This window comes from Oryctolagus cuniculus, chromosome 14 (genome assembly GCF_964237555.1).
Source record: "Oryctolagus cuniculus chromosome 14, mOryCun1.1, whole genome shotgun sequence".
Lineage (NCBI taxonomy): Eukaryota > Metazoa > Chordata > Mammalia > Lagomorpha > Leporidae > Oryctolagus > Oryctolagus cuniculus.
In genome coordinates this window covers 22,154,873-22,299,051 of record NC_091445.1, presented here as the reverse complement: position 1 = coordinate 22,299,051, position 144,179 = coordinate 22,154,873, and the positions used below count along the sequence as shown (strand labels likewise).

Genomic DNA, 144,179 nt, shown 5'->3' with positions numbered 1-144,179 from the left:
GGTGTGGCGTAGTGAGTATTGCCTCCACCTGAGGCACTGACATCCTATATGGGGGCCAGTTCATGTCCTGGCTGCTCCACTTCCAATCCAGCTCCCTGTTAATGCACCTGGGAAAGCAGCAAAAGATGGCTCAAGTACTTGGGGAGTGTACTAGCAGATGGAAGTCTATCTCTCCCTCTCTCTTTCTCACTCTCTGTAAATCTTTCAAATAAATAATTAAATAAATACTAAAAAATTAAACATACAAATAAACAAAAGATGCCCCCAACTTATCTGAATACAAAATAAAAAAAAAATAATGATTCTGGTATGTGTTCCCAAAGATTGCAAAGTCAGCATAGCCTTATTTATATGACTTAATATGCAAGAACTATATTGAAAGCAAAAGGAGACATGTAATTGCAAGTAATGAAGCAGGCAAATGATAGAGCCAAACCTGCACACTTCCTAGTCAGTTTTGGTTGGTTTTGTTTTTCCTTAATGTTGGATGAATGTCCAATGATACAAATACACATGTGAGGAGTGTTTACATACTTTACCAGAAGCAGCAGGTTCTACTGATACTCATGAAACTGGATAAATGATGAGTGTTTGTTGTAGGAATTACCTCTAAAGAAAAAAAAAAAAAACTGGAGTCAGACTCACTAGAAACTCATACACTGAAAATGGTGGATATTTCAGACTTAGGAAAACTTTTACATTGGGAAGTTGTAATGGACTGCGCAGAGCCAACATTTTGACGCAATGGGTTAAGCCAACTCTTGCGACACCACATCCTATATCAGAGTGCCCGTCTGAGGCCTGGCACTTCAACTTCTAATTCAGCTCCCTGCTAATGCACCTGGAAGAGCAGCAGAAAATGACTCAAATACCTGGGTACCTGCGACCCACATGAGAGATGCAGATGGGAGTTCCTAGCTCTAGGTTTCAGATTTGCAAAACTTCACTGCTGTGTCCAACTGAGGAATGAACCAGAAGACAGAAGAGTCAGAAAAACTTTTGAATCACTAAAAACAATTCTGAGTCTCTTTAAAATGTATTATTTTTTGACAGAACATTGGTCAAGGTCAACTTGTATAAGAATCTCTTATTCAATCACACCACGTTCCTCTACTGGTCCATTATGGAGATTTTTAATTGCTTACATTGGAAAAATATAGAAGCATGAAAAATATAGAAATGTGAACCCTCAACTTGAGGGAAAAAATAAATTTCCATTTTTAGTAATAATGAATTTCAGAGAAAAATTTTCATTTACTAGCATTCATTTTATAATACAAAGTTTTTCAAAAATCAAACCAGCAGTATAGAAACTTTATAACCAAGATAATATTATTGCCATTATATTGTAGTTTATAAGTACTATTGTTATTACTATTTCCATGTTAGATCATGCATATTATAAGATTTCTGTGTAGTAATTAATATTCATTATAAAATTAAAACAATGCATAATTAATATTTAAAGTATAATCGCATAACTTAGAGGTGGCATACTTCATCATATATGTATAAATAGATGTTTGCTAAACAAATGAGTTAATTTATCATTTCATTTATAATTAACCATATATTTTAAAATGTATTACTCAATTTCAATAGCCTCCACCAGATTAGGCATCTATTTCAGAAGTGTATATATTTATTAAAGTTCCTTGCATCTTTCAAATAAAGACAGATAATTATTTGGGGAAAAATGGAGTAGAGCTCATAATAAGTCTTTTTATAATACAATCAATGCGGTTTGAAAAGTGGATACAGTTAGCCTACTTATTTGTGATAGATTTTGGAAAACTGAGAACAATACTTAGTTACACAAGAGAATAGTTAATTTAGAACAAAAGGTATTAATAACATAAAGTGTTCTGAAGATAGTTGCAATGGAAATGAGTAGGGTATTTTATCCCAAACAGGCAAATGTTTATCAAGCAAAATGACAGACTGTTTCATAAATCAATCATGGTCGTGTCCCCAGAACCTGTAAGAGTACCCGGTATATGGCAGGCACTTAGTAGATAGTTGTTAAATTAATAAATTGATTAATATACGCCTTTTATTCCTTTTCTGAGTTACAAGATCAAATATCTTTATTTGTTGCAGCTTAGTCCTGCAAAGCCACACTGTCCAGGAATAGCAGGGTGGCAATGCCCTATCCTACAAAAAGACACCTGGGACAGACTTCTATGTAAAAGTCCGTTTAATAACAGCCATGTACGCTTTTTAAAGAGCAGGGAGAAGGGGCGTAACTAACTCTGAGGAACGCTAACTGATAGGACAGAACCGACACAGGCGCCAATATGCCTCTCCAATCAGCTTGAAAGTCACCTAGCTCTCCAGATGGGCCTAATGGACCTGGGCCACATCCCTGGAGCAGTTTACCTGATTGGCAGAAGGTGGGGGTGGGGAGAAATGTACCTGGGGCTCTGCCACCTGCCAGCAGTCCCACTGAGTGCATGGGCTAGAGAGGCAGCCTCACAGAATCGCCCTCAACTTGTGCCCAGTTTTCACTTAACAGAGTGTTAATGTTTTTTTTTTGCCCATTGAAATGGTAAAAATGAAGAGAAAGAAAAAAAAGTGAGGTCACACTTCTAGTATGGATTACTGAGGAGGAAAAAAAAAGGAAAATCACCATACAAATGTAAATACTTTACATGACAATTTATTTTAGAAATATCCATTAAAATGTTTGGATAAAAATTCTGTATATATTTATAAAAAAGGATTTTACACACTTTCTAACCAGGTCTTTAATAGTCAACATTTTTACTCCTTATAGTCTCTTATGAAATTGATGCAAATCATGCTAAAATGTTTATCCTCATGTGAACAAACAGCATCTTTCTAGTGTGTGTTTGTCGCTACTACCAGTTATGCTATAGTTCGTGAAGATTAAAATAATCCAAAGGAGCCGGCGCCGTGGCTCACTAGGTTAATCCTCCTGCAGCGTCGGCATCCCATAGGGGGCGCCATTTCTAGTCCTGGTTGCTCCTCTTCCAGTCCAGCTCTCTGCTGTGGTCTGGGAAGGCAGTGGAGGATGGCCCAAGTGCGTGGGCCCCTGCACCTGCATGGGAGACCAGGAAGAAGCACCTGGCTCCTGGCTTTGGATCGGCGCAGCAGCGGAGTGAACCAGTGGAAGGAAGATCTTTCCCTCTGTCTCTCTCTCTCACTGTAACTCTACCTGTCAAATAAATAAATAAAATCTTAAAACAAACAAACAAACAAACAAACAAACAAAAAACACCAAGGAACCAATCAGGATTGGAATGTGGAAAAAGTATTAGGACTGGGATTTTTCTGAGGGGTACCTTGGATACAGAGAAGTAATTTTGACTGCATAGAATGCAGCAAATAGAAAGTCTGCCACCAGGGATGGATCTTGTGGTGCAGCAGGTTAAGCTGCTACTTCAGCAATGCCTGCATCCCTTATCAGATTGAGGGTTCACATTCTGACTACACTACTTGCCATCCAGCTCTCTGTTAATGTGCCTTGGAGGCAAACTAATGGTGGTGCAAGTACTTGGTTTGCTGTCATCCACATGGATTGCTAGAGAGAGTTCCTGGCTCTTGGCTTCAGACCGTCCTGGCCCAGTTCTGGATTTTGTGGCTATTTGAGAATGAACCAGTAGATGGGAGATTAATCTTTCTTCCCCCCACTCTCTGTGTCACTCTGTCTTTTAAATAAATAAATCTATTAAAAAACAAAATCAGCCACCATCATGGAAGGGTGGAGGCTCATGTTCAGGACTTCAATGCTCAAGTGAGATACAAGAATCTATGTTAGCTACTTTTAAACTTATTTACTATACTGTATAAATAATTTCCTTTACAAAGAAAGAGATAAGATGAATTAATAAATATATAATTAGGCTATGTGATTACTTTTTTTTTTTTTTTTTGGTCTCATGGGAAAGTACAAAGTTTGAGAATCCTGTAGACACTCAACAACTATGTAACAATTTACCAGCTATGTGGAGTACTGTTGAAATGGTTGAATGAAAGCTTTTAGAAAGTAAAGGAATATTTCATGGAAATATCTGGGTGATGAAGAGTTTTCAGGCAGAAAGAATAGAAATTAGAAGCTCCCAGTGTGACTGAAGTGCAATGAGAGAAAGGGAATCTTGTGGCAGAGGATAAGGGGGCCTGGACATATCCCAGCAGGGACTTTGGCTTTCATTGTAACATGGGTAGAGAATTGAGAATGTTAAAGCAGAGTGAAGCAGTTTATTTTATTCTTTAATAAACACATGCTGATTATTATTTTGAGAACATAAGAGTTAAGCTTGGGTAATAGAGAGACAAATAATGAGGCTCTTGGAATAATTTAAATGGAGACAATGATGGCTGTGAAGATAGTAAGAAGACCTCAATTTTGGTTAATACTTCAAAGGTAGGCTAGAAAGATTTGTTAAAGAGTTGTATAAGAGGAACCTGTTTAATAGACCAAGACAGAATGCAACAGAGATGGGTTTTTCCTCAAAGGTAAACAGGCATGTTCATTCCAGATCAAGGAAAAACTATGCTTACTGGGCAGTCACAACAAATGTCCACAACAGTCACCAAGAATGTGGTCCAGACATAATAGAAGAGTATGCCCGCGTGGCACAAGCCTGGGGACAGATCCTTAGTGCAAACCATTCGATAATGATGCCAGAATTTTACACACTTTCCTAAATTTCTCTTGCAATTATTTGTGTTGTTTCTACTATATGTTACAGGGCTAAGTCGATAAATTTTGGCCAATTTGTCCTTTTTGTTGGTTAAAGATTTAAGAGTCTAGGAAACACTGGTGAAATGTATGGATTGTATATCATATGTCATTTGCCATTTTAAAAAAACAAGGAATATTAATGAATAGATCACTGTTTTATCTTACCATCTATGTAATTGATGCTAGAAATTGATCCCTATGCAACAAAAATTGAAAATATGTTTTTATCCGTGAGTACAGAAATCCATAACATTTTTCTCATTATACAAAAGAAAAATAAATAACAGAGTATTTTTTCCTTTTTAAGTGTTCTAGCCCAGGCAGCTCAGTGTTTCAATTAATATCTAATCTGAGAGATTAAAATGAATGTAATAAATAGGAACTGACTTTTCCAAACAATGAACATTAATGTATAAACAGAAATAATAATGCTTTCCAACACACATACATGTGGCTTTTTAGAATACTTTATTAACTAGAATGAACAAAAAGTTATTTTCTAACTATGTAGAGCCAAAGAATTTTAAATGAAATATAGTTGAAAAATATTTTATTTCTGTCAATTGGGAATATTAGTGAATTAAGTTGTCAAAGCAATTATTAAGATTGTTATACTATGGTAGTTTTAATGACCTCTAATCACATTAACATTTACTGTATACGGGTGAAATGGTCATTTCTCCATTTAAATATTGTTTATAGTCATTGTCTTTATTTCCACTAATCTAGGCTCTTTTTGCTTTTACTTGTTAAGCTTCTTATTTGGTGAAGTATTAAGCCTTTAAACTGCAGTATAATTTTAAAATATGCCGGCTCAAAAACAAAAAAGAAAAAGGAAAGTAAGTGGGTAGAAAGGAGAGAGAGAGGGAGGGAGGAAAAGGGAGGATATATGTTCTTAGAATTGTATCTACAAATCCCATTGAATCTTTTAAAAATTCATTCTAATAAAAAATAATTATTCATCTACGTTTAGTGCTTCAAATGTTATTTCAGAATTTGACTACTACCAATAATTTTGCTTCTAAAACTCAGTAATAAGTGAAAGCAACACTGGGAGTAAAATGTATTTGTAACACGAATCTTGGCAATGAAAACATTGCTGCAGTCTCAGTGCATGGCAAGTATTTGCTGAGTAATTGGTCCTAAGCATAATTTTATTCTGCTCATTTTTTCTTAAATAATTATCTATTTTGATTATTTGTATGTAACTACACAATTGTAAAAGTATACATAATAGTCTTTCCTTATTATATTAATGGTTCATTAAAATCTGTTCCACTACCCTCTTACCCATTCCTGCATTCTATGAAGGTATCTAAAGTCACTAAACATAACAGAAGATAATGTGTGATATAGTAAATAGGAAACAAATATTAACATAGTAGAGCAACAACCTTTAGGAAAAAATGCAGTTTTTCAGAAAAAAGTCTTTAAATATAAAAATTTACTGCTGATTTTTAATATATGGCAATTTTAATATGAGATAACTTATTAAAAATTCCATACTCAAGTGCTTCAGATGGCTTCTAAAATAAAATATTCATGGTATTATTCATAATATTCATAGAACAGAAAGTAAGATGTAAACAAATATATCTAGGCTCTTGATACCAAACTAATGAAATTCTAAATGGACTGCATGTTTAAAATGACTAACATTCCTCCAACAAAAATAATGTGGAATCAATTGACTTAATATTAATATGCTCCAAAAGCAAAAGGTAAAAGATAGGGTATATAAAATAGTGGATGTAGGTAACAATCAAATAATGCAGAGGAATATGGGGAAGAATGAGCAAAGAAAAGTCTTTGTATTTAGGATCTGCAGATTGTGGACATACACATTTAATCTTGTGTGTACCTCAGGATACACTTCTGGTTTTTTGTTGTTGTTGTTGTTGTTGTTGATTTTTTTTAAGATTTATTTCATTTATTTGAAAGAGCTACAGAGAGAGGTAGAGACAGAGAGAGAGGTCTTCCATCCGCTGGTTCACTCCCCAATTGGTCGAAAGGCCAGAGCTGCGCTGATCTGAAGCCAGGAGCCAGGAGCCTCCTCTGGGTTTCCCACATGGGTGCAGGAGCCCAAGGACCTGGGTCATCTTCTACTGCTATCCCTGGGCATAGCAGAGAGCTGAATTGGAAGTGGAGCAGCCAGGACCAAAATCGGCGCCCATATGAGATGCCCGCACTTCGGGCCAGGGCTTTAACCCGCTGCGCCACAGCTTCGGCCCCCAGGATACCCTTTTGTTTTACTCCTCAGGTGTATTGCCAGCTTCTGGGTTGACAAGACTATCAAATTCCAACTGCCAAGGGCCCAACAGGATAAAGCCCAGGCCCGAAGAGCCAGCATCCCATATGGGCACTGGTTCCTATCCCAGCTGTTCCACTTCCAATCTAGTTCTCTGCTAATGGCCTGGGAAGGCAGTAGACGATAACTCAAGTCCTTTGGCCCTGGCACCCACATGGAAGACCTGGAGGAACATTTTGGCTCCTCTCCTCAGACTGGTTCAGCTCTGACTGCTGCAGCCATTTGAGGAGTGAACCAGTGGATGGAAGACCTCTCTCTCTGTTTCTACTTCTCTTTCTAATTCTGCCTTTCAAATAAATAAAATAATACACCTTTATAATACATCTTTAAAAAAATCAGCTGTCAGCTAAGTTCCAAGCAGGAGCAAAGGAAAAGACAAAAGGGCTGTTGGAGGAATGAAAAGATTAAAAAAGATCTAAACGAATGACTATACCTAGCTAATAGGGACTTACATTTTTGGTATGCAAATGTAATACTTCAGGTTATACAAGGAGTTTTCTGCCCACTCTGACAGGGCATAGGGGACTAAAATCCTATCACGAAAATACTATACATGGTGACGTCGATCAACTATTTCATTTTAATAATTTATCTCCCTCTGGACTCACCTGCTTCTGCTTTCTTGGATTCTGTTTTCTCAACTTTCAGTAACATTTTACCCCTTCCCTTAACTTCTTTAGGAAGTCCCTCAAAATGAAATCTCATGTTATTTTTTTCTAGACATTAGTTTCTCACCTTTCTTCTCAGGCAGTTGCTAAATGCAAATTATTAGGTCTGCAAACACAAGCAGGACGTGTCTCGTATTTTGATCTCTTGTATGTCTATGCAACATTGAAATCTATCTGCCTAAGATCATATTTGATAACTTAATTATCAATTATCTAGTATTAATTAAATGCTTATAAAATTCAGATATACTTTTATAACCAAGCATGAATTGTTTAGACTTCTGATCGTGTGTATACGGGAGAGACAAAGAGAGAGGGAGAGAGAAACATTTTTGCTTCAATTTTCATTGATCTGAAAGTAGAAGAGTGTGAGATTTTTTTCCCTCATGTTTATCAGTCCTCAGATTTTTCTATTATAAATTATTTTCTCCTATTATAAATTTCTTCTATTATAAATTATTTCTTCTGTTATAAAGTATTCATATATCTTGCTAAATTATATTGGGTTATTTACATTTTCCATTTTAAATTACAGCAATTTTTCAGATAGTCTCTGTTTTATTCCATCATCAGTTTTAGACACTGCTGATATCTGTTCTCAATCTATTTTTACGTAACTTACTTGTACAACAAATGCCTTTTCTCAATAGGGAGAAAATAGAATATTATGTATTGGCTGCTGAATACTTAGGATATTATAAAGAGTCAGACACAGATGCTTAATTCATAATGAACATTTTAAACTTATTAATGAGAAGGAAAAACAGAATCACTGTTAGAGACAGACAAGAGGGCCCCTTTCCTGGGCTCCATGCTACAGGGACTATTTGTTTCCTCTTAGCTGAATCTTTCCCTTTGGAATGAAGAGTCCATGAGACCCAACTTACTGCTGGATCTGAGACTGAGGTCCCTTTCTATCCCACAGTCTAAGCATCTGTGGCCTTGGAATTCCCTGACCAAATTCCCCGTGCACTTACATAAGCAGACCTCTTCCCTGGTATTAGACTGAAGACAGGCTGCTGCTCAGTGAAGGGCACTTCTTGGTTTGAGCTTCTTGTTTTGAAGAGTGAACACAAAGCAAGATTGCCTAAAGCTGCAATTTGAGACCCTCACAGGAAAATGGATCTTGGAGTAGAAAGAAAAGAGTGTGGATCTGGGCTAAGGCAAGGTCTGTGTGAAAATTGGAGGAACCCAAGAAACCCATATTCTAAAGTTTATCTCCAGGTCATTAAGAATGCATCATTTTATGAGGATAACATATATGCTACTGTACCTTTTATTAGTTTAATTTTATCATTTAAATATTCAAAGACAGGCATGTGGTACACCAGTTAAGTTGCAGCTTGAAATGTCCACCTCCCATATAACAATGCTTGGTTTCTGTCAGGCTGCTCTGCTTCTGATCCAGCTTCCTGCTAATTAATGTACACCCTGGGAGCAGTAGCTGATGGCTCTCTGAGTGGATGCCACCCACGTGGGAGATATGGATTGAGTTCTGGCCTCCGGATTGTAACCTAGCTCAGCCTCAGCCGTTGTGGCGCGCGCTCTCTCTCTCTCTCTCTCTCCTTAAATTTAAAATTTTGAAAAAAGTTTTCCATTGCTATAGAATAAAATTTTAAAAATGAAATATATAAAATCATTTGGCTTGGCAACACAAATTTCTATCTACAATTCTATTGTATCTATATCCAGATACAGATTTACTACTAAAGATAAAGTATTTCAGTGTGTTAAAATTCTAAACAGTTTTTCAATTTTCTAAAACAGTTTTAGCAATTCTCTAAAACTTTTAAAGCAAAGGCAATCCTAATATTATACAAACATTTCCAGAAAATTAGAAGTCATTTCCAAATTCATTTTATATTATCAGTGAAGTTATGATATAAAGTATCACAAAAATATAATTTTTTTACATGTTGACCAGTATCTTTTCCTTAAGGAGGAAAACTTAGAAACTTGGAGAAAGACATGGTGGCACTGAGGCTCAGTTTTGTAGGGATGCTACACAGCTGGTGCTGGTGTCTCTAAGATATCAGGAGAGGGCAAGTAGCACTGGGACCCAGGGTTTGGAAGAAGGGGCACTGTTGCTGTGGAAACAAACACTACTGTGAATGGTGCCACATTAACCATGGCAATGCAGGTGTCTCTTTGACAGACTGAACTTGTTGTCCTATTTTACACACTTAGTAGTGGGATTCTGGGAAAATATGGTTTTGATTTGTTGAGGGACCTTCATCCTTTTTGTTCATAATGTCAGTACTAATTTGTATTATCACCAATGGCTTTATAAGGGTTCCTTTTTTTCCTCAGTCTTACAAGCAGCTATTTTTTGTCTTTTTTTTTTTTTTTTTTTTTTTGGTAATTGCTATTCCAGAGGGAAGTGATATCTCTTTGTGGTTTTGACTTGCATTTCCTCAATGTTTAGTGGTGCTGAGCATTTTTCACAAACCTGTAGGTCATTATATGTTCTCTTTTTCAAATTGTCTTTTCAGATATTTAGCCATTTATAAATCAGATTTCTTTTACTATTGAGTTGAGTTCCCTATATGCTCACAACCTTTAAATATTCTCACTTTGTTGATTGTTTCCTTTGCTGTGCCTAAGCTTTTTAGTTTTGTTGTGATCCTACTGTCTGTTTTTGCTTTTGCTGTTTGTGTTTTGAGGTCCTTTTTTTTAAAAAAAATGTATCCCAGATAAGTGTCGTTACATGTTTTCCTTATGTTTTCTTCTAGTAATTTCATAACTTGAGGTCATACATTTCAGTCGTTAGTCCATTTTGAGTTGATTTTTGTATATAATGAGAGGAAGGAGCAAGTTCTCTGTTGAGCAAATGAAAAGGCAAGTCGGTCTGGAAAACTGTGACATATTTGATGAAGAACTATTATTTAGACTATATAGTGAAATATTAAAACTAAACAAAGAGCTAAGAAGACAGTGTAATTCAATAATGGAAACAGATGGCAAGATAGAATTCATTAAAAAAATGGAAGAATGGCCAAAAAACATGAAAAAATACCTCAAGAATATATTCAAAGTAAAAATATTAATGAGAATCTCAGTGACAATATTTCATATTTATTTTATTAGCTGAAATTTTAAATACTGATTGAGTCAACCTAATGGATGAAATATTTCTCTCTCTCTGTGTCTCTCAAATAAAAATAAATAAATAAATCTTTAAATAAAGATCCAAAGAACAAAATAACACCTTACTAAGAAGAAATTCAGCTACTGGAGAGTCCACATGCGCACAGACTGTGAAGTGTTCTTGAGGGTTTTAATATGAATTCTACCAAAAACATTTACAGGGATATTTATTATTTATTTCTGCATTATTCCTAATAGCTGGAAGCATGCAACAATTCAAATGTCCATAAATATCTGATGGTTAAAAGTAATTGTGGTTGAGTTGCACAATGGAATTCTTTTCACCAATATAAAGAAACTAATTACTGATATTACAGCAGCATGGGTGATTCTCAAAGACATGTAGATTAAAAAATGCAGACACTATATAGAATAGAATATATCAAATCACATCATTTAGGTGAAGTTCATAAACAGGTAAACCTAATCTATGATGGTAGAAATTAGTCTCTGCCTCTCACAGAGCAGTGGGAGCTGAGAAGGGAATTAGGGAATGAGAAAACTTTAGGTTAAGGAAAATGTTTGGTATTTTAATGGAGTTTTATTTATATTGGCTTAAAAATAAGTTTATATTTAAGATCTGTACATTTCACTTTATATAAATTTTACTTTAATTTAAATAAACACAAACAGATTAGTTGTTTTTAGAAAAATTGGACTAGCTCTTCTTTTTCTTTATCCAACCTAGTAAGAATATTCCTGCTTCACAGAGGGAAAAAAAAGCCATTTTCTTACTATTGATAATCCCACATAAAAGCACCTGGATGCTATAAAAGGAAGCTGCAAATGAAAGTTTTAAAATCATATAAATGAAAGAGGAAACAAGGTAGAATAACGTATATCAACTGCATCTGTTTTGTTATAATTTTATCTTGTTCAATTATGAAATGAAGATCACAGATTGTGATCTACAAATCAAAATTTTGCAGATCCCTCTTAGCAAATTGAAAAGGGGCTTGGAGTCACAGAAGCAGCAGGTGATCACATTAGTGAGATGAGAAACATGCCAACAAACGATGGTTAAACAAGCCCTCACTTATTATTGCTTGGGATGTGTTTGTATCTGTGAAGATTCATTTCTCCTGTGGAAAGTCAAACACCACCCTTGCTCCCAAATAAAGATATGGAATAAAATCCATCAAATGTTCAGATTAAAGTGGACTCTCATGTCTCATTTCTGACTGGACCTACACTCTGGAAAGAAAGGGCAGAAACCATATTCTTTTGAATGATCCCATTCAAACTTGATAACTTAAATCATTCTTTCTCTGTTGTTTAGAAGCATCTAGAAATCCTTCTATTGAGTGTCCATGTGGAAAGAAAGCTAAAGCTAGCAGAAATTTTATTTATGATTAAAACAAATTATGGTATACCAGGACATATGGATATAAGCAATTTGTACTTTATTTAACTAAGGGTGTCCCTATTAATGGTTGGAGGTAAAATCCTAGTCTCTGGAAATTGCCTACAACTTAATCCGTAAGGACTTCAGTATTTCTGGAACTAACGCAAATATTTTTCAGGGATATATGATTTTTTATTATCTTAAAGCTGGAAAAACACAGAATCAAATAAATGTATATTCCTGTGTTCACAAATGGAAGCATCAAAAACAATAATTCACAGTTGAAAGGACATCATTCCCAATAAATTAGTCAAAATGTATTGCTTTTAAAAATTTTAAAAAGGCATGTGAATACATCTTTGAAGAATGCTATGTCTGTGAGGAATCTTCATGAAAATTTGTCATGATAAACCTTCTCTATGGATTACATTAACCTTTTCTGATTTCCTTCTGTTGAATACTTAATACCGTGTCACCTCTCACTTCATGAAAGAATAAACAAATTCTCTCTATATAGAGTTTAAAAAGAGCATGCACAAAGCCGGCGCTGCGGCTCACTAGGCTAATCCTCCGCCTTGCGGCGCCGGCACACCGGGTTCTAGTCCCGGTCGGGGCGCCGGATTCTGTCCCGGTTGCCCCTCTTCCAGGCCAGCCCTCTGCTGTGGCCAGGGAGTGCAGTGGAGGATGGCCCAGGTGCTTGGGCCCTGCACCCCATGGGAGACCAGGAAAAGCACCTGGTTCCTGGCTCCTGCCATCGGATCAGCGCGGTGCGCCGGCCGCAGCGCGCCGGCCGCGGCGGCCATTGGAGGGTGAACCAACGGCAAAGGAAGACCTTTCTCTCTGTCTCTCTCTCTCACTGTCCACTCTGCCTGTCAAAATAAAAAAAAAAAAAATAAAAAAAAAAAAAAAAAAAGAGCATGCACAAATATATGCCATATTAAGAGAGCAGGGAGGGGCCGGTGCTGAGGCATAGGGGTAAAGCTGCCACCTGCAGTGCCGGTATCCCATATGGGCACTGGTTTGAGTCCCAGCTGCTCCACTTCCCAACCAGCTCGCTGCTATGGCCTGGGAAAGCAGTAGAAGATGGCCCAAGTTCTTGGGCCCCTGCATCCACATGGGAGATCAGAACGAAGCTCCTGGTTCCTGACTTCGGATTGGCATAGCTCTGGCTGTTGAGGCCATCTGGGGAGTGAGCCAGCGTATGGAAGACCTCTCTGCCCCTGCCTATCTGTAACTCTGCCTTTCAGACAAATAAATAAATCTTAAAAAAAGATTGCAGGGAAATTTACTTAAACTTGTCAAAGCAATTAAGAGTTGTTTATATTGGGCCTTTATTTTCTCTGTGAATCAACTAAAACAACATATGTTTAATGATGACTAGACAGCAGATTGCATTACATTTCTCAAAGTATTTTCTTATGAAGAACTGAAACTTTGTGTCTCCTAATTGCCAGCAACAATTTGCTTTAGGTAAACCTCATACGATGTGATATCAATCAATAATGTACACAAATTTACATCTTATTCATTTATTGGAAATAATTGAGAAGAAACACTTATCCCTTTTAGAACCATGTGCATAATTATGGGTTATAAATATATATTTCCAAAATAAAGGTAGGTAAACACTCTCTATTTTGGTGACAATAATGCATATTTTAATTCCACTAACATACATTATACACTCATAGTGCTGTGAATAAAATAATTTTACATGCATTATTTGTATTTTGCAAGTCTGATATCTTGAGACTGTGACACAATAGGATGCTAACCAAACAACAATATATTAATTATCTTTTTGGATAATGAGAAAATTGTATTCGAGGCCCTTTGACCATAGTAAGGATGCAGAGCTGGTTTTTCTGCTCACCAGAGAGGAAGCTTCTTTTAACATTGTCCAGAATCTCTGGTGGATAGCAGTCACCATCTGGGAACCATGTTTTGTAGTCCCACTAGCATATCAATAAGGCTTTATAAAAAGTTCTCTAAAGAAAATGTGATCAAAACAACATATGTAACTTCTAGAGCAAAATAGATAAGAAGTGAGTATATATTTCGGCTCTCTCTCCAATTGAGTGCCCGGTGAATTCAGAGGAATTGGGTACCCAAGCTGAGATCCAAGGTTGATATTCTGTGTCCTTGTATCTTCAAGTGGAACAAAGTCATTAATGAAACACAAACATGTGCACAGGACCATTCCCTGAGAGACTATTTTTGCTTTGATTTTTTTTTTTTTTAGTTTTATCATAGAAAAGTGATTTTAAAAAAATTTCCGACAGCAGCTAGAATTACTAGAACTAAAATCAGATTTGTTAGCTGGAATAGATAAAATCGATTCTTCCCTCAGAGATATTAGACCTGAAAACAACTAATTTAATTGCATATGTTCATGATGAGCCATTCTCAGTAATCCACTTATACCACCATTTTGCAAAGAAGTTTATATTAATGAAAAACCTTTCTGCTGAGATTTTTTCAAGATTATTAAAGAGTTTTTTTTTCAAAATTTATTTGCTTTTTAATGACATAGCAAAGAAAATTCTGCTTTCAAACTCAATAGCTGATGTGCAAAACTGCCAGGGCCAATGACCATTTTATAAACATGTTCTTATTTAATTCCTGAAACAATGTTTCTAAGTGGATAGTTATTCTATACCTATTTTCAGTTTTATTGGATGAACTGAAATCAGCATTTCAGAAAGTTGTTCAAGGACAAAGGTAGTAAGAGATAAAATCAATATTCAAATCCAGATCTATACTACTCTTTGTATAGTCTTCTAATTGCTGCACAAATTGCCAAAATTTAGTGGCTCAAAAAATCACAAATTTAGAACAAGCATTTGATGCAACACCTAAGAAGCCTCTTAAGACACTCACATCCCATATCAGAATACCTCGTTCCTATTCTGGTTTCTACACCTTTTTATTTAGATTTATTGATTTATATGCAAGACAGAGTTACAGAGAGGCAGAAGCAGATAGAGAAAGAGAGTCTTTCCATTTGCTGGCTCATTCCACAAATGGCCGCAATAACTGGAGCTGGGCCCAACCAAAGCCAGAAGCCTGGAGCTTCTTTCTGGTTACTCATGTGGGTGCAGGGGCCCAAGGACTTGGGCCATCCCCAGTGCTTTCCCAGGGGCATTAGCAGGGAGCTGGATAGGAAATGGAGCAACCAGGACTCGAACCAGTGCACATATGGGATGCTGGCGGCACTGCAGGCTTTGGCTTTACCTACTATGCCATTATGCGGACCCCTCCTCCACTTGTTATCCAAGTTCCTGCTAATGCATACTCAATGAGGCAGCAATCATAGCTCAGGATTTGAATCGATGCGAACCTTGTGGGAATCCCAGATTGAGTTCCAGGTTCCTTGGTTCAGCCTGACTCAGTCTGGGTTATTGTGGATATTTGGAGAGTGAATTAGCAAATAGATGCTCTCTGTGTCGCTCTATTGCTCTGCCTTTCTAAATAAATGTATATTTTTAAAAGATTGATTTATGTAGTTGAAAGGCAGATTTATAGAGAGAGATGGAGTAAGAGGGAGAGATCTTCCATCCCCTGGTTCACTTCCCAGATGGCCACAGGGCCAGAACTACGACAGGCCAAAGCCAGGAGCCAGAAGGTTCTTCCAGGCCTCCAACATGGTTGACAGGGGCCCAAGTACTTGGGCTATCTTCCAGTTCTTTTTCCAGGCCATTAGCAGGAAACTGGGTGAGAAGGAAAAAGCAGTAGGGACACAAACCAGTCCCCATAAGGGATGCTGGCATCACAGGCAGCAGCTTTACTCATTACACCACAATTATTTTCTAAAGGAAACAAACACAAAAATTACAACCCATAATTCTGTAGGAATAAGTCTCCATGAGTCACACAGGGTGGAAATCAGTGCAGTGGTAGGAGTGTGTCAACTTTCTTGATGTTCTGAGGATTAATGTGTCTTCTTGTCTTTTTTAGCTTCCAGAAATTGCCTACATTCTTCTGTTCTTGACCCTCTTTCTCCACCTCCAAAACCAGCAACGTTGTGTTTCTCTGGCTTTTCCTCATAGCCCTACCTCCCCTAACTCTTCTATTCTGCTTTCCTCGTCTATTTGCAAAAATCTTTGTGATTACATTGGTCCAACCTGAATGATACAAGATAATCTCCCTGTTTTAAAAGTGGTTAATTAACAAACAGTTTGATTTGCCACCTTAATTCCTCTTGCTGTGTGATTTAACATATTCATAGATTTCAGGGATTAGGCTTGGGCATTTTTTAGGAAGTCATTGTTCTACCTGTCATTCTTCTCCAACTCTATTATTATAGTACATAATGCCCCTTTACCTAGAACATATGCGACATTTGCAATGTGAAGCCAAGAGATTTTCTTGCATACAGGTAAGATACAAGAAAATATAAAAGTCATTCCTTGATTGGAAGTTATCTTCAGATAGTTTTAAACATTGTCAGTATACTTCTCTGTTGGAAACCTTATTTCACAAACCAAGCAATTTTTTTTTTCTCCTGACAAGTATAAAAACAAGAAGAAAAAGATGCTCATATAACCATCCACAGCAGGTAGATTATAGCGCAATTTTCAGCATCAATAAAGTACTATTTCCAAAGAAAGAGTCTTTAGGGCTTCATTTTTCTCATGTTCCTTTCTAGAGTATTCACGATGTACTCTCCTACTAAGCAGTTCACATAAATGTAAACATAACCAGTAGGCAGACCTGCACCAATGACAACAAAAATTCTATAGCATAGAAAGATGTGCGCAAAAGGGGGTTTGGGTTTTTATGGTGTTTCTACTCTAGAGTGATGGAATAGGATTTTTGCAAATACAGATGGCATCAAACTGAATCAAAGTTTCTTAATAAAATAAATGTAGTGTGAGTAGCTTTGCCTTAAATTTACATTAACATAAATAATGTAAGATTTTTATACTTTAAAAATAAGTTGTCAAGTGAAGCATGATAAAAGATTGAGCATTGAGTATTCAGAAATCATTCAGATTCTTAAGGCATATATATATATAAAAATATATATATATAGAGAGAGAGAGTTATATATGCTCAATGATGTCTTTATGTAAAATTAAGTGTTATGAGAATATTTTGGGTTTAGGGACGCTGATAACTGCCAAACAGAACCACAAATGAGCCTGGAACTAGTTCTCTGGTTGGGTGGCAAAAGATGGCATGAGGATTAATCAGGTGTGCTCAGATTAGCTGAGTGTATGACCTTAAGCATCACAGATGCTCTCTGTACTTTTTCCTACCTGCAAATTGGTGGTAATGGTTCCAAATATTAGTCTGCCTCAAAATCACCAAGGAAGCTTGTTACATACCAGGTTGCTGCGGTCCTCCCTGGGATCTCCAGCACAGCCTAGGAGAAGGGCTTAGGACACTTCGATTTTAACATGGTCTCAGTTGATGGGGATGCTCCTAATCCAAGTCCACACTTCAAAAATCATGGGAATAAGGTAATATTGGTTCTTAGAGCAACTGAAGCAACTGATAAAGTGTATCAGAATCACTACTTAACCATTCTTCTCCTCCCTCTTAGTTTCCCTTCAACCTTGTCAAAAAATATATAATTAAAGTGATATTTGAAAACATAAAATGTTGTTGACTTGGTTCTTGTGGAAGTGGAAGCTTTGAAATATAAAGTATTATGAGCAAGCACTTAATTAGTAAGTTATTATACAGCATTTATTATTAGTCAAAATCCAAGCATGTTTCTAACTTTGAAGCCTGTCTATGCACTTCAATATTAATATTTACACCATGTTATTTGAAAAAATTAAATAATTTATAAAAGCTTCAGTAGTTCCCCAAGTTACACATAGAAAGAAACATAGTGACTTCTCAATTAGTAACTCAGAATATTTGAGATTTACTAAATTAACTTCACAAATGCATCTGCTGATGGACATTTATGCCATGGCTGGGTATATGGGTAGCTACGTTGGGAGAAAAATTGTATCCAAAGGAAAAGAAGTAATGAAAAGCCCTTTATATTTTTTGTTTTAAAATGTAATTGTAAAGGACCTTCAATATCTCCCAACCTCAGCATAAAATTGGATAGGAAGGTAGGTCATGCTATAATAACTCAAAATCAAAACCCAGTTAGATTGATAAATGAAAATGGAAATAAAAGATCATTCCATGGAAACTACTTTTTCAATTGAATTCAGAGTAGGCAGGCAAGCAAAATTACAGAGGATGTTTAAAACAAGAAGCTACGGATCAGGAAGATACTGAGACTGAAAATCAAGAAATCTAGATGAGGTTTCAAGCACAGAAAGGGTGCGCTGTCCCTCAGAAACTGCAACTGGGACCCACATGGCACCAAAATCCTTACAGCTATGCTTTTAGTGATGCAAAATATTAAGATATGTTACATTGCATTATTTTTCTCTATATTATAGCAGAAAAGTAAAATTTTGAGTGCTTGGTTAGGACTTTGTACAAAATTTCTAGTAATTTATCTGAGAGGCAGAAAGAGAGCTATAGAGAGCACTCCCATTTGCAAGTTCCCTCTCAGTGGCTGGGACTGGGCCAAGACAAAGCTGGGAATCCAGAATTCAATCCACACCTTCCAAGTTAGCAGCAGAAATGCAATTTCTGGAGTCACAACTGTTGACTCCCAGGGTGAACATTAGTAGGAAACTGGAATTAGGAGCTGGGGAAGGATGTTGAACCCAGGCAATCCAGTGTGGAATGGTGGCACCTTAGCTGTCATGTTAACCACTAGGTTGGTTTCAAGCATTTTTGCCAATATTTCATAGTTTATTTGCCACGTTCTCCACATGGAATAACATTTTCTTGCCATTCCAGTTAAAACTTGTAATAATCAATCCTATTGTGTTTTTGGGTTCAGAACTTACCTTACCTGTGGGAGTATCTATCTATGTGCACACTTCTCTTTCCAAATAATTCCCCATCGTTCCATTAAAATAGAGAGCTAAGATGGAGATTCATAAAATAATCTCTGATATGACTGATGATTGTCCATGAATTTTTTAAAATAGGCAAATGCCCTTAAATGCTGCTGTGGTAATATCAAATAAATAAATTTAGATTCTCTCTTCTATAATAACAGTAACTCCTTGATTCACACAAAAAGGAGAAAAAAAAAGAACATTAAGAAAAAAACCTGCTTGTGGATTTCAGGAAGTTATTTTACTTCCTCCCTCGATAAAATAAGATATCATGCTCCTAAGCTGAAAGATAACTGGGGATTTCTACATTAAGATTGCTATCACAAGCCAAGATCTTCTGAGGGCAGCATGTCTTACCGTGACCTGTGTTCGGTAAGATATGGTGGGCACCTGAGCTTTCATTTTAATATAGTTGTTGACAATATACACCAATCATAAGACAATCACTCCCTTGCCTGTCGTTTTTATTTGTTTAACTATTTTTGGTAACTTGAGAAAATGATTTAAAAAATACTCAAACATGCGCTAATTGCTATGTGTCTTTTATTATAGTCTTCAGAAGGCAACATTTTCAATGAGCTTTTCTCCCTAGAATATTAATGGGAATTTGGAAATCTCTGTTACATATAGTTAAATGATTTTATGAGTTAGGATAGAATGAAATACAGATGTTGTAAAGTCAGTAACAAAATATGAGTTGAAATATGAACACAATGGAGGCATGTGCTCAGCATGGCACAGACAGAGCTCTGTGAAAGTTCTTGTCTGGCAGACCCATCCCGGAAGATAAAAGAGCGACTGCAATTCTTCCTGCTACTCTTTTAAGGAACATATTAGAAGCTATCAGCACACAAGCTACATGCAGGCAACAGGCCAGAATTATTTCTCCCATCAAGATATCATGACAATTGTTGAATTACTAGTCTCTGGATCTCTAGCTTTTGTTTTGTTTTGTTTTGTCATTTTCCCCCAAGCAGAATGAGAAGTGGGAGAAGGAGCAAGAGAAGCATTCTGATATATTTGGAAAGCATTCCATCACTACAGGGTCATGGATACATGACAGCTGTTTATAGTTGCTGCTTTTGATGGTTTTGTTACTTTTATCTGTTGCAATCAGCATTGCTTACATATTTTCCTACCCTATTTGGCATTGGTGTCTATAATTCTGTATCAATATCATCCCATGGAGATTAGCAAAATCAAGCACATAATGACTTAATCTTAAATTATCTGTACTCAAACCTTCTAGACCTGATTTCTTATTTTAAATTAATGATAATATTAATCTCAAAGAGTATTGTGACTAATTATTGAAACTATTTTTCTAGATATGACACAAAAAGAAATTAAAGAAAGAGGGTGGATGTTTGGCACAACTGTTAAGACACTCTTGGCACACCTGCATGCCATATCAGAGTTCCTGGGTTTAAGTTCTCGTTTCACTGCTAATTATAGCTTCCTTCCAGTTCCAGCTTCCTGCCACCCTGGGTAGCAGCAGGTCATACATAGTTCAACTATCTGGGTCTCTGCCACCCACACTGGAGAACCAGACTGAGTTCCAGGCTCCTGGCTTTGCCTTCACTCAGCCCCATCTAGTGCAGCATTGGGAAGCAGAACAGTGGAGAGAAAACCTTTCTTTGTTTCTTTGTCTCTGCCTCTCAAATAAAAGAAGAAAACAAAGAAATAAACATGTTTAAAAACCTCAATAAATATTCACTATTGTATTTCTTACTAAGAAAGTAAAGCAGAGAAGTAGATGGCTTTATTGATATTAGCACTAAATGCTACTCCATAAGCCATGCAGACAAATCAAAGCATCTTCACACACATCATGAATGAGCAAGTTAAATAGGAATCCAAATCAATTGCATGAAATAGATATCTCTGAAATGTTTTCCTGTAATATCACAAATAAAATTAAATTACCTGAATTTATACCTATATTTCATTTTATCAAGTCAAATCAAGATACTCTTAGGGAAAAGGCCTGTAGTATTCAGTATTTTTAAGATCTCCAATAGCATCTTTCCAATTCTACCTCATCCGTTTCTTCTCTTTATACCAGCCTTTCATATTGGAAACATAGAAAACAGGACAGCAGAAACTGCAAAGGTAGTTTCTGGTAAAAGTATTTAGAGGGGTACCTTGGAATGGGGCAGTCATGGTGAGTTAATCAGTCAAATGGAATCTCTCAGATTCTAGAAAGTAAAATAAGTGGATCTGAGGTGACAGTATTTGTTAATAAAAGAACAGGAATTAAATTAAAATATCATTTAATTATAAATACATATACAATTCTTCTATTGATGATTTAATCATGCTTGTTACTGAATGCTATCCTCATCAATAATATTCAAATAAATATGAAGAATATAAAGATAAAAAGTTATTCCATGAATCATTACAGGACTTTCTCAATTTTTCATTTATATAAGGTGAACAAATTTCATGTATTTCATATACACAGCTTTAGGAGCATGGTGATACTTCCCACTCTACCCTCCCTAACTCCTACTCTCCTACCTTCCCTCCTCCTTCTATTCTTATTCTTTCTTTTTAATTTTTATGATGGCATGCTTACAGTTTACTTTATAGTCATAAGCTAAACTAAGCAAATAATTCAACAAATAGTAAGAAGAAGAAAGAGGAGGTAAAAGAGGAGGAGGAGGAGATGACTATTCCTGAACAGCAGAGACAAGGGCTGTAGACAATAATCAAATGTCAATTTTGCTCATATACATTACATTTTTGTACCCTATTTATTACCATGGAAAATGTATGATATTTGTTTTTTGGGGGACTGCCTTATTTCACTAAGTATAATGGTTTCCAGTTACATCCATTTTTATTGCAAAAGACAGAATTTCATTCTCTTTTACAATTGAGTAGTATTCCATGGTGTGTGTGTTGTGTGTGTGTGTGTGTATATATATATATATATATATATATAATTTTCTTTATACAGTAACTCTTTGATGGTCATTGGGATTGATTCCATATCTTACTTATTGTGAATTAAGCTGCATTAAACATGAGGATACGGATAATTCTTTCATATGCTAATTTCATTTGGGAAAACTCCCAGTAGTGGAATCACTGGGTCATATGGTAGATCTATTTCAGATTTCAGAGGTACTCCATACTGTCTTCCATAATGATTGTGAGTTTACATTTCCACATATAGTGAATTAGGTTATCTATTTCCCGACATCGTCACCAGCATTTATTGTTTGTTGATTTCTGTACAAAAGCTAATATAATAACTGGGATGAAGTGAAACCTTACTGTGATTTTGACTTGCATTTCCCTGATGGATAATGATGCTGAGAATTTTTTTTTTCATGTGTCTGTTAGCCATTTGAATTTACTCTTTTGAAAAAATGCCTTGGGACCGGTGCTGTGGTGCAGTGGGCTAATGCCCTGGCCTGAAGCACCAACATCCCATTTGGGCGCCGGTTCGAGATCTGGCTGCTCCACTTCTGATCCAGCTCTCTGCTATGGCCTGGGAAAGCAGTAGAAGATGGCCCAAGTGCTTGGGCCCCTGCACCCATGTGGGAGACCAGGAAGAAGCTCCTGGCTCCTGGCTTTGGATTGGCGCAGTTCCAACCATTGTGGCCAGTTGGGGAGCAAACTATCGATGGAAGACATCTCTCTCTCTCTCTCTCTCTCTCTCTCTCTCTCTCTCTGCCTCTCCTCTTTCTGTGTAACTCTGACTTTCAAATAAAATAAAATAAATCTTTAAAAAAAAGAGAAAAAACGCCTTTGCCCAATTCTTAACTGGATTGTTTGTTTTGTTGCTGTGGAGTTTCTTGAGCTCTTTATGGATTGTGGATATTAATCCTTTACCAGTTTCATAGCTTGCAAATGTTTTCTCCCATTCTGTCAGTTTCAATTTTATTGAGTATTTCTTTTGAAGTGCAGAAACTTCTCAGCTTGATGTAATTCCATTTCTCAATTTTGGCTTTGATTACCGTTGCTTCTAGGGTATTTTCTAAGAAGTTTTTGCCTATTCCAATGTATTGCAGTTTCCTCAATGTTCTGTAGTAATTTTATGGTATCAGGATGTGGATTTAGATCTTTGAACCATTTGAGTGGATTTTTGTATAAGGTGTAAGGGACAGGTCTTCATTCATACTTCTGCACATGCAGACCCATTTTATCAGCAGCATTTGTTTAAGAGACTGTCCTTTATCCAGGGATTGATATTAGATAGTTGTAGATGTATGGATAGAATTCCGGAGTCTTTATTCGGTTCTATTGGTCTACATGTCTATTTTTATGCCTGTGCTAGGATGTTTTAATTATAACTGTCCTATAATATATCTTGAAATCTGGTATTGTGATGCATCTGACTTTGTTTTTATTGTATATGATTGTTTTAGCTATTTGGGATCTTCTGTGTTTCCATATGAATTTTAGCATACTTTTTCTAGATCTGAGAAGAATGGCATTGGTATTTTGATTGGGATCCTGTTGAATCTTCACATTGTTTTTGGTAGTGAGGGCATAAAAGATATTTGAATTTTTGGGTCTTCTATTTCTTCCCTTAATGTTTTGTAAGTTTCATTGTAGAGATCTTTCACCTCCATGGTTAAATTTATTCCAAGGTGTTTAATTCTTTTTGTATCTATTATGAATGGAACTGATATTACAAGTTCTTTCTCAGCCATAATGTTGTTTGTGTATACAAAGACTTGATTTTTGTGTGTTGATTTCATATCCTGCAACTTTACTAAACTCTACTATGATTTCCAATAGTCTCTGAGTGCAGTTTTTTGGTTTCTCTATCTATATAATCATGCCATCTGCAAATAGGGATAGTTTGAATTCCTCCTTTATAATTTGTATCACTTTGATCTCATTTTCTTGCTTAATGGCCCTGGCTAAAACTTCCAGGGCAATAATAAATAGCAATGGTGAGAGTGGACATCCTTCTTTTGTTGCAGATTTCAGTAGAAATGTTGCCAAACTTTCCCCATTTAATAAGATTCTGGCAGTAGGTTTGCCATAAATTGCCTTGATAGTGTTGATGAATGGTCCTTCTATACACAGTTTGCTTAAGGTTTTTATCATGAAAGGATGTTGTATTTTATCAAACACTTTCTCTGCATCTATTGAGATAATCATACGGTTTGTATTCTTCAGTTTGTTAATGTGATGTATCACATCGATTTGCCTATGTTGAGCAATCCTTGCCTAAAAGGGATAAATTCAACTTGGTCCTTGTGAATGAACTTTCTTATGTGTTGTTGGATTTAATTAGCCAATATTTTGTTGAGTATTTTTCATCTATGCTTTCAGTGATATTGGTCTATAGTTTCTTTTCTTTGTTGTATCTTTTTTTCTGGTTTGGGAATTAATGCTATCATGACCTCATAGAAGGAGTTTGTGAGGATTCCCTCCCTTTCAATAGCTATGAACAGCGTGAGAAGAATTGGAATTAAAAATTATTATTATTTATTCTTTAAAAGTCTGGTAGAATTCAGCAGTGAAGCCATCCAGTCCTGGTCTTTGCTTTATTGGGAGGGTCTTTATTACTGATTCAATCTCCATCTTGGTTATTGATCAGTTTAGGTTTTCTACAACCTCATGACTCAATTTTGGTAGATTATAGTGGCCAGGCATCTACCCATTTCTTCTAGATATTCCAATTTATTGACATTTAGCTGATGATTCTTTTTATTTCTCTTGTTACATCTCCTTTTTCAACTCTGAGTTTTTTCTCTCTCTCCCTCTTTTATTTATTTATTTATTTATTTATTTATTTATTTATTTGGTTAGTTGGACCAATGGTGTATAAATTCTTTCTCTCTCTCTTTTTTTTTTTTAAGATTTATTTATTTGGTTGAAAGCCAGATACAGAGGCATAGAAAGAGAGAGAGAGAGAGAGAGAGAGAGAGATATCTTCCACCAACTGCTTAATTCTCCAAATGGCTTCAATGACCATAGCTGGGCTCCAAAGTCAGGAGCAAGGAGATTCTTCCAGGTCTCCCAACATGAGTGCAGGGGCCCAAGGACTTAGGCCATCTTTTATTGTTTTCTGAGGTCACTGTAGAGAGCTGGATTGGAAGTGGAACAGCCAATATTTGAATAGGTGCCCATATACCCAAGATGTAACAGTGCTGACCCATCACTTTTTTTTTAATAAATTAGTTCTATATTTCACCACTGTTTTGTATTGTCTTTTTGTTTCAATTTTATTTTTTTCTTCCCTGATTTTAATTATTGCTTTCGTCCTACTAATTTTGGGTTTGATTTGTTGTTTTTCTAGGTCCTTGAGATGTATTGATATTTTATTTATTTGATGCAGTACCAATTTTTGATGTAGGCACCAATTACCATAAATTTAAAAATATAAAATGCTGTTAACACATTTTATGTAGCACATACCTATTGATATGTTGTATTGTCATCTTTATTTGTTTACAGAATTTTTTTTTGTTTTTCCTTTTGATTTCTTATATTTCCCACTGGGTTGTTCAGTCTCCATGTGTTTGCATAATTTGAATGGCACCCAAATCACTGAGAGAAATTAAATTTAAAAAAAAAGAGGGGATTTCAAAATTCATGGGAAATGAATTAAAAATGATTTATTTTTTGTTATGGCAAATTTTCAAAGCTATGAAATTTTTACATACTGTCCATTTTTTGAAGGCTGCTTTGTTTACAACATCCTGAGCTCCAAAAACAGAAGCCCATATCTTACTACTCTTTGTCCTTCCATTTCCTAAAATTGAGTCTTACTTTACAAATTCATACATTTGAGAGGATTTGACAAAAATAAAATAAAAATATATGCTACATATTTGAAAATACATTTACAAAATACATAATAAATCTCTTATATCCAAAATATGAAAATTTTAAGACTCAACATAAAAATCAAATTATAAAATGGGCAAATATCTAAATAGACATTTCACCCAAAAGATATGCAAATGAGAAGCACATGACAACATGCTTAACATCATTTTCAATAAAGAAATTAAAACATTATTGGAATAGTTAAAAATGAATCTTTTTAAAAATCCTGGCAATATCATTATTGGAGAAGGTACAAAGCAGCTGGAACCCCAATTCAAAGCCTATTTCTCAGATTCTTCAAAGGCTAAACATAACACAGCTACCCGACTTCTAAGCATTTACCCAACTTATTTGGAAATTATGGTCACCCAGAAACCTGATGTGAATGTTTATTTAAATTTTGTCCAAATCTCCAAAACTTGGATGCGATCAAGATGTCTTCCAACAGGTGAGTTATGGGCACCCTATGGCTCTGCCATAAAGTGGAATGTGGTTCTGTTATAATATAGGAGCAGCTAGCAAGACGGGCAAAGGCAGTGATGAATCATCAATGCCCATTGTTACATGGAAGAAGACAGCCTGAAAAGACTATTGAGTGGTTTCATTTCACAATGCTTTCTGAACAAGGCAGAACTATAGACATAACAGATTCCATAGTGATTGTTGAGGGAAGTTGGTAGGAGGGTAATGAGAGGAGGGACCAACTGAAGACTAAGAGATATTTAATGTAATGAAGTTATACTCTGTGGTAATCTAATGGTGTATACATATTTCTATGCATTTGTCAAAAACTATATAACATCGCATGACAAAAAGTGAACCTGAATGTGTTAAGCCTCAGCATAGAATGAAAACTGTACCACAAAAATGTTAATTGCATTACAAATGTATGAAACAGGGCCGGCACTGCAGCTCACTAGGCTAATCCTCCACCTGCGGCGTCAGCACCCGGGGTTCTAGTCCTGGTTGGGGCACCAGATTCTGTCCCGGGTGCTCTTCTTCCAGTCCAGCTCTCTGCTGTGGCCCAGGAGGGCAGTGGATTATGGCCCAGGTCCTTGGATCCTGTACCTGCATGAGAGACTAGGAGGAAGCACCTGGATCCTGGCTTCGGATCAGCGCAATGCGCCGGCCATTGTGGGGGGAACCAACGGAAAAGGAAGTCCTTTCTCTCTGTCTCTCTCTCACTGTCTAACTCTGCCTGTCAAAAATAAAAATAAAAATAAAAAAATAAAAATAGCAAAAAAAAAAAAAACAAAACAAATGTATGAAACAGTCTCACCCAAGGGGAAGGGGTAAAGCTGGTTCTATAAGTCAGTTAGGAAATGAATGGAGAATATAGGAATATGGGGGGAAAAGAACTGCAAACAAACACTGTATTCTACTTGATAACATTGTTTTTCAAGGTAATAATGTATAACTTGTGGTGCATGGATACTATAGTTCAGAATTAAGCAAGAGCATTACAAATTACCAGATTGCTGTTGGAGTGAGAGGTTAAAGACAACCAAAAGAAAAGGCTGGACTGATACATGGTTAACAGATTGTGTATTAGTAAGAATATATGTTTAGATTAAGACAAGCATTGATGATTACACAAAGAGGGTAATATTTATAGATATATGTATAACACTGTGTTAACATAAACACATGTATTTCCCTGTTCTGTCATCTGAGAGAACTCAGAACTATGACAGCATCAGTCCCACAATCTTCTCCAATGAGAGGAGCTGAATCACCTTGTAAAAATGGCTTAATATAGGACTGCAGGCATGGAAAAAGGCAAAACGTTTCTTGAGATCTTCTAGTACCAGAATGTAGGGAGGTACACAATAAATTATAGAATATTTCATGGGGACACAGAAGCTATCTGTAAGAGCTCCCAATGGCCAAGGACAATAAAATGAAACAGAATTTGATTAGAATTCAAAGCCTAAAGTGGATCCTTAATGATATAAAAAAGTGATTAAGCACATTTTAAAATTTTATTTGTTATACAGGTTTCATATATTTCATATATACAGATTTAGAAGCATAATGTTACTTCCTTCTCTCCCATGCTCACTTCCAGTCCCTGAACTCAAGTTAGGCTCTGCATCCCAGATTCTAGATTCCTGATAATGCAGACTCTGTATGGAAACAAGTGGTGGCTCAAGTATTTGGGTCCCTGCCACTCATGAGAAGGATCTGGATCTAATTTCCAGTTCTCTGCTTCAACTTTGGAATAACCCACACCATTGCAGATGTTTGGGGAATTAATCAACTGATAGATGTGCTGTCTATCTCACTGTTTTTGTCATTTGCCTCTCAAATAAATTTTGAAAATTTATACAAACTTAAAGACAGTTGAGTAGAATAAAGCCCTTAAAATAAATATGCTGATATTCCTCTCTCAAGGAGGTTGAGTGTAAATTCCTAAACTACTTGTGGAATGCACATTGGGACCCCTCCCATAGAGTACAGCATGCTAAGGGAAAATTGAGTGTGTTTATAGTGGAGAAGCATGGCAACATTACCTTAAACTAATGATCATAGAAACATCATCCATAATGTCGTATAGATGTTATTTTCCCTAGATATAATTCAAGCAGTTCACTTTACTTCAATGGTATTCTAACCAAAAGCCCAATACCTAGTTGAATCTTGTTTAGCTATTTTTAAAAATTTGTTTATTTGATAGGCAGAAGGAGACAAGGAGAGACAGTTAGAGACAGACAGACAAGTAAACAGAGAACACTCTCATCCACTGGTCAGTCCTCAAAGCTGGGACCAAAGATGGGAGCTAGGAGCTGGAAACTCAATTCAGCTCTCCCATGTGGGTGGCAGGAACCCATGGCCTCCAGAGCTGCACATTAGCAAATACTAGAGTCAGGAGAAGAAAGCACATGTTGAAACCAAGCACTTTGATATAAGACACAGGTGTCTTAACCAATGCTTAAGCTTAACCTTAAATGCCAGCCCTCCCAGCTGTATCTTGAAAAATGTGTCTGACAAACTCCAACTTGAGGGGTTTCTACAAAACATCATTTCAGAAGTCTTCTTCAGTCAAAGTCAGCAAAAACAAGGAAAGTCTGAGAAACTGTCATAGCCAAAGAAACTTGATCTGATGTGACAACTAAATGCACAAATGAGATATATGGGCTAGGATACGGAAATTTTCAAAAAAAAAATGGTACTGAGCTAAAAAATCTAAGCTTATCTTAATAAAGCAATGGTTTAGTTAATAATGAATCAATATTAATTCATTAATTGTGACAAATATACCATACTAAACTAAGATGTTAATATTAACTGGGTATGGGGGAGGGAACCCTAATAATTTTGCAACTTTCATATAAATCTAAACCAACTCTAAAATGAATAGGTTATTTGAAAATCAAACAGTCACAGCTCTGACAACAAACAACGGAAATCACCAGGGATTCTGGGATTCAAAGCAGATCTCCTTTTTGCCGGAGGCATTTGTCCATTTATTATTGAATTAGCCTGGTGAAAACCTGGAAGGTATTGGTTCACATTGTGTGGAGATCCTATAAATGGAGAAGAAATAATGTAAAGTAGATTTGGGTAGCTTAAAAAACCTCTTCTCTACAAATTGGTCCAGAGTAAATCTGAGAAGAAAACAAAGCAAGAAGACAAAGGACTGAGGGGCAGAACTGGAATCATCTGAAATACTGAAGAACAAATAACAAGAGCCCCAGATAGAATATATAAATATCAATTTACGAAACCTGGAATCACTATACTGCATTATGTATATTGTGTTTCAGTACCATCTCTACTGCTTAATTGCTAACATGGCACTGAATGTTTCCAAATGTCAGATTATTTCTAAATTGAAATGATTATAGCAACTCTACATAAGAAAATTAAATACCATGTATAAGATACATTTTAAGTGGTAAAATATTAAATGTCTTTTTTTTCATTTAATATATAGACAGATCACTTTTGATCTTGCATTCACTGGCAAAAGATAGAAATGAAGGGACAGTTTGTGCATGAATTAGAGTATTTGAAATTTGATAGGGGCTAACATTGTGGTACAGCAGGTTAAGTGGGTGCCTGAAATGCTAAGACCCAACATGAGCATCAAGTCATGTTCTGGTAACTCTGCTTCTTATCTAACTCTTGCCAATGCACCTGAGAAAGTTGCAAAGGACAGCCAAGTGCTTGGACCCTTGACACCCATGTGTTAGGCTCAGATGGAGTTCCTGGCTCTTGCCTTCAGTCTGACCCAGATTCAGGCTATTGCACATTTTGGGGGAGTGAACTAACAGATCTGTCTGTGTGTGGTTGTGTGTGTGTGCAACTCTGCTTTTTAAATAAATAAATAAATCAAAAAAAATATTGGTTGACTTGGGATATTGAGAACTGGTTTAACGGCTCATAAATTAAGGCCTGTATTTTGACACAGCAGATAAAAAGGTTAAGAGGCCATGTGGGATGCCCTAATCTCATTTCTGAGTGCCTTATTTGAGTCCAAGCTCCCCCACTTCCTATACAGCTTCCTGTTAATGAACATCAACACCCTGGGAAGTAGCAGATGATGACATAAGTACTTGGATCCCTACCACCCATTTGGGAGACACAGATTAAGTGCCTAACTTCCCAAATCCTGGTTTCACTCTTACACAGCTCTAGCTGTTATGGGCACATGAGGAGTAAACCAGGGGATGGAGATTTCTCTCTCTCTCTCTCTCTCTCTCTCTCTCTCTCTCTCTCTCTCTTTCTCTCTCTCTCTCCTCCACTCTCATCTCTCTGCTTTACAACTAAAAATGAAAAATAATATCTTTTTTAAAACTTCTTGGGGACAGCACTGTGGCGCAGTGGGTTAAAGCCCTAACCTGAAGCTCCAGGATCCCATATGGGTGCTGACTGGAGTTCAGGCTGCTCCACTTCTGATACAGCTCCCTGCTGATGCACCTGAGAAAGCAGCAGAAGATGGACCAAGTCCTTGGGCTCCTACACCCATGTGGGAGACCCTGAAGAAGCTTCTGGCTCCTTATTTCAGATCAGCTCAGCTCTGGCAATTGTAGCCATCTGGGGAATGAACCAGCGGATGGAAGACCTCTCTCTCTGGCTCCACATCTCTCTGTAACTCTGTCTTTCAAATAAATAAAATAAATATTAAAAAAAACTCTTAAGGAAAAAGTTTCAGTGGTCTATTTTTAAAGCTCTTCAGAAAATAAAGCACACACTACAGAAAAAAAAAAAAACAATAAGACAGATGGCTGAAATATTTTATTTTAAGGTAAGTTTCTACCAGCATAAAACTGAGATCTATAGAAGCTATGTATTTCTACCTCTGTAACTATGTCCCTAACATTTCTCTAATAAAATGAGATTACGAAAATAACCAACACAAAGCAATGGCAACTGTTTGATGAGATGGACATTCCAATTATCTTGATCCAATCATATACATGTATTGGAATTTTACAGTGTACTCCATAAATATGCACAATTATGTTGTACTAATTAAAAATACAAAACCAGTCATTACAACTTCTTTCTACAAATTGTGCCCATTCTTATAATAAAGATTAAATCTCTTTGAAAATTCTGAAATAATTAAATGTAGGCAATTCATACTCTGTATAGTATCGTGGGGCCATAACTATTACTGAGCAATCTGAAACCATGCGATAAAATAGTAATAGTTCTGTAAGTTTTAAAACTTCCATAAAACATTAAATATTCTAATACTGTCAGTTGCAAATACATAAGAAGATGAAAAAAATTAATGCATCATATTTGAAAGCTTTAGAAACATCAAGAATTCAATGTTCGATTTCTTTGTGAATGACTCATCAAGAATAGCTTGGACAGAGCTTATCATCTTAGTACTTAAATGCAGAGAGAGGATCCTGTGACTTGGCACACTGTCATGGTCTTTTCTAAATGTAGATTAGTTCCAACATTTTATCCTTTGCCCTTTCAATTGCATGAAATGTTTCCAAGTGTCTCTGTGATATGAATGTTTTCCCAGTCCCACATCCTCTGGGAACTCTTCACAAGTGCTTTTGTTATAAGCACTCTCCTTTACATCTGTAAGTTTGCTTTCTCACAAGGTCCTCTTGGCAGTTTATATAGAAGCTCTCAAACAGAACCAATGTCAACATCTTCCTGATTAGCTATTTCTTCTGTAAATTAAAATTTCACTTTCAGTGTTATGAGTTTTCATTTCTTTGCAGAATTTTCATCTTTATTGACCATTTTATTTTCTTTTTGTAAAATGTCAAATAGGTTTATCACAAACTGAGCAGTATATGTGGAGAGACCAATTTCCAACCGGCTTTGCACAAAATGCTGTAATTGATCACTGATGATGATGATACAGATGTTATTTACAGCAAAGTTTGTACTTTATGTAATTGCTACCAGTTAATATACCATAGTACTGGAAATTCAGACCAGGTTGCCGGGTACTAGTGTTATTTACTTAATTTGTGATAGCTGAAGCCTGAGCATAACTATACAAAGTTATGATTATAAGCTGGTTCAAGCGTCAGCTACTCTACTTCTGATCCAGCTCTCTGCTAATGGTCTGGGAAAAGCAGTAGAGAATGGCACAATTGTTTGGGGTCCTGTAGCCATGTGAGAGACCCAGATGAAGCTCCTAGCATTGCAGTCATCTGGGGAGTGAATCAGCAGTTGGAAGATCTCTGTGTGTGAGTGTGTGACTGTGTCCTTCTCTTTCTGGAACTATGATTTTCAAATCAATGAATATTTTTAAAAAAAGAAATAATTATTCAATGATCATTATATAGCTTCCAGGAAGAGAATGGAAGGAAAACCATCCTTGTGCTCAGTACATTCATATTAGTGAAGGAAACAGGAACTAAATAAGTTATGAAAATGATAACGGCAAAGAAGAACATAAAGCAGGATTGTGTTAAGTAGCATGACCTGCAGATTTCACTGAGGGGAGATTCTGAGCTTTTGGTAAAGTCCTAAAGGAAATAAAAGAGTGAGGCTTCTGCAGATCTATGAAGAGCCTTCCTTGCCAAAGAAACAGCAGGTGAAGAGGTTCTGAGTTGCATGCAAACCTGAAATGGTTGAGGAATAGATAGAAAGCCAGCTAAGCCAGAGCAGAGCCATTGAGAGAAGTGACTGGAGATGAGAGAGGAGGGTCTGGGAGACCCAGGGCTATTCAAGAACTTCAGGAGTCAACTTTGGTCTAGTTTGATGTGACTGAGATTATAAATCTCCACAAGGCTTGAGCAGAAGTGTGGAGTGATCTAACTTACTTCTGATAGTCACTTTGGTTCCTTTCTGTAAAATACAGTGAGGGCTTCAAGGGAGAAGCAGAGTTAACTCAGATTCTGTTGGAATGAACTCAAGAAATGAATGACAGGGCTTGAGACTAGTATAATGGTCTTAATTAAGACTGGTTTCAATGTTGGTAAATAACTATCTCTATCTCTTTCCCTGTGCCTCTCTTTCTTCCTCCTTTCCTCTCTCCCTCCCTCCCCACTCTGTCTCCTCCCCTTAACTGCTAGGACAAATGCATATCCCTAGCTCAATTTTTATTTGGTAATCAGCACAATAAAGCTGGCAGGGACACAACAACTAATCTTTTGAGTAGATTATCAGCTAAAACAGAATCACACAACTCTGAAAGTCAAATGCAAATTCAGGTAAAGGATTCCATCTAAGGGCAGGTAAGAGGTGGCACAATGGCCTGCACAGAGAACTAATCTGCACTTTTAGAACCAGGGCAGCCATGAGGCTCTGAGGTTCTCTTTTGAAATAACTTGCTCAACAGCTTAAAGATTCAATGGCTTAATGAAAAAGTAGAATCTCTTGCCTTCAAAATGTCCTTTTAGGGCCGGTACTGTGGCACACTAGGTTAATCCTCCGCCTGCTGCACCGGCATCCCATATGGGTGCCGATTCTAGTCCCTGTTGCTCCTCTTTCAGTTCATCTCTCCTGTGGCCTGGGAAAGCAGTAGAAGATGGTCCAAGTCCTTGGGCCCTTGCACCCATGTGGGAGACCAGGAGGAAGCTCCTGGCTCCTGGCTTCAGATAGGTGAAACTTCGTCCGTTGCAGCCATTTGGGGAGTGAACCAGTGGAAGGGTGACCTTTCTCTCTGTCTCTCCCTCTCACTGCCTGTAACTCTACCTGTCAAATAAATAAATAAAATATTTTTAAAAATGTTCTTTTATAGGGGCACACTTGTGCATATGAATTTGTATGTCCATCTATCAAATAATTCCCACATCTGGAGGAAAACCATGGTTTTTGAGTAATTGCATTTTCAACATGGAGTAGAAATGCCACTGTTTCTCTTGAACATATGAGATGCTTCTCATAGATCTTTGAGTTGTTTGTAAAAACTACCTGTTTCACAACAGCAAATGTTGTAAGGTACAGGTGATATCTTTGTTTAGCCAGATCCTCTTACCAGCTATTGTACTGTAAGTCCCCTTTAATTTCCTTTCTTTGTATTCTCTTCCTTAATATACTTTACAGCTAATGCTTCATGTTGTTCATATTAACAAATTCTGTCTGTTGAAGTAAACAAATGAATACTGATTTTTGTCAACCCCAGGTGACTCATCTTTAGTAATTTGTCACGCCAGATTTCATCAGGCACTTTAAACTGGTTTGGTGGAAAAGCACAACAAATCCAATTGATTCAGCACCGAACAATTTATCATAACATGACACATTTTAAATGATGAAGTTCCAGGATAGACACAGTAAAAACCATTGTTCTGTTCAAGAAACTCAAGGGGAACACAAAACCCCCGTTCGTTGTTTGACGTTCACAAGCATTTAAAAGTACTTCAAAAAGTTTGTGGAAAATATATGTTTAATTTGCTGCAGTTTGGAAAATGCATGTATAGGCTTTGCAGAATACAAATTTTATGAACTTTTTAAAGTCTCCTCTTATTTTTAGACTTTCCATTCATTTTGCTTGTAAGCAGTATCCTTTAAAAACTCCTTAGTATGGATTTGCAAGTATGTATATAACAAATTACACACGCACTTTTCCAAAGGTTAGCCAGTTTAGTTTAAGACTAATGAATCAAATATAGTACATTCCAATGTTAACCCATCAGGTTTACCTTGATTTCCTGAAGAGTCAATTCAGCCATTAAGCACCTGCTGATTATGAGAGATGGAACTTCCAATCTCTTCTGAATAAAATTGCAAGGTGCTTCCTAGACCAGCATATCATCAAGAAAAGTAACTAGGCTCATTATCCAAGAATCTGTGATTGCAACGTCAAATAGCATTATTTTGACTAGTTTTCAATGCATCATGCTCATTCCTTGGCACTCAACCAAGGCAGTTTTTTTTTTTTTTTTAGATAGCATCTAGTGGAATTTTCTTAAAGTTCACATGTCATTTACCCTACATATTATGTATTGCAGTAGAGTGAAAAATCTGGATATCCATACATTTATAAAGACACCTTTTACTTATTTTTTAAGATTTATTTATTTATTTGGAAGTCAAAGTTACACAGAGAGGAGAGGCAGAAAGAGAGAGAGAGAGAGAGAGAGAGAGAGAGACATCTTTTATCCGATGATTTACTCCCAAATTGGCTGCAATGGACGGAGCTGTGCCAGTCTGAAGCCAGGAGCCAGGAGCTTCTTCCGAGTCTCCCATGAGGGTACAGGGGCCCAAGCACTAGGGCCATCTTCTACTGCTTTCCCAGGCCATAGCAGAGAGCTGGATTGGAAGTGGTGCAGCCAGGTCTTGAACCAGCGTCCATATGGGATGCCAGCACTTCAGTCCAGGGCATTAACCCACTGTACCACCGTGCCAGCCCCTACAGCCTTTACTTCTTATGCAGCTTCATTGGATTTCTGTCTTCCAAATTTGCAAATACTTAACCATGACCGCAGAACCTATGCATGTTTGCTATTATGTCTAAAATGGTATTAAGAATGAAATTTACAACTTACAGCAGTTGGCTAGGGTTTAATTTTAGTCATTCTCATTCAACACTTCATAATTGCTAACATCGGCACTACGCTAAGTTTGAGATTTCACCTAATTTTCACAGAAATCTTGGGTGTAAACATGAATCACCCTTTTAGTGATCTGAGAACTAAAGTGCTGATGATGAGAATGTCAAGCATTCAGGCAGATAAATCTACTTTGCAGGTAGCGACAAACAATAAAAATTGATTATAATTAAACGTAAGGAATATTCATAATAGAGGTTAGGAATGTATAGAAGAGAACTGGCCAACTTTACAGTAACAAAGATAACTTCAAGATATAAGGAATTTTGTAGTAAGTATTAAATTGATACTGAAAGATACCAGTGAGTAGTGGAAAAGGAGATGGTGGGGAAACATCTCATCATGTCTAAGCACACGGTGTGAAAGAGTATATGTTACTGAAAAGAGGTTCGTATGTTTGAAAATGAAGCTAATGGTGCGGAGAAAAGAAGAATCCATAAAGAAGTGCATTACCTAATTGTGAAGGACTTTGTAAAACATAATAAGGAGTTTAGACGGTATGCTAAGGGCAATCATTAGGCCCTGATGCGTGTAATAGTTTCACATTTTAGAAGCTCACTCCACCTTCAAAATGGGCAAAAATTGGAAGGTGGATGGCTTTGAATTCAGAGACATCTAACAGGAGATCATCACTGTTTATTTAATTTGATTACACTTAGATGTTTTACTTGGGCTGGGAAGGTTAATAAGATTTAGCAAAAAGGCAGGATAGGAATTCAAATCGACCACCTAAGAGACCTGGAATAATACAATTTGCTGGGCCATACCAAAAGATGTGTAAGCTGGAGGATCAGTGATGGACCAGAAACATTGCATTTCTCACAAGTTTCCCATGAAGGAAAGAAACTGGGAAAGGAGTCCTGAAAGCCAATGCCATGCATCCATATACGGCTTCCTCGCGCTATTCTTGGGTATGAGGAGGGGAGCTCTCCCCAGAATGAAATTGGAATGAATCCAAATCATTCTTCTCATGTCACGAGACTTCTCACTCTTTATTTTCTACCTAAATTTACAATATGAGACAGAGGAAGAGAGAGAGAGAGAGAGAGAGAGAGAGAGAGAGTCAGAGAGACATCTGAGACTAAGACTGAGACTAAGACACAGGGAAAAAGAAAAAAAATGTCACAGAAAGCAGAAACAAAATAGAGGCAGAGAGAGAAGGAGAGGAGATGGATACACACACGTACTCTATGGATTAAAAAGTGTGTAGAAAAATGGAATTAAAAAGTTTATTTTAGTGCCAAGATTCTGAAATGTAAGCATATCTTTTTATTTTTTAAGATTATTTTTATTTATTTGAAAGACAGAGTTACAGAGAGAGGTAGAGTCAGAGAGAGAGGTCTTCCATCAACTGGTTCACTCCCCATATGGCCACAACGGCAAGAGCTGCACCGATCCGAAGCCAGGAGCCAGGAGCTTTCTGGGTTCCCATGAGTGCAGGGGCCCAAGAACTTGGACCATCTTCTACTGCTTTCCCAGGCCATAGCAGAGAGCTGGATCGGAAGAGAAGCAGCTGGGAGTAGAATGGTGCCTATATGGGACGCCAGTGCTTCAGGCCAGGGCTTTAACCTGCAGCACCATAGTGCCACCCCCAAGCATATCTTTTTCATAATATTCATTTTCACAATTGTTTTGAAGATCTCTTTTATGTATGAATTTCATAATTTTTAGCACCAAAATAAGCATCTTTAATTTTTCCAGGAATTTTTTGAGATGTCCTGTGTAAGTGCGTATGTGTCTGTTATCTGTGTGTGTGTGTGTGTGTGTGGTGTATGTGTGTGTAAAGGGAAAGAGAGAGAGAAACCTGTTGAGACATAGATAGAGAATAGGATGAGAATCCTGTAAGTATATCTACTATGTAAACACAAGTCCTCATACTTCAATTAGCTTGTAGTAATTCTGAGAATTATAACTAATATTTCTAATCAATTTTCCTTGGCATAGGTATTATTCTTCCTAATGGGAAAAAATATGCTGGTTCAAAGCTATGACAAGTTTCTCTGGTCTATATACCAAAGAAAATTTATCATAAAAAACACATGCAGGGTTGGCGCCGTGGCTCACTCGGTTAATCCTCCACCTGCGGTGCCGGAATCCCATATGGGTGCCGGTTCTAGTCCTGGTTGCTCCTCTTCCAGTCCAGCTCTCTGCTGTGGCCTGGGAAAGCAGTGGAGGATGGCCCAAGTGCTTGGGCCCCTGTACCCTTGTGGGAGACCAGGTAGAAGCACCTGGCTCCTGGCTTCGGATGGGCACAGCTCTGTCCATCGCAGCCATTTGGGGAATGAACCAATGGAGGGAAGACCTTTCTTTCTGTCTCTCTCTCTTTCACTGTCTACAGCTTTACCTGTCAAATAAAAAAAAAAAAAAACATGCAGCGAAATAATAAAATTTATCTGAACATTGAACAATCTAATATCTTCAAATTTATGCAATTCCTAAAATAGGCAAAAATGCATTTTTAAAAAGATAATCCCAAAATTGGTGTATCCTCTTTTCAATTAGAAAATATTCAGGTACTTTCAAAATTAAATATAGCCTAATTTAACAGTGCCATCAAAATTCTCATAAACCTTCCTAGCAGAAGCAAAAATGGGATAATCCAGGAATGAATGAACACATATTCATCAATGAGACATAATTACCATTGTCATACACTAAATGTCAACAGGATTTTGAAATTCTGTATCATAATAGAACTGAAGATTTTCATACACATCTTCTGTATCAGAGACATGAGCTTCTGCAACCACCTTCACTACCTTTTATGCAAACCAAGCCATTTTGTGTTTTGCTTCCTTCATCAACAAATTTTGAATGTTTCATCATTTTAGTTTAATATTGTCAAAGTAATCAGGCTTTTGAATTTCACAACCTTTGATAGTGAGTCTAATTTGCAGATGTATATTGACGGGATCATGGAACGTACATGAGTTGGAAGCTTAGCTTCACGGCTACTAGGTGTCATATTGCATTTATTATTGAGCCTCAGATTATTGTGTCTATGTGTCAACAAAAATTAATAATTATTCATTTCAAATATTGATTGTAAGGAATAAATCTGCTTATATCTTAAATGTTTATAGCATATTAATAACATAATTAAATGATAGTATATGGTAAAAAATAGATGGAAGGCCATATGGATAGAAAGATAGATGTAACAAAGGTGCTTAAGTCCTCTGACCTATGAATACACTATGAGGATACTGCTTTCCCTGAATTCTTTTTGATAAACAACTTCAAAACATACAAGAACAACTCTCTCAAAACAATCTGATCAATGCTAAGTAGAAGATCCATCTCCAGTTTAACAGAGCCACACTAAATACATGTCTTGAATGTCTGGGAAATTTTGTTTAGTGCTAAGAAAATCAATCAGTCACAGGTTATCTTCTAAGCAGTCTTCAAAACAAGAAATAGATCCTACCATGTCTCCAGGGTAGCGAGACACCAGGTCTCAGTGACAATCATGTTTCCCAAAACATTCATCTCCTTTCCAAAAGATTATTTTCCCTTCCGTATATAGATTACAGCACTTCTCATATTTATTGAAGAATATTTAGTAGGTTTGGGGTGGGAATTTGGTGTAACAGTTGGATGCCACTTGGAATAGCTACATCCATATCAGAGTGCTGGGGTTCAAGTCTTGAGTCCACCCTCAATTATGGCTTCCTGCTATGTGCATCCTGGGAGGCAGCAGATGATGGCTCTAGTAGCCCGGTCCCTGCAATCCAGTAGAAGTCTCAGAAAGAATTCCCAGCTCCTGACATCAGCTTGGCTAAGCCCCGGTTGTTGTGGGCATTTGGGGTTGAACCACCAGATGAAAGATCTGTCTGATTGTCTGTCTCTTTTTTTCTCTTTCGAACAAATAAAACAAATATTCAGTAGGTTCCATGTTGATGGTACTCTCCCTTTATTATTTGTTCTTGAATGAGAGAAGTTTTATACTGTCTGTTTATTAGCAAGATTATTCGTTCTCACTACTTAATAAAACAAGTTTACTAAAATTATCTTAAACTAGAAGGTGGAAGAAAGGCTTTGAGAGAGCACGAATCATGTAAGGGTGAGACTAGACGAGAGTAAGCATGCTTTTGGCCTAGAATTAAGTGAAAATCACACATTCTGTTGCTGCTGGTTCCTCATTGCCGAGAAGGCTGATGCTTTTGCCAAGAGTGCCAACCACTGTCTCCTGAAAAAATTGCTGAGGCAATATTTCCCATTGTCAGGTTTTCTTTCCTCAGATTATGGTTCCTGCAGCCATAATATAGGATGTGCCACGTGCTGCTGGGTGGACTGTTGGAACATGGTCCCTGAAAGCCAATTTCTGATCATCAAGTCACTCAGCAAATTGTTGCCAAATCTTCACTAAGTGTTTCATGTCAGGTTAAAATATTGAATACATCACTCACGTTCTCCAGCTTCTCTACTAGGTGAGCCACACAGTAATTAGCATGTGATTATAAACCATATCATTTTAAAAATAAAGTGCAGTGTAGTCTGAGAGCCTAATTTCATTCCTGGTTCCAGAGAGATTTTCAGAAGAATCAATCCAGGATGTAAATGTCCAAAATTGAGTACGAGCTATCAGATGAGTGGTGCGTGTGTGTGAGTGAGTGTGTGTGTGTGTGTGTCCAGAAGGGGAGAGAAAAGGAGATAGCGAAAGGCAAGGTTAGGAAGAGGAAGGGAAGTCATGAAGAACATACTATTGTAGGCAAAAGAAATACGCAAATGCAGTGAGAGGAAAACAAGGCGGCCAGAAGGAGGTCAGTGTAACTAGAGAGAATGAACCAAAACTGCCCTGTATCTTAGAAAAGAAAAGAAAAGAAAAGAAAAGAAAAGAAAAGAAAAGAAAAGAAAAGAGAAAGAGAGAAAGAAAGAAAGAAAGAAAGAACGAACGAACGAACGAACTAGATAATTGAGCTGTTTTGTGATACACACACTCACATGTACTTCCATATTCCTAACTCTGGGCATCAGAAATGGCGCAAACACAGGCATGTGTGAGTGTGTCTATGTGGGTAAAAAAATAACACCTTCCTTTTCCTTTGTCCTTTCAATATGTCTCCCTTTTATCCACACACAATAATATGGAATTTAGACTGACTACAAAAATACGGAAGGGAGGTTCATGATTTACTCTCAACTACTGTTTAGATCAAATACTTAAAATACGAAGTGTGCTCCAGTGACATGCCACACCCTGTTCCTAGGGTTAAGGAAAAAGTCATTACTGTGCCATCCAGGGGTCTGACACTCTCCTCCCTTCAAATCAGTACTTTCCCCAAACTTTCCTTTGTTATTCTATAAAATATACTCTGGCTTTGTCATGCCATTACTCCTCAAAACTCAACATATCCAGTCAATTCTGTATCATGGGATTGAACATAGCTCACTCTCAAACTGAATCCTCTGTTTCTCTGTCTCTCTCTGTCTCTCTCTGTCTCTCTCTTTCTCTCTCTCTCTCTCTCTTTCTCTCTCTCTCTCTCTCACACACACACACAGCTGAAATTTAGTAGGAATATTTCATAGAATATAAGTTTATATCAAAGAGGGGCGAAAAAGCAAAATTGTTAAAAATCAATGTAGGGCTGGTGCCGCGGCTCAATAGGCTAATCCTCCACCTGCGGCGCTGGCACACCGTGTTCTAGTCCCGGTCGGGGCGCCAGATTCTGTCTCGGTCACTTCTCTCCTGTCCAGCTCTCTGCTGTGGCCGGGAGTGCAGTAGAGGATGGCCCAAGTCCTTGGGCCCTGCACCCGCATTGGAGACCAGGAGAAGCACCTGGCTCCTGGCTTCGGATCAGCGTGGTGCACTAGCTGCAGCATGCCGGCCATAGCGGCCACTAGAGGGTGAACCAATGGAAAAGGAAGACCTTTCTCTCTGTCTCTCTCTCTCTCACTGCCCACTCTACCTGTCAAAACAAACAAACAAACAAAAAAACAAACAAAAAATCAATGTAGAAAAAAGACAAAGAAACTAGACAATGAGTATTTACATGGCCAATTAGCTTTCATTATTTGATGAATGTTTGGTGCAGTGGATAAGACGCCATTTAGAATACCTGCATTATATATCAGGGAGCCTAGTACTAGCTCTGCTCTGGATGCTAGCTTCCTATTAATGCACAGCTTGGAAAACAGCCTGTAATGGTTCAAGTAGTGGAGTCCTTGCTACCACATGCGTGAGGTGGATGGAGTTCCCAGCTCCTGGCTTCTGCCTCTCAGCCCTGATTGTTGTGGACATTTCAGGAGTGAGCCATGATAGAAGACCTCTCTCTGTGTCCCTGTTTCTCTCTCTCTCTCTCTCTCTCTCTCTCTCTCTCTTTCTTTCTATTCCTTACAAATATTTAAAAAATATTTAAAATTTTTAAAATGTTAATATGAACTTTGATGAGTCTTAATTTGTATAGACTATATAAAATCTCAATATAATTGGAAAAATTGACATTAAGGAAATAAGACTCAATTGAGGTAACCAGCATACTAGGGAGAAAATAAACTTTTCCTCATCTTTACTATAATCATATACCAGGAGTAAGAGTTCCAAAAATAGAAGATGCGCTCAAATATTTCTTTCTCTTGGGTATCTTTAATGCTTGAATAAGGGCAATTAAATAACGGGTTAAATTTTTAAGTAAGAAGGTAAATAGAAAATCCATTTCTAAGAGCTGCAGGCTGCTACTTTTTCAACAAATGTTATACATTTATAGGGAACAGAAGTGATTAGACGACTCAATGTTTTAATCAAGAAAGTCCCCCAGATATGTACGGCAGAGTAGATGTCTGGTTCAGGGTAAGAAGCAGAATTACATTATTTTAAAATAACAGTGGTAATTTTAATCAAGATTTTTGCCTAAATTTGTGAGCTAAGTGAGTAACTGATTACATAATAATCAAAAAAGTAATCTTGTTAGATAGTGATGCCCAAATTTTCCTATGTCTAAAAATAATCATTTAAGTTTTCTCTTAAATTAGATCCACGTATATTAATGAAAAGGGACCAGATGTTTTATTTAAAACTAATTCTTTTGAATAGAATTTAGTAATGTAAATGTGACTGCTCTTGCATAAACGACCTGGAAAAGATCACTTGGTTTTTTAAGAAATGTTTAATAAATAGACATGAAGATTGTTCAACATTACCTAAACATTAAACTAGTCAGGTATTGGTTTATAGTTGCTTCTTTTCCTCCAATAATCAAATATCTATTGAGAACCCACTGTGTGCCAAGCACTGTTTGGGGATCTACCGAAACATTAGTGAGGGCATCATATACAATTTGCTTTTCTCACAAGTTTAAATTCTAGGAGGAGGAAAGCAAAAAATATACCAAATATGTATGTTCAATATGAAAACAGTAATGAGAAACATAGAGCTAAGTCACTGTGGAAAGGTTGTGGAATCTAGCCAGGAGTACAGGGATGTTCCCTAGAACTAGTGCAGACACACCTGACACCAACAGTTCTATAGAGCTGACCTAATCCTGGCATTTGGCCCTTGACCCATTTTCAGGCTACGGTGACCATATGAATAGTTTACTTAAATCTGACCAGTCCTACAACCATAAAGACCCAGTCATTCCTATTCTAAGCTCATTTATAAAAACTTATTTAAGAGATAAAGAGACAGAGACAGACAGACACAGATCTCCCATACACTAGTTCACTACCCAAATGCCCACGATGGATAGGATTGGACCTGGCTGCTGGGAATTCAATCCAGGTTTCCCACATGGGTGGCAGTGATCTAATACTTAACCCATCACTACCACTCCTGAGGTCTACATTAGCAGAAAGCTGGAGCTGGGAGCTGGAACTGGAAATTGAACCCAGATACTCTAAAACGAGAGACAGACTTCCTATCCAGTGCTTTAACTGCTCTACCAAATGTCTAGCAAATGAGGATTCATTTTCCCAGCTCCTGGCTTCACCGTAACCAGTGCTGGCTGATGTGGTCATTTGGTAAATGAACCAATGGATGAAAATCAATATCTCTCCTTCTCCCTCCCCCTGTCTCCCTTTCTCTCGCTTTCTCTCTCTTCTCTGATGCTCTGCCTTTCAGACAAATCTATCTTAAGAAAAAAGGAGGGGGGAGTAAGAACTGGAAGCTACCACTTCCATAGCATGCTGTCCCAAGCCCATTCATCTCTGTCAGGAGGGAGCAACTGGGAAATTTTACTGCAAGGATCTTCATCCCCATAAGAGAAGAAATCATGGCCATTTTTCCAGTCAATCTGCTCACCTGCTCTGCTGGGATAAACCAGATTGCCTCACTGAGGAGGTGACATCTTGATAAAATGTGAAGAAGTTGTGGGAGAAGACATGAAGTTTTCACAGGGAAGATCATTCTAGCCGTGGAGAACATCAAGCGCAAAGTCCTTAAGGCACTGGCATTCTCCAGTTATTAGACAACAGGAGGTATGTGCCCATCTCAGAGTGAGCAAGGAGAGACACACGTCCCTGAAGTCTTGAAGTCTGGGGTGGGGGGGGGAGTGATTTAATGATTTCAACATTCAAAGCTCTGACTTTACAACATAAAATCACTTCCACTTTCTGGCTCTCAGGTGAGAAGAAATCCCTTATCTCTAAATTACAGTGCGAAGCAGTGGATTTCAAATTGTTTTAAAGAGCTTAGACATTTCTTCCAGTGAAAGCTTTTATGGAATTGCTATATATAAAAAAGCACACTCAGAGGGGGAGAATCATAAAATAAAGAACTATACTCAGAACTGATCTGTTTAAATAATGGTGAAGGGAACGAAGTTCCCTCAGCTTCCTGACAGCCTGAAAACTCTTCCTTAAAAGTACTTTTCATAAGTAGACCAGATGATCTTTAAAATCCTGTCCATGTCCATGGTTGATATTTCCATGTTATGGTTGATATTAAATGAATATTTCCATAAACTGTCTGACATATCAGATTGAATGGTAACTGACCATTCATTCATCCACCCTACTATAATAAGCCCTGTACTCTGTCCAGAGGAAAAAACAAATCAGACTTGAGACTATGTTTACAACTAAACTACCAAAAAATCCACATCTTAGCCAGATATATATATTGTGATTATTTCAGAATTTATCCTATTTACTGCTTTGAAAATTAATTTGAGATACTATTTCCTAAAACCATTTTCTGAGAATCCCAATGAGTGTTATCGATTTCTGTCTGCTTATGATAATTATGGTGCATAAAAGTAAGAAAAATATTACTTAGCGGAAAAATTACTCTTCTCTCACATTAAAACTTTATAGTTTAATAACTTTGATAGTAAATTTGTGATTCTGAGACATATGTAAGATAAGCCAAGACTTTTAAAATTTTTCATCCACTGGCAAAATTACACAAACACATAGGCAACAGGTTGTTTGAGAACACTCATTTAGGGCAAGGAGGAACACAGAGAGATTGTGAAATGCTTTCATTTTTACATCTAACTACTGAATCCCATTCATTCTTCAATGAATGAAAACATAAATAAAGGCTAGTAAGCTGTGAACATAATATTTTAAGATCTTTAGGCAAGGAGTTTCCTACCTTGAGAACACATTAGATTACTTCTAGCTTCTATAGATAATGCCACAAAATGCAGAGTTGTAAAATGGCAAAGACTATTCCATTCAGTCCCTAGTAACAGTTCATGACATCTAAAAAAATTATAGTCAGCAGAATATTGAAGATAAATAATTTCCTTCATATTTCTGAAGAAATGCACAAAACACACCTTTGATCCAAAGTGACATTTAGTAACCTGAACTGAGATTAGCTACAGCATTTGTCCTGAGAAATATTTTGCACTCATCTAGAACTTTTCATCTTAGACTCTCAAAAAAACTGAATACACTAATTCCATAATCCTTACAAAATTCCTATAGCTAAGTAATTATTTTTTATTCCTCCTCTGTTGATAAAGAAACCAAGCCATTGGAATTACCCAGTAATACCAAAAGTCAAATCTGACTATAAATGAGAGCTGTAATTTTGAATGTTTAACTTTCTACTATAAAATTGTATTATTTTATCAAAAAGTGAGTTTTCAAAATATATTTTAAAAAGGTTTTTCTAAATAATAGTAGGACAGAGGCAAAAACTTTCTTCCTGAGAAATAACAAAAAATAATTTTTACTCCTATATAATAACCTAAGATTTCCAACATTCAAACTATGCATGATTATATTGAAGAAACTCATTGAATGTTTACTTATTCAATTACAGAGAAGAAATATGTGAAATGTTGGAGAATTGGAAATCAGTAGGGTGACTGGACATTACAATGTAAGATCAATTTTCATTACAGATATGTTATATTTATTCAGGCAAGCAAAAGATGATAATGACAAAAATGTCTATCTGTTGGGTTCTTCATTGCTGTGAAAAGTGGTTATCCTGGTATACAGAATTAGAAATTATAATTACCAATGGAATGGTTTTTATTATAACTGTACAAGTAGATTTGTCTCAATATTTTCATACAATTACATTTCACCAATATATTAGCTAAGGTGTCTTTGCTTATTTACCAGCTGATATCAAACACTGCATAATCTACTTCTGTAGAGTCTCATTGTCAAAGTAGTTAGCATGCTGTAGGTTTGTATTTATTTTCACGTTTATTTGTTATCTATTTCCCCATAAGCTACACTGTATTGGAGACAGTATCTTTTTTGCAAATCTTTCTTGGTAGTTTGTATATCTCCCACATATGAAATATGAAGGTATTAACACATTCAAATATTACCATGGGAATGAGAACTCTGGCTAAACCGCACTAGACAGAAAATATTTTACATCATGTATTGCTACAGTGTTATTCTGGTAATCACACATACACTCACACCATTTACCCATATAGCATGATGAAGTATGAAACAATGCTTCAAGCATTAGGATTTTTTTTGGTTCTAAGATGATTTTCAGAAAACAACCAAATACTCTATCCAGAGTAATATAAATATATTAGTATAAGTTACTGTGAGATTTTCAAGCTGCTGTTGAAGTAAGTATACGAAATATCATAAATTTAATTGATTTAGTGGGTTCTTTGCCTAAAGTCCACATATGTTGGATGAAAACATTTTTACACTTAAATCACTGCTAAACTTTTAGTTACATCTTTCTTTACAAGTCCCTTTTCTGGTTTTGGTGCCTGATATTTGATGAGGGAGTGTGAATGGATTCCCAAAATGAAGTTATATAGATCAACATGGTGCCTACCCCGGCATGGAACTGCTCCAGATTCCTTAAACTATTTCAGTAAATCATTTTAAAACTAACTAGCCGGATTTTAAAACCAGGCAAGTATATTCTTCTCTGTGATCTAACTTATAATATTTTATGTAACAAATTTTAAAAACCCTGATGATGAAAAAAAACAAAATAAAAACTGCTCCGAGTACTATTATTCTTTAGAACAAAATATTTAAGCATAGTCATGGGACTTCAGTCTTAACTGCAATTTGGAGGAAAGCAATTTGTTGTTACGATATTTTCTTTTTTTTTCTTTTTTTTTTTTTTTTGACAGGCAGAGAGGACAGTGAGAGAGAGAGAGAGAGAGAGACAGAGAGAAAGGTCTTCCTCTGCCATTGGTTCACCCTTCAATGGCCCCCGCAGCTGGCACGCTGCGGCCAGCGCATCACACTGATCTGAAGCCAGGAGCCAGGAGCCAGGTGCTTCTCCAGGTCTCCCATGTGGGTGCAGAGCCCAGGGACTTGGGCCATCCTCCACTGCACTCCCGGGCCATAGCAGAGAGCTGGCCTGGAAGAGGGGCAACCGGCACAGACAGAATCCGGCGCCCCGATCGGGACTAGAACCCGGGGTGCTGGCGCCGCAGGCAGAGGATTAGCCTAGTGAGCCGCGTCGCCGGCCACAATATTTTCTTAAACATCTGCATTTCTATGATCGTACATGTGCCAATGTCATTGAGTGGGTTGCACACATCAACAAAGGCAAAGAGAATGTATCAATCATTCAATTCTGCCTTTATAAGTCACAATTGGTCCCTGTTAGAAACAGTAAGTAGCAGGGAATGAAACAGAAAAGGAGAGAAGCAACTCAACAGTTGGAGCAGGTTTGCTAGAGACTAAACCTGAGAGGGTTCCTCAGTCACAGAGAGCAAACACCCACCCAGGCCTCCCCCACCCACTCCCGTCACAGGCTGAGAGGGTTTTATAAGCGAAGATGGGGAGGGACTCCCCAGCTCTCCCACCTCTGCAACCACTGCAAGCTGCAGGTGAGGGTGGATGGCTGAGCATCCTGGGCAACTGTAGGCAAGAAGAGGGTAGACACATAGCTCAGCTTTCTCCCTTCCTGCTTGTGGCTTCTGTCTAGCTCTCTTCTTGCTGCTGTGTTTTCACTTTTTCCCATTAGTTCTGGCCTGAAGTCAAGGCAGGAACTCCGGTTTTCAGATTCTAGGACAAGTGCTCCTGCTACTGCTGTGCTGTTAGAAGGTTGTGCTGTAGTGTCCCTTGGGCTGCCACCATGTGTACTTGTATAATCTATCTCGGTGCCTGATTTGGTTTTTAATCCCTATATTGGAAGAATGAAAGTCTCCATTTTATTTGAGGTATAACTGACTGAAATGATTTAGCTTATAGGTAAGTATTACAATATCTTGATGATTATTCACAATGGCTTGTAGAGTGTTTAATAGTGTAAGGTTTGTGTGTGTGATTTAGCAGTTCATACTAATTTAGTTCCCACTAATCATATTAGAAATGCCATTTGGCAGTCAGACAGAAGAATACCTTTTGCTTGATACAGACTCATTTGAAAGAGCAGTCTGCAGTCTTCCCCATTCATTTTAGATATCATAATGAATGCTGATGACAAAGCTGTATGAAACGGTAGACATGTCCATGACTAGAATCTCCCGTCTCTGATTTTTTTTTTTTTTTGCCACCTTCAAATATTGCTTCTGGGTGTACTTTTAAATTTAATCAGAATAAATGCATGCAAACTAAAAAAAGTTGCCCACAATATACAGACAGTGAAATGAATAAAACCTGGAAAGCCATTTGCATTTTAGTATGTGGATCAGGAGATAAGACGCAATATTGGCTCATTTTCAGTGTGGCAAAAGAAAGTATAATTTTTAGTACTCCTGCTAACTTCTATTATCCACACGGGAGCTGTTATTATCTGCATAATGTACTGAGCCATTTGCAATTAGGCTTACTGTTCAGATTAGTCTCCCTTGGTTTCAAGTCACTTTCACTTGAAACGATAAAATTAAATTAGCAGTCTTACCCAGGTCACAGTGAAGTGTCCCTGGATGGAATTTGCAGGCTACTGTTGCTCTGTTACAGTTTTCATATCACAACTTGGATGCAATTGAAATATTTCTGCAGATACCTTTGTCCCATTCATAGAGCTTTTTAATAAAAGAAGGTAATATGTGATTTTGTTTAATTCCATTTCTTCCAGTTAGCTATTGTACCACAGATGATAATGCCAATAGAATGCTTCATTTTGGAGTACATCTCAAGCTATGTAATGGGGTTTATATTACAAATTAAAATATATTAGTATGATAAAAAATGCTGAAGCCCAACCACAACACAAGTTGCATTTTCTTTTCTTTGAAATGGGAGGTGGAATTACTGTATGAAGTATGTCTGTAGAAGAACCAGCTGGTTTCTTTCTAGCTGTAATTTGTTTCCTTTTATTTCGTTCTTTTTTCCTTGATGTGCATATATCAGATACAATCGGAGGAGATGTTTATTTATTTTGCTTTATGTTTTTGTCGGTTTCTGATTTCAGAGCTTAGGGAATCTAGAAGGTTTTTTTTAATAGAAAATAACTGGAATAAGCAGAAATATTAGCATTTACATTCAAAATACACAGCATTTTGTAACTGAAAAAAAGGGAAAATACCACGTGAAACTGACAACAATGTTGATATTCTAACAGGGGTGATAGTTATATTTTACCCTGTTTGTTTAAAATAGAAGATACATTTTTAGTATGGGCTAATTTTTAGTACTCCAGTTGCACCTATACCTTCACATCCATGCATTTTTTTTCATAGTCTTCCCTCTACTTGGAATCCTCTTTCCCCAGTTTTTCCAAGTTTTATTTTTTCCTTCCAGCCACAGTTCCTCCCCTTCTGCAAAGGCCCCCTACATCCCTAGAATGATAAGTGCATCTCATGCATGTGTGGGGGAGAGAGACAGAGAGAGAGAGAGAGACAGAGAAAGAGAGAACAAGAATGTCAGAGCAAGAGAGATGATGAATGCTGTTTAGACAAGATATTCCTACCTCAGTTTGACCAAATCTGACCACTTAACACATTTTTGATATCTGACTTGCACAAAAAAGCATGAACTTGAATTTGAAACTCTTGTTTGAATATACTTGAGAATAGTACTGCTCTACCTAATAAAGGGAAATTAGACAAGAAAAATTGCTTTGCCTGAAGATTTTTTAATACATAATTTTGCCATATTACTTTGAACTCTAATGTTCTGGCACATTTACTGCTGTTTTGGAGGAAGGGAAGGTGGGAGAGAAAGAGAGAGAAAGATTTTTCACCCTCTTGTTCTTTTCCCAAATGCCACAACTGTAGGGGCTGGGACAGGCTTCCACCAGGAGCCAGGAGCTCTGTGTGAAGTCTCCCATGTGGGTGACAGCAACAGAGCTGCTTAAGTCATCACCTGCTGCCTCCCACGACACATCAGCAGGACTCTAGAATCAGAACTGGATTCAGGACTTGAACCCAGGCACTCTGATATGGCAAGGGAGCATCCTAAGTAGCATCATAACCACTGCACCAAATGTCCAGCCCTCATTTGTTTGTAAGTTTAGAGATGCAATTGGAACTTCTTCTCAGAAAAATGACCATAGATATGCAATTTCTATTAGAATTCTTAAAATTGAAAATTTCTGACAGATCAAGTTAGTGATTGATCTAATTATAAAGTCTCACTAGAATTCATATAACCCTGATTTTTTATTCCTCATAGTGTATTTGTCCATTTTTATCAATAATTACTAATGTTGATTACAAAATGTCATGTTAAGATACACTCCAGGCTGGCGCCGCGGCTCACTAGGCTAATCTTCCACCTAGCGGCGCCGGCACACCGGGTTCTAGTCCTGGTCGGGGCGCCGGATTCTTTCCTGGTTGCTCCTCTTCCAGGCCAGCTCTCTGCTGTGGCCAGGGAGTGCAGTGGAGGATGGCCCAAGTGCTTGGGCCCTGCACCCGCATGGGAGACCAGGAGAAGCACCTGATTCCTGCCTTCGGATCAGCGTGGTGCGCCAGCCGTGGTGGCCATTGAAGGGTGGACCAATGGCAAAGGAAGACCTTTCTCTCTGTCTCTCTCTCTCACTATCCACTCTGCCTGTCCAAAAAAAAAAAAAAAGATACATTCCAAAGTCCTCCTTTAAGTAAAAATAAAGCAAATCTGAATTCTGAAAGTCATCTGTTCCAAAAGATCTTAAGTGAGGCAGTAAAGAACCACGTAAAATAAATATAAAATCACCTCAGATCTACATACAGCTGTAAAGAAGCTGCAAATCCACAGCAAACATGGGTGCTCAGGTGCTGTGTTTTTGTATTAGTACAAAGTTCATTCAGATGCTGTCTTAACTTTCTGAATATCAAAGAAAAAATTTAAGAGGAGAACATCAATTATTTTATTCATATGTTAAATCACAAAAATGTCAGAATGCAGTGGAAAAATATCAAGCGTAATGCATAATACTTGATATCTCTACCACACTGATACTATTTACCCTGATAAGTTGAAATTTGTATTGATCTATGAATAGCAAATTTTCTTACAATAATAATTCCACTTAAACATTTTTCAGATATTTTTAATTTTCTAATATGACTGATTAGGTCATAAAAGAAACTATAATTTGAAAAATAATAAATATAATTATCTGAGACATAATTACAGTTGAGTAACATTAGTTGCAGAGAAATACTGTGATTTACGAAGATAGAAAAGGTGAGGTTTTTTTTTCCTTTAAATAATAGATTTTTGTGTATAAAGCCTGTACATAAGGGCTACAAAAAAGGGATTAAAAAAAAACCTCTTCTTGGGGTTGGCAGAGAAAGGATGCCTTTGCTAATGTTATGCAGGCCTTTAGATTATCCCCTATGAGAAAGCTATTTTTAGTTTGAATCCAGCATGATTAATGTATCTTTCCTATCATTTTTCTCAGGATAGAAATTCCCATATTAAATACATACACAAAAGGTTTTGGAAATGTGACATTTTTATGGAAATTTTTCAAGGAATTTTTTCAAAACTTTATGATAATGTGAAAGACTAGCTATTCAGGTACTATAGGGAAAAACTGATGTATCTACATTCAAAATTAACAGAAATATTCATATTTTAAATATATGTAATTATTCAGTTGTACAAAAAGAAATTCATATTAAAGGCTAGAAATGTGGTCTAATCACCAAGTATTTATTTAATTTTCCATTGAACCTGCATACTCTGTCTTATTATGTTACTACCTAAGTTATTTTCTACAACTCACCAACTAAAAGTGTGCTTTACAAGCCACAACATGTGCAGTGTAATAATACTATAATGCTCAGTAGGACCTGAAAATTTAATAAAATCTCATTAAAAATGTTTACTCAGAATGCTTAAGTGCCATAACCATGTTAAAAAAGTACACTTTAATAAAGAAAATTCAATGCATTTATATATAACTTTCAACTAAACAAAAAACAGGACCATGCAAATGCACAGCAATTGAAGATGAATGCAGCTTCTTGTACAATGAGTGAATAGAAAAATGAGTTTTTCTGAGGTCTGTTGAACTATTTTGCTGAAAAAGTGTATCAGAAGATGATTCGGTTCAGACTCCTCTGTTAATGTATTAATTTGAAAGGCACTTATCTTGCTTTTTCAACCTCTCTTCTCGGCCAGTATCTTCTTGAATGGCACTGAACTTTAACAGAGAAAAGGTGCTTTCTATGCATAAGATGAAAAATGCCTACAGCAGCAGAAAATATGTCAAAAGTGAAGCCAAGAAATTGACTCAGTGAAATGGGGAACAGCAGGGACTCAGCCACTTGTGAATCTGAGCTGTAAATCCTGTCTGTAAACAGTGGACTAGCCCTATCCACACTTCTAATAGCGAACTTCCTCTGGCAGTAGAATGATACAGTTCGTGCCTATTAAAGGGGCACTATAAACAAAAAATCTAGGATGTGTTTCTCTCTGTCTCACATTCTAGCTAAGTATTTAATATCCAAGACATTCTGAAGGTTGTATTTTGTTCACAATATGAACTCAAAAAATGGGCAAAGCACTATTTTTACTTGGATTAAAAACACAATATATTCCATATAGATAACTTGAAGCATACAACTCAACAGTAACCCTATCACCTTAATAGAACACCTTCCTTGCACTTACTCTCTCCATTTCAATTTCAATGTCATATACACTATATCAACATATCATTTGACTGTTTTAAACATTTATTTTATTTATTTGAAAGACAGAATTACAGAGAGAGGTAGAGACAGAGAGAGAGGTCTTCTATCCGCTGGTTCACTCCCCAGATGGCCACAATGGCCAGAGCTGAGCCTATCCGAAACCAGGAGCCAAGATCTTCTTCTGGGTCTCCCATGTGGATGCAGGGGCCCAAGGACTTGGGCCATCTTCTACTGCTTTCCCAGGCCATAGCAGAGAGCTGGATTGGAACAGGAGCAGCTAGGACTCGAACCAGCGCCCATATGGGATGCCGGTACTTCAGGCCAGGGATTTAACCCACTGCACTACAGAGCCAGACCCAATTTGACTTTTTTCCCAATGTAAAACTTTTATTTAATAAATATAAATTTCAAAAGACCAACTTTTGTATTACAGCAGTTCTTCCTCTCATAATCACCCACCCCTCCACTAACCATCCCATCTCCTACTCCCTACCCCATCCCATTCTTCTTTTAAGATTCATTTTTAATTATCTTTATACACAGAAGATCAACTCTATAATTAGTAAAAATTTCAACAGTTTGCACCCACACAGACACACAAAGTAAAGGTACTGTTTAAGTACTAGTTTTACCATTAATTTGCTAGTAAAACACATTAAGGACAGAGGTCCTACATGGGGAGCAGGTGCACAGTGATTCCCGTTGTAGATTTAACAATTGATACTCTTGTTTATGATGTCAATAATCACCTGAGGCTCTTGTCATGAGCTGCCAAGGCTATGGAAGTCTCTTGAGTTCACAAACTCTGACCTCATTTAGACTAGGCCATAATCAAAGTGAAAGTTCTCTCCTTCCTTCAGAAAAAGGTACTGTCTTCTTTGATGGCCCGTTCTTTCCACTGGGATCTCACAGAGATCTTGCATTTAGGGGTTTTGACTGATAAAAATGATCATACCCTGTTCAGAGTGTCTTATCCTGACTTAAAATTGTATTGTCACTTCTGATGCTTAATTTTAGGTGCCAAATTGACTAAATTGAGGAATAACTAGAAAAGCAGTGAAGCATTGCCCTCCATGTGGGCAGGTCCCATCCAATCAGCTGGGGGCGCAGATAGACCATAACAGTGAAGCAAAAGTCTCCCTCTTTCTCTCTCTCCCCCTACCCTGTCTCTATTTTTTTTTCTCTCTCTCTCTCTCTCAAGTAACCCGTACATTCCCTTCCTCCTGATCCTAGACATCAGAGCTCCAGCTTTTTGACCCTGGGGCTCCAGGACTCACATGAGCAACCCTCTGTGTTCTCACTCATGTGACCTCAGACTGAGCCTTGCAGCACCAGCTTTCTGGATCTGAGGCCCTTAGACCCTGGCTGCAACACACAAGGTATGCAGCTTGCAGATGACCTGCCATGGGACTTCTCTACCGCTGCAGTCATGTGAGCCAATCCTAATTCCTCATGCATTCTCTCCTCTCTCTCTCTCTCTCTCTCTCTCTCTCTCTCTCATTTCTATCCCCTATTGTTTTCAACCCTGAAAATTAACACATCATCATTTAAACATGGTTTGGATTTTATTTGTTGCCTAAAATTCCCCATAGCTTATATAGCAATTCCTCAATCTTTTAACAGTTTGATCATTTCAAATTTCTCATTATTTCAAATACCTATAAAAAGCCCTGTTTAGAAGTCTTCACATAGGTTTCTACATATTTCCTAAAGACTTCTTGTCACAGTTAACAGCTATTAGATAATCTTTATGATTCTTGAGCCACATAGCCAAATTTCTTTGCAGAAATACGATACTGATGTATCCTGCCCTAAATCATACACAGTCAACTATCTCACATCCCTCTTAACACCAACAGAATAATAAACACATTCTAATGGTTCTTTATGCAATAGATGAAAAGTGGTTTTAACTGTGATTAAATAGAGGGGCACACACACTATTGTTAACATATTTTAAGAGTAGGATATCAGGGTAAGCATTAGGCCTGGTTACTATGATTTTGGCTAAAACATTCAAACACATGTGTCCCACATTGGAGTACCTGGTTGGATACTCGGCAACAACTCCTAACTCCAGCCTGCTAATGCAGACCCTGGGAGGCAGAAAGGAAGGTTCAAGTTATTGGATTTCTGCCACTTATATGGTCCAGGGCTCCAGGTTTGGTCTTTTCAGGAATGAACTCCTGAATGGGATCTATCCATCTTCCTCTCAAATAAATACATTTTAAAATATTATAATATCAGTCTGAAATTCTGAGTTTATTTCCTGTCCTGTTTAAAAGGAAAACCAGAAAATATCCCAGAAATATATTAAGCAAAATTTGCAAAAATACAGGAAAGCCCAAAGAACAAGGAAAATGGGAAGAAAATTGTTGACATAAAATCAACAGGCAGGAGTCTAAACAGACTTCTCAAGGATTGAATCTGGGGAAATAGTATAGATTCCTATGCCTCAAAGATTCCTATGCCAGAGTGGTGAGCTCAGTTGTTTGGCTCAGTGAGGATGAGATTCATGAATTCAATGAATGGACGTCCAGTGGAGTGCAGGGGTGAGAAGAGAAATATGCATGTGTGGCGCCAGAGCTCCCTAGGCTAATCCTCCGCCTGCGGCGCTGGCACCTGGGGTTCTAGTCCTGGTTGGGGCATGGATTCTGTCCTGGTTGCTCCTCTTCCAGTCCAGCTTTCTGCTGTGGCCCGGGAGTGCAGTGGAGGATGGCCCAGGTCCTTGGGCCCTGTACCTGCATGGGAGACCAGGAGAAGAACCTGGCTCCTGGCTTTGGATCAGTGCAGTGCGCCGGCCGCAGTGCACTGGCCATGGCAGCCATTGGGGGGTGAACCAATGGCAAAGGAAGACCTTTCTCTCTGTCTCTCTCTCTCACTGTCTATCTCTGCCTATAAAAAAAAAAAAAAAGAGAGAGAGAGAGAGAGAGAGAAAGAAGAAAAAAAGAAAAGAAACACGCAGAAATTGAAAGGCTATATTAAAAAAAAAAAATCCCCAGACACTTTTCCTGTTCTTCATTCAAAATGATCACAGCATGAAGAAACAAGAGATCGTAATGCTAATTAAAATAAGCCAGACCCCAAAAGATAAATAGCACACGTTTCCCCTGTTTTGTGATAGTTCATAGATAGAAACAGTATACCAACGGCGTGATGTCCAATGATTAGGTGTATAGTTATAAGTACTGCTTCACTGAATCATAACCAGTGAATGACAATGTACTCTTATCTCACACATTTTTAAAAAATAAAAAAGAAACAGAGGGGACAGTGAGGACTCTTGAGGAGCGGCTGTGAAGGTGATCAGATAACAAAATCATTCATCTCTACTCCTATGTGCATTTGTTGGTCTGTATTTTGTACTTCAATAAAATATTTTAAAAAGAAAAAAATGGATATAATGTGTGGAGAAAAATAAGCCATGGTTTTTAACTGTCCCAAATTAAATTTCTAAATCTTTTACACTCAGATTCGAGAACAGGGTAGTGGCTGATCAGTCTTAAAATAGACCTGATCACTAGATACGCCTAACTCACACACTGAGCACTCCTAAAACTGTGTTTTGAGGGAGAAAAATATGGGTCACCCAAAGGTTGAGGAAAATTGCATCAGAAAAGAGAAATATCCAAGATAATACAATAGACAATTTGATGCTAGGATATATAAAGGTAATCCAAAGATTGAAACTAAATTTAGAAGCCAGTGTTGGCGGCCTAGTGGGTACTCTGCTTCTGATCTAGTTCCCTGCTAGTGCACCTAGGAAGGCAGCAAATGATGGCTCAAGTGCTTGGGTGCCTGCCTCCCATGGGCAAACTTGATGGAGTTTCTGTCTCCTGGTTTTAGCCTGATTTGGCTGTGGCTGTTTCAGCCATTTGAGAATTGAAACAGTAGATGAGGCCAGCACCGTGGCTCACTTGGCTAATCCTCCGCCTGTGGCACCAGCACCCCGGGTTCTAGTCCCGGTTGGGGCGCCGGATTCTGTCCCGGTTGCTCCTCTTCCAGCCCAGCTCTCTGCTGTGGACTGGGAAGGCAGTGGAGGATGGCCCAAGTGTTTGGGTCCCTGACCCGAAGTACCCGACTCCTGGCTTCAGATCAGCGCAGTGCCAGCAGTGGCTGCCATTAGGGAAGTGAACCAATGGAAGGAAGATCTTTCTCTCTGTCTCTCTCTCCCTCACTGTCTAACTCTGCCTGGCAAAAAATAAAATAAAATAAAATAAAATAAAATAAAATAAAAGGAAAAAAAACAGTAGATGAAATATAGATCTCTCTCTCTCTCTCTCTGTCTCCTCTTTCTCTTTCCCTTCCTCTCTCTCTCTGTCATTCTATCTTTCAAATAAATGAACAAATCTTTTCAAAAGATGCTGTCTCTAAAGTATTAAATAAAAATATACTTATTTAGTACCCTCAAGCCAATTATGGAGTCTATTATAATGATAAAATAAAAACAAGAGATTCCCCAAGAAATGGCAGTTATCAGAGAATAGAAAAACTCTCTTGGAGATTAAAACTATAACTGGAAAAATCAAAATGAAATTCAAATTGAATAAAATAACCAAAATACAAAGTGGAACACAAATAGAAATTACAGAAAAATTTCAAATATCAATTCAGAATGCCCAGCAGTTGCAAATGTCGGCACATGATTACAAAAAAAAAAAAAAAAAAAAAAAAAAATTTGGTCCATATCCTGAATGTAAAGAAGGACGAGCTTCCTTCAATCCTTCATGCAATAACACTGTTGAGAGATTTCAGGGACACTAAAGGACAAGGCAAGTCTTCTAAAATTTCTAGAGAGAGGAAACACAAGACACTGTGAATCTGATGAACATCAGTCTGATTGCTGGAAGAAAATACTCTGAGGGAAAAGAATTTTAACTGCAAATTTTGTATAACAAAGCAGTCACTTGAAAAGGAGGAATGATAAAGGCAACTTTGGACATAAAATCATCCATACATTTGACCTCCCCCATATCATGCATTAGGAAATAGGCTGAGGATTGCACTATGAGACAGAGGGACTAATCAAAAAATCTTAGAATAAACACACAAACAGAAGTTGGACTCAGGGACGTAAAGAAGGGAATTAACAGGATAACATCTATGCGGAAAGGCTAAAAATCATTAGACTTGCTGATGAGGGTGGTGGAAGAGGGCAGGGTACAGATGTAAGTGCTTTTCACATTTCTTGTAGGCTTGGATTCAATAAATCAGTAGAAAAACATGAGGTACTGACACAGCATAGGCATAGGGTAAAGTGGAAAATATATGGAGAGTAAGTAACTCTGGGGATGAGAAAATTGAGGCTACTATGGCAACAAAGATATATGATATAGTGCATTTTCTTGTTTTGAGTTGAACAATGTTTATTTGATCATTATAATATAATCCTAATAATCAGCTCAAATGCATTTAATCCAGATTGGTTGTATCTGCTTTTTATCTGCAAACCATTAACAGGACAATAGAAAACATAAAAGCAGGTGGGGATGAAAATATCATGAAGTTGAGTTATTGATTCCAATATGTAAACTTAGGCAAATACTTTGAAAAATTTGAAATGGAGAATGTTTCAAAGAAAACTGAAGAAATGCATTACCTTTATTTCTTATCTGAGTAACCTCAATACAAATATATCACTTCAGCAGAAAATGTTAAAAGTTTAACCCTTATTTTAGCAGTGTTAATAAATATATTTATTACACATCAAAAGTTCAGACTCTGAATAAATTCTGAATGTTCAAAGTAGCTGATTTGTTCTCAGTTTATTTCTGATATTATTTTCTTCACGTTATTACTACAAAATAGGATGTAGAGTGTGAGAAGTGAAGACAATATAATTACCTGTCTCTGTATAAAAAATGAAACCAGGCATATTTTCCTGTCTCTAGTTAAATAACAGGGAAACCAAACAAAAACAACCTAGCAGTTGGCCATAGGAAATATTTCCTCCTAGAAGATAAGTCTCTACTCCAATCAAATCACACTATATATCGAAAGCCAGAACCAGAACAAGACTCACTGAGACTTCTGCCTTGTGTGTCCACCAATTCAACCCATCCTATCACAAATTTTGCTTAATTCCAAGTTGCTCACCTTGAAAAATCCACCCAAAGATCACCAAATGAAGATCCTAAAACTCAAATAACAGGGTTGGCACCGCATCTCAATAGGCTAATCCTCTGTCTGCAGCGCCGGCACACCGGGTTCTAGTCCCAGTTGGAGCGCTGGATTCTGTCCCAGTTGCCCCTCTTCCAGGCCAGCTCTCTGCTGTGGCCAGGGAGTGCAGTGGAGGATGGCCCAGGTCCTTGAGCCCTGCACCCGCATGGGAGACCAGGATAAGCACCTGGCTCCTGGCTTCGGATCAACATGGTGCGCCAGCTGCTGCGGCCATTGAGGGTTGAACCAATGGAAAAGGAAGACCTTTCTCTCTGTCTCTCTCACTGTCCACTCTGCCTGTCAAAAACAAAACAAAACAAAACAAAAAAAGAAACAAAAAAACTTAAATAACCTTCTCTACCTTCTCTTTTTTCTTACAACACAAATAGGGCTCTGCCAAATTCATTTTATCCTTTGCAGGAGTCAAGTTTAACAAACTTGATTTTGCTGAAGCAACAGATTTCCCTGGTAATCTTGCCTTGAGGTGGAGGGTCTTAAAAAATTGTATAGAATTCACCAAGATACAACAGAAATCACTTTGTGGTGCCAACATTGTAGAAAAATGGGTTAAGCCGCCACCTGCAATGCTGGCACCCCTAATGGGTGATGGTTCAATTCCTGGTTGCTCCACTTCCAATCCATGTCCTGGTAATGTACTTGGGAAAGCATCAGAAGATGGCTCAAGTACTTGGACCTCTGCCACCCACAAAGGAGATGCAGATGAAACTCCTGGCTGTTAGCTTTGATCTGGCTCAACACAGGCCATTGTGGCCACTTGGGGAGTGAACCAACAGATGGAAGACAGTTGGCTCTCAGTCTCTCTCTCTTCCTCTCCCTCTTCCCCCTCCCTCTATATAACTCTGCCTTTCAAATAAATAAAATAAATCTTTAAAAAAAGAAAGAAATTACCTTGCCATCTTGCGTCAAGGTCACCTTGAAGCAGGGTCCTCTCCTGGAGTCTCCTGTTGCCCTTCTTTGGCCATGCTGAGCTAGGTTCTGTGTTAAAAACAAACTATTACTCGCATGAACTCAATTCTCAAGCACTGAGTTTATTGTACATCCTAGAAATGTATGACCATGTTTTAAGAAACCCTTAGTAAGCTAATCAGCTTTGAAAATTCTTCCTGTTGATAAAAATCTATCTTGTTACTAATGATGTTATCTGCCTTTATCCTTTTCTATTGTTACTTGTGAATTCATAGGACAAAGGATACATACAGGTCTGCTACATGCATTTTTCAAGTCAACTACAAAGAATCACCAGTGACAGGTCGCAAGAGCTAAATGCCCTTATGGATTAAATGTTCCTTGGGTCATCTCTCAAACACTTGGACTTTTCTCATTATCTCCTTGTTTTGTCTATGAAAATCTGGATCTGGCAACCATCTGCTCAGCACAACTTGTAATAGTGCATATTTGTCAGTTCTTCAGTTGGAAAACACCAGAAATTAACATGGGGTCCAGAGCTGCACAGTACTCAAATGCTGTGTTGGATCATCTGTAATCATACTTCCTTGGTTTACATCAGTCTATGCAGACATCTCCTATGGGGCAGATTCCTGCCCCTTACAGAACTCAGTAAACCCCAATTTTTGCACTCTAATTTCTAAGCAGTAAAACTTAAAAAAAATGCTATCAAAATATGGTCATTTGGTGGAATTTTCAATATGAAAAGCTCATTCTAAAACTGTTATAGTAAAATGAGAATTGTAAACAGTAGTTTGAGAACCTCTCTCAGTGAAACAATCATTTAACTGGCAAAAAAAGATTAAGTTTTCAAAAAATTAAAACCAGAAAATTAAACAACAAATAAAAAGAATCAAAGTTTCTACAGGTTTTCCTAAGGGTACATTGCAAATTGAGAAACACGATTCAAGTAAATTACAGTGAAAACTACCGAGTCTCTGTGGCTCACTCCTACTCTATTCTCATCCCAGTGCAACTAAGGCTCTACTCAAGGTGGGTGAGTCCAGGAAGATAGGTCCCCCGGATCTTAGTCCACGGATGCATTTTACCCCATGGAGGCGTGGAAATCAATAACTCTGATCTCTTGTTGACATTTTCCCTACTGACTCCCTGCTACAGAAGCTCTGTTTCAAGTAGGCACAGTCAAGATGGAGACTTCTATGCACTATTCCCAGCTGGCAAGAGGAAAACCTTCCCAGGCAGAGCTATGGACACTGAGCAGGCAGAGGGTACTGGGCGCTGGTCATACTCAGCACAGCTTGCTCATATTTTAGAGACTCCACATGGTGGGGTAAAGGGGGAGGGGTACAAGCCAAGAAAACCATGGACTCTCATCCCTAGCCATCACCTGGCTTGTAGAGCAGCAATTTCACTCCAGAAGTAAGCCCTGTCCCGTCACCCAGCTCCACCTCAGATGCTCACAAGCTGTTCCTAGACAAGAATCAGGGCAAAAAGAGAGAAGGGCTAATTCCTCAGGCACCTCACTGATGGGCAGAGACTGCTTGGAGGCTCAAGTTGGCAACATTAGAGGCTGCACCCTGCAAGGTAAATAAACTTCACTGAAGTTCCCCACTCAATCAGTAAAGAAACAGACAACAGCAGAGCCTGGAGGAGGTTGGTATCCAAAGCTTCTACAGTACTTTGTCTAACACCCAGTTTTCAACCTAAATAATGAGATAAGCTTTGTAGATCGAATGGTAGAATACTTCCAAAATCTGCCTGCTGAAATCCAAACCCACAATGTGATGGCATTAAGAGGTGAGGCTATTGGGAGTTGATTAAATCATGAAGATGGAGCCCTTCTAGTGTCCTTAGAAGACACTTGATGGAGCCAGCATTGTGCTGTAATGGGTTAAGCTGCCATCTGCAGTGTCAGCATCCCATATCCATCCCATATGGGTGTTGGTTTGAGTCCCGGCTGCTCCTCTTCTAATCCAACATCCCTGCTGATGTGCTGGGGCAGGCAGCAGAAGATGATCCAAGTGCTTGGGCTTCTGCACTCATGTGGGAGACCTAAAAGAAGCTCCTCACTCCTGGATCCTGGATCCTGGTTCCTGGCTTTGGATTGGCCCAGCTCTGGCCATTTTGGCCATTTGAAGATTGAATCAACGATGGGAGATCTCTCTTGCTGTTTCTCTCTCTCTCTCTCTCTCTCTCTCTCTTTCTCTCTTTCTCTCTTTTTCCCTTTCTCTCTCTCTCTATGTAACTCCGCCTTTCAAATAAATAAATAAATCTTTAAAGAAAAAAAAAAACGCACTTGAGAGCTTACCCCTGCTATCTCTGCTGTTAGCCATTGGAGGATAAAAAGCATCCTCACCAGACACCAGATCTGCTGGAATCTTGGAGTTCTCAGCCTCCTGCACTTTATGAAATCAGTGTTTGTTGTTTCAGCCACCCAGTCTATGCTATTCTGTTATAGCAAGCTAACCTGAATAAAATAACAAGCAAACAAATAGAGAAATATGCCCCATTCACAGGAAAAATAAGCAGGATCTAGAAATTTTTATTGGACTGAGATACAAAATTCATCAAATAAAGATTTCAAATCAGCTAATATATTCAAAAACTGAAGGAAATCTCGTTAAGGGAATATATGATAATAGTATCTCACTAAATAGATAATACCAATAAAGGTATTGAATTACTGAAAAGAAATCAAATGGAAATTCTAGAGTTGAAAAGTAAATAAATAAAAAATTCACTAGAGGGGCTCAACAGTAGATTTGGCCTGGTAGAGGGGAAAAAATCAACAAAGGTGAACACAGCACAGTACAAATAAACTATCTGAAGTGCAAAGAGAAAATATAATGATGACACATCCATAGAACATCAGGTAAGTGAGAGCAAAATTAGTGCAGCAGTATTCTAGAAGCACCAGAATAGCAAAGAAAAACAGTGCAGCAGAAAACTTACTGGGAGAATTACAGCAGAAAGCATCCCATCTTTGATGAAAAACATTAATCAAGACGTGCCAAGATTTCAGCGAACTCTAAATGGGACAGTTGCAAAGAATGCACACACAGACATGAATAATCATAATATTGAAACCTAGAGAGAAAATTTTAAAATAGCAAGTGAAAAATGACTAATGTTTCCAGTACTTAAAACTTGAAAGAAATTTACTGCACTAAAAGCAGTGTGCCACTAGCTAAAGGATGGATATTAAAGCTCCAAAAATTAACTTATATATCTGTGGCCAAATGTCTATTAATGAGTATGTCAATGACAATACAGTTGGAGAAAAAAATAGTCTTTCAACCATTGGTGCCTAAACACTTAGTTATATGCATTAAATCAGATCTGTATAGCATATCACTCACAAAAATTAGATCAAAATGGATCATGGAACCTATGTCGACAAACTAAACTTACAGAAAGCCTAGAAGAAAATATAGCAAGAAATCTTTGTGAACTTGGGTTTTGTAATAGTTTCTAAGACATGACATCAAAAGCACAAACAATAAAAGAAATGAAATAGATAAATTAGACTTTATCAAAATTAAAAATATTTTTATTCAAAGGACAGCATTAAAAAAGTTAAAATACAAGGAATATACAGGAATCCTGTATATGACAAGGACTTGTATCTAGAATTTATAAAGAGCTCTTACACTCAAACTATGAAAAGAAAAATAACCTAATTAATAATAAGTAAAGCTCTTGAATATACAGTTCTCCAAAGAAGTTGTGTAAGTGACCAATAAGCACATGAAAAGGTGCTGCATATCAGCCGCCGTCACTAGGAAAGTTGAACTCATAACTACATACAAATCATTTCATATCTACTATTATAGTGATAATTACTGTATTTTTTTCTAAAAAGAAAAAAAATCTTTTAAAGTTTCCACCATATAGACATGATGAACAGTTGAGGAGATATGCATATTTACCCTGATTAGACATTATATAATACATAAATGCTTTGAAACATCACCAAATACCCCATAAATGTGTACAATTTTTATGTGTCAAATTTTTTGAAAATCATTTTAACAAAGAAAACACATTAGAGGAGATGGGAGAAAAACTGGAACTTTTTTTTTAACTTTTATTTAATGAATATAAATTTCCAAAGTACGATTTATGGATTACAATGGCTTCCCCCCCCATACCGTCCCTCCCACCCACAACCCTCTCCTTTCCCACTCCCTCTCCCCTTCCATTCACATCAAGATTCATTTTTGATTATCTTAATATACAGAAGATCAGCTTAGTATACATTAAGTAAGGATTTCAACAGTTTGCCCCCACACAGAAACATACAGTGAAAAATAATAGACGATTTTTTTTAGATGATGATGAAATCAGATCAGACCTATTGTCATGTTTAATCCCAGTGAGAGTCAAGTTGGGAGTTGATAATTTCTTTCTTTCTTTCTTTCTTTCTTTCTTTCTTTCTTTCTTTCTTTCTTTCTTTTTTCTTTTTTTTTTTTTACAGAAGATCAATTTAGTATGCATTAAGTAAAGATTTCAACAGTTTGCACACCCATAGAAACACAAAGTGAAATATATTGTTTGAGTACTCGTTATAGCATTAAATCTCAATGTACAGCACATTAAGGATAGAGATCCTACATGAGGAGTAAGTGCACAGTGACTCCTGTTGTTGACTTTACCAATTGACACTCCTGTTTATGGCATCAGTAATCTCCCTATGCTCCAGTCATGAGTTTCCAAGGCTATGGAAGCCCTCTGAGTTCTCCGATTCTTATCTTGTTTAGACAAGGTCATAGTCAAAGTGGAGGTTCTCTCCTCCCTTCAGAGAAAGGTACCTCCTTCTTTGAAGACCTGTTCTTTCCACTGGGATCTCACTCACAGAGATCTTTTGTCAGAGTGTCTTGGCTTTCCATGCCTGAAATACTCTCATGGGCTTTTCAGCCAGATCCGAATGCCTTTAGGGCTGATTCTGAGGCCAGAGTGCTATTTAGGATATCTGCCATTCTATGAGTCTGCTGAGTATCTCACTTCCCATGTTGGATCACTCTCCCCTTTATTTATTCTATTGGTTAGTGTTAGCAGGTACTAGACTTGTTTATGTGCTCCCTTTGAATCTTAGTCCTTTCATTATGATCAATTGTGAACTGAAATTGATCACTTGGAATAGTGAGATGGCATTGGTACATGCCACCTTGATGGGATTGAATTGGAATCCCCTGGTATTTTTCTAACTCTACCATTTGGGGCAAGTCAGCTTGAGCATGTCCCAAATTGAAAAACTGGAACTTTCATACTTTGCTACTGGTAATGTAAAATAAAATAGTGCAGTCATTTCAGAAAGCAGTTTGTTAGTTCCTCAATACACTAAACAGAGCTATAATGCAACCTTAGATATATATGTCAAAAATGAAAACATACATGCTGTATTAAATGTTCATGGCAACATTATTCATAGCAGCCAAAATGTGGGATTAATCCAGATGTTTGCTAACTGATGAAATGGATAAATAAAATGTGGCATATTCATATAATAGAATATTTTATAGATTTGTAAATTCAGCAATTTTTTAAAAAAAGATTTATGTATTTTAAAGAGTTATTTTAAAGAGAGAAATGGAGAGACAGACAGAGATCTTCCATCTACTAGTTTACCCTAGAGATGGCCTCAATGGCCAGGGCTGGGCCAGGCCGAATCCAGGAGCCAGTAGCTTCCTCTAGGTCTCCCACGTGGATGCAGGGGCCCAAGCCTTGGAGTAAAACTCCACTGCATTTCCCAAGCCATTAGCAGGCACTTGGATCAGAAATGTAGTGCCCAGGACACTAACTGTTGCCCATATGGGATGCAGTATTGCAGACAGCAGATTAAACCACTGTGCCACAATGCCTGCCCAAGACAGTAAATTCAGACATAAGCCACACCATGGATAAATGTTGATGACTTACTTAACTATGCAAAATCAGTCAGTTATGAAAAGATCATGTGATTCCACTTGTATGACATACTTAGAGCAGCCAAAATCATACAGACCAAAAAACAGAACTGTGGATGCCCACTGGCCCCCCACATGGTAACATGGCTGGTCTCATAAACATCCAGTGATGGAGACCTGGACCCATGAGTGAGCAAACTGGCTTTGTCTGGCTCTGGTGGGGCAGCAGCTCAACGCAACCCAGACTGGATGTTCAGCCACCAAATCTGCACCTAGGCCTTGGAACCTGTCCTTACATTGATACTGGGTGATGGATAGGAATACAGTGCATTTGCTAGTGAAAAATAAGAGCAAAGTCCTAATACAAGCTACAACATGGATAAACGTTGAAAACAGCATGCTAAGTGAAAGAAGCCAGTGACAGGCCATGTTTTTTTGTGGTTTCATGTAAGTGAAATGTCCAGAATCAGCAAATAGATAGGCAGAAAACTGCTTAGCGGATGCCTAAACTTGGGGAAGGAGAGAGGGAGGAAGGAATCTATACGACTGTTGATGGATATGAGATTTTTTCTAAGGTGTGACAAAAATACTATTTTTTTTGCCAGGCAGAGTTAGACAGTGTGTGTGTGTGTGAGAGAGAGAGAGAGAGAGAGAGAGGCAGAGAGAGAGTTATAGACAGTGAGAGAGAGACAGAGAAAGGTCTTCCTTCCGTTGGTTTACTCCTCTAATGGCCGCTACAGCTGGTGCTGCGACCATCCAAAACCAGGAGCCAGGTACTTCCTCCTGGTCTCCCATGCGGGTGCAGGGACCCAAGCAATTGGGCCATCCTCCACTGCCCTCCTGGGCCACAACAGAGAGCTGGACTGGAAGAAGAGCAACCTGGACTAGTACCCGGTACCTTAACCTGGACTAGAACCTGGGGTGCCGGCACCAAGGGTGGAGGATTAGCCAAGTTAGCCACAGCGCCAGTGACAAAAATACTCTTAAATCAGCTGTGGTGATGGTCAAACAACTCTGTGAACCTATTAAAAAGCACTGAATCGGGGCTGGTGCTGTGGCATAGTGGGTAAGGCTGCCACCTGCATGCTGGCATCCTATATGGTCACCGATTCAAGTCCTGGCTACTTCATTTCTGATCTAGCTTTCTGTTGTGGCCTGGGAAAGCAGAAGATGGTCCAAGTCCTTGGGCCCCTGCACCCATGTGGGAGACCCGGAGGAAGCTCCTGGCTCCTGGCTTTGGATCTGCACAGCTCCAGACGATTCAGCCAATTGGGGAGTGAACCAGCAGATGGAAGACCTCTTTCTCTCTCTTTCTGTCTCTCTCTCTCTCTCTCTCTCTCTCTCTCTCTCTCTATCTCTTTTTCTCTCTCTCCCTCCCTCCCTCCCTCCCTTCTGATGACCTGCCTTTTAAGTCAATCAACCAATACATCCTTTTTAAAAATTAAAATGTCATAGATTTTTAAAGTAGTATTAGTTTCACACAGAAGTTGCAAGTAAGCTTCAGAACCAAACTTGGATTAAAAAAAAGATATTTGTAAGATAGGGGTCACCCTTTTAGAATAAAGCACAGCATAGGTCACAGATTTCTTAGTCAATTTTTTAAAGGAAGTCATAGAAAAATAAAGGGTATAGATCCCTAAGGATCACCAGCCCACGGTTTTGTGAGGAAGATTGGAAAAGATGAAAGAAGGGGGGTGGAAGAGGGAGGAGGGTGGAGGAGAAGGAGGAAGAGGGAGAGCAGGAGGAGCAGAGGAGGAGGAAGAGGAGGAAAGGAAGGGAGGGAGGGAGGGAAAGTGGAAGGAGAGAGGGAGAGAAGAAAACTCACTCATTTCAAAATTGTCTCCTTAAGAATTTCTTGACCAAGGCAAATAAAAATGTAGAAAGCATAGGACTTGTTGAATTTGGATCACCCTAAAAAACAACTGGAACCTATAGTTACCCTATATTCCCCTTCCTAAAGTTGCGAATCTTTTTGCTCCCTGCTTCTGCTTTGAGTCTGATTCTTCCAGTATTCAAACAAAACTTTCTAAGCTCAGCTGAGCTTTAAATGATGGTCCTCCAAAGGAAATAGCCCTTGTTGTTGGATTTGGAGTAATAGTCCCCATAGAATTAGAGCTACTATCAGGAAGTTTCCCAAGCTTAGATATGACTGACCAAAAAAAAAAAAAAAAAAACTGGGATAATGCGGTGGTGGACACGGTGCTTCAAGGGGACTTCAAGGTCCCCTGCTTCTTGGGGCAGAGTATGCCCAATATAACATCTTGTTCTTTTTCTAATTGTTTAAGTCAAAAATCTAGATCACTTTTTCAAGCTTTCTTCTTGTTAAGCATGAACATATATAACTATAGTTTCTCCTCTTTAAATAGGAGGGATTTTTATTAAACCCTCAAATATTAATGTAGTTGTATATTTTACTGAATGCATAAAATGATTTTTGCACATAATAAACTTTAGACATTTTTATTTCTTTTTCTCTTAAAATTTTGATTGACAAGTTACAACCATATACATTTACAATATATACAATGATATTTTCATGTATGTTTACACTCTGGAATGATGAAATCCCACTAAGTACATATATTTCTTTTTGATTAAATCATTTAAAATCTACTCTTTCACTAAACTTTAGTGATCAGTTGCACAGATTGATGACAATAAATAGGAGTTCTTTTAATGATTCAATTCAAAGGAATTTTAAATTTCTGGGTTTTTTTTCATCCTTGGCTTATTCAGAAATAAATTTTTATTTATTATCAATTTAATTGCCTTTGTATACAGATAAAAAGAATGCATTCTATGTGATCTTTACAATTTCAAACTTGTTGAAGCTTGCTTTACAACTTAGAATATGCTCAAATTTTAAATTAAAAAAAAAATCCCTATAATGCTCAGACATGCATACCAAGCCCAGTGGTTGCTCACTCTCTTGGTTTCTGACTTTCTGATTGTTTTTTGCCTGTGAGGATTTCTCTTGTTTTCCCATTCAGTTGACTCACACATTAAAAGTGAATTTAGAAAATATTCTATCCATCAAGATTTGCCTAGGACCAGGACAAACTAATTAACTGTCGAGGATGCAAGAGAAATTTGCAGGGTGATAAAAATGCACTATATCTTTACCATAGTAAGTATTCATAGGAAGTATACACACACACACAGATACACTCATATATATATATATAAATTTATACATGTACATATTTCGATAGTCACTGAACTGTACACCTAAAAGTGAGTGAATTTTCCAATATTTAAGTTACATCTTCATAAATCTGATTAGAAATACTTTACTATTTTTATTAACTATATTGGAAGTACATCTGTTTACTATGCAGTCAACCACATTGCCTTTAAAAAAATCACTACCCACTGTGGCACAGGTGCCCTGACAAATTTCAGGCAGCATTTAGAATATGTCTCAATGGAGAAACAAACAGCAAGACAACTTGCAAGACTACCACCATCAACCTGAACTTAAAAACTGAGTCACCAACACTAACAATCGAGAATGAGATGTGATGAGATGTGTGAAAGCACTGGACACAATTTCTGATAAGGTGTGGATGAAATCTCCCTTTGCTAGAGAGGGAAGCATGATAAGATCACTACAATGTGGTAAAATTTGTTATTTCAAAATAACACGTCCTCAGGTGATAATTCACACTGGCTGGTGCAGCAGAGTACAGCGTGCTTCTATTTTTGTCTTAAGGAGCAAGAAAACAGATTAATGGAAAGTTAAATCTTTCAGGGGAGGGGAGGAAGCTGCAGTCCAATGTCTCTGCATCCCTACACATAAGGATCTGAGGCTGCTGGAAAGAGAGGAAATGGACTAGAGGCAAATTTTAGTGATTTTTTTTTATTTCACTTAAAACACTGTCTCTTGTTTTAAATCTTCCATGCTTTCAGATTATCTTGCTTCCAATTGGCCTCAAAAATTACAGTAGAATCTTTTGGGTTTGGAACATAAACTTCATTAAAGCATTGCAACGATGAGCCAAGCAAGATGCTTAGAAAGAAAATCAAACAAATATCAACAGTTTTATCTCTCAGTGAGTGAAATGTAATTGCTGACATTTGCTTAATTGGAATAATGGGTGTGTCATTCCAAATATGGATCAAGTGCAGATACTTTTCAACAAGGCCTCCCTAAGGAAATGCTGTGTGGACCTGTGCTCGGGAAGCAGTATTCTGCAATAATAGTAGAAATATATTCTGCAGTTAATAGGTTTAAAACGGTTGCCAGTTTTAATATGTTCTACCTAAAGATACAGTCATTTTACTGAAGAGAACTTACACTGTGGAAAATAAAAAATGTCCTCAATAAATTGAAAAATGTAGGTTCCCAAATCTCCAAGGAACGAATGAGGAAGGGAGAATTTTGCTCAGCTTGTAATGAGCAGTTGTGTAAAAGAATTTTAGGACTGCTGGAGTCACTCAAACAGTAACACGACAGTAACATGTCCCTTTCCATACATATGAATAGAGATTTCATGTATGTGTATGTGTATCATCTGTTTGATCTGATTTCCTTGATACTAGGCAAGTGGACATTTGGAAGAATCAAATGTAAGGTGTTAATTTGCTGAATTACTACGAATATAGAAGAAAGCAAAAAGTAATAAAATTAATGCAGGATGAGATTTCTATTCTTCTCAAATGATTGAATTGCATCTACAGATTATGTCTGATCTGTAAGCTATCTTTGTTAGAAAGGTGATAATTGTTATACAATGTCCTAAAACATTATATGACACTTTATGGAACGTTTATCTTTTAAAGGGTCAGCAGTAACATCTTTCATTAATCTGTAGGAAGCATGTGGATAGTTTTTCCAAATTAATGCATAATCTTAACTGCCTTAAATTTATGTAATAAACAACTGATGGTTTACTTTAGGGCATTTCATCCTCAGCACTGAATTCATTTGAATTACAGTGTTGCCAGAAGCAGCTCAACCCGAGAAACATGTTTTCATGTAAGCAATGAAAGAGGTAACACTGTGACTTTAATAATACAGCAATATTGTCTGCATGCCCAGTTTAAATGGTTTGTTAATGGCATATTATTCCAAAACTAGATTGTTATAATGAGAAAATAGCAACACCTGCTTTGCCAAGACTGGGAAGAATTTAGAATAAGATAAAGAAGCTAACAAGTAAACAGTCACAGTATCATTTTCCACTAATGGAAATAAGTGGCATTGAGCCCAGGATCACTATTTTCACCCTATTTTTGGTAGAAGACCTTCCCTGCTTAGCAAGAAATATCTCTAGCCAATCCCTTTTCAAATACTTATTTCTAAAGCATAACTAGTTAGATCAGATTGCCTTTCTCTATAGCATAATGCTCTGAAAAACAAAAGTTAACTTTGAATGATAGCATTTATCAACTTGATAGCCCTTAAAACCCAAGTAACATAACAAAAGGAATGTGCTTAATAACGCAGACTTGTACACTCAAAAATGCTTAAAATACACACATACACACATACACACAGCCTCGTTCAGCTCTTCCTCCATTCTTTATTCCTGAGATACTATTAAAATTGATCCAACTCTTAAAACTCTTGTTCAACATATTTATATGCAAGTCCATTCATGTCTGAAGAAGGATGGAATTCCTATTTCTTACTGAAAATTATATCAAGCCTGGAATTCCAGTGTGTATAAAATATTCTAACCACATGAAAAAAAAAAACTCAAATGTCATGGACAAAATCAAGTCCAACTTCTCAGTCATTAAAAATAGGCATCTTTTGTGGAAGTGGCTTCATCTTAGCCTTTAATTTTAATGTGATTGTTGGCTTAAATATGTTTTCTAATCTAGATATAAAAAGCATTTTAAAATCATCTTTATGCTCAAACTGTCACCATAATAGTTACTGTGGTAAAAGGTTTTGGTTTGTTTGCTATTACTGTTGTTGAATTTAAGTCACAAATAATTGTGTTATCATGTGTAATGATATTTTACAGCACAAAGCTGCTACATTATAGCTTCCAGTACATGCAATCATGCAAATAATATAAAATATTGTTTTAAAACCATCCAGGAGTTTATTATTAAGTAAATACCATGTACCTCAGGCATTTGGTAAGAACTCACATTTAATTTACATAGAAAATCATTAAATATTATTTATGAGAGAGTAAACATAACTATTCACCTAATTAAAGATCAATCCCATATATAAATTAGAGTGTGGGCTTATCTAGAATGCCCATTGGTGAGGATCAGAGATTTGTTGCTACTCTTGGATGTTAGGCACATATTGTGTATTTATAAATATATCCACACCAAAAAGGCATTAGCCAAAGATAGAGTAGCAAAAGAAAAAAACAGAAAAAGAAAACTTTGAAATGCTGTTATTAGAAACAATTTACGATTCTCCAAGCACAACCTTACCTGTAATTCACCAGAATTTAAATATCTGTCTACCCATGTGCACTCATAGAGGTAGCTGTTTAGACATTCTTTGTCTTAATCATAATTTAAAAATTTCTACAATGAATTTCTCCAGAGCTTGTTTACAGATTTGACTAACAAATAGAGCAATGCAAATCCAAGTATTTACATTTCTGGAAATCATCCAATGTCTCAAATTTTAACTATTGAAAACTGTAACATTTTTAACAACAAGGTATACTTGGAGAGATAAAAAGAACATGTTTCCCAAATAAAAGAAAAATTCTAAGTTCAAAAGCTATAGTTATTGCTGCTAAGGATTTTCTTCTGGAAATCTTAGCTGAGGAATATTGGATTTGTGTTGTTCTCAGGTGCTTTACCATATTACTAAGAGTAGGATTTCTATTGATACTAAGAATAGGATTTCTATTGAAAGAAGGATAAAGATTTACTTATTTGTAAGCGTATTTTTTTTTTTTTTCTTGTCAGTGTGTGTTAGAGAAACACAAAGAAAAGGTGTTGACGTTTGGAGTTCTAACCATACCAAAAACCACAATCATCTTAGAAACTGAGGAATTTTTCCTAATGCTTATTTGTTGCTATTCATGTGGCAAGTATTGCACTAGTTTTTTCCTATATATTTCTTAATTGTACCACACTCCCAAGAAAGTTCTATTGATATTGCTATAGGTAGGGTAACATGCTCAGGATGTCACTTCTGGTAATTTCTAAAGTTTTCTAATTATCTCCTGCGTGCTTTTATGTTGTTATGTTTAACATATACTTATTCTCCATTAATTTTGTGATTTCTGTTGCTTTCCTTTCTTCCACTGCCATATCTTAATGAATATATAAATTTCACTCCATTTCCTCATCTATGACACACCTTCAAATCTTTACAAGATAGTATCTACTTTGAAAAACTCTTCATTGTATAAATTATTCAAAGGATCTTCCAAAAAGTTTATGGAAAATGTGTACTGTGAAAAACATGCAGGGATTTCAAAATAGTTTTTGTACCACATAAACATATCTGCTAAAGAAAGTTTTTACTTATCTATTTGAGAGATAGAGACATGGAGAAAGAGCTCCCATCTGCTCACTCACTTTCCAAATGCTCAAAACAGCTAAAGGGCCAAATCCAGAAACCAATAATTCAATCCAGATTTCCTACATAGGTGGCAGGAACCCAACTATTTGAGCCATAACTGCTACCTCCATAGTAAGGTACTATTTGAAAACAGGAATCAGGAGCAAGAGTTTGGAATTTTTTTTTTTTTAATTTATTTTTTTGACAGGCAGAGTGGACAGTGAGAGAGAGACAGAGAGAAAGGTCTTCCTTTGCCTTTGGTTCACCCTTCAATGGCCACCGCGGCTGGCGCACTGCGGCCAGCGCGCCCAGCGCGTGGCACTGATCCGATGGCAGGAGCCAGGTGCTTCTCCTGGTCTCCCATGGGGTGCAGGGCCCAAGCACTTGGGCCATCCTCCACTGCACTGCCGGGCCACAGCAGAGAGCTGGCCTGGAAGAGGGGCAACCGGGACAGAATCCGGCGCCCCGACTGGGACTAGAACCCGGTGTGCCGGCGCCGTTAGGTGGAGGATTAGCCTAGTGAGCCGCGGCGCGGGCCCTGTTTTTTTTTTTTTTTTTTTTTTTTAGAGACGCAGTGGATCCCACCCCCCCCACCCCCCACAAAAGGGGTGCCCTCCCCTGGTGCCTGCATTCTGGGGCCAGGCCAGCTGGTCGGCTTCCCTGCCTGTTTCTCATCAAACTTGTTAAACCCACGTGGGGGAGCCTGCTGGGCCAGAGGGAAGAGATTGAGAGGAGGCCCAGGCCTCCCCGCCTCCCCGCCTCCCTGCTCCTCTGCCACCCGCAGGAAGCTGCTTCGACCAAGGGCCCTGGCCCCCACCTGGCACCGCCCCAGCCGCCGCGGCCTCCTGGGGACAATGCGCCCTCTGTGAGCATTTGGTGAGGATGTTTTTTCCTTTCCACTTACTTTTCAAGCCTTTCCTATGTTTTCGGCTGAGTTCCCATCCCTGATTCTGGGCTCGGGGAGCAAAGTCCTCCCTGGCAGCCACAGCCCCGGGGCCTGCATGAGGCCTTGACCTGGAGGTCTGGCTGAAGCCACAGCCACCCGTGCATCCGGAGGTGAGGACCCTTCCTCTCGCCCCAGCAGGGCCCCCAGCCGTGGGTGCTGTGGGTGAGGAGGAGTGGGCAGCTCAGGGGTGCACTGACCGAAGGGAGCCACTTGTGTGAGTTTGGGGGAGACCCAGGGAGGAGCTACTCTGAAGTGGGACATGAGCATCCTTTCCATCATCTTAACAATTTGGCAAAATTCTCACTTTAAATATAACTTTTCATTCTTTTTTTTTATGAACTTTTTGAGGTAGACATTCATTTAATTTTTAAAATGCAACATTCCAAAACCTCAAAAATTTTAATTCACTAATTCTTTACTAGAGCCCAGGAGTCTGTATTTTTCACAGGTACTTGCTGTAGTTCTCCTGGATTCTTATCCCCAAGTATTATTATGCTTTTCAGCTGCGTTTGGCATGATTTCTTAATCTACATGGGACTATCAGCTGGTGCTAAACTCTGTGTTAACTTCTCATTTGGAAAGCACCTTAAGCTACCCTAATGGCCCTCTTCTCAACTCATCTTTGTGGTCCTTGACCATAACACATGACTCCATCACCATCCGTGGAGAAACTCTTCTCCCACCTGTCTAGATCATCTAGATTTGCTTTCTAATTTTTCAACCTTTGTATGAAATGTATTATACAACATCTATCCTTGGATATTCCACCAGTTGCTTAAATTCAATACTTGTATATCCCATCCCTATCTCTTTCTATGCCAACCTTGGCACTCCTCTGTTCAGAAAATTGGTTAATAGAGTCACTAACCCAACTGTGAGACCTGCAACCCTGAGCCAAATATTCCTCACTCACGTCTATATCCAACAATTACATCTCCATAATCAATGCATGATATCACATTCTTTGCTTCAGCTCCAGACTTTATCACTACTCCTGCTGAACGTATTTGTTTTTTAATATTTATTTATTTACTTGAAAGTCAGAGTTATGCAGAGAGAGGAGAGGCAGAGAGAGAGAGGTCTTCCAACCACTGGTTCACTTTCCAGTTGGCCACAAAGTCCAGAGCTGTGCGGATCCAAAGCCAGGAGCTAGGAGCCTCCTCTGGATCTCCCATGCGGATGCAGGGGCCCAAGGATTTGGCCCATCTTCTACTGCTTTCCCAGGCTACAGCAGAGAGCTGAATTGGAAGTGGAGTAGCTGGGTCTCGAGCCAGCACCCATATGGAATGCCAGCACCTCAGGCCAGGACGTTAGCCCGCTGCGCCACAGTGCGGGCCCCTCCTGTCTAACATCTTATGTGGCTTACACTTCCCTGTGTTATACTCTAGTGATTTTCCATCTTCTAGCTTTTGCCTCATACTTATAGTCTAATACTGCTACAGAGTGATAATTTTAATATTTAAATATAACCGTATCCCTCCGTTTGATTAGTTTTAAGGATCAAACTGTCTTTAGTTTGAGTGTGAGTGTGAGTGTGATATTTCACCTTTTGTAGTTTTTTTTTTTTTTTTTTTGACAGGCAGAGTTAGACAATGAGAGAGAGAGAGACAGAGAGAAAGGTCTTCCTTTTTCCGTTGGTTCACCCCCAAGTGGCCACTACAGCTTGCGAGCTGCGGCCAGCGCACTGTGCTGATCCGAAGACAGGAAAGACAGGAGCCAGGTGTTTCCGCCAGGTCTCCCATAAGGATGCAGGGCCCAAGGACCTGGGCCATCCTTCACTGCACTTCCAGGCCACAACAGAGAGCTGGACTGGAAGAGGAGCAACTGGGACAGAATCCGGTGCCCCAACTGGGACTAGAACCTGGGGTGCCAGCGCCACAGGAGGAGGATTAATCTAGTGATCTGTGGCGCTGGCCCTACCTTTTGTAGTTTAAACACTGCATATATGGGTATTTTCAGGACAATGTAGTAAATCTGTCTATACAAATCACTTAATAGACATTCAAACTCACTCTACAATTACATAATTCTTCGCTTCTTTTCTCCTTAGATATTGCTCTCCACCTGCTTCTGATACCTCTACTCATACTGTAAAGATCAGCTCAATATACTTTCTAAATCTTGATTTTTAAATAAATTATTTCAAATTTATTAAATACATAATTCAATTGGATATTCCCAACATCGCTGGGATGCCCATGTTCTTCACTTATAAGGAGATAGATATTTGATCTAGTAGTTAAGATGCCTGCATCCCACATCAGAGTGCCTGAGCTCGATACCCGCCTCCAGCTCTTGACTCCAGCTTCCTCTAATGCAGACCTTGGAAGGTAGCAGTGATGACTCCAGTGATTGGGATCCTGCAACCTACATGGGAGACTTGGATTGGGCTCCTAGCTTTTGCCCTACATCCATTACAGACATTTGGGAAGTGAACCAGCAGATCCCTTTCTCTGTCTCATTGTCTCCCTGCCTCACAGATAAATTCCCAGAGAGTTTAAGTATCTTGCCCAACATCACACACAGAAGTAGCAGAAGCAAGATGTGTTCCTGAGTATGCCTGACTATAAAGCTCAAGTTTTGAGCTACTACATATTACCAGCTCTTAAGTTAATGTTTCCTTTTCTAATATGCTCACTGCATTTTGTTCATATCTCTTTGAAAAATTGTCATAATATACTACTTTTTAAAATTTTTTTCTGCTGATATCATACTGAATTTTAGCTCTTTGGGGAGGCCTCATCATATTGATTTTCAATGAGTATCCCATTCTTTGCTTGTCTTCTAGCAAGCATTTACCTAATTAAAGTGGAACACATTAATATATCTAAATTTTATGCTAACATTAATAGGATTCAAAGTAACAGTAATGTATGATTACAATGCTATGAATACTTGTGAGTGCATTATTAAGGTCAGTTTCCCTTTCTGGAGTATTTTATTTTACAGTCTTCAGTGACATATTCCATATACCCAGAACAATTATATTCTATTTTATAATTCCTTTTACTTGATTTACTTTCTAATTATGATTTATTGCAATTCCAATTAAACTGCCACAAATAGGTATTCAGTGAATGTTATCATAAGTGGAAAGCCTACATACTTATTCACCAACTGTATTCCCTTTTAAGAGAAGATTCAATTTCCCACATTCCCCTGAAGTTTAATTGGGGCTATTTTGATGGGATTCAGCAATGAATCATTAATGGAAGTGATGCATATTAATTCTAGCTCTGGTCATAAAACTATGTCCATGAGGGCCAGCTCTGTGATGTAGAAGGTTGAGCCTCTGCCTGTGATGCCAGTATCCTATGTGGGCACCAGTTCAAGTCCCAATCCAGCTCCTTGCTGGTGGCCTGGGAAAGCGATGGAAGATGGCCCAGGTGCTTGAGCACCCATATCCATGTTGGGGACCCAGAAGAAACTCCTTGCTTCTGATTTCAGTTGGGCCTAACTCTGGCCATTGCAGCCATTTGGAAAGTAGACCAGCAGTTGGAAGACCTCTTTCTGTCTCTTCCTCTCTCTGTCTGTAACTCTGCCTCTCAAATAAATAAATAAATCTTTAAAGAAACAAAAAAACTTATGCTCATGGTGCTCTGTTTTTCTCTCCTCTTTCTCTTGAGCACTATGATGAGTGCATAAGAGTTGTTGATGGGGCTGGCGCTGTGGCACAGTGGGTTAAAGCCCAGCCTCCAGCGCCTGCATCCCATATAGGCACTGGTTCAAATCCTGACTGCTCTTGTTCCGATCCAGCTCTCTGCTGTGTCCTGGGAAAGCAGAAGATGGCCCAAGTCCTTGGGCTCTTGCACCTGCGTGGGAGACCTGGAAGAAGCTTCTGGCTCCTGGCTTTGGATCAGTTCAACTCTGGCCATTGCAGTCATTTGCGGAGTGAACCAGTGGAATGGAAGGCCTCTCTCTCTCTCTCTCTCTCGCTCTACTTCTCTCTGAAATCCTCTGTATTTCAAAATAAATAAAATAATTCTAAGAAAAATAACAAGAGTTATTGATGCACAACTTGTTCTCTGAGACATTGCTTGGAGAAAAACCATCAGCAAGAGAAAATCCTTAGGTTCTGCTGTGAGCGGGAAATCAGCTTTATTCTGTTAAGCAACTGAAATTTGTAAATCAATCCAACATGATTGTATCTACCTTCCAAATTCATTCATGGCTTATAACAGATTTATAAATTTTGGGATTCCAAACTGAGTTTCTTCCTCATGAGAACCACCACTTGCATTTCTCTTGTCTGTTCACAATATAACTCCTAGTTTACTTTCTATTATATTAGTTGTTATATCTAAATTCTATTCAATTAAATAGTCTCCATTATGTTTTTAAATTATTTTTATTTTTGAAAAATCTTATTGAGATGCAGAGACAGAAAGAGAAATGTAAAGAGAGTGAGAGGCATGAACACACACACACATACACACACACACAGAGAGAGAGAGAGAGAGAGAGAGAGAGAGAGAGAGAGAAAGAGAGAGAGGGGGAGAGAGAGAGATCTTCTATCAGCTGGCTTACTCCCCAGATGGCCAGAATGGTTGTGGCTGGACCAGCCTGAAGCCTGGAACCAGGAGCTTCCTCCAGGTCTCCCATGTGTATATCAGGGCCCCAAGCACTTGGGCCATCTTGCACTGCTTTTCCCAGGCCACCAAATGTGATGCTGGTGTCACAGGTAGCAATTTTACCTTCTGTGCCACAATGCCAGCCTGCGAGCTTATTTTTAAAGATTTATTTTTATTTATTTGAATGTCAGAGTTACAGGGCAGGGTAGGGGAGACAGATTTTTCATACACTGGTTCACTCCCCACATGGTTGCAATGTCCAAGGCTAGGCCAGGCTGAAGCCAGGAGACAAGAGATTTATCTGGGTCTCCCATGTGGGAGCAGGAAATCCAAGACTCATGCTGTGCCATTTTCTGTTGCTTTCCCAGGCATGTTAGCAGGGAGCTGAACTGGAAGAGGAGCAGCTGGTACACGAACCAGCATCCACAAGTGATTCCGGCATTGCAGTCGGCAGCTTAACACCAACCACATTGAGTGGTTTTTCTTTTTCTTTTTAAGATTTATTTATCTGAAAGTCAGAGTTACATAGTTACACAGAGAAGAAGGAGAGGCAGAGAGACACCTCTCTAGAGGTCTTCCATCTGATGGTTCATTCCCCAGTTGGCTGCAATGGCCAGAGCTGTGCTGATCCAAAGCCAGGAGATTCTTCCAGGTCTCCCACATGGGTGCAGAGGCCCAAGCACTTGAGCCATCTTGCATTGCTTTCCCAGGCCATAGCAGAGAGCTGGATTGGAAGTGGAGCAGCCAGGTCTCGAACTGGCGCCCATATAGGATGCTGGCCCTGCAGGCCAGGGCGTTAACCCATTGCACCACAGCGCCGGCCCCAGAGTTGTTTTTCTTAACTGCTAAATATCACCCCAAATTCACAAACTTCATGTCCAGTTGCCCAGTATCAGTAGAAAAACCTTCTACCTCTTTAGCTGAGATCAATATTAATTTGATAACCTTTGTCCTGTCATCTCTAAATCCTTGATAATTTTAATCTCTTTTATTGCCATTTCTTCTCAGAAGCATGAATGATAACATATTAATATGGCTTGTCTCTTAATTTTGGTATTTCATTCCCACAGATTACATTGCTCCTCCTATTGCTACACTGGACACACTTCTCTTTCCTTTCCTTTCACATAGAATTGTCTGCAGATTAAAGTCTTCATTAATATTCAAAACAAACTCCTTGAAAATGGTCTCTATTCTAAATGGGCTCTCTATATATACATTTCTCTTCTCTCTATATATACACCAGATTTTCTATTCTCCTTACCAATTGACTTTCTTCCTCAATATCCAATTGAAAGCACACAGCTCCCTGTCATTTATAACTTCCTAATTCCAAAATTCTGCAACATTTTCTCTGTCAATTTTCTTCAATTATCATTAACATTTGATAATAAATTATAGCACTCTAATTTGACCTTTCTTTGACTTTTGAGGCAAAGCAATATCTAGATCAATCGTGGACTTGTGTAGTCTTCTCTGTTGTCTGGTCCTGTAGTGTGTGCTGCTTCTAATCTGTACTAATCAGATATATTTGCATGGCAATTATAAGCATATTTCCAATTACTATCAACACCTTAGCTACACAAATGAACACCACACTGTGAAATGGCAGTAAAACTGATTTTCCTTTGCTGTGCAAAAGCTCCTGAAATTGATGCAGTTTTGTCTATTTGTTTTTGCTTTTGTTGCCTATGCTTTGGGGATCTTGTCCAATAAGTCATCTCCTACACCAATGTCTTGGAGCACTTCTCTTACATTTTCTTCCAGCAACTTCATGGTTCCAGGTCTTAAATTTAGCTCTTTGTTCCATCTTGAGTTGATTTTTGTATATGTTAAGAGGTATAGATCTAATTTTATTCTCCTACATGGATACATCCAGTTTTGCCAATACCATTTGTTGAAGAGGTTGTCTTTATTCCACTGTACGGTGTGAGTACTTTTGTCAAAAATCAGTTGCTGTATGTACATGAGTTAATTTCTAGGCTTTCTTCTCTGTTGCATTGATCTATGTATCCGTTTTTATGCCAGTACCAAGCTGTTTTAATTACTATAGCTTTGTAGTATGCTTTGAAATCAGCTATTGTTATGCCTTCAGCTCAAGATTGCTTTGGTTATTTGGGGTCTTTTATGATTCCATATACATTTTAGGAGTTTTTTCTAACTCTGTAAAGAATGTTAAAAACGAACAAAAAGACTGCCATTGGCATTTTGGTAAGGATTGCATTGAATCTGTAAATTAATTAAAGTTGTATAGACATCTTGATATTATTGATTCTTCTGACCCATCAGCAAGGAATATCTTCCCATGTTTTAGTGTCCTTGATGATTTTTTTCATCAATATTTGACAACTTTCATTGTAGGAATCTTTCACTTCTTTGGTTAAATTTATTCTTAATTATTTGACTTTTTGTGGCTATGGAGAATAGGATTTTGTTCTTGATTTCTTTCTGTGAGTTCATCACTAGCATACAAAAAAGCTACTGTTTTTACATGTTTATTTTTTAACCTGCAACTTTACTGAATTGGTTTATAATTATAACAACTTTTTGGTGGAATGTTTAGATTTTTCCATGTACAACATCATGACATCTGTAAACATGGATAATTTACTTCCTCTTTTTCATTTTTAATGTTGACTTACTAGCAATTTAAAAAAATCAACAACAAAAAACAAAAATTAAGGTTCCTATTTCCCATTTCCTAAAAGTATTGAATCTGTGCTTCAATACTTTTATAAGTGTAGTGAGAATAAATATAAACAAAAGTTTCACTATTCTAACATTTAAAACAAAGACACATTTAAAAGATATTACTGACTAATTGTGCACATATGCAAGTGTGACCACAATAGAATGCTACTTTGTTTTATACAAGGTAGACAGCATGTGCAGATGTTTGCTGCAGCAAAGATGCCTGCATCTGCCATTGGGATCATTTACATTCCAGTCCCAGTTTTGCTCCAGTCTTTAGCTTCCTGCTATTGTATACTCTGGAGAGGCAGAAGGTGATATCTCAAGTAGTTTTGACCCTGTTTTGGCCTGAAGCAGCCCCAGGTATTTTGGCTTTAGAGAGTTGAACCAGCTGATGAGAACTCTCTATCTGTATCTATTTCTCTGTTTATCAAATAAATAAATAAAAATTCAAAAGTCCTTGAAAATTAACAATTACAGCACAGGCAGGAAAGCTGCACAATATCTAATTATCCCTAAGCACATTCAGTTTCTCAGAAGCATATTCATGCTCTGAAGTTTACTCTTATATAAAAGAAGGAAACTAACTTAAGCTTGATAAATCTTCAAAAGATTACAAAAAGTAACTGTTGGGAGGAAAACAGAGTTTCAGAGAATTTTTTGCACTATAATATATTTTCTTCCAGAAAAGAGAAGCAGAGAGAATACTTTCCAACTATAAGGCCATCAGTACCCTAACACTAAAATAAGAAAAATAAATGAAAATTTAAGAGCATTTCAAAAGTTTCATGGGGAATAAAACTAAAAGATTATTTTGGTATAAAAATTATGAAATCCATGCATATAAGAAGTCTTCAAAACGTTCATTTAAAAAGTAGATTAAGAAGTATGTATCAGTTCCAAAATGTCTTTGCACTAAATAAACTTTTATTTAATTAAATTTTCCATAACCTTTTTGAAGTACCATCATGAAGTAAACCTATAGAATAATGAATTCTATGCACATAGATACAAAAATATTCAACAAAGCATTAGGAGATCAAATTCAACAAGGGTTAAAACATAAAAAAGCCAAGATCAGTTAGTATAAATTATAACTATGCAAGGCCTGCATCATATTCAAAAGGCAATTAATGCAACCCACTAAATAAATTAAAAAATAAAAAAGAACGTGTCAAATGATACAAATAATATTGCACACAATTTAATATTATTCATGATAAAACAATAAGTCCCAACAAACTGAAAATATAGAACTTCAGAGAGTCCATAGAAAATAAATATGATATAAATATATAAATAAATTATATATGATATATATAATATATAATATATAAATATGAGATCAATCAAGTTCAAGACACACTTGTAAGTAATGACTCCAAGAATGAAGCCCTTCCTTAAGAAGTGAAATTCTTGGAAATTTATTCATGCCCGTACAGTCTTTCTGACATTGCTAACTGAAAGAAAATGAATGTCCTTTAAAGATGTTACAAGATTAGGAAACAAAAAGAAACCAGATGGAGACAAATCAGAATTGTATGGTAGGTGGCTCATAAAATCCCAATGTAAACATACAAAATTGTCTTTGATGAGAGGAGTGAACAAGAGCATTGTCTTGGGTGTGAAGTACTTCTCTGGTGAAGCTTTCTTAGTTTTTCTTCTAAAGCTTGACTAACTTTCTCCAAATGCTCTAAAACTAAGCATTGTTTGACCCTCTACAAAGACAGCAAGCAAAATGACTTGATCATTCCAAAATACTGTGACCTTTCATCTTGACTGATCCGCTTTCACTTTGATGAGATGGCTTCCACTTCTTGGTATGCACTGCATGAGTTGTTCTTTGACTTTACTGTTCGATTAGTGCTTTATCTCCTCTTACAGTTCTTACAATACTTCAGGATCTTGACCTCGCTCGCTAGAAATATTCATTGAGAGCTCTATTCTCCTCAGCAGCTCATCTCGGCATAGTAGTTTGAATATCTATGGAGCAGAAAGTTTGCTCCACTGTAATTTTTCAGTCAGAATTTGTAAGCTGATCCAAGTCAGATGTCTGCAATGTTGGCTATTATTTCTGGTATTAATCATTAGTCCTTTACAATGAGGACATCAATAAGATTGGTTTTGGTTTTTATTTATTTATTTATTTATTTTGCAGACAGTTGTGGATAGTCTGATGCTATGGGTTTCATCCTCAACATCATCTTGTCTCTTCTTAGAATGGTCATTGATTTTTAAACTGCTGATTTCCTTGGACTTTGGCCCCATAAACTTCCCATCAAGCATCAATGATTTCATTATTCTTCTGCCTAAATTTCACCATAAACTGATTTCTGTTCTTGCTTGAAATTAAATAAATCTGCATTGCTCTCATAGGGGGTCTTTTCAAACTAATGATTTATCCGTTTTTACTGTGTTAAGTTAGATACTGTGTGGACAATTTATAACAAGTTAGTAAAAGTTTTAGTGCAAAATTTTTTGAAATCCACCCATAGTTTTTTTAACATATATTTGCTATGATTTTTTGAAGACCCTCATTAATGAATCTTCAATTGAAAATGAAATATTCAAAAAAAAACATGTAATATATTCCATGGTTGGAAACTGAATGGTTCTTCCACCAAACTGAGAACAAAATAAGAAGTTTTTGTTCACTACTTCTCCTCAATATAGTATCGCAAATGCTAATGTGATAAATTCAAGAAAATAGAAAATATGTCCAACTGAGAAGCAAGAAATAATTGTCCTTTGAGGCCAGCGTTGTGGTGTATTAAGCCATCACCTGTGGCACTGGCATCCTATATCAGACACTGGTTTAAGGTCCAGCTACTCCACTTCCAATCCAGCTTCCTGCTAATGTGCCTAAGAAAGCAGTGGAAGATGGCCCAAGTCCTGTGCTACCCATGTGGGAGACCCTGATGGAGTTCTAGGCTCCTGGCTTTGTCCTGGCCCAGCCTAAATGGCCACTTCAAGAGTGAACCAGTAGCTGGAAGACAATCTCTCTCTCCCTCTCTCCCTCCCTCCCTCCCTCCCTCCCTCCCTCTCTCTCTCCCTCCCTCTCTCCCTCTCTCCCTCTCTCCCTCTCTCCTTCTCTCCTTCTCTCCCTCTCTCCCTCCCTCTCCCTCTCTTCCCCACTTTTCTTTCTCTGTGACCCTATCTTTCAAATAAATAAATAAATAAAACTTTTAAAAAAGAACAAATAACTAACTGTTCTATTTTAGATGATATGATTACGTAAAAAAACCCCAAAGAACTGAAAAAAACAAACCTTCCATAAAGTAATAAATAATAATAAAAAGTTACAGCACACAAAGAGCCTGTGAGAACAACATAAAAAGAAATTACACATAATAGCTGCCTTTAGTTGGTAATATTTTGTGTCACAGTAGTTGGAGTAATAATTCTGAGCCTACTCTATAAACATGAAGGAATGGAACAACTAACTGAATGAATGATGAATGATCCAAGTCAAGGTTTACATGGTCAGGGTGAGAATGCACAGAGAAGAGAAAGAGGCTAAAATGATGCATATGGTAGTAGCCTGTAAATTCATGATTAGCCTAATATAGATATGAATGTTACACATGGAGATATTTATACATTCGTCAATATAATATCTACTACCTGGTTCTGCTGGTTCGGAAGCCTACAGTCAACAACGCTCCATTCTCAAGGCCCCCTTGGTCCCTGGATCCTTGTGTCTGATACTATTCTCCAACAAAAGGAGCCAGAGATTCTCAGAGAAATGGTGAGATCTAGGACTCCCATAGGGAATATACCAGATAAACATGGAATGTTTTATAGTGTCAGAGTGAAAGAAAGGAAGGGGAAGTCTACATTAATTGACTTACATTAAAGGAGCACAGAAGCCAACGGAGAGATCTCTCAGTGGCTAAAGCTCAGTGCAGGCCGGCACCGTGACTCACTAGGCTAATCCTCCACCTTGCGGCTCTAGCACATGGGGTTCTAGTCCCGGTCGGGGTGCCAGATTCTTTCCCGGTTGCCCCTCTTCCAAGCCAGCTCTCTGCTGTGGCCAGGGAGTGCAGTGGAGGATGGCCCAAGTCCTTGGGCCCTGCACTCCATGGGAGACCAGGATAAGTATCTGGCTCCTGCCTTTGGATCAGCGTAGCGTGCTGGCTGTGGCGGCCATTGGAGGGTGAACCAACGGCAAAGGAAGACCTTTCTCTTTCTCTCTGTCTCTCTCTCTCACTGTCCACTCTGCCTGTCAAAAAAAAAAAAAAAAAAAAAAAAAAGCTCAATGTATTTGAACAACAAAATAAAGAAACTAGGATAATAATGCAAAGCATGGAGCAAGTGTCCATGAGTTCATAGTAATATAAATACATTCCTGAACAAATAAATTAATGGAAAGAGACAAATATCTCTTGCAAAAGAGTTTCAAATAAATTATATGAACACTTCATCCTCAGGAAAAGAGAGCATAAATCCCTGATATTTACATGTGAACTATGAATAATGAATTCTTCTGAAAAGCATAGTATGTGAATTGGGAGAATAATAACTTTGCAATGGAGAAACTTGACAAACAATGCTGCAGCCAGGTGCCAAGGTCAATATCAATAGTTATAAATCAATGTTGACAGTATGTACCTGGACATGATGTGAGGAAAATCACTGTTTCCTTATGGTGGTATTTCTACTAAAATTCCATAACGCCAATCTAATTGTGAGAAAGACATTAGGGGATTTCCAGTTGAGGGGCATCCTACAAATATCTGACCAGTACTTTTCAAGTCTGTCAAGGTTATCAAAAACATGAAAAGTCAAAGAAATTGCAGCAGCCTAATAAGAGTCTAAGGAAACCTGATCCTCCACATGCAGGATCTCTGTCCTTAATGTGTTGTTCAATGTGAATTAATGCTATAACTAGTACTCAAACAGTATTTTACACTTTATGTTCTGTGTGGGTGCAAACTGATGAAATCTTTACTTAATGTATACTAAACTGATCTTCTGTATATAAAGAGAATTGAAAATGAATCTTGATGTGAATGGAATGGGAGAGGGAGCGGGAGATGGGAGGGGTGCGGGTGGGAGGGAAGTTATGGGGGGGAAAAGCCATTGTAATCCATAAGCTGTACTTTGGAAAATTATATTTACTAAATAAAAGTTTAAAAAAAGAAAAATAAAAATTCTTGTCAGTAAAAAATGTAACATGGTATCCTAGATGAATAATAGAACACTGGAATGACATTAGATTAAAACTGTATAAGCTAAAGTAATCAAAATAATAGTACATCATTGTGTATTGCTAAAATACCTCTCTATTGGGCCTGTGCTGTGGTGTAGCCGGCAAAGCTTCCACCTGCATTGGTTGCATCCCATATGGACACCAGTTCGAGACCCGGCTGCTCCACTTCTGATCCAGCTCTCTGCTGTGCCCTGAGAAAGCAGTAGAAGATGGCCCAAGTGCTTGCGCCTCTGCACCCATGTGGGATGCCTAGAAAAAGCTCCTGGCTCCTTGATTTTGATCGACCCAGCTTTGGCCATTACAGCCATTTGGGAAGCGAACCAGCAGATGGAAGACCTCTCTGTCTCTGCCTCTGCAACTCTGTAACTCTCTCTTAGAAATAAATAAATAAATATTTAAAAAAAAAAACAAAATATCCCTTTATTTAAATTAAAAGAAGTGTTTTTACACTAATAATGCAATAATATGAAAATTAAATAAGTCCCTGTGACAGAGAAAACCACATGATAATTGCATTTCAATTATTTGTGGAAATGTCTGACTTCCAAAGTCATAAAAAATTGCCTATGAAAAGATATGTAATAAGATGTGGGCTAATTTACAGTTTATAAAAAAGTGGCCCAAAGTTTATGAATTTCAAACAATACCCTATTTTCCTAACTTCTAGAAATATTTTAGATAATTTTATAAAAACCATAAAATTACTTAAGAAACAAAGGTTTCTCTAGAATTTTAAATAATACCTTTTGTCTCGCTATCGCTTATGGTTCCATTCATCTGCCACCTCTGACTGAACTCCATTTTTCATATAAATTATGTGATGTATTAAAACTTTTGCTGCATTGCTAAAATTATTCATGCTCATTTTGACATATTCATTTGATGTGAGAAAGTTAAGGATAATGGGGAAAAAAAAGAACAGATTTTTAAACGAAAAACTCAGGACTTTTTCAGTTTACGAAATAGAATGATTTGTCAGTTTCAAAAGCGAAAATTAGAAACCTTTTGAATTACCTGTATTCTTAAAACTGAAGCTTATCCCACTATAGGAAAGTTTTTGTATTATGAGCTGTGATTCACAAAATCTGTTAACCAGCCTGTATCTCTACAGAGATAGTTATAAAAGTAATATTTTCATAGTATGCTTTCCATCAACTATTTTTAGGTTTTTTTTTATAGTTCTATGTATGCCTTATTTTAATCCCTATATTATTCCCACACTATGATTCATGGAATATAATTCCTAGATTAAATTATATCACCCCCTTTAATGTACATAACCACAAAACAAGAAGAACTACCTACAGACGACCCTTTCTGATGGTCCCGATTTGGAATCAATGCTTATCTATAGGAAAGCAACATTCTCCTGAGATGAAATTCTCCACATGTTGTTGACTGCTTGCTTAACAGAATGGTTTCTATTCTAACGGGGCTTAAAGAAAAACATTTCCACATACTCAGCAGAAGCTGAGAGGTTCATGAGTTACATCTCAGGGTGGTCACTCTAAAGTGAATTTCACAAATTACAGCACTGTTCCTGGAGATCTGGCAGTGCACAGAGGATCTATCCCTGTCTTGACCTCATGTCCAAGAACAACAACATCAAAACTCTACAGGATCACAAGCAAGAAACACTGCTCCAGGGCAGCATGCCCTGTTTATATTTGGGTGGCAAAACCAGTCAGAGCTGACTTTGAAAGTGTTACCAACTCACAATCTAAGGTATTTTCTGCTGCTGAAAGCAGCAAATCATCATTTTCAAACACATACTGGTAATGTTTGCTAGAGAGAGGTCTGTGGCACCACGTTTTAGACATTAATTAGAGAGATTTTTGCATTCCATAAGTTTTGGGAACAGTTCTTGAAATCACTATTTTTCTCTATGCCATATTCCATCCATTATTTACTGAAATTACATTTATCTGTTAATAGGAATATGTTGCTGTGAGCTGAATCATGCCCCTCTCAAAATTCCTGCGTTGCAACCTTAAGCCCTAATGTATTTGGATATAGGGACTATGAGGATGTAAAATTAAATGAGGTCATAATGGTGGGACTGTCCTTTTAAGAAAAGGCAGCAGAGAGCTTGAGTGTTCCCTGCCTTCAACAGCAGAACAGATGAGAAACCCTGTGAAGATGCAGGAGGGGTGAGAAGGCAAGCCAGGAAGAGAGCCCTCCCTGGGAACTATTACCCAGCACCTCTATCTTGAACTTCCCAGTCCCAGAACCATGAAAAAAAATTCATGTTGATGGCACCAACTTGTGGTGTGTTGATGTTGCATCAGCCCGAGCAGACTAATATATGTACCTACTGAGTAGTTAATGAAATCGTATCCATCACTGCACACTGGCTTCTTCTCTACAGTTTCCCCTGATCTTTTATTTAAACATGTGCTCAGTGGGTTTTCTCCCAGACTAATCAAAATACTTTTTGGTGTTTGTTTTACGTTTTCTTCTGTATAAATCAATGATTGAGCAGTCCGTGCAGCAAATGCAATGAGTTTTCATTCTACACTCCCCTTTTGCTGAATTCGTTCTGGTGTTTGCTCTTCTGCAGCCTGACTGTGGCAAAACACATTTCATCTAATCCCATAAACACAATCCTTTCCCTGTGAGTGGTTTACGTGTAGTGACAGGGATGTGAGGTCATCTGGAAAGAGAGATGGGATGGGAGGTACAGCAGGCAAGCTAGTCCTTCATGAAAAGTTTTCTCGGTGACAACAGGGGAAAACAAATGAGTAGCCTTGTCTTGACCAGACAGTATTGTCTGCAAATATGAATCTGGGCTTGTTTTGGCTTCTTGGAGCTATAAGAAGCACTCATTTAGAAGAAAACTGACTTGCTAAGATAAACTAACTTACTCAGAAATATAAAAAGAATCTAGAAACCCAAAGGTATTTCTGGACCTGGAATTAAACAGCATTGGAGTTCACATGTGTCCAGATTATTTAATCAAGAATATGAATTTCCTATTGCTTAAACAGCATTGAGTTGAATTTTCACAATTATATTCAGTTATATGTTAACTTATAGGTAGTCATAAATTGTCTACTATGTGCTTTTTTTTTTTTTTTTGACAGGCAGAGTGGACAGTGAGAGAGAGAGACAGAGAGAAAGGTCTTCCTTCTGTTGGTTCACCCCCCAAATGGCCGCTATGGCCAGCATGCTGTGCCAATCTGAAGCTAGGAGTGGTTGGGCCATCCTCCACTGCCTTCCCGGGCCACAGCAGAAAGCTGGACTGGAAGAGGAGCAACCAGGACAGAACCAGTGCCCCAACAGGGACTAGAACCCGGAGTACCGGTGCCGCAGGCAGAGGATTAGCCTAGTGAGCCATGGCACTGGCCCCACTATATGCTTTATAAAGAAGGGAGAGAAGGCAGGTTTTTGGCACAGCAATTAAAACACTGCTCGGGACACCCACATTTCTGTATCAGAGTGCCTGATTTGAGTTGCAGCACTGCCTCCCCAAATTTGGGGTGAATTTTGGCCTAGAGGTTAAGATGCCCATATCTCATGTCAGAGTTTATGGTTCTATACCCAGTTCTTGCTTCTGACTCCAGCTTCCTGCTAATTCAGACCCTAGGAAGAAGCAGTGAAGGCCTGACTGCATTCCTGCAACCATGTTAGAGACCTGAGATGAATTTCTGGCTGCTAGCTTTAGCCCTACCCAGACGCAACCATTGCAGGTGTTTGGGGAGTGAACCAGCAGGTGCAAGCTCTCTCATTTTCCATCTGTCTCTCTATCTCTGAGCATATCAAATAACTAAAAAAATTGAAATTACTAATTTAATAACTAATGTATTCATCTTACATTTTCCAGGATTTCAGTCTTTATTGTTCTTCCTTAACATGTGTATATATAAACTTGAAATCAATGTGATTTAGAAGAATTAGATTATATAGAATTAAGAATAATTTTTTAGGTCCTACTAAGTATTTTATACTCAAAGTGTAAGAGTACTAACATACTCTCCCAGTCAGCCAATTCCTTCTGTGCTGTCAATAATAAACACCAGTATTGATATTGAGGATTCCATTGATACCTGTTATTATTTAGCTTTCTAACATATGTTTTAAAAGGCAATAATTATCTAGGAAATGTCATTAAACCATGACAATTATAATGCATTAAACCAGCAAAATTAACCACATGCCTGCCTAGCACCACATTATCATAGTAAAATTAACACATTCAAATTTCACTGATAGCAGCAATTTAGATATTACATCCAAAAAAGTCAAGTTAAAATAACCCTGTCCTCAGACACATAGAAACTTATACAATGGCAATCATCCATTTTGCTAAAGGATAAAATCAAAGACAAATTTATGGGAATTAAAGTCCTTCGTGAATTTATTGAGATTTATGATTCAGTCTTATTCATAGTAGCATACTATGAGATAATTTAAGCATAAAAAATAGAATAATTTAGGATTTTATGGAATAATGATACTATATGCTAATAAAAACTTATCACACGAATAGCTGTAGGATCAGAGGAAAATGATTATTATGTAAAATGAAGAAGAAATGTAGTACTTTGCTTCTAGGACTGATATATAAATACATATTTCATAATTTTGTAAAGTGTGCTAATTTTTACCATTTTGTATTATGCTTATTATGAATAAGATTTAAAATAATTTGTTATCTTTCATTATTTCAGAGGGAGAGAAAGGAAGGAAAGTGTATAAAAGTAACATAAAACAATGAGATAACTTACTGAAAATTTTGGTGACTTTTAAAGTTATATTTTTATAATGTTGGTATTTATACAAAAACAAATTATATACTGTACTGCTAGAATTATCATTAATAAAGCATCTTCTAATAATTGAATAATTTTAAGCTAATGTTTTCTAGCAAAACTTATTGTTAATGTCACTAACATTCAGCAGACCAAGGAACAGTCCTTGGTCAGAATGGAGTAAGAGAGACCCATCTAGCCAGTAGATTTCAGTCTGGCCACAAACCTTCTACTCTTTTCTACTATAGTAGACACCAAATATTGTAATACACAATTTCTCTATATACTAAATTTTCTTTGCTTCAGGGTTTTAAATGCCTTTCCTGTTTAGGGTGATGATCACCCATCATTTAAGAATCAACACATTTTTCAATGACAGCGTGGATTATGAGACCCAGTCCTGCATTTCCTTTCCCCCAGTAGTGAATTATCTTCTTGCAAGTTCCCTCTCCTCTTGGGAGGTACATACCATAGAGTGTAGACAATTCAAGGGAGCTATAAGGAACAAAATCTTAAAAACAGGAACAGAAAATTAACCTGATTCAAGATTCTATTAAGACATCTTCTGATTGTAAAGTTATACGGAGCAAGACCATAAGAGGCAAGGCACAAAGAGTTGCTGGTGAGACTGGCAGAGACCTCGGTGATCCTCAGCTTGTGAGGGAGGGAGTGAGGCGGGTGGTGAGAAGCTTTTCAGCTGAGGCCTCAGATTCAGGGTGACCTGAATGGAGTTCACTCATTAATTTATATGAACTATAGCTACCTTTATTGCTGAACACAAGAAAAAGTAAGTATTCTCTCTGGGCAGATAATATCATCTAGAGCTTATATTACTTCTAATTACATTTTCATGAGCAATATACAGTATTCATCATAATTTACCAGGCATGTCAGAAAATGAAACCATATAACACAAATTTAGAAATAAAAGCAAGTAGAAACAAACACACCAAAAATACAGCTATTGGCATTATCAGCAGGTATTTTAAATGATTAAAATAATAATATTCAGTAACATATGATAATGCATAGAACTTCAGAAATTAATTTAAAATCTTGATAAATTCAGTGAAATTATAGAACTGAAAAATACAATAGCTGAAGTTAAAAATTCAGTGGCCATCTCAATTAGCTGGAAAAAATTTCAATAGTTAAAAAAGGTAAAATGTGCTTAAGAATACAATAAATAAACAGAAAAAGGAAATATAGAAAAAAATTAGGGTATTGTAGAATATGGTGAAAAGACTGAATATTCACTTGCCCATGGGGCCGGCTCTGTGGCATAGTGGGTGAAGCCACCGTCTGCAGTGCCGGCATCCCATATAGGCACCTGTTCAGGCCCCAGCTGCTCCACTTCCAATCTAGCTCTCTGCTATGGCCTGGGAAAGCAGTAGAAGATGGCCCAAGTCCTTGGGCCCCTGCACCCATGTGGGGGACCTGGAGGAAGCTCGTGGCTCCTGGTTCCTGGCTTTGGATCGGCGCAGCTCCAGCTGTGTGGCCAATTGGGGAATGAATCAGCAGATGGAAGGCCTCTCTCTCTCTGCCTTTCCTTCTCTCTCTATGTAGCTCTGCCTTTCAAATAAATAAATCTTTAAAAAAAGAATCACTTACCTGAAGTCTCACAAAAGGAGATAGAGCAGATAAGGGAATATTTCATAGTGGATAAAATTATTCATAAATTGAAATATAATGAAACATAGTACTAGAAACATCAAACATAGTTCATCCAAATAATAAATTCAGAGGGATGAAAATAGGAATTTCTTTCAAGGTGCCTAGTAAGACTGAAAGCTTATTTCTAACAGAACAAGAGTAAGTCAGAGACAATTGAAGAGTATTTACAAAATGCCCAGAGAATATGTCTCTCATTTTCATAGGCAAATGATTGTGTATGTGGAATTTTTAAAATAATATAAAGTTTTAAAATTAATAAGTGAATCTACCCAGTTTCTTGTAGAAAAATTAATAATGTGTATAAATACTATAGACACAAGAAAACAACTTAAAGCATTGAGAACATCAAGATATTACAGTAACTTAATGAAAGATTTGTAATCTATCTACCTTGATAATTACAAAAACTCCTGAAATAAATTAAATAATCTTGTAAAAAGTCATTAGTTTCTAGATTGATCTATAGGTACAATGCAGTTTCCTATTAAAAATATCCAAGAATGATTGATATATAGAGGAAGAATTTGTCAACAGTATCAATCAGAAGAAGCTGTTCATTTCTACAGATTATACAGATATTCATAAGTAATGAGAATGTATTTTAAATAAATGTATGAAATGAAGTTGTGAAACTAGATTAAACAGAAAATTCTCAGGGCCAGCACCGTGGCACAGTAGCTTAATCCTCCTCCTGTAGCGCCAGCATCCCATATGGGCGCCAGTTCTAGTCCCAGCTGCTCTACTTCCAATCGAGCTCTCTGCTGTGGCCTGGGAAAGCAGTAGAGGATGGCCCAAATCCTTGGGCCCCTGCACCCACATGGGAGACCGGGAAGAAGCACCTGCCTCCTGGCTTCGGATCAGCACAGCTCTGGCCATTGCAGCCATTTGGAGAGTGAACCAACCGGTGGAACACCTTTCTCTCTGTCTCTCCCTCTCACTGTAACTCTACCTCTCAAATAAATAAGTAAGATCTTTAAAGAAAAAAAAAAAAAAAGAAAATTCTCTGGAAACACTTTCTACAAAAACTGGTATTGGAAAAATTTTAAAATCTTATAAAAAATGCTGTATTTATCCAAATTAAATTAAACTAGCATGCATAGTAATAGCTTTAGAAATGATCAGTGCTGAACAATTTGTAGTATTTTTCTATTGTAGATCATTGATTATTTTGAGATGTTGTCTTCCCCTTAACCATATTTGCATAATATATTTGACTTATAGAACTCCAGTAGCGAAAGGTCCCACATTACATGAAACAAGTGAATAAATGCATAAAACTGAACCATTTACCTTTCTTTATAATAATCTTCACCGTTTATTTTTAAGTGTCGAATTTCATGATCATGTCTGGAATTTAAAATCTGTCGTAGGGCTGGCACCGTGGTTCATTTAGTTAATCCTCCACCTGCAGCGCAGGCATCTCATATGGGAGCTAGGTTCTAGTCTGGGTTGCTCCTCTTCCAGTCCAGCTCTCTGCTGTGACCCGGGAAGGCAGTGGAGGAGGACCCAGGTGCTTGGGCTCCTGCACCCGCATGGGAGACCAGGAGGAAGTACCTGGCTCCTGGTTTCGGATCAGCACAGCACTGGCCGTGGCAGCCTTTTGGGGAGTGAATCAACAGAAGGAAGACCTCTCTCTCTCTCTCTCTCTCTCTCCCTCTTTCTCTCTCTCTGTCTATATCTCTGCCTGTCAAATAAATGAATAAAAAAATTTAAATCTGTGGTTAGCAGGATCTTTTGAAAAGCAAGGAAAAACATATAGCTTATAAAAGCTTAGGGAAGTACAGAGTCAAAACTTAGCTTGAGACAGCTCATTTCCTGCTGTCATGATGCCCACAGAAAATCTTAAGTCAGATTCTTACAGATTGTTTCTATTATCTGGGGTGAAATGAGGGCTCTGTACTGTGTGTGTGTGCGTCTGCGTGTGTGTTTCTGTGCCATTATACAGACTTAGAAAAGGTATAACTACTAAAGGAAAAGGGGGGTACAATTCAATCAGATGAGATTTGTTCTCCTTGGAAGAATCAAGAGAAATCCTCAAATTGGGTTTTATCCAGGTATTTATCAATTGTGTTTTGGAGGTGAGCATTGTGGTGCAGCAAGTTAAGCAACCACTTGGGACAACTCTACCCCATGTCCAGTGCCTGAAATTGAGCTCTGCCTCTGCTTCCAGTCCAGTTTCCTGCTACTGCACACCCTAAAAGGCAGCAAGTGATGGTTCAGGTGCTTGGGTCCTGCCACTCACATGGGAGACTTGATGGAGTTCCTGGCTCCTGGGTTTCACATGGTCTAGAACTGGCTATAGTGGGAATGTGGAAAGTGCCTCTCTCTCTCTCTCTCTCTCTCTCATTGTGTCTCTGATTTTCAAAAAACAAGTATACATAAGCTTTAAGAAAATATATTTTCAGTAGCCAATGTTGTGGCATTGCAAGTAAAGCCATTGCAATACTGGCATCCCATGCGGGCACCGGTTTGTGTTCCTCCAGCTGTCCCACTTCTGATCTAGCTCCCTGCTAATGGGCTGGGAAAAGCAATGGAAGATGGGTCAATGCTTAGGCCCCTGATAGCCACAAGGGAGACCAGGAAGAATCTCCTGGCTCCTGGATTTAGCCTGGTCCATTTCTGACAATTACAACTATCTGGGAAGTGAACCAGCAGATGGAAGATCTCTCTTTATCTCTCTGTCGCTCCCTCTGTCTGTAACTCAAGCTTTCAAGCAATAAATAAATCTTTTAAAATTAAAAATTATATTTTAAATTCAATTTTCTTGTTTTCACCTAGACTATAGAATGTTGACACATTGGCTGTCCATGAATTTTTTGCTGTTTGCTCCTAATTTCAAATTATGCAATCTCAAATTATGCAATCTCAAAAGAACAGATTATAACAAGGTCTTTCTGTCACAAGTATGTAGGATATCATCTTTCAATTATTCAGAGTAGAATCAATGGTAATATTCCTCCTGGAAATATCACATGTAATCTTTTTAAAGTTTTATAATTGCTTTGATTTGGATTCTACCTCTTTTAACATTACACATTGCTTTGATCCTGGATAAGTCTTTATCTGTGTTATAGTGATAAGGATATAATATTGTATCTCAAGACACTATCAATGTGTTCATTTAAATTTATTTTTAAAATTATCTATTTGAAAGGCAGAAAGAAATGGAGAGAGGTGGTCAGACAGGCAGAAAAAGATCCCTTGTGCTTGCAATCCAAATGCCTGCAATGACCAGGGTTGGGCAGAGACTGGAACCAAGAGACAGGAACACAATCAATCTCCCATCTGAGTGGCAGGAACCCAATTACATGAGCCAGCACCACTGCCTCCCAGGGTCTACATCAGCAGGAAGCTGGAGTAAGGAGCTAAAGCCAGGAATCCAACCCAGGTACTTTCATGTGTGACTTGGACAGTATATCACTGGGCTTAATGCCTACTCCTAATGAGTTAATTTTTATCTCCATTTCAATAAACACTGAGTTTTAATGCTCTTTTATTCTCAGAAACACTTATGTTTATTGTTCAAATATTTATATTAATTCTGAGGTGTGGGAGTGTTATTTCCAGTGTTTTAAAATTTACTCGCTGAATCTCTGAAATTCCATTATTATTTGTATATCTGCCTTGACCTTAGAAAGTTGTGTTAGAAACAGAGGCAATGGATATACAGAAAATTACCAGTTCAAAAGAGTTCTCATTACTTTAGTTCAGATCCATTTGATATCCTTTTATTTACCTTCTGGGCATGATTTGTTGTGAATCGGTGCTCACTGTAAAGAAAAAAAAGTACATAAATTTGGACATCTGCACATCATGGACAGTAGAAGACTTCATATTACTCTACTGTTTGCTAATTGTAACCTGGAGGAAGCTTTACATTCTCTCTTGAAACAGCTATTCAGTCACCAGAATTTGAATGAGGGCTCAACAGAGCATCTATGTGATCACCAGAGGTACCAGGTGGGGAATTAGTAATAGAAACTTAGGGTTTATGTTGAAAAGAAAATTTGCTTGAAGTGTTGCTATATTGTTGAAGAAAAGCAAGCAAGAGATATTAATAAACAGACCAGCTAGAAGAATAAGTGATAAAAACAAGTAGATGGATTCAAAAGGTGATTAGTAGGTGGAGTCATTAGAATTCGAATGTGAAGATCAGAGAATAGGAATAGTTGAGAAATTATTAGATAATAAATTAAGCAAACAGTAGTGACATATAACTTATGGAATAATTAAGAGGTTCAGTTTTAATCATACTAAATTGAGATCCCCATAGGACACCCAAGGAATGTTGAAGTTCATGGCTGTGTTATTAACATGGAGCTCATCAACTTAGAATGACCATTGCAGCCATGAAAAATAAGAGAATCAAAAGGAGGTAGGTTTTAAGGGATGATGCTGAAAGTCTCAGTGTTCACCACGTGAAAGGTCAACAGTTATAGTTTGTGTAATGGAAGAAATCTTCTTTTCTTTCTTTTTTTTTTTTTTTTAAGATTTATTTATGGGGCCGGCACCATGGCACAGTAGGTTAATCCTCCACCTACAGGGCCGGCATCCCATGTGGGCTCTGGTTCTAGTCCAGGCTGCTCCACTTCCAATCCAGCTCTCTGCTGTGGCCTGGGAAAACAGTTGAAGATGGTCCAAGTCCTTGGGCCCCTGCACCCATGTAAGAGACTAGGAAGAAGCTCCTGGCTCCTGGCTTCGGATCGGCACAGCTCCAGCTGTTGCGGCCATTTGGGGAGTGAACCATCAGATGGAAGATCTCTTTCTCTGCCTCTCTTCTTGCTCTATAACTTTGACTTTCAAAAATATAATTAAATCTGTTTTTTAAAAAAAATTATTTTATTTGAGAGTTAGAATTACAGACAGTGAGAGGCAGAGACAGAGAGAAAGGTCTTCCTTCGTTGGTTCACTCCCCAAATGGCCGCAAGGGCCGGAACTGCACTGATCTGAAGCCAGGAGCCAGGAGCCTCTTCTGGGTCTCCCACACAGCTCCTGGGGCCAAGGAGTTGGGCCATCTACTGTTTTCTCAGGCCATAGCAGAGAGCTGGATCAGAAGTAGAGCAGCAGGGTCTCCAACCAACGCCCATGTGGGATGTCGGCGCCTCAGGCCTGGGCGTTAACCCACTGCACCACAGTGCTGACCCCAGGATTCTTCTTTTCTAAGAAGACTTTGTTTTCTCCGATTCTACTTAACAACTAGTGAGCAACTATTATATGCTGAACAGTGCATAAAGTTACAAAAAGAAATGAATTATAATCCTTTTCCCACAGGAAATCCATAATATAATGAGGAAAATATATGCAAATGCTAGAATTAATTTTAACTATTTTTTCTTTCCAAAGACGAAAAAGAATATTAACCTTTTAGAAAAATCTATTTGTCACCCAAATATTATATTCCTAGAACGTGTGTGTGTGTATGTTTCTATGTTAAATTTTGCAAACAACAAATAACTGTAGGAAACATAGGTCAATACAAAATGTCAAACCTATAAAAATACCACCATTGTTTCAAGCATCTTAAATTTCTGATAAGCAAAAGTAAAATCAGTATAATTCCTTTTCTTTACAAAAAATTGCAGATTGCTTGGTGGTATTGGTCATGGTGAAGCATCGTAGCTCTTCGAAGTCGAAAGAAATGAGTTGTAGACGACATCATGCTGCTGATGAAGGTGAATAAATGTGGATCATTGTCCGGATTTTCTTTTCCTACTCATTGAAGTATATTAGAAATCTAGCATTTGTTGCCTGGCCAATTACCTCTTTATACAAATAGAGTGCTCATATGGTACCAAGACAGAACAGATGCTACAAAATAGGATCCTCCTATACTTGCTTTTATAGTTGTTCATTTCAATTCACTACAAATGCTCCTCAATTCCACTTAAGGGAGATGATAACTGGTGTGGGGAGCAATCCGGACTAGACTAAGTTACTCGAATTAGGACTTATTCTATGCATCTGCTCTCCCACAATATGGCGCTGGGAGAGAAGTAAACAGCTTCCGCACAGCTGCCTCCAGTTCAACCAATTAACTGTAGGACTTGCTCCTGATTGGAGGAGAGCAGCGTACTCAGCCGAGTTGGGATTGGCGGAGGAGGACTATAAAGGAGGAGAGAGACGGCATGCACCAGGAACATCTATGGGGAACATCTAAGGGAACCCGTGCAGCCCCCGAGAGAGCCGGCCGGCGGTGTGCCGCTCCCCTGCGGAAGTGGGGAATGCGGCCAGGGGGAACTGCCCTTCCACGGAGGTGGAAGGGATAGTAGCCAACCCGGGAAGAACCAGCAGCAAACCCGGGGAGGGCCGAGCGGACAGAAAGAACAGCGCAGGGTCCTGTGTCATTCCTCCACGAAGAGGGGGAGCGACATAATGGTGCCGTGACTCGGATAGGAAACCTGACTCGGATAGGAAACTTAGGAGGGAAGAAACGGGAAGAACTGGGAAATTACCGGAGAGAGAGATTAGCAAACAGCCTAGGGAAAAGCCGGACGAAAAAGGAGCCGGAAGAAGCTATTGAAAGCCTAGGCATAGACTCGGATTCGGACTACGGGGGGAAGCTGGGAGAAATCTCTAAGGTCGAAAGCGAAAGTGAAAGCTAGAACAAACAGACTCGGACGCGGACTGTGGGGAGAGGCCAGGAGAAATGAGGGAGGAGTATTGTTGGAGGAAAGCTTGGGAAACATACCGGGTAGAGAAAAATGTTAGGGAAATTGAAGCCGCGGGGGGCAGGCCGAGGCGGAAACGAAAGCCACTTTGGGGTTCTCAAGTTAGCCCGGGAATAGGGGGCGAAAAGTTGAAACCAGAAGCTGAGATGCAAGCCAGGTTGGGATCCGTCTGATTAGCCCGGGGAGCAAAGGACGGGAAGCCAAACCGTGGGGCGGAGACGTACGCTGGGTTGAATTCGCCAGGCTAGCCCGGGGAACTTAGATTGAATCCTAGTGGCGGAGACGCAAGCTACGCTGTGTTACTCGCGGAAGCCGCCGCGTGCAGAGAGAGCACGGGGCGTGAATAGATAGGGAACGCTGGCGTAGGCCGTGGTTCAGACGCGAAAGGGTTAAGCGTGGAGACCGCGGAGCCGCGCAAAGCCGGGAAGCTGCGCAGATGAGAGAGGCGCGCGGGCTGAAGCGGCGCAGAGCCGGGAACCCGCCGGCGGGGCGAGGTGCCGGGAAGCCGCAGGGATAAGAGAAACAGAAGTTTTAGAAGTAAAGTGAGAGAAATAGGAATGCTGGCAGACAGAAGTAAAATGGGAGAAATAGAAATGCCCGGAGATAGAGAAATAGAGAAAAATAAGGCTTCCCCACAATGCAACAATTAGGAGGCTTGGATTCGGTCTGCCTGATTTAAGGCGGTAAGCGCCAGCAAAGCTCGACCAGAGTATGAGCTGCAGGTCACCGAAGATAGGCACGAACCAACACTAATAAGTCTCCCCCACAATAAGGCAATGAGAAGGCTTGGATTCGGTTTGCCTGATAGGTTTTGTAAACACCTGCAGGCAGTTCTAGCAGAGCAGAGTATGCGCTGCAGGGCACCGAACACAGGCACGCATCAGCGCCTAAAAACCTCCTCACAACATGGCGAAGAGAGGACCCGGATTCGGTTTTCCTGATTGATAGGACTTGTAAGAGCCTGTGGCAGCTCTAGCAAGTAGAGCAGAGTGTGTGCCGCGGGACACCGAAGACAGGCGCGTATCAACGCCAAAAAATAAAAAGAAAGGGGGATCTGTGGGGAGCAATCCGGACTAGACTAAGTTACTCGAATTAGGACTTATTCTATGCATCTGCTCTCCCACAATATGGCGCTGGGAGAGAAGTAAACAGCTTCCGCACAGCTGCCTCCAGTTCAACCAATTAACTGTAGGACTTGCTCCTGATTGGAGGAGAGCAGCGTACTCAGCCGAGTTGGGATTGGCGGAGGAGGACTATAAAGGAGGAGAGAGACGGCATGCACCAGGAACATCTATGGGGAACATCTAAGGGAACCCGTGCAGCCCCCGAGAGAGCCGGCCGGCGGTGTGCCGCTCCCCTGCGGAAGTGGGGAATGCGGCCAGGGGGAACTGCCCTTCCACGGAGGTGGAAGGGATAGTAGCCAACCCGGGAAGAACCAGCAGCAAACCCGGGGAGGGCCGAGCGGACAGAAAGAACAGCGCAGGGTCCTGTGTCATTCCTCCACGAAGAGGGGGAGCGACAACTGGGATGGGTGAAGCTTTTACTATTATTAATTAATTTATTTTTTGTAGCTTTGTCTTTCACAATATTGTGGCTTGATTTACTTTTCATTTCTTTCAAAATGTTTTATATTTATCTTCTCAATTCTTAAGACTTTTCTTTTTGTTCACTGCTTGGATTCTCATAAGCACCACTTATTTATGTTTGAGATTCTATATGAAGACGTTTATAAAGAAAATAATTTGGGGGGCCGGCGTTGTGACATTGCTGAAAAACTGCTGCCTCAGTGCTGACATCCCACTGGGCACCAGTTCCTGTACCACCTACCTGCTCCACTTCCAATATAACTTCCTGCTGGTGGCCTGGGAAAAGCAGCGGGAAGTGCTTGGGACCCAAATACCCATGTGGGAGACCTGGAAAAAGCTGTGGCTCTTGGCTTCAGCCAGGCCCATCTCTGGCGCTGTGATGAAGTGCCAGCAGATGAAGATTTTCTCTCTCTCTCTCTCTCTCTCTCTCTCTCTGTAACTCTGACTCTCAAATAAATAAATAAATCCTTTTAAAAAGAGAAAAGAAAGAAATTTGGAAACAACCACACTGTGTACACTAGTTTAGCGAAGCAGATAAACAATTGGAATAAGAGAAAAAAGGCGTAACTTCAGCTTGTTCACGTGAGTAAGGAGTGTGGTGGGTAGTTACCGGGGTGCTGCCTTCAGGGTGATGTTCGTCATGTTCAGCAGTTTTCACCTGATAGAGCCACGCCAACTACACTCTGCAATATGAGAAACAAGCTGAAAAATTTCATATTTTTATTTTTATTTTTTTTCAGGCAGAGTGGACAGTGAGAGAGAGAGACAGAGAGAAAGGTCTTCCTTTTCCATTGGTTCACCCCTCAGTGGTTGCACCGGTGGCATGCTGCAGCCAGCGCACCGCAGTGATAGGAAGCCAGGAGCCAGGTGCTTCTCCTGGTCTCCCATGCAGGTGCAAGGCCCGAGGACTTGGGCCATCCTCCACTGCGCTCCTGGGCCACAGCAGAGAGCTGGACTGGAAGAAGAGCAACCGGGACAGAATCCATGTGTCCCGACTGGGACTAGAACCCGGGGTGCCAGCACCACAGGTGAATGATTAGCCTGTTGAGCTGTGGTGCCGGCCATCATATTTTTATTTTTGAATCTCCCTGTTTATATACTGCATGTACAAACTGTGGTCCATAGATACATATTAAAGTGGGCAAAGTTATTTAACAGTATTAAAATAAAGAAGAAATGTGGATTATAGGTTTCTAGAGTGAAGAGTAGGAGCTTCATTTGTGTACTTGATTTGGAAAAAAATCTTATTTTAATTCTTACCTTGAGAAAGAAGCATGGATTCAGGCTGTGTTCAACATTGAATACTAAGAAAAAAAAGAGATAGAGGGAGAAAAGCCCACAGTGAATATCACTTTAATGTGAATAGCTACCATGGAATTTCTTAGCATAAAAACAAGGCCAGTCTTAAAGATAATCTTATCATTGGCTCTTGTTTTCTAATTACAAAGCTCAATAATGTTTTTCAAAATGATGAAAACATCTCCGGCTCTTGAGCAGTTATTCCAAAAATGATCAGTCCTTCTAGAATACGACACTCATCTAAATATTTTATTCTTGATATTTGATAGGGGCTTCATTTTTCATTTTCCTGAAATAATTGTGGTAGAAGTTTACGTCTATACCCCCGACACGTTGTGGACATTTAAGGAGTGAACCAGCAGATGGGAGCTCTCTCTTACTCTAGCAGTGTTCATGTCTGCTGTCTCAGTCTCCTTTTCCTCAAGTAAATTAAATGATAATAATTCATGTTTTTAAATAATAAAGCAATATTCAAAGTTTTAGAATACTAATAGTAAAATGTTTTCAATGCATTTTCATTTCCTCTTTCATATCTTATTCATTATGTATCGATCCTATGTCCTTGAATAAAAACATTCCCCTAAGCCAGTATTTCTGAAACTTTTTTACGCTACTGAAACTTTTGGGAATATAGGGAAAATGCACAAATACCCTCACAAAATTTCGTATATAATTTCGTATATAAGTTAAGGATTTCATGCACTATGGCAATGCCTGTCTGGACTTTATAAGTCTTCATGTATTCAACTTTAGAAACTCAGTCTTACAAGAGTTAACTTTATCCCACCATGATCAAGTCTTCTTAAAATGACAGGTACCCATAGGTGCTCATCAAATGTTAGTAGTTAATGATGGTAGACATATGTTACCTCCTGTTTCATCTAATCACTGAAATCACCTGTCAAGTGTATTTTATGCCAGATTATTCCACATCTCTATTTCCGATGCTCCTGAAAACAATTTTAGAGGTTGAATTGTTGAGTCAACCTTTCAATAACTAGGAATTAACAGGATCTAAGTAGTCTTAAGAAACAAATGAGAAAACCAAGATGTCCTAATCCCATAGAACTTACATTTGTAAGCTTAAAGGCTCAGAAGACCAATGAGCTTAGATAACAACAAGCAAAAGATAACATGCAATTCTACTGGGATATGTTCATAATTAGTAATGGTGCTCTTTATGAATGTGGTAGCAATTTCCAACTCATCATTTTTCACTTCTCCTCTCCTTGCTGGAGAATGAAGACAAAATTCTCTAGTCCTACAATTAGGCAGGTTAATGCCATTAGTTCCAGGTGAACTTGGCTGGAAAATTGTAAAGTCTATGCTCTTCTCTCCTGCATGTACAAACCATGAAAATGACTCAGGAAGTTACATGTTTATACTATAAAACTATAAGATAGATTCTAAAATCATAAAAAAGGGAGTCCCCTTGGAGAAAGACTTGTCATTAATATTTTTTTTTAACTTTTATTTAATGAATATACGTTTCCAAAGTACGAATAATGGATTACTATGGCTTCCCCCCCCTACCGTCCCTCCCACCCACAACCCTCCCCTTTCCCACTCCCTCTCCCCTTCCATTCACATCAAGATTCATTTTCGATTATCTTAATATACAGAAGATCAGCTTAGTATACATTAAGTAAGGATTTCAACAGTTTGCTCCCACACAGAAACATAAAGTGAAAAATAATAGATGATTTTTTTTTAATGATGATGAAATCAGATCAGACCTATTGTCATGTTTAATCCCAGTGAGAGTCAAGTTGGGAGTTGATAGTTTCTTTTCTTTTCTTTTTTTTTTTTTTTTTTTTTTTTTTTTTTTTACAGAGGATCAGTTTAGTATGCATTAAGTAAAGATTTCAACAGTTTGCACCCCCATAGAAACACAAAGTGAAATATATTATTTGAGTACTCGTTATAGCATTAAATCTCAATGCACAGCACATTAAGGACAGAGATCCTACATGAGGAGTAAGTGCACAGTGACTCCTGTTGTTGACTTTACCAATTGACACTCCTGTCTATGGCATCAGTAATCTCCCTATGCTCCAGTCATGAGTTTCCAAGGCTATGGAAGCCCTCTGAGTTCTCCGACTCTTATCTTGTTTAGACAAGGTCATAGTCAAAGTGGAGGTTCTCTCCTCCCTTCAGAGAAAGGTACCTCCTTCTTTGAAGACCTGTTCTTTCCACTGAGATCTCACTCACAGAGATCTTTTGCCAGAGTGTCTTGGCTTTCCATGCCTGAAATACTCTCATGGGCTTTTCAGCCAGATCTGAATGCCTTTAGGGCTGATTCTGAGGCCAGAGTGCTATTTAGGACATCTGCCATTCTATGAGTCTGCTGAGTATCTCACTTCCCATGTTGGATCACTCTCCCCTTTATTTATTCTATCGGTTAGTGTTAGCAGGTACTAGACTTGCTTATGTGCTCCCTTTGACTCTTAGTCCTTTCATTATGATCAATTGTGAACTGAAATTGATCACTTGGACTAGTGAGATGGCATTGGTACATGCCACCTTGATGGGATTAAATTGGAGTCCCCTGGTATGTTTCTAACTCTACCATTTGGGGCAAGTCAGCTTGAGCATGTCCCAAATTATATATCTCTTCCCTCTCTTATTCCTACTCTTATGTTTAACAGGGATCACATTTCAGTTAAATTTCAACACTTAAGAATAACTGTGTATTAATTACAGAATTAAACCAGTCATATATTTTAAGGCTTATTTGATAAGAACTACATAGCCTTATCTGACTAATTTCCCAGATCAGATGATATTTTGATTATTATTTTTTTTGATAGGCAGAGTTAGACAGTGAGAGAGACAGAGAGAAAGGACTTCCTTTTCCGTTGGTTCACCCCTCAAATGGCCACTATGACCAATGTGCTGCAGCTGGCATGCTGCGCCGATCCAAAGCCAGGAGCCAGGTACTTCCTCCTGGTCTCCCATGTGGGTACAGGGCCTAAGGACCTGGGCCATCCTCCACTGCACTCCACAGCAGAGAGCTGGACTGGAAGAGGAGCAACCGGGACAGAATCCGGCACCCCAAACAGGACTAGAACCCAGGGTGCTGGCACCACAGGCAGAGGATTAGCCAAGTGAGCCATGGCGCCAGCCATGATTATTTTAATCAAAATATAGTTGGTAATACAAATATTAAAAAATCAAGGGACAGAAATTTGTCAAAGGATTTTGAACATTCTTTTTTGTAATTTTCACAATTCAAATAATATTTAAATAGATTTAACATTGATTTTAGCTCTCTGAATCGGAAGCCATAAAATTTATTTTGTATACTTATTTATTTATCCAAAGGCAGAGAGATGGAGAGACAGAGAAGGGGGTTGGGGGAGAGAGAGAGAGAGAGAGAGAGAGAGAGATCTTCCTTCTTCTGATTCACTCTCCAAATGCCACTCACTGCTAGGTCTGGGTCAGAGTGAATGAACTCAGAGCCAGGAACTCTACCCTGCTCTCCCACGTGAGTGACAGTGTCCCCAGCACTTATTTCATATCTGCTGCCTTCCCAGCTACAACAGCAGAAAGTTGGATTGGAAGCAGACTGGCCAGTACTCAACCTGGCATTCCAATATGGTTGCTGGCATTGCCAGCATGAGCTTGACCTGCAGCACCACAGTGCTGACCCTGACCATCAAATTTCTGAGCAGATACGGAACTCAAAGTAGGACTGCACTGGTCAGGTTAGCAACAGTATGGAAACTTGCTGAGCAGTGTCCTCATAAATAGGCTACAGTTGCACATTTCCTGCAAATCTATAGATGAGAAAACTGTGGAAACTCAATACTAACTTTCCTTTGTGTCATCATTCTTTGATATTACTGAAAGGATATTGTTTGTGGCTGGTGTCAGAATCAACCTGAAAGTGGCAAAGGTCAATGCTCTTTAAGTCAAGTGATAATCAATTCTATAAATTAACTGGAATAGGTAAATGCACATATATACACATATATGATATATATAATACATATATAATATATAATGCATATATATGTAATGCATTTTCATTTAGTGCTTATAAGCAAACATCTTAGGGAGCAAAACTGTAGCTACTAATGACAAATATTTGGTAGGATAAATATTCACAATTTTCATCAATAGGAAATATTGCTAATCTCAAATATTTATGTACCAAATTGTAATATGTATGCATTCTTCCAGAATCTTTCCTAAGATCAACAAGTTAGTTGTCATATGTTACCTGAAGCCAAAGTAACTTTCAAATCACTGCTGAGCATGCATCTATGATATTAGGTAAAACGCACGTACAACACAAAGAAAGCTTAACACTCTCCACAAACAGGATAATAAAGGAAGTAATTGCTAACAGAAATCTTGCAATGACTTCATGTCAAGCTCATAAACACCTACGTATTGACTATCTCGTTTGTTCTTAGATGAATCTCAGGAGGCGGCAGACCATTTTTTAGTGCAAACTCGCATTGAGTTACAGTCTTCATTTAATTAGCTGTGGTATTCACAAGGTCAATTTGGTCTTTACACATAAGGTACTACATCTTCTTTGTGCAAAGAAGACAAAGTAGGGCCCTGATTTGCTGTTACGAAAGAATGAAATCAGGTTACTGTCATATGTAGTGATCCCTACAAAGTCGCCTTATTTGGCTGAATAGGAATATGGAGGGTTATATCACAGAACAAAATATTTCACAGGCTAGAATATTATTTCAGAGAACCTGCTCACTTCTACAGTGTATTTGGGAAACAAATTCATTGTAATTCTTCTACCATTTGATATGAAAGCAAAGACACCAAGAGATTAGTAGACACCAATGACACAACAAATTAGAACAAGACTTCACACATCTGTGCTTGTCATATACCTTATATTTTAATCCAAATCAATGTCTTCTAGCTTTAATTTTAATACACACCCAATAATTATCAAATGTTATAAAACACTGTAACCCCACAGCACACTCTGAAGGACGCACACATACACATTTAACTATGATTAACAACTATGGTTGTTATTTTCTTTCATCAAGAAGCTACTTGTATCCCTTTGTTTCTAGCCTCCCTCTCCTGTGTATCAAAATTATTTCCCTGCTTCCTGGATGGTCACTTTATCTTCACTTCCCCACGGCATTCCTAACCCAGTGGCTACCTCTGCTTCCTTCTTCAGAGTGTTTTCCTTCCAACTGTTTCCATTTTTCACATATACAGATGTTTTAAGCTTCACTTGGCTTCTCTAATTCCATTTCTTTACTCATTATACCATTACCGCAACAAAGTCTAGTCCTATATAAATAATTCTCCTTGGAAGGCAGGTATGTGGGGAATGAAAACAGAATTATCCAGGGTAAAGGAGACAAGAGAGACACACTATCTGTGAAAGACCAATAACCACTTCATCACCCTCCAAAAGTTGCAACCAAATATCATAATATATAGTAAATCACCTGATAATTGTAAAATTCCAATCAATTCCAAACCAATGCAAGATACTTTTGTTGCCCTTCATCACATAGACAGTAATAGAATTTGCTAGAAATCAAATCTTCCAATTATTTTTGCAGATATTCTCTTATACATATTTTGGTATTACATCAAGCAATCTGTATGATTCCTTAAAACAATGAGTAAAGAATAAAGAAAACATAGTCTAGAACTGGAGCACCTAATAGGTGGTTTTGCCCGTTATTACCTACAAGATTTATTTCACTTTTTCACATCTCTGAGTTCTCATGTCCAAAATGATCGTAAAAGTAAATCTTAACTAAATTAAAGGGTTACTGTGATAATTTGAAATATATTTTAAAAAGCCCTGATATCGTTACTTAACAGAAAGTGTTATATAAATTACTAGGAAGTAAACATTACCAAAAGTCTCATTACAAAACATATACAGGAATCTGAGAATTCCAACTTTGTAGTTTGTAAATAAGATACTTTCCAGTATATTCATATGGATTTGTCTCATATTGGTTATACTTTGCTATGTATTATGGACACTGCTCTTTGGTGAAAAAAACCTAAAATGTGGGAACAGAGAAACTGGCTGAAATCAGTTTACCTTTAAGCAATCCTCTAACATGTCTCAGTTTTCTTTTTGGCATCTGTAAAATAATATCAATGATGATTCTTGATTTTTTTTTTTTTTTTGACAGGCAGAGTGGACAGTGAGAGAGAGAGACAGAGAGAAAGGTCTTCCTTTGCCGTTGGTTCACCCTCCAGTGGCCGCCGCGGCCGGCGCGCTGCGGCTGGCGCACCGCGCTGATCCGATGGCAGGAGCCAGGAGCCAGGTGCTTTTCCTGGTCTCCCATGGGGTGCAGGGCCCAAGCACCTGGGCCATCCTCCACTGCACTCCCTGGCCACAGCAGAGAGCTGGCCTGGAAGAGGGGCAACCGGGACAGAATCCGGCGCCCCAACCGGCACTAGAACCCTGTGTGCCGGCGCCGCTAGGCGGAGGATTAGCCTAGTGAGCCACGGCACCGGCGATTCTTGGTATTTTTTTAAAGATTTTATGTATTTATTTGAGAAGCAGAATTACAGACAGAGAGAGGGAAAGACAGAGAGGACGGTATTTGATCCACTGGTTCACTCCCCAAATGGCTGCAACAGCTGGAGCTGCGCCAATCTGAAGCCAACAGCCAGGAGCTTCTTCGGGTCTCCCACAGGGGTGCAGGGGCCCAAGCACTTGGGCCATCTTCCACTGCTTTCCCAAGCCACAGTAGAAATGAACTGGTGGCCATGTTGGATGTCAGCGCCACAGGTGGAGGCTTAGCCTACTACACCACAATGCCTACTCTGGGTTCTTGAGATTTTACAAGGCTTACTATGAAGCTCTTCACAGTATTCCAACATAATGAGCCGTAAGAAACGCATGTTAGTTACTTTCTCCAGTTGTTGGAGTGTGTGTTTTCTTTATAATAATATTCATGACATCATATGCACCTTCTAAATGTCAACTGATGAACCAATCTCAATTCTTAGGAAATTTGTACTTCTAAGAAAATAAAACTAAAAAGAAAAAAATACATAATATTCTGTGGCTTGTACTCATTTGGAATCCTTAAGTTATTTCCCTAAAATCCTATGGACATGCAGTCTGATCTACTTACTGACTGAATAAAAAACATATCACACAAATGAGTACTAACCATATTCAAAATCATTTAAAGGGATGACTTCGTCATTATACATTGTCTGAAGAGATAAAGCATGATCATTGTTGCAGATAACAAAATTGCCTTTAAAAATGAATCCTCATCCTAAAAACCTGGAAGCCACTAGTAGGAAAAGGACATCCACACTAAAGATTTCAAAGTGTTTTAAATCCTTGATTCAAAGCAGGCCCTTATTTTAACTGTCCACCTTCTTCCCCCACACTCTGCTTATTTTTATAGTTTCCTCTTTATCCTCTGATTTTTATAGTGTGACTGCTCATGCATATTTGTTCCCAGGCTAGATTTCTGATGTGCATGGCAGCATGCACTATCAGAGTTAACAAGAGCCTTAAAGTCTTTGAGACCAACCATCCATCAGATGCAAGAGTTATCACTACTTATGTCGGTATCCACTATCATGGTGCCTTAAATATACCCTAGACATTAGCCCTATAGCCAAACGTTAAATCTGACTCTAAATGGAACTCTTAATTCATCAGCACTTTTAAAACTTCCCACTTGTAACGGGAATCTCAATTAAAGTGTATTTAACCGCTTCTTTCACAAGATGACTGATTCTCTACAACGTATATTGAGCTGGCTCATCACCAGTGCCCAAGTCACTCTCATGTATTAAACCAGACTCTTAAGGAAAGGTATTAACTCTTTCAGAGCACAAAGGCACTGCTTTAGTCTTCTAGGAGTAGAAATTGTAGTAAAGAGTTATGCACTTGACAGAAGCATGCATAATAGATAGGTTGGCAAGAAGTAAAACACGGACCCAGAAATAAATACCTTTGTCAGAATGATGCTTTCTAGTGGATGTTCAATACAAAAATAAACAGATTATTAAACACTGTGAGCCACCACTTAAATGGATTCCATCAGAAATTTCGATCTGTACAGGCATTCACTCTTCAATGCATCATTTTTAGACAGAGTTGTATTTCCAGTTCCAGATCTCACATTGACAGAGAGACGTTGTGATAATGGCAGTCATTAAAATAACTGCCTAGGCAGACATAAAATGATAGACATTAACTTTGTGTTGATTAATCATTAACTTCCTTTTTAAGTTTTTGTTGGTTCAAAATGAAAGGTACTGAACTTAAATTTTCTTCTTTCTGTACTCCCCTTTTTTCTTTCCTTATGAATCATGTTATTTACAAAGTTTTACCATTGATGTTAAAATAATGCTTGATTAAAATATCCATTGTACTTATACAGAATGAACCTTTATCCAACAATTTTAGGTAAAATCGATTTTTCAAAAGATTTATTTATTTGGGAGCAGCGTTGTAGCATAGTGGGTAAAGCCGCCCCCTGCGACGCTGGTATCCCATTTGGGTGCTGGTTCATGCCCCAGCTGTTAACTTCTGAGTTGTAAGAAGTCAGGTTCTTGAGGTTGTAGGACAAAGATCATCACTTTCTTGCTGAATGTTGGCTCAGGGACTCTACCAGATTCTAGAGTTGCCACACTCCTTGGCACATGAGTTTCTTCCATTTGCAAAGCCACCATTAGAATTCCTCTCATGCTTCAAGGGTTTATGCCTTCTTTTTGTATTCATCTCTTATCCAGCCAGGACCACTTCTCAATTTCAAGGATTCTTGCAATTATATTTGCTCATTCTGGATAATTCAGGATAATTTCTCCACTGCAGTGTCTATAGTCTTAGTCACACTTCCCTAAGCCTTTCTGCATGTGAGGTAACATGTCCTCAAGATGTGGACATACTTGTGAGGCTTTATTCTGCTACCAACACTCCTAAGGTTGCTGTTTCCAAATATTCTAGGACTCTTAATATCAGTGTGTGTCAAGAGGTGGGGGGAGAGAACAGCACAAAACCTAAACTTAAAAACTGTTCTCCAAATGTTTTGTTATAATAATATGTTAATAGTAGTTGTGGGACTTAAAATGCCTATGCATTTAAAATAAAGTGAACAACTGAAATATTAACATAGTAAAATAAACTGAAAAAGTTATTAAAATATGTTTTTATAAATTATTGGAAAATTGAGGCCTTCTTGAAGTACTTGAACTAAATATGCTTCAATTAAAAAGTGGAGAATTTGAAGGACATATCCTCCCTTGAGTGTATATAATGGACATCTGTGAATCTTGCTAGCAAGCATCCTTTCACCCTTTTGAAGACCATGCCAGGCTCTCCTCTGGTGGCTAAGCTATTCCCTCACTCCCAGCTCAGGTGTCTCCAAGTGGGTCACAGTGCAGGGACAGAAGAGAGGATCATACATAAGCTATTCAGCACTGCTCACTCTCATAACTCCTAAGATGACTTCAAAATAGACTTTCTTTATAAACCTTAAAGGTTTTCCATTTGGTTACTTGGTTGTTCAATGTTCCTGTGAAGCAGGGAGCTAATTGCAGCACCTGGATGCTTTTATCCTGACTCTCAGCCGGAGTCAGGGACAGGAATTCCAAGATGTGGGAAATTTCAGGTCCCAGCATCTGCTGCTTGTCCTGCACGACCCTGATTCTCACTTCAGGGAAGTTGAGAAGACGGAAAGTCAGACATGTTCAATGTTAACTGTTCTTAAATACTTCTGATTTATGTTTTCATTTAAAATAATTACTATGATAAATCTTAGGTGCATGCAAATAGTACAAAATAAAATCATTAAAATATGGGAAAAAAGTCATGAATTGTAACATTTTTCTCAACGACTGCACTTCACCCACAATGTCACCCTCACTATATACCAATGATGTTAGTAATTGTGTGTATGTCCAGACACATTTTAGGTGCGTACAACTGGTCTTCAAAACCTTCATAAAAAGTATGTGCTATGAAAAACTATGTATGAGCTTCAAAATTCATTTCAGCAAAATAAGCTTATCTATTAATTTTACTTTCATGAACTTTTGTAAGAACCTTTTACATAAATACTTGGGTCATAAAGTTTAGCACAGTATAGTTACTTATCTGCCCCTTGCCTCTTTTCTATTTACTATATTGCATCACCATTAATTTTTATAAAACTCATCCATTATATGACTATTCCATAATGTGTTTAACAATATTTTTTACTGATGGTCATTTAAGTTGTTTCAACTTATAGAAATAAGCAAATGAACATTATTATATGTAGCTAGCTCTGCATACATAAAATTATAAGTATAGTAAACATTTCCAGAATGAGAATTGAGGGATTATGTGGCTTAGGAATCATGCTAATTGCAGTCCAATTATTCTACATAACTGTGATCTCAATTTATTTTTCACCCACTATGAGAGCACTGCCTACCCTAACATTGGCAAACAAAGTATATTCTAAGGATTGGACACTTTCCTGTTCAAAAATTTAGTTATTTATCTGAAAGTCTGAGCTACAGACAAAGGGTAGAAGAGGGAGAGGGGGAGAGAGAGAGAGAGAGCTGAAGAGAAAGAGAGAGACAGAGACAAAGACAGAGAACCTTCTATCTGCTGGTTCGCTCCCCCAGATGGCCACTGGGCCAGGCTGAAGCCAGGAGCTTCATCTGGGTCTCTCACTTGGGTAGCAGGGCATCTTCTGCTGTATTCCCAGGCCATCAGTAGGGACCTGGATCAGAAGTGGGCCAGAGCAGCCGAGGCACAAACTGGCACTCATATGGGATGGTGATGTTGCCGGCAGAGGCTTTACATGTCATTCCACAACACCAGAACCAACACTTGCCAATTTAGCAAGTATCTGGGTGAGAACAATTTAAATCAGATTTATTAAGGTATAATTTACATAGAGAAAAATCTGCCCTTTTATTGGAAAAGTACTATTCTTTGAATTTTCACATCTGTATGAATTTGGGTGACCATCACCATAACCAAAACACCAAACATTTCCTGACACCAATTCCTGGTCTCTCATCTTCAGCCTCTGGAAATCACTGATCTAATTTTGCATCCTTACCAGTTTGATATCTTTCAGGATATCATAAAATTGAATTATACACTATATAGCCTCTTGAGTATGGCCTATTTATTTTTAAAGATTTTATTTATTTCTTTGAAAGGCAGAGTTACAGACATAGATCTTCCATCTGCTAGTTCACTCCCTAAATGGCCACAACAGCCAGAGCTGATTTGTTTCCTTCTTGTTCTATGATGTATCACAATGTTTTAAACATTGACAAATAGTTGATGAACATTTACATTGTTTTGACATTTAAATGATTATAATAAACATGTTATAAGAATTTATATAGAGGTCTTTGGATAGATACATTTATTTTCTTTCAGATAAACACTTGATATGGTGATTAACCAGTTAGGGTAACATTATACTTCTTCTGAAAGAAAATGCCAAAATGTTTGTCAAAGTAACTCCACCATTTTCATGCCTACCACCAAAATATGAGATGTCCAGTTCCTTGTATTCATTATAAACACTTGGTGTGATAAATTTTATACTTTTAAGTCATCCTTTCAGGGATATAGTAATGTCTTGGGTGCTTTTAAATTTTATTATACTTACAACTCATTGCTTTATGTCTTTTCTCATATTTATTTGCCATTTGTATAACTCAATATTGGTGCAAAGTTTATTCACTCTCTTACCTTACCCTCTTCTATTTTTTTAAGATGTACTTATTTATTTGAAAGGTGTAGTTATAGAGAGAGATAGAAAGACAGAAGTGAGAGAGAGAGAGAGATCTTCCATCTGCTGGTTCACTTCTCAAATGACCACAGTAGGCAGGGATTGGCCCCAGGTCAAATCCAGGCGTCAGGTGATTCTTTCCTGTCTCCCACAGGAGTGACAGAGGCCCACACACTTAGTCCATCTTCTGCTGCTTTCCCAGGGACATTAGCAGAAAGCTAGGTAGGAAGTGAAGCAGCTGGGATTATGACATGCTGGGATTCAAGATATTCCATTATACCACAATGCTGGTCCTGACCCTTTCTGGGTCATGGTCTGGTTATTTGATTTTTGTCTTATTATTAAGTTGAGCACTGAGGGTTTTTAAAATTAATTTTCTATATACTCATCTTTTATCAGTTGTGTGTTTCAAATATTTCCTCTTACATTTGGCTTGTCTTTTTACTTAATGTTTTTTCCATTTTTCAAAGAACAGAAATTTTAGGTATTAATTCAGTTCATTTAAAATTAACACTGAAAGTTCTTAGCATGTCTAAGAAATCTTTGTCTAATACAAGTTCAATGAGATTTTCTCATCTATTTTCTTCTGTAAAGTTTATAATTTTAATTTGTATACTTATATGTGTGTTTAATATGTATGTCAATTTGTAATTCTTCCAAATTCATTTGTTGAAAATACTATCATTACTCAGTAGAATTTCTTGGGAACATTTTGATTTATTTTCCTTGACAAAGTCAATTTATGCCTTCATGAATTTACTGTATTTAACAACATAGTAGCCTTGCAACAGACAACTTCCTGCCTCCTAAACTGCTTAACTCTCAAGTTTTATGGCAAAAATAATTCTGATTTCCTATCTGTTTCTCTATCTGTTCCTTCACATTCTGCTTTGCAAATTTTTACACGTTGACTGGATTTTTAAATGATGTCATAGCTTGGGGAATGTTCCTGCTACCACCTTATTTCCACACTTGCTATTTATCAGTGATCTCATTCTTGTGATATTTGAAACTGTTGATTTATGTCGATTGTTTTTCCTTTATCTACTGTTGTGTCTCTGGAGTAAATATTTTGATACTGCATATTTGAGCTCAATATGCTTAACTCTAAACTCTTGACTTTTATCTACCCTAATAAACACCTTCTAATCATGTAGTGCTAAAGTAAAAAATACTCAAAATATCCTTCTTTTCTACCCCCAACTTCCATCAAGTTGTTTTACCACTATTACATAGTAAGAGCCCATTCACTCTTCTCTATACCTACTGCCCCACTCCTCAACAAAGCCACTGTAATTTCTTGTGTAAAAGATCATGGTATTCCATTTGTTTATTTTTGCTTCTGCTTCCTGTACTTTTTTCTTATTAAAAAGCTTGATTATTCCAATGTCATTAAGTGTTCCTGCAGGATTTTCTTTTAGTTTTTTCTATGGGAAATGAAATCAGTCTGTCAAAAAGACATCTATTCCTGCATTTATTACAATTTTATTCACAATAGCCAAGAAATGGTTCATCTACTGATGAATGGATAGAGTGTTGTTCATATACACAATGAAATACCACTCAGCCATAAAACATGATGAAATATGTCATTTGAAACAACATGATTGACAAGTATTTCATGATCTCACTGATAGGGAGAATCTAAAGAAAAGGTGATCTCACAAAAGTTAAAAATATAGCTATGGTTACCAGGCTGAGGAAGGGGGAGGAAATCTGATTAAAGAGTACTAAGTTATAGTTAAGTAGGAGTAAGAAGTCATGGTGCTCCATTAGACAGTAGGGTAACTATAGATAATATGCTGTACATTTCTCTATAAAAAGAACTTAAAAGATGGTGCTTTGAACATCCCACAAATGTTACATACTTGAGATCAGATTGAATATATACAGTGTATATTATCACATGTTACACCTAAATATACAAGATTATGTGTCTGCTAAAAAAAAAAAAAACTTTCTTAAACAAGACACCTACCTTACACCTTATCCAAAAACCAACTCAAAATGGACCAAATATCTAAATCTAAGACCTGAAACAATCAAATTACTCAAGAAAAACATTGGGAAACTGCAAAACAATGACATAGGCAAAGACTTCTTGCATAAGACCCCAGAAAAAAAAGGCAATAAATAGACAAAAATAGATGAATGGAATTAAATTAATCTAAGAAGATTCTGCACAGCAAAGGAAACATTCAACAAAGAAAAGAAGCAACTGACAGAATGGAAGAAAATATTTGCAAATTACACATGTGATAAAGGATTAATACCCAGGTTATGTAAGGAGCTCAAGAAACTCAGCAACAAAACAAGCAATCCCATAAACAAGCATTTTCCAAAAGATGAAATAAAATAGGCTAGCAGACACATGAGAATTTGTTCAGGATCATTTGCCATCAGGGAAATGCTCATAAAAATTACAATGAGGTTTCACTTCACCCCAATTAGAATGACTGTCATCTAAAAATCAAAAAAGAACAAATACTAAGATGTAGGGAAATAGATAAGCTAACACATTGCTGGTGTGAATCTAAACTCATTCAATCATTATGGAAGATATTTTTTCTAACATAATTTTTTTTTTTTTTGGACAGGCAGAGTGGACGGTGAGAGAGAGAGAGAGAGAGAAAGGTCTTCCTTTTCCGTTGGTTCACCCCCCACAGTGGGCTGCGCACCGCGCTGATCCGAAGCCAGAAGCCAGGTGCTTCTCCTGATCTCCCATGCGGGTGCAGGGCCCATCCTCCACTGCCTTCCACGAGCTGGCCTGGAAGAGGAGCAACCGGGACAGAATCCGGCGCCCCGACTGGGACTAGAACCCCATGTGCCAGCACCACAAGTGGAGGATTAGCCTAGTGAGCCACGGCGCCGGCCAATTTTTGCTCTTAGCAGGTACCCCAAAATATTTTCCATTCATTAATTTATGCCAGAAATATGAACTAGAAAATTTAAATGCTTATTTATATAATTTAAGATTGAAATAGCTAACCTAATAATTGAAGAAAATGCATCCAAAGTTCTATTTTAAAATTTCAGTTCCAGGGCAAGTGCTTGGCACAGCAAACACTTGAGATGCCCGTATCCCATGCCTGAGTTTCCTAGGTTTGAGTTCCTTCTCCACTTCTGAGTCCAGCTCCCTGCTAATGGGCACACTGGGAAACAGCAAGCTATTGTTCAGTATTGGGGTCTTTCCCATGTGTGTGGCAGACCCTGACTGATTTCTAGGCTCCAACTTTGCCATGACCCAGCACCACTGTTGCAGGCATTTGGGGAATGAACCAGCAGAAAGAAGATCTCTCTCTCTCTTTCTCTCTCTCTCCCTCTCCCTCTCTCTCTCTCATTCTGTCCCTTGAAAATAAAAATAAATAAAAATTAGAATGCTCATGCAAATATTTGGGCAATCTGTAATTTCTTGTATGTATAGTTTTCTGTTATAAAAATTCATATATTTTTAACATTAAAATAAGGTTTTTTGAAAGATATTAATTTTCATGGTGTTTATATCACTTGCCAAATATTATGCTCATTATTTGGATTCAATAGACACATTTTATCGAAAATAATAACAAATACTGTGTCTTAGGTAGCATTTAATTGAATTTTTAACACAATTTTGACAATGTTAAACTGCAATTAGACTGTGGATGGGTGCATATAACAAGGAATATTCCTTTGTCAGTGCTTAGGGAGAGCATTTAAAAGCAAGGAAAGTGGATTATATAACATTTTATGTTTCAGAGATGTCCCTGTTCTAACTATTTAGTCATATCTGGCCTAAATATAATTATGTACCTGTAATATACAATAGAAAAGAAACACTGTGTGAGAGCTGGAATAATTTGCTTTTAAAGAGTAATTTTTACTTTTGACAAATATGGCATTATAACTGATTCTGATTACTTCCCATTTCATGAAGTCCTTGAATCCAATTGTCTGCTAATCACAGTGATTCACAAAGTATCTCTGAGAAATGGAGAAGATTTACAGCTGAGAAAAGACCTGCCCATTAAATATGGAAGAGAAATTTCAGTGTTTGGCTTTATTTTGTTTTTCTTATTTCCTACCTTTCAATTTGATCAGCTGGTAGACCCAACCTTTCTTTCTCATTGTATTTCTTATAAAAGTAAGCTCCAAAAGATCATTTTTCTGTATTATGTTTATGAAAAAGAGAATCAAGAGTGATTTTTGACATTATTTATCAATGCTTATGCTCTCCTCATCTGTCTGTCATCAATTTTGCATATGTATTAATGATAATATGGAGTGCTATCAGAATTACTTTCTGCTCTTTCTAGAATTAACACTTCGTCATGTAGAATGAAAATCAATAAAGTCTAAGGACTGAGATATGATGAATATCCATTATATAATTGAGAAATATTTGAGTGCTCACTTGTGTTGAGCACTGATCTGGATCCTGAAGACAGAGCAGTAATTATGGCATGTAAGATCCCTATATCACAGAGTTTCATCCCTGCAAGGAGATGCAGAGAGTTAACAATAAGCAAAGTGCAAGGTGATTTCCACTGCAGATACATTTTTTGAAGAAAAAAAACAAAATATTGTGCAAATGACTTTTGATAGAATCACCAGGGAGGACTTTCTGGTGATGGACTATTTGATCTGTGTCTCTATGATGAGAAAGAAGCCCTTTGCAAGAAGATGTTGGAAAATATTAATACGAAGTACTAGGATGAGAAGTGGATTGGAAATTCCAAAAAGCAAAAAGAAGGCTGGCGTGGCTGGAGCAGAAGAATGAAAGGAAATCAGTACTAGATGAAGTCAGCGAATTAAATGCAGTATCTTAATGAAGGGCCTTAGGAGAAGTCCATGAGATCCTTGGAACTTTAGGAAGCTGTGCGACAAGGCGAAGTGAGATGGACACAAAAATGAGTCTGGATATCAAGAGGAGAGTGCATTAAAGGGCATGGGGCCAGCGCCGCGGCTCACTAGGCTAATCCTCTGCCTTGCGGCGCCGGCACACCGGGTTCTAGTCCCGGTCAGGGCGCCGGATTCTGTCCCGGTTGCCCCTCTTGCAGGCCAGCTCTCTGCTGTGGCCAGGGAGTGCAGTGGAGGATGGCCCAAGTGCATGGGCCCTACACCCCATGGGAGACCAGGAAAAGCACCTCGCTCCTGCCATTGGATCAGCGCGGTGTGCTGGCCACAACGTGCCAGCCGTGGCAGCCATTGGAGGGTGAACCAACGCCAAAGGAAGACCTTTTTGGTGCTCAGTTAGTTGTCACCTACCAGGAGAACAAGTGGTATTTGTCCCTTTGGGATTGGCTTATTTCACTCAGCATAATGTTTTCCAAATTCCTAACAGGGATCACTTTTCAGATAAAATTTAAACACCTAAGAATAATTGTGTGTTATTAAAGTGAAATGAACACTATGAGAAACAGTGACTTGATCAGCCCTCACCCTGACTGTTGATGAGCAACTTAATATGTTATCCCTCTTAGTATTTTTGTTTGTTTGTTCTACTTAATACTTTTGGTTAAATACTGTAATCAATACACAATTCTTCTTAAGTGCTGAAACTTAACTGAAAAGTGATCGCTGTTAAATATAAGAGTGGGAATAAGAGAGGGAAGAGATGTGCAATTCGGGACATGCTCAAGCTGACTTACCTCAAACGGTAGAGTTAGAAACATACCAGGGGATTCCAATTCAATCCCATCAAGGTGGCATGTACCAATGCCATCTCACTAGTCCCAGTGATCAATTTCTGTTCACAATTGATCATAATGAAAGGACTAAGAGTCAAAGGGATCACATAAACAAGAATAGTGTCTGCAAATACTAGCTGATACAATAAAAAAGGGAGAGAACGATCCAACATGGGAAGTGAGATACACAGCAGACCCATAGAATGGCAGATGTCCTAAACAGCACTCTGGTCTCAGAATCAGCCCTTAAGGCACACAGATCTGGCTGAAAAGCCCATGAGAGTATTTCAGGCATGGAAAGCCAAGACACTCTGGGGGAAAAAAAAAATAAAACCTAAATGAAAGATCTCCACGAGTGAGATCCCAGTGGAAAGAACGGGTCATCAAAGAAGGAGGTACCTTTCTCTGAAGGGAGGAGAGAACTTCCAATTTGACCATGGTCTTGTCTAAATATGATCAGAGTCGGTGAACTCAGGGGGCTCCCATAGCCTTGACAGCTCATGACAAGAGCCTAGGGTGATTACTGATGCCATAAACAAGAGTGTCAATTTGTTAAGTCAACAACAGGAGTCATGTGCACTTACTCCTCATGTAGGATCTTTGTCCTTAGTGTGCTGTACATTGAGATTTAATGCTATAACTAGTACTCAAACAGTATTTTTCACTTTATGTTTCTGTGTGGGAGCAAACTGTTGAAATCTTTACTTAATGTATGCTAAACTGATCTTCTGTATATATGGAGAATCGAAAATGAATCTTGATGTGAATGAAGGGGAGAGGGAGTGGGAAATGGGAGGGTTGTGGGTGGGAGGGACGTTATGGGGGGAAAGCCATTGTGATCCATAAGCTGTACTTTGGAAATTTATATTCATTAAATAAAAGTTAAAAAAAAGGAAGACCTTTCTCTCTGTCTCTCTCTCTCACTGTCCACTCTGCCTGTCAAAATAAATAAATAAATAAAGGGCATGGGATAACAACTTGGGAGATGAGGATCAATTAAAAGCTACTGCAGTAGGAAAGCTGAGAGGTAATAATGATCATGCAGAAAGGAAAGCAGACAGATGCGGGGCATATTTTAGAAGCTGAGCATAGAGAACTTAATATTGTATTAGATTTCAGTTCTGATTAAAAATCTTCATTTTGGGGAGAAAGATAAGTCACAGACTATATTGCTGGCATCCCATATAGGGACCAGTTCAAGTTCCAGCTACTCCATTTCCCATCCAGCTTCCTGCAGATGTGCCTGGAAAAGCAGAGGAAGATGGCCCAAGTCCGTGAGTCCCTGCACCCACCTTGAAGATCTGGAAGAAGCTCATGGCCCCTGCCTTCAGCCTGTCTAGCCCAGTTGTTATGACCAATAGGTAGAGGATCTCTCTCTGTCTCTCCTCCTCTGTGTGTGTGTAACTCTTACTTTCAAATTAATAAATAACTCTTTAAACAAAAATAAATAAATAGAAATTTAAATCTTGAATACAGTTAAAAAAGAAGAAACATATGGACACTTTTTATATTTTTTCATGCTTTTCATTTTAATAATTTGTAGGTATTTACAAGTTATTTTTCCACCAAACATGTCAATACATTGAGATGATTTTTTTTGCAATGTGGGTTTCTCCACATTTTGAGGGAGGAAAATACATGTGGAAAATGAACCCCCCAACACACACTCCTTACCTTATGTTGTTTTTGTAAGTTGAAGTTCCTCAGACTAAGACGTATTTGACTACTATTAATGATGCACTGACATACAGGCTTTAAATCATCATGTTTCACAAGCACTTATTGAATTCTACGAAAATTTTTAAGATGTGTCAAATCCAAAAAAGCATGAGTTAGGGAATATAAGAAAAGAAAAATAAGTTATTGGAAATAAATTTCTTGAAAACAATTATAAATCAAGCTAATGAATACTCAACTAAACCTAAGCCACTTTGTACGTGCAGCAGATTTAGAAAGAACAGTCTGCCACTTCTACAAGACAAACTCCAGCATTCGTCATATTCCTGTCTAATACCTTTGAAGGAGCATTCAATTCTTTTCTAAAATGACGTTCATAAGCAAGTGTTAAGATACCAGTTAGGATGCCTACAACCCATATCACAAAGCCCAGACTCAAGTCCCAGCCCTGCTCTGGCTGCACTTGGGATTCCAGTTTCCAGATGATACACACTCTGTGAAGTAGCAAGTGATGGCTCAAGTAGTCATACCCCTGTAACCCACATGGGAGACCTGGATTGAGTCCCTGGCTCCTGGGAATTTGGGAAGTGAATCTGCAGATGAGAAAAATCTGTCTCTCTCTTTCTCTCTACAACACATAAAATTTAGAAACTATATAGCATGAAGTAATCTAAGCCTTCAGTTTAAATTTGTCTACTAGAGTACAATTTCCAAATATGAAAATTGAATATCATTATATACAGACCAAGCATTCAAACTGTTATTTGGTACCCTCCTGGGCTGTGTAATATCATAATAGATGCACAGCACTGATAATCTTGCCTGTGTTGCTCATCAGCTCTGGATTGATGAACAATGGACCCCTGGGAAAGTCACTAAACTCATATGAAAGATACAAATATTTCACTAGGTTGTCTATGAGGTCTATTCCAGTTCCAAAGTGTTTTGATTTCCTCCATAACATTATACACAATACGGAAATACTTCCCACAAGACTGAAAATGGCTCTAATACTTCCATAGTACTGCAGTTACCATCAAATCATTTCCTCCCAGTTAGCAATGTCTGATCAGATCCCAGCCACATATGTCATCTGGGATAGACTATTGTTAATGAAAACTGAATCAAGCAGACAATTCTGCTATTGCACAACCGAACTCATGAATAACTTCTAAGCATAAAAGTTTAATATAGATTTCAAGTTGTGTACCATCTCTGCTGGACATGTAATAGCTGTGCAGAGTGACCTAGCTTGTTGGGGAGGGGATGTGGTTCTGTTTCTGGCATGGATGTAAGACAGGAAAAGGAGCATGAGTACTAATATTCACCATCCCCGAAGGAGGCCCAAATACCATCAAACTCATAGCTCATGTGGGGAAATTCAAATGCAGGCATATTCACCAACAGTGACACATCTGTGCTAATAAACTACCCCAATATTTAGGAAATCTATTCCCAAGTGTATTTCTAGTATGTTCACTCCCTGCTTGCCATCACATTAAATAGATTATCGCCATTCCCCTGGAAGTGAATTAAAGTTGGACAATTATAATCTTTGGACAATTGTCACAACAACTAATTGAATTCTTAATATCTCTTAATGAGGAGGTGTAAACTATAAACTCTATAAGTGAAGATAATATACTGTGCAACATATATGGAAGGAAAAATTTTTATTATTCTCAGATATTAGCCAGTTGGTGAGTAAATTTGCAAAGATAATATTGATAACTGTAATATTATGTAAGGATTAATGCTTTTTATCCTTAAATTTGTTTTATTATTTTTAGATTTGAATGTATGGTAATGAGTTAAAATGCACTAAAATATTTGCAAAGTTCTGAATAACAGTGAGTAACTTGTCAGAAATTTGAGTGTTGTGCAGTAACATTTATATGTACAATCCAGACATAAATAAAAGCCAAGTGCACATAATAGAGAAAAGAACCAAGGTGGTTTCTTACTCTGGCTGAGTAAGAAAGTAAAAGCAAGAGGAGAACAAGTCAACTTAGAATGCTTCTGATGTCTATATTCAAACACCTTGTAACATACACTTCATTTGGTCTGGCAGGGTAACCTTTCAAATATATGTATTTGAATCAATCATATTTTACACATGTACTTCAAAATTCTTCCTGTGGTAAGAATCAAAATAAAGACTTAATATTCACTGCAAAGTTATTCATCACAATGTGCTTTTAAGACACCCACAGTTTTGGAGTGGCCATTTGATGTAGTTGTTAGGATGCAGTTTGGGACACTCACAACCCATAATGAACTGCTCACATTCAATTTCTGCCTTCTTGTCTCAAGCAGTTGCATCCCTGCCCACTCACAAGTGAGCTCTGGGTTGTGTTCCTGTCTCCTAGGCATCAGAATTAACCAGCAGATGGGAGTTCTTGCTCTTGTTCTCTCTCTCAAATAAAATATTATAATAATGTGAAACTGTAACAATCTATGATTAGATATTTATTAGAAAAGTGTATTTCAGTCATTCAATGGAATACTTTATAACTATTGCAGTACTGCTTTAAACAAGTATATGCAAGTTAAAAAGATACATTTGGATCTTTAAATAGATAGAGCTCTAGTCTGTTAATTTCTTTACTGCACTACCAGTATCCAGTACAAACTGGCTTATTTTAGATAATTTAAATTTAATACTTAAGCAAAGAAAGCCAAAAAATCAGTATTATCCAATTTTTCACTTATTCAGAAATATTTTTGAGCTCTTAATATATTACATATGTATTAGCAATTATAGAAATTAATGAAATACCACATCAGCCTGGATTTCTCATTAAATGCCACAAAATGAACCAATTTAATAAATGTAACTATTATAGTAGTCTTTTTTATTATAATGAAATAGCTGAAACAGGCTCCTTACAAAGAAAAATAGTTTATTTGGGGGAATTGTTCTAGGGGATAAAGAAACACACATTATATATATATATATATATATATATATATGTATAGATAGATAGATTTCCATAATGTGTGTGTATATATATATATATATTTCTCTCTCTCTCTCTCTATCCCTCTCTTTCTTGCTTTCTCTCTCATTCTGTTTCTCCTCTCTCCCCACACCTTCTTATAAAGCTAGTAGAATTCATTAATGGGGGCTTTACCCTAATGACTTAATCTAATTGAATCACTTTCCATAGGTCCTTATTCCAAATGTCATAGATTAAGTTTCCACCCTCTTAATCACATTAACATAAAATGTTAAGATTAGTGTTCAGAAGGACAAATCACATTCAAACCCAAACAGCCATGCCAGTTGATAAATACTGAAAGGAATAAAAATGAAATAACTTATTGGATAGGCATTTCAGATAGGTAAAGCTTATTTTATTTTAAATAATGTCAAATTAAACAAAAATAAATAATTAGAGAGAGAGAGAAATTCAAAAGAATAATGATATTTGGGAATACCAGAGCATTGCAGTGAGAACAGGTGTGTCATAAAAACAATGGACATATTTACAGAGATTGAGAAAAGGGAAAATTTTAAAAAGCAAAATGGGAATGACATAAAATATTTAAGCCAACATTCCTTGACCACAATGGTTAATAACACGAGTGTCATTAACCTGAGGTTGAACAGTTGATGGCAGGTGTTCTCAATGTGGGAGTTTTTTTATGAGCTTACGGTGGCTTCTCCGTAAGGTGGCAATTCTGCAGGGTCTTTATTGATAGTTACTATCAGGCAACTAAGTGTTCAAACCCTTTCTTTATAATCTACTGGTTTTCTTTGCTTCCTTTTGTGAGGGTTGACACAGGAAACTCTATTTTGTTCTGAAACTCCGACACTCCTTTTACAATAGATTGGTCAGGATAATCCCCCTTTGGTAAGGAAAATTTGAATAGCACCCTGAAAAATATGAAAAAAAAAAAGTGACTACAGAAATCTCCATAGAAAAAACTTTCCTTTTTGGATTTACTTGTCTTTTCTAAGTGTTTTGTGAATGAACATGTATCAGTTTTCAAAGAAATTTGAAGATACAAATGGGGCTAGCATTGTGGCCAGTGTGTTAGGTCACCACCTGCAATGCCAGCAATCTGTATGGGCACCAGCTAAAGTCCCAGGTGCTCCACTTCTGATCCAGCTCCCTCCTAATAGCCTGGGAAAAAGCAGCAGAAGATGGCCCAATTGTTTGGGCTCCTGCCACACACGTGGGAGGCCCAGATGAAGCTCCTGGCTCCTGGTTTTTTCTCTTCCTCTCTCTCTTTCTCTCTTTCTCTCTCTCTCAAATAAATAAATTTTTAAAAACAATAAAAGATACAGTTAATTTACTTCATATAGAATGCAATACGGTCACAATTCCTTAGTCTAGCATTTAATGGCCTCTATAATTTACTTTAAGCTCTCTTCACCTCTTGCCATATTGAAAAATCCTCAAACATGTTTTATAATTTCAAAATTTTGCTTTTTCTATTCATTTGCTCGAGTGGACTGTCCTATATTTGTTTAAGGACCTAGCAAAAATGAAACCTTTGAATAAAAGTCACTATGGCTTGAATGGCTCTGCCATCCTGAAGTTCAGATTTAGTTCCCATTGTGAAATGTTGAGAAGTGATACAAATTGGCATCGTTACAAAGTAGTTGGACCCTGAGGACTCTGCCTTCATGAATAGATTAATCTACTCATGGATTAATGCATTAGTGGATAATGTGCTATTGCAAAGTAGCTTTGACATGAAAGTAAGCTCTGTCTGTCCTGACTGCTCTGTCTCACCATGTGATACCCTGTAGAGCCCTGTGGCCCTGCAGTCCCTATGGGCAACAAGGTTATTGTCACATACAGCTCCTTGACCTTGAACTTCCCAGATTCCAGAATCATAGAAAATAATTTATTTTCTTTGTAAAGTACCCATTCTGTAGTATTCAATTAAAGCTACAGAAAGCAGACTAAAATACAAATAAAACTTTTCTCCTCTAAATTTAAATATTTTTCTGTTCTACCATTTGTTTTTTGTGCCATAATTATTTCTGTATGTGTTCATTCATTTCTTTCTCACTTCAAACTACTTAAGAATAGATGACTTGTCTATGACATCATTATTCTCTGTGTAACAACTAAAAAGAAATTACAGTTGTTTTATATTCAAAAAATTGTAGAATATCAGCTAATTTACAAATGTTCATAATTTTAATTATAACCTGTTTGCATATAACATTTTTCAAATACTATATATATCCTTTTGTAAGAATTATGGTTACTGTGGCTGGCGCCGCGGCTCACTTGGCTAATCCTCCGCCTTGCGGCGCCAGCACAACGGGTTCTAGTCCTGGTCGGGGCGCCAGATTCTGTCCCGGTTGCCCCTCTTCCAGGCCAGCTCTCTGCTGTGGCCAGGGAGTGCAGTGGAGGATGGCCCAAGTACTTGGGCCCTGCACCCCATGGGAGACCAGGATAAGTACCTGGCTCCTGCCATCGGATCAGCGCGGTGCACTGGCTGCAGCACGCCGGCCGCGGCGGCCATTGGAGGGTGAACCAATGGCAAAGGAAGACCTTTCTCTCTGTCTCTCTCTCTCACTGTCCACTCTTGCCTGTCAAAAAAAAAAAAAAAAAAAGAATTATGGTTACTGACTGTTAATAAGTATATTTTACAGAATTTAATAATACCTTCTTTTGAAATAGTTAATAAAATCATTACTACTATTTCTCTTCCACTTTATTTTTTAATTTTTTAAATATGCATTTTATTTCATCAGGAGGCAGAGTGACAGAGTGATGGGAAGAAATAAAAAGGCCGGTGCCGCGGCTCACTAGGCTAACCCTCCACCTGCGGCACCGGTACTCCGGGTTCTAGTCTCTGTTGGTGCGCCGGTTCTGTCCCGGTTGCTCCTCTTCCATTCCAGCTCTCTGCTTCAGCCCAGGAAGGCAGTGGAGGATGGCCCAAGTGCTTGGGCCCCTGCACCCGCGTGGGAGACCCGGAGGAAACTCCTGGCTCCTGGCTTCAGATCGGTGCAGCTCCGGATGTTGCAGCCAACTGGGAAGTGAATAAACGGATTTAAGACCTCTCTCTCTCTCTCTCTCTCTCTCTCTGTGTGTGTGTGTGTGTGTTTGTGTAACTCTGACTTTCAAATAAATAAAATAAATCTTTAAAAAAAGAGAGAGACACAATTGTTAAGAATAACTTTCTAACTAAGGACAAGTTTGAAAGCTTTGAGATGAATGAAATTTTTCCTTCATCCTCTCCAATATCCTAGATGCAATTGTAACTTGGAAGTGTGATTTGGTTTTGTAAATTCATTCCTACTTGTAAACCATTCTAGTGATTAATTTTTAAAAAAATATTTATTTATTTATTTGAAAGGCAGAGTTATAGAGAGGCAGAGGCAGTTTGCTGGTTCACTGATGAAATTGCCAGAGCTGAGTCAATCTGAAGCCAGGAGCCAGGAGCTTCTTCCTGGTCCCCGACACAGATGCAGGGACCCAAGGACTTGGACCATCTTCTCTTGCTTTGCAGGCCATAGCAGAAAGCTGGATTGGATGTATAGTAGCTGGGAATTGAACTGGTGCCCATATGGGATGCAGGCACTACAGGCTGCGGTTCTACCCACTACGGCACAATGCCAGTCGCAGATGATTCAGTTCTTTCATCACTAATATATATTGTTTTTCTTAACTTTACAGTGAATTTTAGAAAAGCATGACTGTAAAGATGCCTATTTCTCAGATTATCAAAATAGAAATAAATTAATAAAAATGAAGAAATTTGTTTTTATTGGGAAATATCTCGACTCAGATACATATGAAAGAGGAAAGTCTTCAATATAAATTATGAAACATGAATGTGAATTGCATTTGTAATAACTTGCAAGAGAAGTATTGATTGGCCCCAGTACTGTGGCACAAGTTAAGCTGTGGCAGGGATTATCATCATCCCATTTCAGAGCACCAGTTCAAGTTCCAGCTGCCCCATTTCTGATCCATTTCCCTGCTAAAGCACCTGGAAAGGCAGTAGAAGATGGCCCAAGTATTTGTGGCACTACCACTAATCTGGGACACCTCATGGAGTTACTGGCTCCTGCATTCAAATAAAAATTTTATATAGTTTTATTTAAAGAAATAAATGTAAGTTTTTTTAAGATTTATAAGTGTATTTGAAAGGCAGAGTTACAGAGAAAGAGAGAGACAGAGAGTCATCTTCCAACTGCTGGTTCATTCCTCCAAATGGCCCCAATGGCCAAGACCCAGCAAAGCCACATGGTTTGTCACATGGATGGTAGGGGCCCAAGCACTTGGGGCATCCTCTGCTGTCTTCCTAGACACATTCCAGGGAGCTGGATAGGAAGTGGAACAGCCAGGACTCAAACTGGTACTCCTATGGGATACCGGTGTTACAAGTGGCAGCCTAACCTGCTACACCACAGTGCCAGCCCCAATAAATGTAAATCTTTTAATAAACACAGAAAATGAAGAATTGATTATAAGTCAGGAAATTCATGTGACAGCTTTCAGACTGAGCAGATCAAGGAAGGAATTATATGAACCACAGCTGGAGGGCCACTCTTCCATCTTAAACAACTTCCTAGGCCTGGCTCAAAACACTTTAATCCTAGGCGGCACTGCGGCTCACTAGGCTAATCCTCCGCCTGCGGCACCGGCACACCGGATTCTAGTCCCGGTTGGGTTCTAGTCCTGGTCAGGGTGCCGGATTCTGTCACTGTTGCTCCTCTTCCAGTCCAGCTCTCTGCTGTGACCCGGGAGTGCAGAGGAGGATGGCCCAAGTGCTTGGGCACCTGCACCCGTGTGGGAGACCAGGAGGAAGCACCTGGCTCCTAGCTTCGGATTGGTGCAGTACGCCAGCCACGACGCGCCAGCTATAGTGGCCATTGGGGGGGTGAACCAACGGAAAAGGAAGACCTTTCTCTCTGTCCCTCTCTCTCTCACTATCTAACTCTACCTGTCAAAAATAAATAAATAAAAACATCTTAATCCCCTGTCACTGTCATCCTTTACATCTAAAAACAGAATATGTCCCCCTGCATGCATGTGATCATTTGCCCTGGAAAATGCACAATTACAGTATATATAAAGAATTTTTCTAAGGCAGTGATGAGGATCTGAAGAAACACAGGGTAGTGGAATGCCTGGACTGTTAAAATGTTTCCTCTTTTATGTATTAAGATAGAGGAACTCAGAATATAACATTTCCAATAAACTAATTTTATATTGGCTTAGAGACTGAAAATAAATTGGGAAATCTAATAATTGATTTTTATTCAGAAATTGAGAGTGCTTATGTGGCAAAACCCATCAAAGTTTACAAAGCAACAAACAGCCATGGAAAGCTACAAACTACAATATAAAAAAAATCTGCCACAATATAGGCAGATAACTTTCAAAGACACATACCAGGTTCTTTTAATGCGTTATGTCATCTGGCCCTTGCAATCTCACAGCAAGATACGGAGCAGTATTATTACCCCCACAGATATACACACTGAGGAATCGAAGACCTCCTTGAGGTGTTTGTCAAATCCATGTTCTTAACCTGTCACACTGGGCACTGCCTCCCCATCAGGATGAGTGATCCTTGCCAATCTTTGTTGATGCAGCAGTATGCAGTGTGTTATTTTTCAAGTCCAAGAGCCTCGCTGAAAAAAATGCTTTTGAAAATAAATTCTTTATTATTTTTTGACTGTGAAAATAGCTTTATTCACTCCATGAAAGAATGTAATGATCAAATGACAATATCACCATAAACTTTAATCTAGTGACAAATTCAAAGGAAAAAAACAATAAAACTCAATGAACAATGATGCATATTTGTCTATACATGAGTGAATCTTGCCTACTTCAGAGCATAAGCTATTTTCAGAATGCAGAGACCATTGTTTATATTACTAACAATAAAGAGGCCAATGCCAAATCTTAGTGATTCGTTTGATAAGGGATGTTTATTATATAGAGCCTTCTATGATTTTATTTTGTTAATTGGATGAAAGTTATTTTACGATTTAAATATTCTGAATTTTGCAAATTGAAGTTGCTTATTACTTTAGTCAAATTTGATGAACTGGTGTGCTAGTTTTTTTTTTTTAACTTTTATTTAATAAATATAAATTTCCAAAGTACAATTTTTGGACTATGGCAGCTTTTTCCCCCCATAACTTCCCTCCCACCTGCAACCCACCCATCTCCCACTCCCTCCCCCATCCTATTCACATCAAGATTCATTTTTAATTATCTTTATATACAAAAGATCAATTTAGTATATATTAAGTAAATATTTCAATAGTTTGCACCCACACAGAAACACAAAGTGTAAAGTACTGTTTGAGTACTAGTTATACCATTAATTCACATACTACAACACATTCAGGACAGAGATCCTACATGGGGAGTAAGTGCGCAGTGACTCTTGTTGTTGACTTAACAATTGACACTCTTTTTTATGACATCAGTAATCACCCGAGGCTCTTGTCATGAGCTGCCAAGGCTATGGAAGCCTCTTGAGTTTGCCAACTCTGATCTTATTTAGACAAGGCCATAGTCAAAGTGGAAGTTCTCTCCTCCCTTCAGAGAAAGGTACCTCCTTTTTTGATGGCTCGTTCTTTCCACTGGGATCTCACTCACAGAGATCTTTTATTTAGTTGTTGTTGTTGTTGTTTTTTTTTTTTTTTTTTTTTTTTTTTTTTGCCAGAGTGTCTTGGCTTTCAATGCCTAAAGTACTCTCATGGGCTTTTTAGCCAGATCTGAATGCCTTAAGGGCTGATTCTTAGGCCAGAGTGCAGTTTAGGATATCTGCCATTCTATGAGTCTGCTGTGTACCCCACTTCCCATGTTGGATCGTTCTCTCCCTTTTTTATTCTATCAGTTAATATTAGCAGACACTAGTCTTATTTATGTGATCCCTTTGACTCTTATACCTATCAGTATGATCAATTGTGAACTGAAATTGATCACTTGGACCAGTGAGATGGCATTGGTACATGCCACCTTGATGGGATTGAATTGGAATCCCCTGGCACGTTTCTAATTCTACCATTTGGGGCAAGTCCAATTGAGCATGTCCTGAACTGTACATCTCCTCCCTCTCTTATTCCCACTCTTATATTTAACAGGGATCACTTTTCAGTTAAATTTAAACAACTAAGAATAATTGTGTGTTAATTAAAGCGTTCAACCAATAATATTAACTAGAACAACAACAACAACAACAACAACAAAGCCACTAAAAGGAATAAAGTAGTAGGTTGTTCCTCGACAGTCAGGGCAAGGGTTGATCAAGTCATTGTTTTCCATAGTGTCCAGAAAATAAATTCTTGAGGTTGATGCTGTGGCATAGTGGGTAAGGCCACTGCCTGCAATGCCAGCATCCCATATGGATGCCAGTTCAAGTCCCAGCTGCTACACTTCCAATCCAGCTCTCTACTGTGGCCTGGGAAAGTGGTAGAAGATGGCCCAAGTGCTTGGGCTCCTGCACCCATGTGGGAAGAAGCTCCTGGCTTCTGGCTTTGGATCGGCACAGCTCCGACATTGCAGCCATCTGAGGAGTGAATCAGAGAATGGAAGACCTCTCTCTCTCTCTTTCTCTCCCTCTCTCTCTCCCTCTCTCTCTCCCTCTCCTTCTCCTATTCTGTCTCCTTCTCTGTAACTCTGCCTTTCAAATAAATAAAATAAACTTTAAAAAAAGAAAATAAATTATTTCCATACAAAACACATTTTTGTGTTATCCTGGTGTTAAATGTAACAAAATTATTGAGTTTATTTTCTTTTACAAATTTGTGTTCCATTATATTGTAAACTATAAAACTAAAAATCTTTTAGCCTTTAGGAAGTTCTCCAACAGGAAAAAAATACTTCTGAGGTATTTTTTCATATTGTTTATTGCTTTTTTAATTCAAAATGTTGTAATGTTTAAGCTATCATATTTTAAAATATGGTTACAGATTCAGAGTTGCATACAGTTTATTTGAATCACTAGCACAGTCAATAGAATTAAAAAAATTAATGAAATGATCTGGGTATATCATAAACCTATTCGAAGTTATAACAAGCATGGAAGTCATCAAGGATTCCTGCAAGACATATGACATCATAGTTCATGTTATACCCTGTCAGACTAGCAATTTAATTTATAAAGCAGTAGAAGCCAATCAAAAATTCAAAAAGTATTAAGAGGTTTGAATCAGATTGATTTTGATATTGTAAGCTACACGGAGCTTGGGTGAGTTCAAAAACCTTATAAGCAACAATTACATTGAATTACCTCATGACAAGGGGTATGCAAAATCTCACCATGGGGAAGGGCACTGTGGAGCACAAGATTAAGCCATCTCTTGGGGTATCAGAGTGTCTTGGCTTGAGTCTCTCCATTACTCACCCCAGTTTCCTTCTAATGCACACCCAGGGAGACAGCAGATGAGGGCTCAAGTACTTGAGTTCTTGCCACCCGTGTGAGAGACCCAGATTGAGTTCCAGGCTCCTGGCTTTGCCCTAGTCCAGCCTCAGCTGACGCTGACATCTGGGGAGTAAACAATGGATGTAATCTCTCTCTCTTACTACTTTCTCTCTCTCAGTACTTCTCTCTCTCTCTCTCTCTCTGTAGCTCTGCAATTCAAATAAAAATAAATCAATAAACATTTTTTAAAAATCTATCAATATCACTTATAGGTAAAACATCAGAATTTTGTAAAAAAGTGCTTTTTTTAAAAAAATATTAGGATCATATAATGAAAAGCACAGTAAACGCAAGTAGTAGCTGTACTGTGCTGTTGGAAGAGGCTCATGGAAATACAAAACCCAAACACAAAAATATTACTTGGCATTCAGTAATATTTGAATGGCTTTTTGGAGGGTAGTGTTTTTCATGCAGTAGCCTATATAAATAAATAAATATATATATATATATATCACTTAAAAATTTAGCTTCAGTCATATTACACAAGTGTGTCTCATGTTTCTGCATTTTCTATTATGCTAGGTCTGCCATGACTGCATGGCATTCACTGATCACCGCCGTATTCCAGTTTCATCTACCATCCTCCACTCGGGATTCTTTTTTCTGTATTCTTATTACTGTTAGGCATCCTCCTGTCATTAGGATTAGGACCCAACAGACTGCACCAAGACTTATTTGTGGTTATTTCATGCTGTTACCCTTGCTTGTAATGTCTTCTTCCTCCTACACAAATTCCACTTAATGACTCAAGGTCCAGTAAATATTTAGTAATTACTTGACCTTGACAAAGCTTTGTGTAAGTAGATTGTTAAAAGTCTGCACTTGTGATCAATTCTGTTTTCAGGGGGGTCCCTGGGAAGTGCCTTTCAAATTGAATTCCAGATCCGAAGCTCTGAAGAAATCCTCAGGGACCAAGGTGAGAAGCAGGATTTGAAATGGAGAGAAAGTAACATAGCACAATTTGAATATGATATTTTCCTCTTAGCATGACCTTGAAGGCCAAATTTCACTGAAAAAAGTGTTCCAAAGACACAGCATTTGAAAAATCACCATTTTAACAATAAATTCTTTTTTGTACATAATGTGAATAAATAATATATGTGATTCAAAGTATATACCTATATTTCATTTACAAAATTAAAACAAAACAATTAAAATATTATGCAAAAAATGGCAAACACAATGAAGCATTTTTTAAATGTGGGACTACATTTAATTCAGTTCCTAAGTACATATTGAGTTTCAAGCTAATGCATTTTGTAACAAAATAACACTTTCATATGTCTACAGTCACTTTTCTATTGTTAGTATATTTATTTTCTTCCCTGTATTATTCTTACTGTGACTATTATGCACAAATCTTTGAAAATAGACTCTCTAAACATTTTAATATTGCAACCCTAGTCAGTTTGTAAATAAATAAAGGCAGCTATAACTATTTTATACCTTTTTTACTACTAATTGTATTTTTGACTAGTATTAGGAAATGCATTGCATTTTGCAAAAAAAAAAAAAAAACAATTATTAACAAAAGTTGTTTTCTTTTTTTTAGGGGGAGCTGTATCAGAAGTGGAGCAGCCAGGACACCAAGTGGAGCCCAAACGGGATGCCATCTCAGTTGGCAGCTTTTACCCGCTATGCCACAATGCCAGCTCCCCAAAATTTCATATTTTTAAATAGCTTTATGGAAAATTCTGCTGATAACATTAGCCTTTAATTTTATGAAAATAATGGAAAGTGATATTATTATGTATGATTCTACTATGATGGTTGCTTTTTTTCCCTAACAGATACAAGATTTGTTCATTTCTGAAGAGATGAAAACGGAACATGCTCCATGGAGGTACCCAAGAAGAAGTTTCTCAATTACATTGTCAACATTTTCTACCTTCAATAAATTTTTAGTTCCATCCTTTGGTGGCAACAGGGGAAACAATTCATTCTGCAGAGGCAGTGACTCTTATTTTATGTTCCTGACCCATTTTTGTGCCAAGCCAATCTTCAGTTCCACTGAATACAAATTTAAGCATCAAGTTCAAAAACAATTTTGACATAGAAGTAATTCCATTATAAAAGAAAAATTTTAAATATTAGAAGAAATCAAGAAGAAATTTTTCAAGAAAAGGAAAAGGAGCACAGGTTACATGGACAAGGTGAACAGGTGATGGGGAGCTGGTTGCTCAGAATCACAATGGAAGCTCCTGGGAAAAGCCAGATAGCACAGGTAGTAGCATCTGCTTGTTAGACGACAAGGGGAACAGATTTAATTTGTTGTTGTTATTGTGTTGTTGTTTAAGGTTTTATTTATTTATTTGGGAGGTAGAGTTACAGTGAGAGGGAGAGACAGAAAGAAAGGTGTTCCTTCCACTGGTTCACTCTCCAAATGGCCGCAATGGCCAGAGCTATTCTGGTCTGAAGCCAGGAGCAAGGCACTTCTTCCTGGTCTCCCATGTAGGTGCAGGGGCCCAAGGACTTGGGACATCTTCCTCTGCTTTCCCAGGCCATAGTAGAGAGCTGGTTTGGAAGTGGAGCAGCCAGGACTAGAACCAGCGCCCATATGGGATGCTGGTGCCACAGGTGGAGGATTAACCTGTGCCACCCCGCCAGCCCCCATATTTAATTTGAAAGTGAAGTCAATCCTATGTTCCCAGTAAAAGAAAAAAATCTTATTTTTCCAAAGATCTAGCTGCTAAATTAAATAACTCATTCTTGAGAACTGTGATAGGAACCCTCACTTGATGGTCATAGTAAGAAAGAACTAACGTTCTCTTTTTTGTTTAAAAACACACATTCAAGAAGATTAGTGTGTCTGGGAAGATAACTGAAAGCTATGTGTGAGACTCAGATAGTGAGACTAGCTTCCTAGTCTACTCCATCAACCAGCTCACAGGGCATGGGATTCATACTGGGGCCTCAGCAAAATACACAGTTAACAGTGTGTCTTTTATTATGACTTATGCATATTCACACAGTAAATATTAAGTCTACAAGATGTATGAGGTCTGGATAGAGTGCAGATATCAGATACCCACAATGGAAATGATGTTCAACGTAACTATAAGGAGATTTTGCAAAGTATTTAAGTCCCTGTAGTGATTGGAAGAAAGGAGTGATCAAACACTATAAAGAAGATTCAATAACAACTATGATTAAAAAATTGTCATCAAAAACAGAAATTCTGGGGTTAGAGTTGTGGAACAGTGGGTTAAATTGCCACTTGCAATGCCAGAATCAAGTCCCAGCTTCTAGGACCAATCTAACTTCTTAATGCACTGAGAAGGCAGCAGATGATGACCCAAGGACTTGACCCACTCCCCCATTGTGGGAGATCTGGAAGAAGTTCCTGGCTCCTACTTCAGCCTGGCCTAGCCTTAGCTTTTGCAGCAATTTGAGTAGTGAAGCAGTGGATAAAGGATGCCCCGCAGCCCATTTCTCCCTGTCTCTGTGGTTCTGGCTTTCAAATAAATAAATTTTTTAAATAGAAAAAATTCTTAAAAACAGCTTATTTTACCTTATCAGGAGAATATGAGGAGTCTTCAGAAAGTTAATAAAAATGTGCATTATGAAAAACTATACACGGATTTAAAAAATATACTATACCAAAATACATTTCTCTCTTAATTCCATTTTCCACAAACTCGTTGGACAATCATCATACTTGTTAACGTATTTTATAACAACCCCAAATTATTTATATTTATTGTCATTGCATAATTGGTGTGCTGTATGCAATCAGAGATAAACATTAAGAGAATGATTGCAGAGTTTGAATTCTGGAAGTGTTCTATTTATAGGCAGGGACCGATTATATTAACCTTTGTGTTACAGAAGTTAAGGGAAAAGTTCAGAGTTTTCTTTCTCTTCCTGAGAAACCACTGGAGCAATGTGTCCTTCACCATGATTAATTCCTAAGCTCTCACTAAAGGAATAAGTTTCCAATAAATACACATTTTAATTTTTTTAAAAATGTGTGAATATTATCTTTGAAAGTCTTTGTGAAAAATAGCTTCCTTAATATTTTTAAATGTAACATTTGCTATTCTTAGTTTTGGGAAAAGTTGGCCATGAAGCAATGGAGAAAAATGGTTTTTACTATCAATTCATTTTTCTGCCCACAATGGCTCTCTCCAGTGTAACTCTCTTTATGGTAGAGTGCAGTCACTGGGGTGGACTTCTCTTTGTCCAGAAAGCTCATCAAAAAATAATGAAATTCTTTTAGTGAGGGTAAATTAATTTTTTTGTTACTAGAGTTGTCAGGCTTTTGAGAGATGAAATGTCACATATTTTAAGGAAAAGCAATTAGTGGCCTTCCACGGAATTTTGAATTGTAAGGGGACTCTGAGACCATGATGGAAACATCTCATAAATGAAAATTTTTGATTTATCTTACAAAGAATTTACTTCATTGACACTTGAGAAAAGCCACTTCTTTGACAAGGAAACTATTCTCTTGAACCAAGTTAGCCTTATTTAGGTCCATTCCCAAGCAGATCTGTAATAGAAAGAGGAAAAAGGTAGTAATTCCAGAAAGTCAGCTAATTTGGTGTCATCACTGTGCAATTCTCTGAACTCTTCTGATTGATTACACATTTATGCTTCTCTGCAGCCTATGGCAAACCCATGCACTAAGTATGCCCATTTAGCATTGTACAAGATAATATGTAGGGAGCCGGCGCTGTGGTGTAGTGGGTAAAGCCACTGCCTGTAGTGCCGGCATCCCACACGGGTGCTAGTTCAATTCCTGGCAGCTCCACTTCCAATCCAGCTCTCTTCTATGGCCTGCAAAAGCAGTAGAAGATGGCCCAAGTGTTCGGGCCCCTGCACCCACGAGGGAGACATGGAAGTATCTCCAGGCTCCTGGCTTCGGATCGGCTCAGCTCTGGATGTTGCAGCCATTTGGGGGGTGAACCAATGGATGGAAGACTTTCTCTCTCTCTCTCTCTCTCTCTGCCTCTCTGTAACTCTGCCTTTCAAATAAATAAAGAAATCTTTAAACTAACAAAAAACAGATAATATGCAGTATTTAATGTTACCCAGCCTATGAGAAATAGAAAAGAATGAGCCAAAATAGGAGGAAATTTTTAATTGAATTTTTAGATTATTTATTTATTTATTGAAAGGCAGAGTGATGGGCGTGGGGGACAGAAGGAGAGAGAGAGAGAGAGAGAGAGAGAGAGAGCAATATTCCATCCAACAGTTCACTCCTCAATTGGCTACAACAGCCAATTCTGGGTGAAGCTGAAGCAGGAGCAGGAACTCCATCCACGTCTCTCATGGATGGCAGGAGCCCAAGCACTTGGATCATCTTCCTCTGCACTCCCAGGTGCATAAGTAGGAAACTGAATCAGAAGTGGAGCCGTTGGAACTCCAACCAGTCCTCCTATTTGGGATTTCAGTGCTGCAAGAATCAGCTTAATCCATTGTGCTACACGACAGCCCAGGATTGGAATTATTAATATTATTCCCCATGAGTGATAAGCATTTTATCATTTTGAGGTTAGAATTTAACCTTGTTCTGGGCATCTCAGATATAAATAATAAGCAGTACCTGAAAAAAAAAAAAAAGGTTTTGGCTGAATAGAGACAAGTTATCCTAGGCGGGGAGGGAATATTGCTGAACACTGATGTCTTAGAGTTGCTTTAGAAGAAATTGCGATAGAAATTGGTTATTAGTCAGGATTTCAAAGTCTGATTCAATACATTTGTCAGCATATCAGAATGTTGGGAAGGCAATATAACCCCAGAAGCAAAAGAAAGCTAAACTGAAATGAAATTCAAGTCCTAGCTCCCTTGGAACCAAACAATCAGTAATTAAAGTGAATATATTTTAAATTAATTTATTTTACACTAAAAGAGAATAAGCTTCATAAATTGAACAATCTCCAACGTCTATGGATTTAGATATGGAAGAGAATTTTCAATATTCATTAGCATCAATTTTAAACTTTATTTAGGGGGTGGTGTTGTGGTGCAACCAACTAGTCATTGCTTGTGATGCTGGCTTCCCAAAACCCAGAGTTGGCACTCGAGTCCCAGCTGCTCCACTTCCAATATAGTTTGCTGCTGATTTTACCTGGGAAAGCAGTGGATATTGGTGCAAGTACTTTGGCCCCTGTCACCCATGTGGGGTATCAAGATGGAGTTATAGGGGCTGGCGCTGAGGCTCATTTGGCTGATCCTCCACCTGCGGTGCTGGCATCCCATATGGGCACCGGGTTCTGGTCCAAGCTGCTCCTCTTGCAGTCCAGCTCTCTGCTGTGGCCTGGGAAGGGAGTGGAGGATGGCCCAAGTCCTTGGGCACCTGCACCTGCGTGGGAGACCAGGAGGAAGCACCTGGCTCCTGGCTTAGGATCAGCACAGCGCCGATCATAGTAGCCATTTTGGGGGTGAACCAACGGAAGGAAGACCTTTCTCTCTGTCTCTCTCTCTCTCACTGTCTAACTCCATCTGTCAAAAAATAAATAAATAAAAATAAAAAAAGACGGAGTTATAGGCTCTTGATTATAGCCAAGGCAAACCTCCGCTGTTAGAGGTCATTTGGGAAGTGAACCAATGGTTAGAAGATGTCTCTCTGTGTGTATGTGTGTGTGTAATCCTTCTTTAAAATACATAATTAAGCAAATCTTTTTTCAAAAAGAAAATTAAAAAATTATTTGGCCTTTTCTGGATTAGAATTTAACAACCGGGACTTGGAAATGTCACCACTGCATATACGCCAGGCTAGCTTCCACTTGAGTTTAAAATGCATTTCATGAGATAATTTAATTTTCATGCAGTACAGTATGTGCAAAGATGAAGTGACTTGGAAAGCTTTTCACTTGTAAGAAAGACCTCACAAAAAAGAAGTCATTATTAAAGAGCTAATGAATCATTCACTGGAAAGCCTCACTTACACAGAAAGTACAACGTCGCTTTGGACATTACCTTTTTCATTTAAAGCAGGAATTAATTGTAAAGCGAATCTCAAACATTGCCAGTAAGTTGTAAAGGAATGTGGTGTGATGCAGTTTACTGATACTTAAGACGGCCACAGAACAATTTTCACACCTCATTGCTAAACATAAATGAGAGGTAAAATGAAATCTGAGACATAGAATAGGAACTCTTTAGGCTCTTTGATCACTCATTATATGGATTCCCCACTTAGAATTTCACATTTGTTTCCCTGCTTTATGCACCAGAACTAAAAATGATTCAGTGGGCTGGCATTGTGGTTTAGCGGGCTAAGCCACCACATAGGCTGTCACAGAATCCCGTATCAGAGAACTTGTTTGTTGCCACTGCTCCATTTCCAAATTAGCTTCTTGTTAACATACCTAGGAAGGCAGCACAAGATGGCCTAAGTACTTGCACTCTTGCCACCCAGATGGGAGACCAGCATGGAGTTTTTGGTTACTGGCTTCAGCCTGGCCCAGCTCTGGGTGTTGCAGTAATTTGGGGAGAGAACCAATGGATGGAAGATTCTTTCTTTCTCTCGGTCTCTCTGTCTCTCTGTCTCTCTCTCTCTACTCTCTCTCTCTCTCTCTCTGTGTGTGTGTCTCTGTCACACTGTGTTTCAAATAAATAATTTTTTGACAGATAGAGTTAGACAATGAGAGAGAGAGATAGAGAGAAAGGTCTTCCTTCCATTGGTTCATCCCCCAAATGGCTGCTATGGCTGGCGCTGCGCCAATCCGAAGCCAGGAACCAGGTGCTTCTTCCTGGTTTCCCATGTGGGTGCAGAGCCCAAGCACCTGGGCCATCCTCCAATGCCTTCCCAGGACACAGCAGAGAACTGGACTGGAAGAGGAGCAACCAGGACTAGACCCGGTGTGCATATGGGATGCTGGTGCCGCAGGCAGAGGATTAATCAAGTAAGCACGGCACCGGCCCCTCAAACAAATAAATCTTTATAAAAATGTTCATAGCATATGTAATGTTGCAGGTATTATTTCTACTTTGGTAGATTCTTCCAGCTCAAGTGATTGAAATAAAATCTAATTTTAAATTGTACAATCTTCAACAAATTGTAATCCCCTAGTCTTCCATTTTTCATGAATGTAAATAGGACCAATGAAGAATAGAGTGTTTGATTGATTCAAATATTTGTTTCAATTTTAAATAGTAATAGCTTAATTTTCTTTAAGTCACTATGTTGAATTTTATAAGTGAATTAATAGGGGCCAGTGCTGTGGCACAGCGGGTTAAAGCCCTGGACTGAAGCACGGGCATCCCATATGGGTGCCAGTTGGAGAATCTGCTTCTCCACTTCCCATCCAGCTTTCAGGTATAGCCTGGGAAAGCAGTAGAAGATGGCCCAAGTCCTTGGGCCCCTGCACCCATGTGGGAAACCAGGAAGAAACTCCTGGCTTTGGATCAGCGCAGCTTCAGCCATTGTGGCCATTTGGGGAGTGAACCAGTGGATGGAAGACCTCCCTTTGTAACTCTGTCTTAAATAAATAAAATAAAATCTAAAAAAAAAAAAGTGAATTAATGGCATAACATGTTGTCAACAGGGCAAGTATTGTGGTGCCGAGGATTTAGCTGCTCTTGAGATACTGGCATCCCATATCAGAGCTCTAAGTCTTGGTTGATCTGCTTCTGATCCAGCTCCCTGCTAATGTGCCTGGGAAAGCAGCTGAAGATGGCTGAAGTACTTGGGCCTCTGTCACCCATGTGGGTGACCTTATGGAATTCCAGGCTCCTGACTGTGGACTGGTCCAGCCCCGCCCATTGTGGCCATTTGGGGAGAGGACCAATGGAGGAAAAATTCTCTCTCTTGCTTGCTTGTTCTCACTCCAACTCTCTGTAACTCTGTTTTTCAAATAAATAAATCTTTAAAAAATAGATCTTTGAAAACAATATGGGGGCCAAAGCTGTGGTATAGCAGGTAAAGCCACTACCCGCAGTGCCTGCATCCCACATGGGCGCTAATTTGAATCCTGGCTGCTCCACTTACAATCTGGCTCTCTGCTATGGCCTAGGAAACCAGTAGAAGATGGCCTAAGTGTGTGGGCCCCTGCACTCACGTAGGAGATCTGAAGAAGTTCCTAGATTCAGATCAGTGCAGCAACAGCCATTATGGTCAACTGGGGAGCAAACTAGCAGATGGAAGACCTCTCTCTCTGTCTCTCCTTCTCTCTTTATGTAACTATGACTTTCAAATAAATAAAGCTTTAAAAAATATGTTGTCAGGACATGTTTACTTGCATATATAGATACACAGACAATGTAACTTCTACTTTGTTCTAATAAAGTGAAAATTATCCGCATAATTGTGTAAAATTATTTAGAAAATGATGAAGTATAAATTTTTTCAAAAATATTTAAAACACCCTGACATTAATTTGAAGTGCTTTTGGGCTACAAAAACAATACAAAACAAAATCATTGTATGAAGTGTATTATTGTCATGAAGAATGGCACTTTGTCCTCACATGGAACAACTATGGCACCTTGCTTCCCCAGTCAACCTGCATGTTATTTTCAGCAACTTCTTACCTCACTAGGCCTTAGTTTGCTCACAAAAAAATTTAAGTAACACTGGTAAGTACCTTACAGAGTGCTGCTTTTAGGTGAGATAATAACCATATGAGCAAAGCTCTAAGCTGAATGCCTGACACAGGTCATCCATGAGAGCCTGTTCTAGTGCAATCAATACACAGTCATCCTAATCAGACAAAAGAACTTAAATTACAGTAGTTTTACAATGGGAGCACAAATTAAGTATTCTGGAATACATCACCACTAGTTGCAAATCCAAAGAAATTAATGCCTGTTTCTGATACATGAACTTATTGCTGAACCTATTATTTTATAATATTTAGGCAGCTAATTGAAAGTGGGACAATGATGAACATGTTAATAATAATAATGTAGTCTAATTGATTAAATACGTGCAGTCAGGGGCAATTAAATTCTACATTGATAACAAAACTATTCCTCTATATGTAAAGCATATTTTCAAATCTTTCTTAATATTTTATCTCATGGTAAGGTACTCATTGTGAAAAACTGAAAGCTAAGCAGCTCTGTTGAGTACAAATTCTGTAACTTCCCATCTGAGTTCAGGGTTTCCTGAATATCTTGTAAGCAATTCCTCACTCCTCATGCACATCCTCCCCTGTCATACCTCATCTCCAGGGCAGGCCTGACTTGCCACCAAGGCCACAGTCTCAAGTTAAAAGGAGATTAGGGGAGCCTGCACTGTGGTGTAGCAGGTAAAGCTGCCACCTACAGTGCCGGTATTCGATATGGGCACCGGTTGGTGTCCCGGCTCCTCCATCTCCAATCCCGCTCTCTGCTTTGGCCTCGGAAGCAGTAGAAGACGCCAAATCCTTGGGATTCTGCAACTGCGTGGGAGAACCAGAAGAAACTTCTGGCTCCTGGCTTCAGATCAGCACAGCTCCAGTCACTGTGGTCAACTGGGGAATGAACCAGCGGATGGAAGACCTCTCTCTGTTTCTCCTCTCTCTGTGTAGCTCTGACTTTCAAATAAACAAATAAA

General features: G+C 38.2%; 2 long non-coding RNA genes across 2 annotated transcripts in view; both read left to right on the top strand.

Annotated features, from left to right (window-relative positions):
• Positions 1 to 1,327, top strand: part of LOC127492778 (uncharacterized) — a 17,439-nt gene extending 16,112 nt beyond the window's left edge. Inside the window, exon 3 of the long non-coding RNA XR_007922535.2 lies at positions 1 to 1,327. This exon is cut by the window's left edge and continues 3,272 nt beyond it. This is a non-coding gene — a long non-coding RNA (uncharacterized lncRNA).
• A 37,802-nt stretch (positions 1,328 to 39,129) lies between these two features.
• On the top strand, positions 39,130 to 140,543 carry LOC127492779 (uncharacterized). Its single transcript, XR_007922536.2, has 3 exons — positions 39,130 to 46,162; positions 99,212 to 99,301; positions 135,246 to 140,543. It is a non-coding gene; the product is annotated as an uncharacterized lncRNA (long non-coding RNA).
• The last annotated feature ends 3,636 nt before the right edge of the window (positions 140,544 to 144,179 follow it).